At 39.6% G+C, this 120305-nt stretch overlaps 5 protein-coding genes across 24 annotated transcripts; 1 reads left to right on the top strand and 4 right to left on the bottom strand.

Moving 5' to 3' along the window:
• Positions 1-21619: 21619 nt before the first annotated feature.
• gxylt1b (glucoside xylosyltransferase 1b) lies at positions 21620-38461 on the bottom strand. 9 transcript variants are annotated; one of them, XM_067490941.1, is made up of 10 exons: positions 38323-38461; positions 36495-36557; positions 35705-35803; positions 33447-35533; positions 32772-32970; positions 32519-32650; positions 31983-32234; positions 31640-31763; positions 31242-31414; positions 23770-25910 (listed from the first exon to the last, which is right to left on the bottom strand). In XM_067490941.1, exons 4-10 carry the CDS (start codon positions 33647-33649, stop codon positions 25749-25751), a joined length of 1245 nt encoding a protein of 414 aa, XP_067347042.1. In that variant the 5' UTR covers positions 33650-35533; positions 35705-35803; positions 36495-36557; positions 38323-38461; the 3' UTR covers positions 23770-25748. The 9 variants fall into 9 exon arrangements, with proteins under 9 accessions (XP_067347044.1, XP_067347042.1, XP_067347040.1 ...); XM_067490939.1 differs by having other exon boundaries at positions 35705-36557; XM_067490935.1 differs by having other exon boundaries at positions 33447-35864.
• On the bottom strand, positions 36651-49858 carry yaf2 (YY1 associated factor 2). Of its 2 annotated transcripts, XM_067490949.1 has the most exons (4): positions 49724-49858; positions 49170-49295; positions 39532-39687; positions 36651-39206 (listed from the first exon to the last, which is right to left on the bottom strand). In XM_067490949.1, the coding sequence occupies exons 1-4, from the start codon at positions 49747-49749 to the stop codon at positions 38954-38956; spliced, it is 561 nt and encodes a 186-aa protein (XP_067347050.1). In that variant the 5' UTR covers positions 49750-49858; the 3' UTR covers positions 36651-38953. The 2 variants fall into 2 exon arrangements, with proteins under 2 accessions (XP_067347050.1, XP_067347051.1); XM_067490950.1 differs by lacking the exon at positions 49170-49295 and having other exon boundaries at positions 49724-49857.
• Positions 49846-70170, top strand: pphln1 (periphilin 1). 4 transcript variants are annotated; one of them, XM_067490945.1, is made up of 12 exons: positions 49846-49972; positions 54969-55030; positions 55459-55523; positions 55807-56022; positions 56916-56977; positions 58178-58294; positions 58665-58843; positions 59015-59101; positions 60135-60170; positions 61068-61123; positions 64448-64585; positions 68934-70170. In XM_067490945.1, coding segments are annotated over exons 2-12 (1230 nt in total). In that variant the 5' UTR covers positions 49846-49972; positions 54969-55029; the 3' UTR covers positions 69207-70170. The 4 variants fall into 4 exon arrangements, with proteins under 4 accessions (XP_067347046.1, XP_067347047.1, XP_067347045.1 ...); XM_067490946.1 differs by lacking the exon at positions 49846-49972 and adding an exon at positions 54301-54369 and having other exon boundaries at positions 58665-58837; XM_067490944.1 differs by lacking the exon at positions 49846-49972 and adding an exon at positions 54301-54369.
• On the bottom strand, positions 50257-54291 carry zcrb1 (zinc finger CCHC-type and RNA binding motif 1). 2 transcript variants are annotated; one of them, XM_067490951.1, is made up of 8 exons: positions 54152-54291; positions 53938-54031; positions 53779-53807; positions 53519-53630; positions 53289-53396; positions 53058-53167; positions 52901-52976; positions 50257-51309 (listed from the first exon to the last, which is right to left on the bottom strand). In XM_067490951.1, exons 2-8 carry the CDS (start codon positions 54019-54021, stop codon positions 51160-51162), a joined length of 669 nt encoding a protein of 222 aa, XP_067347052.1. In that variant the 5' UTR covers positions 54022-54031; positions 54152-54291; the 3' UTR covers positions 50257-51159. The 2 variants fall into 2 exon arrangements, with proteins under 2 accessions (XP_067347052.1, XP_067347053.1); XM_067490952.1 differs by having other exon boundaries at positions 53519-53561.
• prickle1b (prickle homolog 1b) lies at positions 70146-96641 on the bottom strand. Of its 7 annotated transcripts, XM_067490930.1 has the most exons (9): positions 96395-96641; positions 90541-90613; positions 78839-79036; positions 77729-77842; positions 75949-76086; positions 73506-73709; positions 73219-73405; positions 72123-73109; positions 70146-72029 (listed from the first exon to the last, which is right to left on the bottom strand). In XM_067490930.1, exons 2-9 carry the CDS (start codon positions 90550-90552, stop codon positions 71083-71085), a joined length of 2787 nt encoding a protein of 928 aa, XP_067347031.1. In that variant the 5' UTR covers positions 90553-90613; positions 96395-96641; the 3' UTR covers positions 70146-71082. The 7 variants fall into 7 exon arrangements, with proteins under 7 accessions (XP_067347031.1, XP_067347032.1, XP_067347033.1 ...); XM_067490931.1 differs by lacking the exon at positions 90541-90613; XM_067490932.1 differs by lacking the exons at positions 90541-90613; positions 96395-96641 and adding an exon at positions 90125-90146.
• Between the last annotated feature and the right edge of the window lie 23664 nt (positions 96642-120305).

Genomic DNA, 120305 nt, shown 5'->3' with positions numbered 1-120305 from the left:
AACTCCTCATCACAAATGACCGTTTTCATTATGCCGATGTCACTTAAATTAGAGTTGGCTGAAACATTTCAAGCACTCAATTTAAAGCACTAAAAATATCAATATGCAGTTTTACCTCAGTTAACTGATCATAGTCATAACTGATCAAGTGTTTGAAGAAGTAATTGAATCACTGATCTAATGATTCAGCCTTCAACTCAGTGTATGTGAATTGTGTTAAAAATGTTAAACAGATCCATATTTATATTGTTTACTGTTATATCTATTTATTTTAAATTATTTTTATGGTTCAGCTGATAATTAGTTCATGTTCAACGGCTCGCCTTGAAAGGCGCTGACAAGAAATGTTATATTTGCAGCCTTTCAAACATGCTGCTAATATGGACGCTTGAAGCAGTTTTTACAGAGGCTTCAGCTCATTGAAGAGGCCTTGAATCCTGTATTTGTTGATGGTGATGTTTGTAATAAAATAAGAACAATTAAAAGATTTCTCTTTTAGCCAGCAATTGGGAGCATCCTGTCTTTTGTCCCGAGTCACTGGGTTGTTAATTATTAAATGTAAGTGAAGAACTTTAGCCTTGAGAAATTCTAAAAAACTAAGCATGTGAAAAAAAAAAATACTGATCTACATGTAAATGTTTTTGGTAACTTTAAATCATGCCACTGGGCAGCAGCATAAATTGTATATCAAAAAGTAAGTAATTCATTAGAAACCATTTAAATATTGAAGTGAATAACCACATGTAACCAGCTTCCTCTCTCCCTCTCCTGTTGTTCCTTTGTCTTCAAAATTTTTGTTCATTTGTCTCACTAGCTGCTATGTTCTCTGGCATTAGTTTCAGTACCAGTCCATTTTCTCAGCTGTAAAGTGTATTATTTATATAAATGATAAATATTCTTTTTACTTCTCTCCTTTTTTTTTTAGGATTTATCCCATAGAAACGCGTCTCAAAAGTACATAAATGTAAGCAAAATCTCATGCTGATTTCTTTGTTATGTGTTCTTGTTGCACAGCACACAGACATCTCCTGGGCACAGTGCCTACTCTTCCTCTTTCATCTACCTCACCTTCTTTCTTTCTCTCAGTCTCTTCATCTTGAACAATTCCTTCCCAAAGCTCAGCTTTTGATGGGGCAGTCATTTCATTTTTTATCTGCAGACAGGACCAGTTAATGCTATATAAAGAGGTCACTGTCCTCCATAACCTTCCAATGAAAATAAAATACATAAAAACTTCCATTTATTAGTTTTTTCTTTTGTCATTTCTCAGGTTAAAATTTGAAAACATCGATGAACTGTTTTATAACTGTTAAATTTAGAATTTTAACCTGAGAAACACAACTACTGGAATTCCCATCAACCTGAGCTGTACTTTGTGTTTAGTGCTAATTAGTATTCGTGAGCATCCTACAATGCCAAACTAAGTTGAACATGTTACAAATTACCATTTTTTTAAGCGCCGCAGAAATAATAAGCCTCACAGAGTTGCCACTGTGGCTGTGGAAGCTTCTTCCCGAGAAACAAAAGCAACACTTGATTCTCCCTTTGCTGAGATAAAAATTAGCTTTTTTGTTACTATTAGTGTATTGTTGGCTGCAGCAGACACATTTGACTCCATGTGCATGTGTATATGATGAGAAGATGAGATGAGAAATCATGGCCAGGCTGTTTATCTACTTTTAGATACATAATGCAGGAGAATCCTTGTAAGTGCTGCTACGGATCAATACTGCGCAATCAGCTACTCTATTTATGAGTGAATATAAAGAAAATGTTTGCTAATTGAACACATGGGAGAGGTAAATGGAAGCAGCAATGATTGCTGCACCTGGAAAACTACCACATCTGCCATCAGGACGTACCAAACTAAGAATCCTAATCTCCATATTCGCAATCACAGGTACAGTATGTCATAAAGCAGTTTGATGTTTGTGGTTTGAAAGCACACATGGTAATTTACCCTGTCGCTACAGTTCACAGTATTCGTGTATTCACGCTGGGACGACTGACTCACAGTGTGCGTGGGGGGTGTGATACCTGTACAAAGAGGGTGTGTGGAACAGGATGCATGTCCATTTAGCGATAGGAGGCATCAAAGCTAAATTCTACTCCCATTTCAATGCATTAAGGAGAGGCCTCCCCATCCCCTGTCAATTTGCTATGTCTGTCCACAGCCCACTGAACTGAAGAATTAATGAGACATTAGACTGTCATTCCCAACACCAGAGCCTTTATGCATACTATTATAACAGGTAAACACTGCACAGCTACCCTACTCCTCGTATGATATCCAACCACTTGTGTGTGTGTGACATAAGTGGCACAGAAACTGAGGAGAGTTTCGTCACAGTTAACTTAAGCATTATAAATGAGTAACCCCAATGTGCATAGCAAAGATATATGAATGCATTTGAATTTTGTTATGTAGTAGCCTGTACTGGAATAAACTCAGATTTTGATACATGTTTGGAATATTGTGACCAAAATATATAGTTTAATGTTAACATGGGGAGGCTGAAGTTGCATGTAAGCTACAGACCTTTAAGATATACAGTGATGCATTATGTATTTTTCCCAAAATGTTGAAATATTCCTTGGATGGAGGTGGTAGACTTGTTAAAGAACATTTACATTTTTAAGAAAAACTAACAGCCGTAGTGAAAAAGAGAAAATGCATAAAAAGATTATGTCAAAATCCAGGTGAAAGTTTTGGATTTTTCCTTTGAAAATTAAAACTGCTTAGTGCAACGGCTGCAACTCATTGAGGAAGACATCTGGGGGATTTTGTTCCTTCAGTAATTAGTGTTTGTTGAAGAGTTTACTGCGTGTTTGTTGGACCTTTTACAGCTGTTTGTTCTGTGAAATCTGGAAGTATGTGCCCACAAGCACATAAACACAAATGTGTGAATTTCATATACCCTGTCTCTTCTCCAACTATCCTTCTCATCTAGATCTGTCTCATTCAAATTCCAGAAACTGAAGTGAGCAGCAGGCCTAGTGCTGCAATGATGAAAAAAGTGCAGTATTCTGGCTCTCTTTAATCTAATGATGCCTTTGAAGCGGCAGCAAGTGAGAGGGGCTACAAAAAGTCAGGTGTTCATTTCTAAGACGGTGGTTTAGTGTGTGTGTGTGTGTGTGTGTGTGTGTGTGTGTGTGTGTGTGTGTGTGTGTGTGTGTGTGTGGATGTTGACTGTGTGTCCTGTGTAATTCTACTGTGTGTCATTATTACGGCACAAAAAACCTGATAGATCCTCAGCTGCTGCCTGATTACAGAGACAAGAAAATTGAGAAGTAGGATAGAGAGTTTATAGTTAATAACATTTACCACACGAGATTTGTCCTAATATCTGCAAGAATACATTTTTAGACTTTATGCAGAGGTTCACAAAGCAGACATGTCCTTTCTAGCCAACATCTGTCTGTTTTTTAGCTGTGGCTGAAAACTGCTTCTTCCGACTCATTTTAAAATAGGAAATATGTAAAATGGTGGGTTAAACAAGAAATATTTTTGCATGTGTTAAATTTACACATACCATTTCCACCAACTGAAGCTTGTGAATGTGGAGTTAAGCTTAGTTAATCACGCCTCTAAGTGGAAATCTGCCAGTCTGAACTTCAACACCTTGTGGGAAAAGCTCAGTGCTGAATGATTAATGGTCCTTCCCACTCAGTAGCTATCACTCAGATGCTGTTGAGCTTGGCAATTAAACCCCAATTGCTCCAACAATGTTGGCGCATGGTAAACAGTGTAAGCCTGTGGTTATACTGGCCTCCCATGTATTAATGTTTCTTACTATATTAATGTAAAGAGGAAAGAAAAGCATAACGGTTGGATACACATTCCTTTTCTGTCCTGCTCTGTGAGTTGTGTGTATGAACGACATGCAGATGTGATCTGTGTTGTTTTTCGTGCCAACAACAGCCACGTTTGTCATGTGCAGCACAATCAAGAGTTCTGTCGTATTATGACATAAATGACTGATTGGGGTGGGGTAATGACTGATAATTTCCATTCATTAAACCTCTATTCATGGCCTCAATTATGTACTAATGGCTCATTCAGACTTCTAATTAACAAAATGGACATATTTCATAGTCTTTTTCCCATGAAGGACAACTAAAGGAATAGATCCTACGAAACTTTAGTCAGTTTCAAACACAGAAATTTCTTGAATTATTCCTGTATTCATTTTTCTTAATAATAACTGTACTGTCTGAATACCAGCTTTATGCAAGTCCAAAGTTTTAAAAGTTCTGCTCTATCTTGATGAGGTCAATCACCTAAATATAATTAAACAGAACAAAAATGGCTGTTTCATCTGTGGGATGGTGAAACAAGAAGGAGATGTTGGTTTATACTGTATATACTTTATGCCAACATCTTTGTGGATGTTCTCTGTGGTGTGGAACAGTGGGTGAGTGTTTTGGAATATAGGGAACACGTCATGTCTTCATATCTTGAATGAATAAATGGGATTAAATGACATTTTAAAGATTATTTAACCATTTAATACATTTGTTCAAAATATATTAAGATGTGAAGCTACTCTCTACAACACTTCATATGAGCATCATGCTTTAAAACAGTCAGTCTTAAGGTTTTTTTTTCCCTCTCTCAGCAGTGACAATTGGTTGCAGCTGGTTTCATAATACAGCCTTTCTGACACCTGGTTTATCCTGAGAGACAAACATATTCTTTTTCAGTCTCTCTTACCGGGTGAAGGCTTTGATTAGCCAGTGATGTGCTCAGCTATTGATCTGGCTGACTGCTCCTTATCTTTCTCAGTTATTACTGGTTTACTGCTGGTGGTTTAGAGTGTTGTGCTGGGAATACTGCCTCTTCTCAGAGGGGATCCAGAGCTCCCTCGAGCAGAGAATGGCAAAAAAAAAGAAGCTTTTTTCACAAACTAGTTTTGTCAAACATTCCAATATAGATTTTTTTCTTTTCTCATTTAGTATAGTATTCATGCTAATTAAACATTAGATGATTTACTACAACCAACAGATATTAAACTGCAACATATTTATAAGGTGGTGCTCATCAGCCCAAAAGCTGCCTTAACTTTGAACAACTGAATGAAAGTGTGTGTTCTTACAAGGGGGACAGAAATACAGCCCTGTTCTACCTGTGGCCCATGGGAGTCGTACATACAGACCTCAAAACACACCTTAGTATGGTTGTGGACCCACCAGCAGCAGCCACTGAAAGTCAAAAGTATTGAGTTTATTATTTGTCTACTTATTTGTTATAAATGTAATTTTTTTTCTCTTCCACCATTAAAAAGACACAGGGCAACTCAAACGGTTTACTCAAACACCCAAAATGTGTGCAATACAACTGTCAAGTTTCACAATTATCACAATTCTGAACAAATTTCAAGGAAGAAAGGGGGAAAAAATGATCTTATTTAATTCTAATTAGCCATACATGAATGTACTGCAATTAGGCTCCTACATTATTAGAAATATTCATTTTTCAACTAGTTTAGTGTTTTAAATAGAGGTATTATTTTCATTATATTACTTTTATTATTTATTATATCCATGCATCTTTCATTAGAGTCAAATTGTGATGTTTAAAACATTTTGATCACTATGGTTTGGGCAAAAGCTATAATTTGCCTAATACTTTTTATTTATTTTTACTTTTTACAGTAATAATAGGATAGAGCTCCATGTTTACTAACTGGAACAGCTCAAGTCAATAGGCAAATTTGCAGTAGGATAGTAGCTCATTCCTGAAGATTACAGCTGTATTAATCAACAGAAAAGAACAAAACTAAATGATTAACAATGATAATTGATGTGAGACGAACACGGGATAACCATGAACATGTTAACATAAAATCTGCAGGTCAGTCACAAGGCTGTGAAACTGTTGCAGTGTAGTGACCAAACTGCAGTACTGCAATTTGTGCATCACATTATACACACTGGCCCAAAAGGTTTCTGTCCGCGTACAGAATCATTATTAAAGGAGTAGCTATTGTTGAATGTCCCGAATTCTGCAAATTGACTCCTTTATTATTAGATCTTGATCCATTTGGTCCAACATCTTTTGTAAAATCTAAAAGAGTTTTAGGATTATTTTATTTTATTTCCATCCAGCTAAGAGGCTTAGCTCAGGAGAAAGACTGCAGTGCTCTATGGGCCCAATAACACAGAAGCATGAGGGTCATTCTGGTGATTTTTTGCTGGAATACAGAGGAATGAGCAGTATGTGTGCCACTGAGCAGCTCTCACGGAACTGAATAGTCATCATATTTTTATCTTACAACTCATCTATAGTTGGCATTGTTGGAGTTTGCATGTTAGTTTACTGGAAACGTCAGTTTGACGTATTCTTGTTTATATGATGCACAGCACAGTTATGCATAAGTCTAACTTACTTTGATTAACATTTTTAAAAACATGTTTAAAACCAACCAATTTACAACTGGGGTGCTGCACTTCTTTTGATCCTTCTAGTAAAGTCAGTTGACCATATGGATCATTGCATTCTGAAGTGTTTTCACCAAGTTACTTCATCCTCCATGAATAGCTCCCTGAATGGCCTACTAGGAAATGGGAGCCCTAACCAAGTGTCATTAGGCCTGATGAAAGCAAATTGATTTCAGTGGCAAGAGGATTTCCAAAAGAACAAGAGCCTCCATGAGATTATCTTAACACACAGAGAGAGATAGTATTTTTCCTTTTTTCTGTTTGGGCAAAGGTGCACAGATGGTGCCCCTTGCTTCTACAGTCCCTATGAAGCTGTGAAATTTTAACAAAGTAAATTAGTCAAATATCTGATCCCACTCAGAGAAATTGATCTGGCTTTATGAGAAGCTGTACTGTGTTTTACATGAAAGGTGGCTTAAAGCTTCACTATACAAAATAGCTGCTGATTGGTGATACAACTACACGTTTTAGTTAGGAAAAATATAAAATGCTCTAAGATAGAAACCCCTCAACCCTCCCAGGGAAAAGCCATTTTTAAAACAGCAGGTCAATTTCACACAAAAGTGAGAGCAAACTTACTAAGTACTAATGAATTTTAGTGGCTTCAATAACTGTGGTGTCTAGAAATTTTGTATCAGCAAGCAAGTGCAGAAATTTTATGCACTGGTTAAAAACTTGACTTTTTAATGCAAATTGCATTGAAACAAGAACCCTTTTAATATTATCTCTAATATGCACAAGGTGCTCTTATATTAGTGACTACTGCTACAATAAAGAGGCAAAGCTCCACATTCCAGTTATAAAATCAACCTTCTCACTGGGTTATGATAAATTATGTCAACAGTTGACAGAATGTGGAGAGAGACTCTTTTCTTGTGCTTTTGCCTATAGCTTAATGCTGAGAAATTTCATCACATTTGTGATTTTAATTCCTGCTTGTTTCAATTCCATTCAATTTTATAGGAGAACAATATTGGCGCATGAGAATTAGTCAATGAGTTTGACAAATTCAAAACCAAATTTGGCTGGAAATATCCACTAACAAATCAGGAGCAGGATATGAGCTGCTATCATCACCTAAACTTCCAATATTCCAGCATTTTGGCTCCTAAAGGTTGGAGCAGTCCATTCACCTTGAGGTGGATGCGTCTCTCAAAAAACGATTTGCAACTTCATTTATTTTTATTTCAGTTACTACCCAAAGATTATGTCCATAAATGAGGGTTGGACTGTAAAGTGACTGGTTCAGCTCTGTCTTCACCACAGCAGTTTAATCCAACAATGTCCACCTCCCCAATGATGCTGCACCATTGTCACACCTAAAATCCTTCACCAGCTCAACAACACACAAGCTGCTTTTGTAATTCTGATATGCAGACATTCTGGATCCTGCAGTATGAACATTCTTTTTCTTTTTTCTGATCCTGTTGGAGAAATGACACAGAACATCCACAGTGGCCAAGCTGCCATGTAGGGTGCTAAACTTGGGGCTTCTTTGTCTTGACTAAGGACACTTTGACATGTGAACAGGAGGTGTCAGGGAACAAAGTGCAAACTTTACAACTTTGGGAATTAAAGATGCTACTGTAGCCAAACTTATGTTCCAGCATTTGTGAAACTGACAGGTAAATAAAAATGCTTTTGTTTTTGTTTTTTTTTTACTCCTAAATTATCCATCATCCTCAAAACTTAACTGCAGCAAAAACTGATTATTCTTTAAATAAAAAAGTAATCTAAGACTAACTCTGGCATGTTTTCCATCATTCCTCTATCAAACTCCCCTCACGAAAACTAAACAAAAGACTTGATTTGTATAATAGATTCTCTGAAGAAGATGTATTACTAACAAGCCTGCTGCATGCTGCTAATTCTTGTCTCTGTCGTCTGAATGTGTGTAACATAGTTTGGCAGAAAGAGCGTCAACTGGATGTAACTCTTCAAACATGAAGTACACCCACAGGACAGCAGCAGAGATTGTAATCAATACAAGATTTATATGACTCTAAAGTAGTGTGAAGAAAGAGAACACAAGCGACACTGAGGGATATCAATAAAAAGAGCTTCAGACCAAAGTTGCCTCTTTGACAGCATGACAGAGAAGTGTATGCTTTGGGATCAATTCCATTAATTAACTGTTTTACACAGCAGAGCTCTGTAAATATCAGCTGAACAACCAGTCAATAAAGACAAACTGCACATTCTACATGTTGCCAGCGTCTCTTCCACTGACTTAACAACTTACATTAGCTTCACAAGTGATCGATTGATTCACTCTTATGAGAGGATTTGTCATGAAAGTCGTCACTACTCTGCTGCATCGACACATTTGGGTTATTGCTGGACTAGACGCTCTCATGATCATGATAATAGTCTTATAGGTAAAGGCCATTTGACAAATTGAGGCTGAGTGGGAAATGTTGAAGTCTCTACAATGTGTGCATGTTGCAGAAATTAATGTGGATAAGACAGGAAAAGCAAAGAGTTTGCAAATACAAGTCGGTCATTTCAGGCAATTGAGGGGTCAGTGACCTGGTCTAACCAGCCTGGTTTTGGGGCAGCTACGTAGGAAATATACCAGTGTTAAATTAACCCTGAGAGTGGTAGATTTATACTCTGCAAATTCATTTAAAACTGTTATTTTTAAACTGCCGATTTTTCTAGCTTAGCTTAACAATGTGAGAGTTGAGAGGGTTTGAGGTTTAGGTTGTGGTAAAAGAAAAGCCTCATTTCCACTTGGTAAAGCATTTTCTTAAGCATTGTTATTATAATACATATAACTAAAGTAACCTAGATATTAGAAAAACACTGGAGTAATTCTGACATATGTGAACATGGTGAAACTGGACGCTACAATACAGTACAACAGGTGAATAACTTCACAGCCTTAAGCTCAAGCTGAACACAACACAATTGTTCAGTCCTAATATTTTTATTTATATTTGATATAGTCCAGGTCAGGTTACCCTCTGATCATTATTACACGACCCTTTTGCGGCATCCAGATTGATACTCATGACATTTGAAGTCAAGGTACTTCTTTGACATGACTCCCACACACTGGGAATGTCTGGTGTCCAAATATTCCATGATATTAACAACATGTCTCAACTGGTATCTGTTAATACTGGAAAGGATACTTATAAGAATCATATGACAGTTACTTGAGAGAAATATAGTCAAATCTATACAGATATTGACATATTTGGCAGTAGGACGCGTGGATATTTTTAGATATATCTGGATGCCATATACAAGGCAAATACTGTCTCAGTTGTCCTCGCACAGTGCATGTGGAAAAATCCGGTGAGTTACTCCAGATATGTTTCAGAAAACATCAAAATGCGAAAGGAATCACTGGTAGTGATGAATGCACAGGTTATTATTAAAAAGCTCTGAAGTTCTCCTGAGCTCCACAAAGCATTTGCGTCTTTTGGCTAATTGCTTTGGTTTCACCCGCAGCTTTACAGAAGGCCTGATTAAGCCCTTCTACGCTACTAATCACAGACACGGTTAATGACAAAGTGGTGCTTTAAGCTGCGCTTGACAAAACAAAAATCTGACCAATGATAAACCAACAGCCAAGTACACAAAGACCTATACTGTATAAACATAATTTTCTTCAACACTGTCTCTTACAGTATAGTTCCAATAAATGCCCATGGAAATGTTCCTTTATCATCGATACGCATTCAAGGTGTCCTCGTATCTCTCTTCTGTTTACTGCATTTTTATGTTTTTCCTTTTCCCCAGCTTTTTGCCTCTATATGAAGCCTCCCTGCAGGGGTCTTCATAATCATGTAATCCAGCCATTCAGTAGATGAAACCTCCTTAACTCCACCCCGTTATTTTTACTTCCATTTTCTCCTCAAGCTGTTGAAGCTTACTATAATAAGCAACAAGCTACAGTGGAGCTAATACTATGAGTCCACCCATCCCTCATCACCGATAGGAGAAGGACCCGAGGAAAGCCAAGGGGGAGAAAGATAGGCATGGTTATTACCACTGAACCACAGCATACAAACAACCACGTGCATACACACACAAACATACTAAGTGCCCCAATAGATAACTTCTATCTGTCATGCCTCCGGTGTCGGCCGCTGCTTTTCCCTCCATGTGTCTGACACACAGGGCCGTATGTCCATATGAGGAGTCAACACACAATCTAAATGCAAATGGTTAATAGGCCCTTGGGTAGCTCACCACCTCCCAGGAATCAACCCTTAACAGACATTCAATGCATTATTGGGTGGGGAAGTGATCACCAGTACGATCAAATAATTAAACCTGAATTTCAAAGCCCTCTATTCCTCCTTGCTTTCATTGTCCAAGCGAAATGATGTTGCATTTGGGTTTAGACCTTGGCTGCATCGTTGGACAACATTGATTAAGGACATTATTTTTTTCTTTTCTACACAGTGGTGTTAGTAAAAATATAATGTTGTGCAGTATATTGTTAGTGTTTCTATACTGTAATATAATTGTAAAGAAGACTTATGAATTAAGACATGTATTTAAAATGGTATAAATATTTTTGGTTTTTTTTACATAACACATATACATTTTTGTATTTCTTTTTTCTCTCCATGTTGGAAAAAAAAGCTTAATTACATTTTCATGTAATGGTGTAGGCATTTAACCTTTACTGACACCAATACATTAGCTGATCTCTTTCTGCACCAGGGAATAGATCCTGAGAGCCAGACCAATTATTGGTGGCTAGTGGGTACATCCACATTGTGGAAAGAAAAGAGAGAGACAGAAGAGGCCCAAATACTGGAGCTTCCAAGGTAATTAGGAGGGCAGAATGCTAGAGCAGAAGCTTTTTTTTTGTGTGGATTTCATCAAGACGTATATGATATTTGAGGTTAGGGTTCCTTTATGCATAAGCCAAAATACCCCCACTTGAGACCCTTTGAAATATGTCCCATTATACTGGACTGTAGTTAAAAAAGATTTTGAATCTCAGTATTTGATATTTTAGATGTGTTTTGCCAGTGAAGGATCATATGTTGGTTTCTCTGGCCTATAACAAGAGGAAAAATGTTTGGAACATTTTCTCTCATTTAAAACCCTTTAGAGTTTGACTATCAAAGCCGTCTACTTCTGCAACTTTTGACTTTGCCTGAAAAGTTTTCTGATGTGGTGCATCATGCACATGATAACCTGCATTTTTACATAATTTTCTTCTATTTTAAAGGTTTGATGGTGTGTTTCTGGAGTAGGGATAAGGGGTTTAGGGTGCAATTATGCAGAAAAATAAATCAGTTCCCTTGTGAGTACTAAACTGAAACCAAAAGCTGCAGTATTCAACTTGTGGCTTGCAGGCTTTTCATTTTAAATAATTCCTCACTTCCTGCATTAATTATTGCCTTCACTGCAAAATGTCATTATGGTATTGTGCTAAACGCAAGAAAATACAATAACAATTTTAGAGCTTCAAGAATTTAACTACTGAGGATGGGAAGTAACTTCTGAAGCTGAATCAAAAAGGCAGAGACCCCCCACCCTCTTCTGTTATGGTGCTTTCTTGCATTGGCATGAATCCCTAAAGAGTGTGAGAAGTGCTGGTTCGTTAGGGAGCTTCCAGAGGGCAAGAGAGAAGTACTATAGTTTAATGTACTTTGAAGCACAAGAAAAACAAATCAGATTGCAGCTGTAAATTGGTGGGACACCACCGCATCAAGCTCCCCATTGCTTTGTTTAAACACACAACGACTCGTCAGAAGAAAAAGTAATTCCCATCGTTGCATCGCAAGAATCTTCTAGTAAGGACCTGCCCTTTTTAGTGAATGGTACACGTTGTCGTGCAGATGATCTGTCAAAACACATATTCTCCCCGAAGCATTCACAGACACCTCCATCCAAGGACAAATCAATTAGCAGTGAAAGACAGGCAGATGGTTTTGAAGGACGTCTGTGCCTGTGCCTCAGGTGAGAGGCATCGGATGGCAGCAAGCAACTGTCAAGTGGGATACTTGTCTAAGTGATTCCCCCATGTCATCCACACACACACACTCACACACATCTCCCTGAGAGCGTCTGCGAATATCAGACACATGCTTCCACAAAGAGGCAGCTCACAGCTCACTGTAGGATACAAAAATCAACGCCGAGCGGGAGGAAGAGAGGTGTGAATATTTTATACACATAATATCACACTGAATCCTAGATTAGCGTTCCTTCAAAATTACCCCAGGTGATGCTAAAGAGGCTCTGAATTTTTCTGCACCTAGAGAGCAACAATAGGAGATCTGAATGTGAATTAAAAATTGTAAAAATGCAGAAAAGAATATCAAAAGCATATTGTTAATGCTGGATTGCAGCAACAAAGTACTAATCTTATTTTCCAATAATACATTTACAAAGGGACAATACATCAAAGTGGGCAATTTGGTGATTTCCCAGCATCTTTTATTTTACCTTCCCACCGATGAGATAACAAAGCTAACCAAATTAGTCTAGCTGCTTATCTGCACGTAACCAGGACGACCATATGATCTGTTAATAATTGAGGTGTGGAGGAAGCAGGTACAAAGGCAGCCATTTTGAGAAAGCATGGGGAGGAATGATAGAGAACCTGGAAGCTGAGAGAAAGGCCTATCAATGCAAAGGCCTATTGTCTCCTTTTCAGCCGTAATTAAAGCTGACAAAGACAAGAATACAGTACACAGTGGCTAGCATGGACAAAGAAAGGGATAAAACAATGCAGCAAAGATAGGAAATCATTAATTATGAGACAAAGAGGCAACAACAGCAGAAGCCAAAGGAAAAAAAGAAAAACACTTGTGTTTAACAGTGAAGGTGAATGGCTGATTAAGTATAAACCCATTTAACAACATGCAGATTTACAGATTTGAAGTTAGAAGGATGAATCCCACAGTAAGCAAACACAGCTAAACATTTTTGCTGCAATACATGTAAAAATACATACAATAACATTACTACTAAAATACTATAATAATATATTTAAATGTATTAATTTGGATCCCATATTATATCTTGTGATTGTTAAAATATTTTTATCTATGCACAAATGAAAACATGTTAGCATCCAATCACAGAAAATGGACTTTGCATAACTGCCAAAAAGAGCCTAACGTTGGCTAATTGAGATTCATGGCTTCAAATAGCAATCAGATAAAGTGATTAAGTCTTAGTTTGTCCAGATCTTTAAATCATAGCTTCCCCTCCCACCGCATCATCCTCTGATAGTCCATATCTCATAATTTCATTATTAATCTTTCTTTGTTTTGGAGCAGTTTTACTCCCTTGAGTGCTTGGACTTGGCGCAGTAAGGAGATGTAATTAGCCCTCTGCAGAGCTGTAAATCTCAATAATCAATGTCTGTCTTGAATAAGCTTGAAGTATGTGTGTCAGCACATTCTACAGTGTTTAGAGCATGTACTACACAGTGGAAAACATGCCAGCATGTCACGTAAAAGTAATTTGCAAAATTTATTGTTGTAAAAAGTATAGAAAAGAAAAACATTTACAAAATAAAAAAAAAATACAAATACTTGTGCACATTATATAGAGTGGAATTAAACCCAACATTAAATTGATGCACATGGGAATTTAAACATTTCCAAATCCATTACTCTAATATAAACTATAAAACTATATAAAGTATATAAAGTATGTAGTGAAAACATGCTATTTTATCTCATTTCATTAGTTTGTCAGATTTCTGGGAAATCTGTCAGACAACGTCTGGTTTTATGGGGTGAATTACACCAGAGACAAAATGTCCTGATGAACTCGCTTCACCAAAGTGACAGACAGACTGACCAACCCACCGACTGCAGCCTCCCTAGAGCCGTTAACTTCTTTGTGTGAAATATTGAGGGAAACCTAGATAAAAGCCAGTGTTCCTATTGATTTTCCTCGTGCTACATTCTTGGCATTTCACCTGCTTAGGATCACGAAGTTGAACGGAGGTAGGACAAATCTCACTGGATGACATTCAGCAAAGGTCCTCATCCGCATTTTTATTCCAACTCCAACCCGCTGGCCCACCTGGACCGCACATCCCTCCCATCCGCTCTGTACCAGTAACAAAGGACATGTGGAAAAGATGACTTGAACAAGTCTTTAATGCTTTGTATGATTGCAGTATTTTATAGTTAACATAGTTAACAAAAAACATGGGCCCAAGTTTGTTCCTCTAACTTTTCCTCGTAATTGCGGTTATATTGAAAACATGCCAAGTTATGCAAAGCAATCTGTATCATTAGCATCAGGAAGCAGAAATGACCTTGGCCTGCAGAGACAGCTTAATCACTGTTGACCAATATGGAGAACCTGAATCCCCAGTGATAGAAATTTAAAGCTTTAATCACCATCGGCCAATATAACGCTGACACTGGGCCTGTTGCCGGCCTGACATCTGAAATACTGTTCACTTCCACAAAGAGTGTGTCTTTTTATGATGCCACTGAATCACACACTTGCAAACACAACATTACTGTGATGAGCTCAGGGTAAATTATGATTAGAAATTGTCACTATACGGCATACATGGATCATTTTAGTTGCCATCTGCTTTTATTACTCCCCTGTGAGTGGAGAAATAGAGGGGTATTTTTTAGTGCAATGACAGTAAGTAAGTCTTCCACCAGCTGGGGAGTTCATGTGGCTGTACCTTTTCATTTTCAATTCACAGTATCCACAAGTATATCACATGCAAGCTGCTACTGAATGCATGATACTGTCACCAAAATGTTAATTTAAACATAAATTATAAATCATAACAGTCCACATGTATGAGCTGTTTAGGAAAAACAGAGTTGAATGAAGAAAGTAAAGGAGTTCATTCATCTTAACTTTATAGAACATTAGGCTGAGCACCTGTAACACTTACACACACACACACACACACACACACACACACACACACGCACGCACGCACGCACGCACACACACAAAAATTAATTTCACATTTCGAGTCATTAACCTCTTAATGAACGAGTCCTTAGAAAGTGGAATCATTCCACTGGACAGAGTATTGGGGTCATCAATTTTATTACTATTTCAGAATCACAGCAGCGGCATGTAAAGATTAATAAGCCATCACATCACTCGTGACCTTGAATGCATTGTTATGTTTTAAATCCCCGAGACCTCTCCACCATTCCTCTTCAATTGAGACGTTCCACTTGCAGGTGTCAGTGTCTTTTCATTTTTCTTTGTTGCCCCTGTCCTTCTACTCGATGTGCCTCCACATCTGTGCTCGCTTTCTTTCCCCAGAGTAGCGTTGATCAGAGTGACAGGCCGGGGCGCACTGCTTACATAAGCTGTCGGAGCTGAGGACTCACAGATCAAAGTGAGGCCTGTCTGAGCAGCTGAAGTGCCCTTAATATGTTCACCTCAGCAGGAGGATCCACCGGCTAGTTCTGTCTGCCTCAGTGCTGCTTGTTTGTGACTCTGAAGAAGAGAGTTTTTAATATCTCAAGGGGGACAGATTAAAATCGACATAAAAAGTGCAGGCTATCCTAACTTTGTTTAGCAAGCCTTTGCATTCTAATTTATAAATTATGAAATTATAATTTACTGTTAGTTACTTACACCCCAGAGTCTATCTTTATGTGCTCATAGAGTGGTCTTAAAAACACAGTGAAATAAAGAAACGTCTTTAATTTAAATCCTGTTTTGCTATATGAATTGTATATTTTAGGATCTTTGAAATATGTCATAGATGACAATTCTTCTTGCACTTTGGGGCAGTAACATATGTTTGTAAGAGGGATTTTTCTAATTTATGGAAGTAATTTGCGGGCAGATATGGCCTGTCAGCCCTTTGCAGCCAATTTTTGCCAACCAAACACTATTTTATTTACTGACTGTGTCATTATAATGTGAAATCTTTGGGCACAGCTGGTGCCAGCAAAAAGAGACTAAATGGCTAAATGCTGAAACACTAACGCACGGTTTTAGTGGGCCCCACAACGCAGAAGCAAAGAAAACATTTTTGGGCTTCGGTGTCAGGCTAACAATTTTCAGTTAGATGACTAGAGGCCAGATTTAAGTCCACTATACAGGTCTCATAGTAGCTACATCCATGAGCAAATTCCAAGAGCTACCCATGACCATTAACTCACAGGTAGACAGAGGTGGCAGTAACACTGTCAGATGCATTGTGGGATTGTTTGGAAACACAGGAGGCAAGGTTCACTGTCCATCACAGTGAAAGTAATGGAAAAATAGAGCTCTAAAGAAATAAAGACAGTTGTGAAAGCTGGACATTTGTAGAATGATACACCAATCTGTTAGACTGTGATGTCCCCATCAGACTCTTCACTGTTTAATTTATATATATTTATATTATACATATATATAACATAACATAATTACATTTACAAAATAAATCACAACAATAATATCTTTGGTCTGGTTTTAGTCTTTAGTCTAGTTTTATTTGACATGATTCTTGGTGGACAACAGTTCACTGATTGACACTGGATTGGAACTGACCTCTGTTCCCCTTCCAAGTGTCCCTGGTATGAATCCATCTTAGAGATAGATAGTTATGAGTTCCTCCAATTAAACCCTTTCCGTGTATATCTTCAAGCAGACCTCATTAGTCCCATGTGATCCTATCAGTGATCGATGACAACCGTCAGACTCATATCCTGTCTTACATCCTCTGGCTGGAACACGAAGAGCACAAAGCCTGATAAACATTACCGATAAACTCCAAATGCTTGTGATTACATAGACTTGGAACTCTGCCAAGATGATGAACCATTAGTAACCATGCATTTTACTCAATCACATCATTTAGGAACTACAAATTAGTCAACGAGAGAAACTATGACAGCAAATCATCTTTATGTGTCGCTGCTTTTACCTGGGGAAATAAGCTGTAAACAGATACAATGAAGCATTTATTCATCCACTTAGTAAGTCGCACGACTAAATCATGACCTGAATGTTTATGTGTATTTGTGTGCGAGCCTTAACTGCAATATTCACACTTTAATCTGTCCATCATAAAAGATGATGCACAAATAAAGGGGCTTTAATTAACAGGGTATATCCTTATCGTCATGGGAACAGAAGTGATAGGGTGTTACTGACGTGTTTTACCACCTTGAAAGGTCTCAGAAGTATACAGACACACATACGTGAGCATAATATCTGTGTTATGCTCCCAACAATTTGTAGCAGACATTTTGACTTGTCTTAACTGAGCTTTAGAGCCTTAAAAGTGTTTCCAAGCAGATCAATAGGTGCTCACTATAAAATGAACCCTGGCGTAAATTAACACACCAGGGAGCTGCCAGAAGAAGACACCAGCACAAAATCCACTAGGGTGTAATTTGGACAAATATGCCTCCACTGTCTGAATAAACAACAAGTAGTTGTGCTACAATTTGCTGTGCAATTTTAATATTTAACTAAACCTTAATGTCATTTGAATTACTGCAAAATTACTATGAACTAGATCACAACTAAGTACAACTACTACTACGTTTTCCCGGACACTACGGTGTAGGAACAGGCTAAATGTATTTATAAAGATCAAAAGCGCGAATCAAAGAACTTTTTAACTGCTTAAAATGCCTCAAAATAGAAAATACAATTAATTCAAAGAAATAATGTTGGCTATACAGCCTACAACTGCAATATTTATATATAACTATAACTATTTATCATATTTTCCTCTTTTTAAGTGCTGTTAAAATACATCAGTACTAGAAGTTGCTATTGAGCGTTTGATCTTGGGCTTTTTTATAAATGGGTTCCAGGTTAGTTTTTTAATTTGTATCTCACACAACTCTGCACACATCTCATGCGTGTGAAATTAGCTTCAAAAATTAACCAACAAATTCGCAAATTTGTTTAACCAACAAAGATTTACAGGTGTGATAGGGCCGCAGCGCTATTGTATGACAACGTTTGGCTGCCACCTTGAAAAAAATGGCACTGAATAGTACTGTGCCGTAGCTCGGTCGCTAACAATGACTGATACCAACACAATGATTATGCGCAAGCTCAGTCAGGCTGAAGCAAGCTAAAGACTCAATATGCCATGTGGAGTACAACAGCATATGTTTAGTAAATGTCTTAAATGATTACTTTGGGACAGAGTCTGTTCAGGCAGTAGTAACTAGCCCGTTTTTAAGACATTTCTGTGCCACATACTTATTGTGCTATAAAGACGTTTTTCCTCATAAAACTGGAGTGAGTGGCCATATCATATCATAATATAATGATATTATAATTATAATAAAAGGAAGATTTGTCATATTAACGATAATGTAACGGAGATTGGGATTTAGGGCTGTATAGCCAGGCATGAATCGGTTTCCTTAAAAAAGAAATAAGAAGGAAAAAATTCTGTAATTTAAAAAAAATGAAACACAGCAGGGAATAATTTAGCTTTAGATATGTGAAGGAAAAGGTTTTCAGTGAGAAACACTGACCTTAAACTACATAATTATTGCTATTTATTTAAAACCCAGATCAGTGTCGGTCATCTTTTTCATTTGATGTTGGTACAGTGCATCATGTTGTGTGGAGTAAAAAATCCCTTTTAAGAATTTTTATCAAGCTCAACATCATGGCCAACATGTTTAAGCTAAATCGAGCGGCAGCTTTTTCTTTGCCCTGCTCAAAGCTTTGTGTAATCAATCAAAATGTTCCCTTTGCTGTTTTCCACTTTCTCTATTCACTCTGACAGAAAACCCACTCTGGTTTGCTCCAAAGCAGGGCTTCAAATGTTAACAGTGTTTAACAAGATGGTGAACACGCTGCTGTGGTAACTCAGCTGCTACACCCTCCAGGCATAACATAGGTGCTTTGCTGCTACTGCACATGGCTCACATACAATAAATGCAATCAACATATTCACTATGGAAATCGGTTCATAATGTAATAATAAACATGACCTCAGATAAAACAATTTTCTAAAACTCCCTCTATCACTGTCACTGAATATGATACATACAGAGTGCCAACACAGCCTGGGCAGACAGATACAGACAGTCGCTGATTCACATGCACACAGATATATGCACACAGACAATAGCCTGCAACTCCCCTCCAGCCTGGCAGGTAATTGCTGTCTATGGAGGACAGGTGCTTCTACAATAGAGCGCCAGTGTCCAGACAGGCTCTATTCACTGCCACTGTAATTACCTAATTGAAAAGCTCACAGGAGAAAGTGTGCGTGTGTGTGTGTGTGTGTGTGTGTGTGTGTGTGTGTGTGTGTGTAAGACAGTGTGTTGGGAGTGCAGTAAGAAAAGGAGAAAAGGAGAAAAGGAAAAATAAGCCCAGGGCTTTTGGAAAACAATAAAGCTGTGCACTTCACACCACAGCACTTTACACACAGTCATGTATTCATACACACACACACACACACACACACACACACACACACACACACACATACGCTTTGACATCTTCATTTTTGTGACCACCCACAAATATTCACACAATCATACGTGTTTGAGCACACACACACACAAAGCACATGCTAAGGTATTTTCAGAATCAGATCACTCTGGGGATAAATATTGTTCAGCTGTAATTGGGGGATGGGGTGAAAGAGGGAGCAGTAATGGGAAATCTATTGTTGTGTGATATGAATGTGGCAGGGAAAAGAGGAGGGTCAGAGTAGGCTGAGGTATAAAAGCAGCAGTGTCACGCTCATATCTGATGTCAGCCCCTCTATCTCAGTGGGCTTTAAGTTTTATATTGCATCTGTAGACAGTAGAGAGCAGATGGGCTTTGAGATTGAGTGTGATGTATGTGAATGCAAATTGTGCACATAAATGCAAAAGTTTCTTCACAAAATGTACTAGTACATTTTTTTTTTACAAATAAACCATCTTAAAGAGTTTGCATTATGGCCTTCTTTGACCAATGCTTTATTATTACTGGGTGTATTGTGAACCTATTGATGCCATTTTATTCACCCAAATTGAAGATAGCTTGAAATTCATGTTTATAAAAAACCCAGATCCCCCTTTATAAGCTAACGATTAGCATAAAATCTGCATTTTCATGAGCCCATACTGTGATTGACAATAAATGTGGGCTCCAGAGTACTTTTGTAGGCCAAACCAGAAGTTAGCATTGCCCTGGTTGCCTCAACAATGGGATTTTTCACAGCTGGCCCACAACTACATTTACATCTGGCCGGCTGGTCAGTGGGTGCAATTCTTTGAGGAGTTTGCATGTTGTCTTCATGCTTTCTATACTCCAGGTTCCTCCCACAGTCCAAAGACACGCGTGTTAAGTTAACTGGTGACTCAAAATGACTCGTAGTTGTGAATGTGAGTGTGAAAGGTCTCTTTACCTGTAGGTGTCTCTGCGTCACTGCTGAGATAAAGAGTGTAGAGTGTCAAGAGTGTAACCTGCCGTTTGCCCAACGACAGCCAGGTTTATCAGGTAGTCAGTGTTTCAACATCTTTTCAAACATCCTGTCTTGCTTGTTCTTTTTGTTTTGTTTTCATTCATCTCCAATTCTAGAATTTAATCAAATAGTCGAAATTCTTCCTGTATTGTATCTTATCTGAAAATAAATGAGCAGGAATTTTGAAATCTAGACATAACTAATACTATGTAGAGCTGTGCACTTTAGTTGCTGTTGCCTGCTTTTATATTTAGCAAATACAGGGGCTCAGATCACTTCAAAACCCCACTGAACGTTTCATTTTGTTGCAAGCAGCAACTCGACATCCTCACATATATAAAGAAAAAGGATAACATCTCATCGTCCTTGGATGCATTCGTCTTACTGTAGCAGCCTTGTTTGGGCTCCTGTGTGTGCCTACGGTCTAGTACAAAGCAAAGTAGCTCATATCCCCAAGGCTAGCATTTCTAAGTATGCACAGACTCATGCTGGTGTTCTTGAAATGTTTGGAGGTGAGAGCAACACAATCAGTCTTTGAAAGCATTTTGTTGCCTTTTTTTCAACAACAAAAATATTTTAAAAAATATGAGAATATTTGATAAGTGCATTGGGTATTTTTGTATTCGCACTGTGGCTTGTCTTTGGAGGTTTGCGTGCTTTCTGATGGGTGCAGGGAAAAAAAAGCCATCACCCATAAGAAACTGGGTCACACACTCAGGTGGATTTAAAAAGTGGATTCTTGTAGAAACATATGAAAAAGGAATATAATAAAGAAGCGAAGAACATTGATGGAAGGGTAAAACAAAAATGGACAATAACAAGGACAGGGTTTACATTTGGCAGACAGCATGAAAAGATTCCTGATTCCTGCGTTGGCTGCACTGAGAGCAGCAAGATTTTGCAGGGGCTGGACAGATGACTTTCTTTGGCTTGGCTTGGTGGTTTTTGGTTTGGCTCCGTGGCATTCGCTGTATCAAATCTGACAAACACACACAGAAAATAAGCCATGAAGTAAATAAACCAATCTGGTACAATACGCATCACTCTTTCTCTCATTATATGGCAGAGCAAGTGAATCACTGAAAAAACATGGCGGCTTCACTGTGAGCAAAGATGTCATATTCAATCTCACCGGGCATCAAATGTGCCCTGAAGTTGCAGACATGTAAATAAGAAGCCCAGAACATGACATTCTGTGGGAAACATCCCGGCCTGCATGCCTCTCTCATCTCCTATAGCAGTGATATGTAGACCCTATTACAACATGTAAATGACCCCCTGCTGTGCAACGTAGGCGCACAATATGATAGACAGTATGCAGAGGAGAGGTTGTAGGGTGTGTGTGTGTGTGTAGTGCATACCTCCACTAGCTGTTAGTGTATGTTTGAACTAGTGTGCATTATTCATCTATATATGTGCATTAGATCCAATGTGTCAGAATTAGACCCTGTCTTGTCTTTCTATATGGGCAACATTAGCAGAGTTACTCTTTAGATCATGTACAATGAATGACAGCTAGAGTAGTGAAGCCAAAGCCAAAGCACATATTAAAGGGGCTTTACTTTCATTGAATGCTTAATTCATGGTTAGCAATTTATCAATGCTATTGAATCAAACATAAAGCGTATTAATATTATTTGTTCTGCAGAGCATCTGGAGCAAAGCCCATTTTTTAAAGCTGCATTAATCAGTATTTTTATATGTTTATATTCATTTTATTTGCATTATATTTCTACATGTGGTATTGTGAATGTTTGTTTATAGGTTGTTGACACTATTTGATCACTGAATACAGTTCATAATTAGTCTGTGGTTTACTCACTGCTACACTGTTGGTGCACACAGCCGCCACGTTTCTCTAGAGGTCTCTGTTCCCATTTGATGACACTATTTTAAGGAAAGCAATGTCCAATAGATGTCTGAAGCAACAAAGTGCCCTAATTGCTATATTGGCTATGACAGCCTTGTTCTTTTCTTTCATCGCTAACACACACCATCAGGCTTTTCTCCATCCTCCCACTATGCATTCATTTCTTCTCTTCAACATTATGTCCTGTGACCATGCAGGAAACATGACTAACCTTATCCAGGGTTCTCTTTTTAGTTCTCTTTTTGTCCATCAAAACACAGAGGCTCACAAAGACACAGTACATTTAATTATTTTGTGATGTCCCTATTCTTCATCTTCCGCTCTGACCCACTCTAAACGCTGGAGGTCACATATTTATTTTAAATAGTTTCTCTTCTGGCCCTGTTTGCAAAAAGGAAATAAAACCAGTTATTTATGACAACATAAAACATGTAGTTTCAGGAAAATGAAACCTTGGAAGATGGACAGTATTGAATTTTTCAACATGGCTCAGTTCAAGCCATTGTCTCCGTGTCCCTGGGGATCTGCCCTGTTACATGTTGCATTTAAGCACACAGGTCAATAAAGGTAATTGATAAACTCTCATATGGATATATAGTGATGAATGAATGATACTTGGGGTGCAATGAATCAAACTAGCTTCAGAGCCATAAACGGATGGTTGTATCCCCACCTAATAGGAATAAGCATAAACTCATCCCCCATAGTCAGTAGTATACAGTGTCATAGACAGGCGCCTATAGAGCAGGGTTATTGGTCCGTCACTTACACTTTATGAGCACCTCACAACTGAGGCAGAGATGGTGCAGCACCTCAGGTGGCCTAATCAAAGATTATTGGCAAGTCCATTGATCTGCCCAAGGAAGTGATAGAAACAGCATCAATCTTATTCAAGTTAAATCCTTCTAGAATAACCCTACAACAAATTATATATATATATATATATATATATATATATATATATATATATATATATATATACACACACACACACACACACACACACACACACACAGTACATTAGCATTAACTGACATTAAAACTGTTTCTCTCTTGTGGTTCTATAAAACACACTGCTGTACAAATTCTACAAAATAAAAATTATTTTTAATAAAAGAGCCTTTTTTTTAAATTACAGTTTTTATCACTATGACATAAAAACAAGGAAACAGTCATTTCACAAAGGATATTCTTACTTTACAACAATAGCAAATACTGTAAGCACTGAAAATTTACATTTTAATTTGAAGCCTTAGAGTTCTAATACATTCAGTGGTGCAAAACCCACATTTATATATAAATTTAATACTTTGGTAACAAGAAACAACTTGTAGCTTATTCATGTATTTTCTAGGTTAATGTATACCAACTAATTATTGTTCAGTACTGTTCATGAAACATGATTCTCACATGACATCACAAACACATAGAGCAGGTTTTATATAATCAACACCTGCCACTGGAAAAAAATAATAATCCATAATGCATTTACTTAATTTGTCTGAAAATCCACAAAACATTAATTACACATTCTCTTAAATTACTGTCTCTCCATTTCATTGAGTAGTTTATGAAAGTCTAAAAAGTGGTCCAGTGCACACATCTCAAAAAATGGACCCTGAAGAAAAAAATAAAAATGTTCAGTCTTGATATGTTTTCCTCTTAATAAGAGTGTTTCACAAGGGTCAACAAATTCTCCAATATGGAGGCTCAAAAGCTACACTTCCAAATGTTTACAGCTCTATCACACCTTCAGCATACAGAAAAAAGGGCTGACAGGAGAAAACCTTTACAAAGTGGATAGATCCTTGATTTAAAAATATAGTAGTCAGTAAAATATTATAATTTCTAAACACAATCAAAAAGTATTAAAGTAGAAATCTGTAGCAAAGTTCATTACAACTGCTACATTCAGTCTTTTGCAGTACAACAGTACATTTACATCACATTCTTATCCACATTAACTTACAAAAGGTGAGGTTATTAGTCTTGGTCTCAGACAATCGGTGTGTTTACATGGACTTAAGAAACCCAGTTACAATTGAATTTCTCTGGAAAGCTGATTTCTTAACCGTATTGCGTAACCTAGCTTTCCCAGGTACAGGTACGTTGCATTAAAGGTAACATGCAAACGTGTTTTTGAGGCATGTTTCCTCACCCAGAGGTGTACGAGAAATCTGATTACTTGTTCATGCATGTAGAAGCAGATTTCCAGTAACCAGGCTTTTTACGTGCATGTAAAATTGTTCCCCGACCACCCGAGAAATCATAAGGTGGATTTCCATCCACATGTTTTATGCACACTTTTCTGATTGTGCACGAACAAACCTGAGTAGACTATTCACAGAATTTAAAATTTCACCAAAAGTTCTCTTTGGTGACTTGGTGTATTGTTAAAAGCAAAATGTAAAAGTGCAATGTAAAACAGAGTGTAAATTATGACATGTGACTTAAACATCCCCTGGAGAAATGAAAACAACAATACAAAACTATGAGAACTAGCACACAAATAAAATATAAATGTTATATTGCCATCAAGATTTCCTCATTGGTTTGATTAGTGTTGTGGTAGTTTACTTTCTCCTTCTCGCTCTCTCTGTCTGGAGTTTTTTGTAGATATCCTGCCCCTTGTGAAAAAAAAGTTGTGCCACTAGCTGGTTATCTTGATGAATCAATTCAATATTACACTCTTTTTGCCCATTACCTTGACATGTGGTAAATAATTACCAATATTTGGATGGAAACCCAGATATTGAGCGTTAAGACATCTTTACTGATTCCAGTGTAAAAGTGGTGTGTTCACTGTTTTTGAGCACAACTTCGTCTGCTTGTACAGTCAGTTTTATCCAAACTTAGGTGGCTTAAATTTTGTATGATGATGAAACAACCCTGGAATTTAAAACATACAATCTTCAGTCAGCTTGTACAGTCAGAATTAAGGCTAGTTACATTTCCTGCTCATACAGCAGGAATCAATCATCAGCCACAGTGAGCAGTGATCCTGATCTCGGTGGCTGAACTTGTAGTTAAAGTTAGGTTAAGGCATAGTCCTTTTTTTGGCCTCTGATCATATTATCACTCTCCATGTGGAGCATCTCTGTTGATATTTGCCAGGCTGTGTGCCAATCTCTTTGTGAAGAGGATGTGAGATTTACCACAATACGTATGTGTTGTCTTCAGCAGTTCTTTTTGTAGAGGATCCAACAAAGAGGTCACTGGGTCTGCACCAAAACTGAACTGGAACGACAATACAATCCATTATTTAAATTTGATGTTACATGTTGTTCCCAAAACATATGGGGCTTGGTGGTTCAATGGGTAAAACATCAGGTTGGGATGTAGATAGCTGTGGGAACGAATCCCACCCCACTAGGTGTGGGTCTCGAGTCCGAGTAAATGGAAGGGTTGCGGCAGGAACTGAAGCCAAATCAACGTTCAGATCACATTTGGCTTTGGTGGCCCCTGAAGGGCCAAGCCAAAAGCCACTGATCTTTTATCCTGTTTCCAAAATGATTCGGATGGTTGCAGCTAATTAAAAGCATCTTAACGGTGAAAGCACACTAAAGTCTCTGGTCTACCAGGTGTTTGTGGTACTTCCTTAAAGATTATACACTGTTTCACAGAAGTCATATTATTCTTGGGAAATGCTCTGCACATGCAGCAAACATCTTCACATCTACCTAACAGAGGGGGCTTGTTCACATGGACCAGGCTGCACTTCACAATCACGGTGGCCTACTGTTTGCAGGTGTCTGACTGAACCGGCAAAACTATTTCGGTGTTGAGCATCTGAGTGAATGCCACAGTATCTCAAAGCTTCCTCTACCGTTTCCTCCTGTTTCAGCTTGTCAACCAGCATCTTACTTTTTGCCAACAGCTTCTGTATAACTGTCTGGGCATCCTACAAACGTTGGAAAAGTGCCTTGATCTTACAGTTTGCTGGTCTCTGCCTCCACCTTCATTTTTTTTGCATTTGCTGAGGTTCTAGGATTTCAGGACAAAGTTTATCTTGTTTCATTTTCTCAGATTAGAGCTCAGCTGAGAGCTCCCCTGAGACCCTTTGCAGGTCACAGAATTTCTCAGAGTAATCTCCACAGCCTCCACTCTCCAATCATTGTTTATGGTCCCAGTTTTATGAAGATCATTCTTCAGCTGCTCAATTTCCAGGAGCATGGCCTCTTGGTCCTTCTTTTTAGCTAAGATCCAAACTTTAATAAGGATGTTTAAAAGATAAACAAAGATATTCACAGGAAAGCAAAAATCATAATTTTTTGATTATACACTGTACAATCATTACTTATAATATTTAAAATCTGCAATAATAATTAACCCCCCCCCCACCCAAAAAAACAAGAATGCAGTAACATAGGTAGGTCATATTTATCATTCATGAGCTTATTGTCATGCAAACAATATCTGAGATTCATGGAAGCTAATTGTGCATTCAGGTTGATGGCTCATTTGGGCCTCGTGGTTTTGCAGCTTTGTCCTTTTAATTTCGTAGAATTTTGAATGGAATGAATTTTGAATTTTTTACTCATTTTGGAGAGTTGCTCTAAAAATATATTGCTATTTGTCAGTAAATGTCCTGAGTGTTTCAAGCATATAAGGATTCTGTTCACATTAGTAGATATTAACAAAGCATCCCTCAATCTGGCATCAGTGGTTGAGTTTGGAGGATAAAGAATAATAAAAAAAAAGTCTCTGTTTCTACCTACAGCACTTTGACTGGGAGCCAATGCTGCTGGACTTTCGTTGGTGCAGGTAACACGTAACAACACTTTGTACACAGTTTGTTGTAATATAAGTCACAATCTACAAGAAAATTGTTCCATTAATAATTTCTATGATCTAAATTTGAATACAAGACAATCATTCATCATTATTTAGAAAATAAAACGATTGAATTTTTTTTTTTAATAAAATGCTAATATTGTCATTGTGATCCAAATGATCAGCATGTACTAACATCACATATAAGCTTAGAGGGCACAATAAAACCTCTATTCTGCTTTACTGACTTATTTTTCTGCAATACCACCAAATAAGATGGCCCATTCTCCTATCTCTCGGTTTCTTCAGAAGGTTGGAAAATGTGAGTGGTGGTAGCAGCTTAAAGGTACAAACATAGGCCTGGGAACTTAAAACGAGCCTCTAAAGTCCCAAACTACTGCCACAACTTCCCTGAGGACAGAGTTTAACCTCCCACTGTTTGAGTGGAATTGATCATCACATTCCCCCAGTAAGCAAAGCAGTGCTTTGGGCAGCATTTGAGCTTGAAAGACACGTTTTTCTAGATAAATTAAAAAATAAATCCTCAAGGCATAGTCAGATGGGACTCCAAATTTAATCTGATCGGTCAGCCTGCAAAACATAAAACAGTCCGTGTTGTTGGAGTCGGTTTTGTGCAACTATGGTTACTATCCAGTGATAACCAGGGATAACAGAAGAAATGTCAGGTCTTCCCAATAATGAAGAAGCCTTTACAATGCTCAGAGGAAATCAAAGGGGAATTACCACTTTTTATGCCAGCTCATTTGCTTGCACTTGAGTCGGTGATATTGGGTCACAAAGAGAATGGTGTTTTTATGAGCACATACTTACACATACACACATTCATCAGTCATAAAGTTGCATTTACAGTTGGCTGTATTGATTTTGTGCGGCTGATGGGGCACCATTGGTGTGCAGAGTCCAACTCTAAATGTACCATTGGCTGTAAAATTTAACTGCTGCTTCCTGGGCTCAGCTTTTTGCAGCGGCGTGAGGGAGGAGATGCTTTACGATGGACAGACTGCTGTGGTCTGTTTTAGACGCAGACAGGGAGGAGCAAAGCTGCTGTTTTGTTCCCATTTCTTTGTTTGAAGATAATAACCACTCATTTACATTAGCTGCAAGTTTATTAGGAATAATGTTGCTCGACATTTTTACTAATTGGAAACTGGTAAATTACTTCATTGAAATGGAAATACAAACTAATTCACTGACTATTGACTATCTATTGCTGCATAACTGTTTCATATCACTGTAACATGAAAGTCTTTGTTTTGGACTGCTGGTTGGGCAAAATGAGCAATCTGACACTTTTAAAGTAGTTTCTTGTATGTATGTATGTATGTGTTAGAAGTGTTCAAATTAGCCACTTCACCAGTCATGTACATGTCAATAAAAATATAAAAGTGTATTAAACAAGAAAAGTCATTACTTTAATGTAGTTCCGATGTATTCATCAACCTTGAGAATGAGCAGGATTGCTGGATTGACAGGGAGAGGCTTGCAGCAAAACAAAGTGGTAAAGCAAAAGAACTTGTTTACCGCTGTTCAATTCCTTTTTGCTGATCCTCAACAATCCGATGACCTCCAGTTTGTAGGTGTTTACCTGAACCATTAAAGCGAACACAGTACCTCAAACAAGATTCTGTCTCTTCTCCTTCTTTTTTCAGCTGACAGATTCTCTGTGGCGTTTGGAGCCTTCTCTAATTATTTGGAAAAGTAGCTGAGCCAGGCTGCTGCTGCAGTAGGTCTCTGTCCTCAGTTTCTTCTTTTACTGGAGCTATCACTTGTCCAAGATTCAAGTTTGTTCTGTCATTATTCAAATTTGAGCTCAGCTGAACACTGTGTCCATGTCATCAGGTCCATAACTTACTCATTGTGAATGCTATTAATAACACCTGTGCTTTTCCCACTATGACACGTAAAATACCTGCTGTACTCCAGCTCAGTGGTTCTGAATCTTCGTCCTCAAGGACCCCTGCTCAGCGTGTTTTCCCAATTAGCCTTGCACTACTAATTGCTGATCACCCAGATCAGGTGTTTTTAGTCAGTAAGAAGCTGGAAGATACCAATTCACTTTGTCTTTCCCTCTCCAACCTCATCTGAGATGGGAGCTTATCTTCTGACTGACTGAACACAACTGATGTGGGCAATCAGCAGTAGTTAGTTGGAAAAAAGCAAAGCAGAGGTCCTTGAACAGGATGGAGTCCTGTGTGTTTCCTGCCTTAACCTCCTGGCCTGACTCGTCATCTAAAAACAAACCTGCTCCACATCAGCAATCAGTCCCAGTACATACATACACTTTTGCCAACTTGGGCTTATGCAAACTTGTTCGATACAATGAAGAAGAACTAATTTTGAAGATTTGTATGAGGTAGAATTTTTTGCTCTTTTGCGAATTTTTCTAAACTCTTTACACTTTTTTAAGCTGCCACTCTAGCAGCGCCCTATTAATGTTCACTCCATAACACGGTGCATGTGTAGCCTGAGGTTCTGCGGCAAATGAACAACCTGGAATGGATGAAATGTTCTGTCCAGACAGATTCATTACAGAGGACCAAACTATACTTCTGTCCTCCTGGCAAACCACAGCTAATTACATATTTGTACAAGTATCAATGCCCACATAGACTATGGGAAAAACACACGAGTGGAGTCCATATCTGTCTACTGTCATAATTGATCATTGTCTAAAAAGTCTTAACCTCAGGCCATGGATAAGATCGGGATCAGCCACAGCACTGATCTATGTTCAATGCTTTGTTAATAGGAAAGCAATGAGACAGCAAATGCTGATGGCTTCATTAGGTAAATGCCGTTCCTGTCGTCAATATCATTACACTGCTGGTAAACAACACATAATCATCCTCAAAGGGGAAATTAGCTTTCACTCCAACCTTCTGCCCATGGTCGAGATTTGTTTGTCACTCTAGACACTAATCCAAAATTTCATCTACAAGTGGTCAGTGGAGCACAGCAGGTGTGTCACCAGGGTTATAAAAGTGCACCTTCCATCGGGTGTTGCACTAAATTACACCTACAGCAGGCGCAAAACAGTTATTTAACCTTACCCGAGGTACCCAAGAGGCATTTGACAGGGTGAAAGTGCCTCTTTCAGTCACTGTTTTAGTAAGAGGGCAGATAAAGGAAAATATAAAGGAAACATTCCCGAATTTACTTCAAAGCAAAGAAAAATTATGATGCAATAAAGAAGAAAGCAACTGCCTTCAGTCAGAAAAAGAGCTCTGTATCCTCTCTCCATGATGGACTGCCAGATTAGGTTCCTTTGGTGTTTTACCATCAGCATGTGCCTGTCAAAGTCTGGAACCAAGACTGTGAAGCCTTACTATGAGAGTCACATTAAGACACACTTCACATATCTTGATAAATTATTTTGAGTCTCAATAATAATAATAAATGCAACACTAAATGGCCAAAGGATGCAAGAACATCAAAAGCGTTTTTTTCTTACTAGTGGTGCACAAGTACATATGTGATGAAGGTGACTAAAAAAAGAACTTTAAACAGTTCTTAATGGAAATGCAGTTAATTTTATGCATGAGGGAAACATCAGATAACATTAAAGCAGATATATCTCATAGCTGTGTAGTCCATTTTAATGGATTTTTCCCTCTTTCATCTAGAGACTTGTGTTTTTTACTGCTACAATGTTTTTGTGCAGTCAGAACAGTGCATAAATCCCACAGTGGCCAATTCAATTCCTGGCTGAACAACATGTGTGGACCTATAATACTGATTGAATTCTCTAATAAAGCCTCACCAAGGCATACCGACCTTTTGTATGGCCTCATAAATGGCTCTGAAGGCAGGTTGTTTGTGGTCGTGGTACACCCCTCTGTTTCCATGCAGTATGTAGATGCCATTCTCCTCAGCTGATGCACAGTTACTGCCATAGATACAATGATCTGGACGATAATTCCACTGGCAAGGAAACTCCAGCAAGGACTCTGGCAATAGAAATGCATCAAAACCTCCACATTAATAAACAGTGCAACAAAGCATGTACCTTAACAAATATCATATGCTGATGTTTAAATTGTACAATAGCTGGGTAATAATTCTTTAGTATGTCAAATTAGGATAAAAAGTGTATAGAAAAGTATCTCTGCACATACTGACAAAGAGATGTTATGTTATGTACACTGGTGTGTGTGAATCCTTTCTCTCCTTACCAGGGTTGTGGTGAAAAATTATATTTAGAAGGTCCTGATCTCCCCAGGTTATATTGAGTTTGTATTTCTGGAGTAGAGGCATCAGCAGCTCTTCCCAGTGTAGTCCCACTGATGTCATGTCATTCTGTGAACACAACATTTAAATACATCATCACAATTCACACACTTTTAGTGGTTAAATACCAGGGAGTTCACATTGCAACGAATTGTAAGTGTATCTTTAGTGTAAAACAACTGCTGCAGAAGGATATCATCTTGTGGCCACTTGAGGTAGTACACTAATATAGTAAACCAAACATGTCCAACTAAACAAACCTTTACTGGAAGTGTGTCTTGTCCTAACCTTAAAGAACATGTCCCTCATTCTCGTCATGTTCATGAGCATGACCCCCGAGTTGACGCCCGTCCTGCCGTAGAAGGGGTGGCGGGCAAACCGGTTGTACCAGGCAATGCGTGGCTCCTCATGCTCAGGGGCCATGGCGGCCAGTTGGGAAGAATTAAACCGTGACAGGAAAGCCCACAAATGGTCTACGGGCTGCAGGAAGAGGATGTCTGAGTCGACATACACGATTGAGTCAACGTCCTTCAGGATCAGCTGCATGAATTTAAAAAGAAACAAAGTCGAATTTACAGTGTTACCCTTCAAACCACTACTACCTTACTATTTCTATGTTCTGCAGTGGCTTTTGCAAAGGGAAATTTCCCATGGTAACAAAATCCTCTCTATTATAATGCTGCCAGTAATTTATTTTTCACTTCATAAACAAAGTTTTGCAGACCATGATATTTATAGCCTCTAACTCAGGCTATAAAACATGATTCAGAATGTCATAACAACATTCCATGTTGGAAAGAGTCGTCTTGCTGTAGGCAACATACGGGTAAAAAGAGCCTCTGAGAAGCACAGGGTTTGAAAAGTTTCTTCCACTCGGCCGCGTTCTCACTGGGGAAGCTGATGGAATAGACTCTGTAGTTAAACCTGGATCGAACAAAAGCAGGCCACGACTCCAACTGGAAGAAAGATAATACATTATGCTGCTAGCAGGGATAAAACAAACAAACCAAGTCACAGTCATTCACAGACTGCAGAACACAATGTGAAGTTCAGTTTTAAGACAAATTTCCCACTCACAGCTTCCATAAATCCAGCGTGTAGCTGATCTTCAGCAAAGATGTGCAGGTAGAGGTGTTTAATGCTAAAAAGCACAGCAGACTTGATCATGGTCAGAGTCTCCTCCAGTCTCTCGCCACAGGCGACTACAGCCAGGTGCATGGGAGAGTCAGGCCTGCTATGAACGGGCTCCACCTGAGCCCGCTGACGCATGATGTACCTGAGTGTGAGAAGAGAGTCAGACCAACAAATGTAAGTGTAAAACTAATTTTCCGAGTCACACTTTCTATTTTATATTGTGTGGAATAATTTGTAAATATATAAAAGTTGTGTAAACTAAGTACTACGCATTATAATACTCCCTAAATTTTAGCAGGGCAACAAAAAGTTCAAAATGTATGTACATGCACATATCTGGATACATTTTATGTAAAATTTTGAAATGAGATTCCTTGTAGTACTATAGTGACGAATCCAATGAAGCAGCAGCTGAGCTGCACGTGAGGTTACACAGGTGTCCAACTGTGACATCACTGCTGTCTTCAACCATAGAAAGTTAAAAGTTCAGTCACATTCCTACACATCACTTATCTCGTACGGAGTATAGGTCAACGTCTGCTGTCACATCCATTTATTCTCATAAAAAATAATAAATAATCATCATAATAATAATGAATACATGAATTAAAGCCTTACCTATTGTACCAGTGCGGGTTTTGGGGCCCTGTTCTGTCTGCGGCCCCTCGCCTGACTCCGTGTCCTCTCGGTGGGATGAAAACCCTCTTCGGCCCGTTTTCTCGGAGCGAGCCGTCTGAGTAAAGCAGCTTACTGTAAACGTAGAGGCCCGAAAACACGGCGAACACCGTGCACAGTATTAGTGCACGAATGTACCGCCGCATTTTGCCCGTTTGTAAACACAAGTCGGAGCTAAAGTCATGACACAGAAACTAGCGCAAAAGAAGAACCGGAAAGCTAACCGCAGTCGGAACGCACTTCCGGTCACGGTTTGAAAAATAAAATTTTGTCTTTAGGGTTTCGGGCGCAGCAATTGTGCCCTCTCGTGTTACAGCTTTATAAGACTCTCCCCACATTTCTTACTTCAATTTGTCTGTTTGTTTGATCTCTCTTTTCTTTGGGCTTACTTTTGATTTAAGAAAGATAATCGACAAATCTTACCGCAAGGGCCATTTGAGAGCTGTTCTGGAGTTTTTAAATGCTTCGCAAAATCCTGATTACACATGAAGCTCAATTTTCAGCCATTGTGTTATCATTTGTTTGACATTATGTTAACATGTAGATGACGAGTCCTGAAGTACATGTAGTCCTGAAACATTACAAAATGAGTCTGTGAACAGCCAAAGCTTAGCCACGAGATTAATTTTTTTCCATTAACATTTTTTGTAGTCAACTAATGAAATTACAAACTATTTGGGGCTATAAAAATAAAACGCTATCTTCCATTAGTCTCTTGCTTAAAGACAAAGATGGGAAAATAAAAGGCAATGTGTGCATCCACTTTCCAAGTTCGCCGCTATTGTTTCGCGCTTTTAATTTGAAGGCGACCACAAGCCTCCGGATCTTATCTTCGTTTTGGGGTAAGGGTTATCCATTTACCTTGATCCAGATCATGCAAAACAAGCAGGGGGTCGAGACCCTTAAATGGGGGAAGGGTGGGAGCATTAAGCAAACTTGATTGCTCCGTCTCCCTCCCCCAGTCAGGCTCAGGCTGCTGCATCTTGCGTCAATTGATTTCACATTGAAAAGACCCGATCATGACCTTAAGCGACTCGGCATCTTCATTGTGTTGGATGCATTAAACAAACTAACAAATGTTAATAGCATTTTTATGAAACGTTGGAAAATTTTGTAACTAACTGATGTACTCAAAGTAATAGATGTGTGTGTAACGTAAACACATGTTGTATGTTTACAACCGGCGTATGCCTATATTATTAAGTCTTAACGATGTTCGAATGAAAAGGTGAGCAGATGTGTTCAGTGAACAGAACCTGCATGTATTGTTAAAAGTTATTTGCTGAGACACTACTATGGCCTGTCACGTTTCCAAAACAGTTGATACACAACCAATCAACACAACTTGTGGTCAAACCTTTACACTCTTTCAATGAAAATACAGCCATCAACATCCCAGTATCCCCCCCCAAAAAAATCTCTCTGTAAAGAGATATCCCAGGATAAGTTCACTGGAGGTAACAAACCCTGCAGCATTTTACATTTCCACCTTTTTGAGATGGCCTGTAAAATACTGACTTCCTACAAAGGTTTTCTTGATTTTTTTCCAATGTGCAGGTCTTTTTAAATAAAGTTAAAACACAGAAAACCTGAAAACTGAAAATACTGAACTACAGATACATATAAAGAAAGCAAATGATTAAAAAAAAGTAAAAGTAGGACATTAAATACTTGAATTTTACATTTAGCCAATTTGCTCCTGTCAATTGCACATGTACTCAACATCACACTGCTTCCATTGTCTTTGATCCAGACAAACACCCACACAGAGGTGACATCTTTTATAGATGGGGAAAGACTGGTTACTGAAGAAGAATTTTGTGTAGGGGGTTGCACACATATAAATTAGTGATTCATACATTTGCAAGTAATTTGTGTTTTTCATTTGTTTAGTACAGTTAATTTAATAAAGATTTGGGTCACTGGAAGACACACGTTAACGGTTTTGAGAAAGGAAAAAGTGTCCTAAGAGGGTGATGAGAAAAGCTGTGAAGGTAAACGGCAGTTGTCGCGTCATTCACCAGATGGTGCTAAAGAACAACACGACACAACAAAATATTTCAATTTCATAGAAAAAAGCTAAATGAATGAACAAACTAGTCAAAATACATTAGTGTGTGAAAGACACACAGCTGGGAAATTTGGTGTTAAGCAGCCTAAATTTGAGATCAGGTGAGGGCCAATTTGACTTAATAGCTTACCTTCATTATCAGAAATATTCAAGAGATTACAAAAGAGGTGGCAGCGGCATGTCGAAGTGTCCCCTGGGCAAGACACGGAATCCCCAAAAGTCCATCCCCCTAGTGCCGGTACCAAGCCCGGTAGAAATTGGGGAGAGTTGCATCAGGAAGGGAATCTTGCCTAAAAATTGTGTTAAATCACCATGCAGACAAATGATTCACTGTGGTGACCCTGAACTCACAGGATAAGCCGAAAAGACAAAAAATAAATACATTTAAGAGTTTACAAAAGTCCCGCAGAACCTTTTGAGACTTGAGGGTCTCTGGAATACAGCTTTAGTAATTATGTGAAAAAATGACATGCCTCAACACAGAAACAAGTTTGGCCTAGAGCACAACTGCCATGCACACACAATGCAGTACCTGCTCCTTCTCTATTTTGCTATATCTTTCAGTACAACACAAGTCAACATTTTAATATTGCAGCAGTTGAATTACCAATACCCTTTGAGCTCCCTTCGTACATAGAGGGGAGCAAAAAGAACCTTCATAGAAGATTTAAGGAAGTTATCATTGAAAAATATCATTTGTTTGGGGGGGGGGGGCGGTGTAAACATTTGCCTATTTTGCCTCCCCTGATGTGTCTGCTAATAACTTTCTAGTATGGATGGGTGGGATGTTGTTTGTCCTAAAATGCCCATGTAATGTTACAGAAATAAGCAGAATTTGTAGAATACACTGCTTGAGCACCCAGTTTTAGTGGACAAACAGTAGGGAAGACTAAAGATTGGGTCATAGGGTTGAGACTTACCAGGTCAGCGGGAAAAACCAGAAGCCCCCAATTGCCAGTCTACGTCTGTGTGAAAACACCTGTCTGTAACAAAGGGATTAATAATAAAGTAAAGTTATGTGCACAAGAAAAGGCATCTTTGTTTTGTTTAAAGTTTGTTATTTTCTTATTCAGACATGTAATAAACAAGTTTAGTTTATTGAGCATGGCAAAGCAAAACAACAACAAAAAAAGAACAAGTGACACTAACATATTTGAGCGTCTTCCATTTCTGCCACAACCAAACAACAAATGTGTGTGTGCAGTTCTCACATGTCCACACACCTAGTCCCAGCTAGTGCAGTGAACATATGAGAGTACGTTTCTGACACAGTACTAACAAACTAACAGACATCGCCTGTCCCACAATATACTGAGACCATAATAATATCATGCCATGACATTTTTCAGTATGTGTGCTAAGATGTTAAAGTAAAACTCTCGACAGTAACACTGGATAATGGATAATACAACCACATCAAAACATAGTAGTACCATATTTTAGAAATATCCATTTATCTGTGTAGATATTCTACTGGTTTTATAAGTTATTGTGTAGTTAGGTTGATCTATAGTTGTTCTGCAGGGAGCTCAGTATACTCTAAAGTTCCTCCACTTTACTATGTCAAAATGAAAGAAACTGTTTCTGAAGTCCATCACACTGCAAGATATCACCGATGCAGCTCTTCACCGTGTCCAGAGGTGAAGACGTTTCATCCCTCTTGTAAGCACCATGTTGTATCCAAAGTGGGTCCATTGTTGGTGCAGAATAGTATCGGCACCCTCTTGTTTGCCGTTAGGACACGGAGCATGTGCAGTCCTGTTTGTGCAGTGATTAACGAGGAGAATACAGGTGTCATTTCCAGCTACGTCATCTTTATCACTTTCAACTTGTTCGAAACTGCAGAAATATGATGATGTACATTTGTGAAGCTACGAGAACCAATGGCGTGTTTGTGTATATATTTAATTCTATAGGGGTCACAAACCATGGTTTGACATAACTATGAAAGGTGTCAATGACTGGAAACAAGTTTTGTCTACATCATGTATTTACAATGTGACATTACCAAAGTTTCACCTTGATTGTATTACACAACAAGGCTTGGATGATTCTTAAAGCTGCATTAATGGATTGAAGATTGGAACTAGAAGCATCAAAGACATAAGCAACTCAGTAAATCACAGCCCTGAGATATTATTGATTTTTAGTTGTTATGGTTAATATATGAGCAAATTATTGCTTATTTGCATATTTAGCAGACACATAGCAACATAAGTACTTTAGTTGTTATTTCTTGTTTCTTCAGCAAATCAAGTCCAATATTCACCCAACATACAGCCCTGGTTTGGTCTGGATCTAGTTAAGTTTATAGCTAGTGGCTGGGACTTTCACTAACTTACCAGCCAGGTAGCATATCATCGACTTGCCTAAAGTAGTTTGCTAGACAGGGATGTTCCATACTTGGTCTGTGTGAGGTTTACAAAACCAAAACAACGGGCTAAAAGCTGCATATAAAGTCTTCTGCATATTGAGCTTACAGTAAACAATTTGATTCCAAAATGCTGCAGGCTCAAATTTGTAGTGGTGATTTATATGGGACAAAATAAATAGTAGCCACACCAGGAAAAACTAAACCCTGATAGTATCCCCGACTATGCGCAGACAAACCAGGGTGGTGTAGCACAAACTGAAAACTAAAGACACCTGTATTGTCCTTTTAAAATCATCTCCTCTCTGTACGTCGTCCTGCACCATTTAAAAGTGATCTTCCCCAAAACTATACTTATATATGGATATAAGCATTACCTGAAGTACACAACCTGCCAGAAAGAGTATATCCGTTATGCTGTGTCGAAAAAGTCACTCTACAGCAGAGGCAGTCCAGAATTCTTAGCTTGAAGTATCAGGAGGATCAGGAGCAAAGGTTCACTGTCAGGCTGAATATTCAGTGTAGAGACACAGAGAAACTAGATAGTTCAGGTTTATAAGAGGTCCACAAAGATCCCAGACAAAGGCTCCTCGCTGGGGAAGAATAGGTCACTGATGGTGATATCAAGGGTGGGGCTGCACAGTTTGTTAAATAAAAATATTGTAAAATGAAAGAGAAAAAAAAAAGAATTATACAGATGCATCTAAATAATACTAGATTCCCGGACACTATCCAAGCATTTATTTGTATTGTAGAATGTAGCCACGGCCATGATGGAGCAAAGGGTGTTTCCTGCCAGATTTGATGCGTTGGTACCTCGTCCTCAGACAAACACAAAATTCCCTGTTAAAACTCAGAAATCCGGAAGAAGCAAGCAAAAAAATAGTTAGGTGCAACAGTAAAGTGGAGGCAGGATGCTCCTTTAGTGATCTGTGGTTTCGCAGATGAGATGTGGGTGGATGGTGCGGGAGGTTTTGAGGGGAGGTGTGCTCGTGGTGGGTGGGTGACTCAGTGGGTCTCTCCATTGACCGAGCTGCCCTCTCCTCGGGGTGAGGAAGAACGGGAAAGCCCCTTCTCTGTATTTTCTGAGCTGGAGCCGTTCTGGCTGAGGTGGTCGGCCGACAGCGCAGCACTAGAGGATGTGGCCGAGGTGGACGAGGGTTTTGCCTTCTCCTTAAAGTCTGTTATGATCACTGTCAGGTCGCCAACCGTCACCTCCAGGTGCTGGGCGCTGCTCCTGTCAATGTTTTTTAATCGCGGCCTAATAGATGGAGAGAAAGTGAGGGGGAAAAAAGGAATGTGTTCAAGGCTGCTTAAAATCTTGCAGGGTCTCACTTAAACACTAAATAGTATCTTGATTATATTGCTCCAAAAGTGAAGGCACCTTGACTATTCAGTAGCGCTTTGAAATTTATTTCTGGTGTTTACCACCATCTTCACTTCTGTCTTTTGAAGCACTTTATATAATCAACCTGGTTTCAGGTAGCAACATAAACAGCATTTACGCTATACCTTCCAGAGTTTATTCATGCATCCTTCTAATATCGGATTCCCACTGATCCCCAACCTGGTGTCAGTTTGTTTACCTCATCTTCTTGTTACTGTTTTTCTTGAGTGCTGGCTCTCTGTCGCTCTTCTCTCTCTCTACCCTCTCTTTCTTCTCCTTTTTGGGCTGTGAGGGCGACACGAACTGCTGCGTTACCTGCTGCTGTGACACGAGCTGGGAGACGGGACGAGGCTTCCTGACGAGTGGGGAGAAAGCAAGACGAAGCAGAAGAGGAAGATAAAGAGTGAGAGAGAAAGAGAGAGAAAGGGAAGAGACACAGAATGTGACAGATTAATGAGAGGGAAAATCGCAGTGAACACATGGCTTTGTGCTATCGTACCACCATAATCAAGAGCCAATAATCGCTGCCAGTGCTGGTTAGGATGGTGCTACTGAAGTGTTCTTTACACCGACAGCAAGTTGCAACACACACAGAGTGCATTTAGAACAAAACCAAGGATTCAGCCATCTGTGAAATGTGTAGCATACCTGCACAGGCTTGTTTTAGCTCTCACAGGGCTAGAAAGAGATCTGTTTTGACGAAAACAAAGATGTGATGGAAATTGTGAGCGTTCAAAACATACTGAATTCAGAACACTGAATCTTTTCTCCAAAGAACCCCATAATAAATAAGAATGATGCAATGCTGCCATGAAAAGAAGCAAAGTAAGGTCAGTACTGACCAAAAGTACATTTCACATTTCTGTTAAAGGTCTAAATAAATATGTCTTGTTTACCTTTCTTTCCAAATCCCTCTTTTCGAGTCCCTATTTTATTTGACTTAATGTTTAGATTATGGACAAAACACACTGATTATTTGATCCCTTGACTTGTTTCAGGACTTGCATCAAAGTGTTCACTGATGGTGACAATTATTCCATTAAGTGATGAACCCCAATATCAAACAAAACTCGGGGACGTGATTAACTAAATATTCCCCCTCATGGTCACATTTCCTTCCTCTATGGACGTCTGCTGTTTCAAAAATGATGCATTATGCAATTGGTTTGGTAACAGTTTGCTTGCATGAGGGTTGCAGTCATATTTCTGTTCAGGAGTGTGTATATGTGTGTGCGAATGCATGAGTGTGTTTTGGGCCTGGCAAGAGCCTTAGCCAAGAGGCGACTGTGTTGAAAAGGCCATCTGTTGAGAGCGTCTACACAATTAAGTACCTGAATTTGCATGTGCACACACAGACACAGTTACATGTTTGCATGCAAAACTGGGTGCACATGAAAATGTATGCGATCAAAAGACGCCAAGTTCAGACACATGAGTGCACACGTGCAAATGCGCAGACACACACAGAAGTGAACAGATGAAGCATGAGGGCATGATGAGAACAGCAGAAGTGCCCAGTGTTAGTTTTTTGAGCCCTGTTGAGCAGCAGTCGCATTCGTAATTAGACCTGTTAAAACCATTTACATATTTCATGAGCCAGTTTAACAGTTTCATCAGCTTTGTGCGAGATTCACAGTGGACCAAGACCTCCAAACAAGTGTTTACCTGAATCCCCTTAATGTGAGGTTTATACTCACTGAATATCCACCTTTAGAATTCACGTAAATCCCAACGCCCTGCTGTAACACTGGACAAAAGATTCACTCTAGTGTACTAACCTGTGTATGACCCTTTAAAGTACTGCACTTACAAGAGTGTGATGCAGTAAAAATGTAATGGACTAAACAGAATCCACCTGGCAAGATGTTGGTGTGATACAGCATGAGCTGCATCTCTTTGGATAGAGCCTTTTAGTCTATTTAGTCTCATTTAGAGGCTTTACATTTCCTAAGAAGAATTCTTGTATGTATGTCAAGTCTGCTGGTCTGCTGTCTTGTTCTGAGGGCAAAGCTGTTGTTTAACAATTCAGGGATGACCTAAATTGGGGCCCAGCTTCAAAGAGTCTCTCCCAGAGTCAGTTATCACTGCCTTCACAAAATATGCAGTGTTGCTAGCAAGGCTAGAGTGAAATGCAAATGGGTCTCTTGGCCTACATAACAGTCTGATGGGGAGGAGATGTAGAGATCCTCTAATGTGTCTGTCTTGTCAGCAGCACGATGCTGCAGAACTGCTGACACCTTTTTAAATAAAAGCCAGAGGCCTCCCAAAAGTCCTTGGTTGCCAGCTCAAGTAATTTGCTGCTCTCCTTGACACCCTTTACCCCGACACTCCTCCTGCGGAAACAAAAGCAATGTCCGGTGTTCTGAATTTACTGAAGCTCGCCACAAAAAGGAGGGGCCCATCCTGCCCTTAGGACAAATATCAGGGGCATCCAAAAATAAAAAACTAAATAAGTGGCTGCCTCGTTTGCAACCTCCTTTTGGTTTATGTTGGATTCATTTATTCAGTTCAGAATGCGGTTTCTGTGTGATTTACTGGAGTGAACAGATTAATTACTTCTCTTTCAACACAATGCAGTAAATGGACTGCGGTATTCTTGCTTGATGGACGATACAGACAAGAAGTCACCTGAGGCTAATAATAATTTTTTCTATTTAAAACTGAACGACCGTGCTGTGCTTGAGAGCAATGAAGGCCAACTATAAACATATTTGTACATTCTATCTTGCTCATGTATTACAATGAAATAGATTCTCACTAATAGAGCCAGCTCAATAACCTAGAGGTGAAAGAGGACACCGACAACCTAATATTACAGTGAGGCAAAGCAGCAAGCCTAAACAGAGTTGCCTCTGTTAACCCAATCAAATGGTTATTATCTTAGCACTTAGCCCCTCGATGCTGGCCTCCATCTGGAAGCTGAGTGTGTGTGTGTATACGTATTGATTCCAACAGGAATTTCTGTGCCTAATGTAACAGCCTATTCTTTCTGACATTAATACTACGAGTTGGTACTGTTGTTCCAATCGATATTTGCTCCACCGATGCCATCTATTGTAGAGCAGGCTAATGGAGTCCCACGCTGGGAAATTAGGTCCTTATGAGGACCACTTCAACATACTGAATTTCCTTGAAATGGTTAGAGAAAAGAAAAACAATGGATATAAATTCTAATCTCTTTATGTGATGAGATAAACATGATATGGAAGGACCTTACAGGCATGTTCATTGCTATTAGTTGCTTCTTTAACCAGTTTTCCAACTCCATTTCATTATCTCAACAAAAGCCTTTTTAGATTTCCAAAGTGCAAAACACAAAACAGGCATCACTGTAAAACTCTTCAGCTCACAATCTAGTACAGATTTTGCTTTTCACTATGAGTTAAAGGCAAACTGGTCTTGTTCTAACTGGAAAACCACTAAAGTGAAATGCTGATACTGATCCTTGCACTTCACCGACAGGGGATCTAAGGCTGAGCTCTTCGTACATATGTCATACACAAACATACACGTCATCTGTGGCCCCCTTCCTCCTCTACCCTTTTGCGCTCTTCTCCCTCCCGCTGATGCACTCGCTGACCTCACACTCTCCTACCTCTGGCCTGTATTGGATGAGTGGAAAAAAAACACCCTCAATGAATCAACACTAGCACAAAACGAATCCTCTGGCACTGATTAGGCCACAGTTGGACAGTAAATGTTTATATGTAAGAGTTTTAGTGAATGATCAAATCACTTTTCCGTCATGGCGGACAAACGAGTCATCAACAGCACTGCTCAACGTGACTCATCAATTAAACAAACAGTGTGGTAGCACGTATGATCAGGAGACAAACATAGTAAAATGAACTTTTACAAAAACACTGGTCTAGAACAATAGGAAATGGGTGATTAAAGACTGGTAATAACTGTCTCTGTCTACATTAGGCTGGATACCTTCTAAAATGTTTCTTTTGTGCCAAACAACATGTGTCCACACCAGGCAGTTCATGTTGTATTTGCATTTTCCTCTGTCCACGTTAAAACGCAGAGAGAGGGAGAAAGGGCTTATGCTCCTCCTGCTCAGCATGTTTGAAAGACCATTTCCGTTTCCATGCAATGTTTACATAACTTTATTTCTTCAATTTCATCAATTCTTTCTACCAAAGAACATCAAGCGACGTCTTATCCCTGCACAGGAGGAAGTTTTTTTTTTACAAAGAAAATGTAATAGTTGCATTATTTTTACAAAGTACTAAAAATTAAAATGTATTTTGCCTTGAAATCCAGTGCAGTCTTAAGGGCAAGCCTTGATACTTCATAAAAGATCTTTTATTTTGAAATGCTTTTTAAACTTGAACCTCTGGCAGTTATCTGAAGTGTCAAAATGCTACATTAAAAAGCCCTCAGCACAGAATTCTGCAGGTGTTTGGGCTGCTTGCTAATGTTTGTCGACTATACGGTGTGACGAGCAAACAGGCCACAGGACGGCGTATGGACTGCAAATAAGCAGTGGGGCGCACAGCTATAAACAAATCTCATCTCACTGTTCTGTGATGATTGTAACATCATTGTGAAATAGCTCATTTTATGCCCTGTTGAACACCTTCAATCCAGGTGGATGTGTGTGTGTCAGCTTTTCCATCAGCAGGTTGTGGGCTGCTCCTGGGAGCTCCTCCAACCCAATGATTAATGCCTCTCCCTGCCGGAACATGCTACCACTGTGTGTGTGTGTGTGTGTGTGTGTGTGTGTGTGTGTAAGAGAGAGCGAGACAGATGGCTGTTCACGTCCTGTGGTTTATGACGCCTTCAACATCCCGCTAGCCGCACTATACCACATTCTCTTCTCTCACACAAGCGCCCACACACACACAGAGCAGGGTGTCATGCATCAGTGTCACTGTAGTAATTACAGGCTTATCACGTAGCCATAATCTTGAGCCACAGTGACGTGATAACAGCTAGCTTCATTGTCCCTGGTGTACACTCAGTGTTTGTATGCTGTGTGAGTGCTACCACTAGTAACCCACACGTCTGAGCCCAATGTGTGAGTTATTAGAGGAAGTAATCATTTAGATAAGATAATAAAACACAGATTTTCTATGCATGATGCCTGGTTATATATGCAATTTGTATCAATTATTTATATATTGTATAAAATCCTCTGCAGTAATCATGCCAGTTTGTCTCTAATGCAGATTTCAACCATCTTATAAAACCTGTTTTGGTTTCTGTTGTTGCCTGTTTCACTGATCTCATTTGATATAATTACTCAATCATGTCTCAAGAATTATACCAAAATCAAAAATGCATACACCTCTATCTCCTCAGGATGGTTTCATACTAGTTTCCCATGGAGATGTGAAATAACAGTAAGCACCAACATAAATTCATGATTATAAAAATGTTCAAATAAAAGAATAAAAACACGCAAGCTTAAGGTAGGAGTGAGATGTGTTACTCTCAGCTTGTACCATGTTTTGTAAAGTCAGTGGGAACAGTAGCTTCAACACAGCAGCCAAACAGGGGGTAGGTGTTTGGGCTTTTGCTAAATTTCTTCATTCACACATCTTGGCAGCTAAAGAAACTGATTATTTTTGCGATTTAGAATCTGTAAAGAGCTGTAAAATGTGTGGAGGAGGGCAAATTGTACCAAGAAGCTAATAGAACTCTAATAGAGACGTAAGTGCGGGGCTTACTGACTTTTATTGCCAAAGGGAATCTTCCTTTTGAAGTGGTGCATGTATAGACACAGTGGAATGATGAATACAGCTGATTCACATTTTATACATTATACATTCAATAGAATCTGGACCTAAACTAGATTCCTTAAGTTCAAGCAAAAATGGCAATGATTAAATTCCTGCTATGCGCAGCAGATTTTTCAATTGCAACAATTTCAACAAATCAATTGCTGGTAATGTTGGTATCATTGTAAATTTAACAATTTTAGAGTTTTGGACAGCTGACAAAACTGAATAAGATGTGCAGACATCACCGTAAAATTCGGGAGACAGGTATAGATATTTTTTCACAGTTTTCTGACATTTCAGGTCTAAATGGTTAATACAAACAAATAATAGTTGCATTATTGTAGGATTTGTCCTAGTACTTGCCACATCTAGCTTGCCTTTGTTCGTTTTTTTGTGTGTGTTCAGAAACTCTTCTGTGTAGTTATAGCACGATTCTGAGTGCATGCACTGCACATGAACATCGAGGTCAATCTTGTGTGGAGGATGATAAAACAAGATCTAAGCAGCTGAATTCTGACAGGTTTCCAGCAAGCTAGAGGGGCCTGTAGTTGCTTAGGTGGAGCTGACAAAAGCTGCACATCAGTCAGTCTGTCACAGAGAGATGCCGTAGGTTAAGTTCATCTCCTATAGAGAGCGGGTGGTGGTGGTTGGCTGACAGAAAAAGAATAAGCACCAATTGCTGAGAGAAAGAAGGGATGGTGGTAGGGAGAACATGAAGGCAAACAAGAGAGAGAACTAACAGGAGCACGATCAAGCTCACTGTCCTGACCTGTAGAAATATAATGCTGCCAAACAAGCTCCTGAAGGCAGAGCATGCGCACGCTGTTTCACTGGTGGGTCTGACTTGTCAAAGCTCAGTGAACAGATGCAGGTGGTGGAAGCTAGACACCAGAGAAGGTCACACACACCCGGCTCTATTACAACCAGCAGTGTTTGGTTGATGACAATGTTTAGGTTTGGGTTTAACAGCTGTCCATCAGCACCACTACACATTTCTGTTGTTAGAACTAACTCAAGAACATCTCTTCTTTCATTCTATATTTTAAATATTAGCATGACACACTAATCTAGGACAAATCATAATGCATTGCTCAGGGACGCATCGTGTGGGTATTTCAGCTGATGTAGGAATAAAACCTGCGACCTTGCACTCAACTAGCAGCCGTTTTTTGTTTTTTTTTAAGTAACACACGACTGTGCTGTGACGTTCATCTATCATGCTGGTTTTCGCAGCCTGGGACTGAGCCCGAAGACTGTCAGGAAAACAAAAACTACCCTTTTTTCATTTAAAGGTAATAAAGGGTTTTTGATATGTTACAATCCTTGGGTCTTAATTAAACACTGTAACCATAAAAACATAATAATCCATATTAATCTGCACAAATGCCTGCATCAGGTTTGCTGTCTCTAACTTTCTCTAAAAACATAAGTGTCAAGGCAATATTCATTCATTTTTGTTTTTCACCTGTGCAGTTGTGGGTCCCACTTGTGTATCTTCTTATCTGACTTCCTACTTGCACCAGTTTCTGAGCTGCTGACACAATCTTTGTCAATTTGTCTCTCTCACTCTTCTATTTCATTCCACCATCCTCTGATAAGCAAGTCCAATCCTGTTGATGCATCCTTGTCTTTAGCAAAACTCGCAACCTTAACAACGTGCTCTCAATCAGCGCCGCCGCCGTCTGGGGGGGGCAATTGATCATTTCGCTACATGAGAGTAATATAGGCAGCGAGATTTCCTAAACCTTGCCTTCATAAAACATTTATCTTAATCTCCTGATGCCTTTCTACATGCAGACTCTCCCCTTCCTAAAATATTTCTCTAACTTTTCCTAAAATGCTCCCTTTTATTGGGGTAAAGCTGCACTTTATGAGTTAAGTTAGTGCTCTCGACTCAGGATAAGTGACATGTTGACACACGCCACTTCCACAGAGCACACACTGGCTGTCAAACCTGTGACCTTCAGGTTATGGGACAATTCCTCTTCCCACTGGACGCTCAGGCATTAATTCATTACTTCACAGTAATAGCTCAGTCATGCTTGTTTAGCAGCCAGCAAGGGACTTTGCCGTGTCCTGCATTTATATTCTGCATGTCGTTTGCCCTTTAGCACCTTCAGCTCACACACTGAGAAACCCACTTTGTCTGTTGTGTTCAGTCATTAACAGCTGTGACCACCTCTGTGGCCATTTTGCTGCAGTGTTAGCCTGTGTTTGTGTAAGTTTGTGTGTGGCCTTCTGGAAAGCATGACTACACACTGACTACAGCATTTTTGCAACATTGCAGCTGGGAAGACAGGGGGTTATTAACATTAAATAAGACCTTTTCACAGATGCCTTCTAAATTTCTCAATAAGTGTCAGGGTATAAGCAAAGAATTCTGAGTCTGTGTGTCCTTGCAAATTGTCCCCTCAAAAACGAAAATAAAATGCCCAGATGGGAAAGACAAAGGGTGTTAAAGCTTTTGGTGAAAATCAAGACAGCATCTTGGCAAAGCTACAGCTTCTTTTTCACAAAACCACAGCAGAGTTGCTGAAGTGTCCTCAAGAATCAACGCTCAACTGCAATAAGCTGGACCCTAAGACAATAGCATATCTGCTCCTCAATCTATTTGATTGTGTGAGAAGCAACTGCATACTTGAGTGTGTGTTTATGGATATGGGCATTAAGATTGTGTCCAAGTGTGTACGAATGTGTAGGCAGTCATGTGTGAAATTTGCATGTTGACTGCATCTGTATGTGTGTCTGTCTGAGGGCAGCAGGCTGATTAAGCTGTTGCATAGTAATGAGCTATAGCTGTCTGTCTGACAGCTGCTCTGACAACCTCTTTTCACTACTAGTCCTCACACACACACCGAAGCATATAGCGTAATCATTACATAAAATTAGAGAATGGCATTAAAGTAGACAACTGCACGGATGTGTTGTTGTTTCTGCTGTAGTTATGTCACTGGGAAAGTTAGTGCTAATGCACTGATGAATAATTAGCGACACATTAAACAGGGAGACACAGCCACACTTCCTTTCCTTCATCCTTTGTTGTGTTTTCATCCTGATAATGAGTCACATAGACATTTGCCCTGCAGCCCTTCTCGTTCATTTGAATGAAGGAAGTGTCTTCTGTTTACGCAGCGGGGACTGACACTACAGGGGGCTCCACTATAACAATGCAGTGTTGTACAAAAAAAAAGGGTCTAGTATGAGATTTTCTGCAATGTGAAGTAATTCAGCAAGGCAATATGCTGGCCAATTAGAGGTGCATTTCTAGTGGATTACTTTGTGAATATGTAAAGTGAGCATTGTATTTCTCAGTTGTAAAATCCTGTTGCTGCACTGTGCTAGTGTCTAACAAACTTAAACCTTTTCTTCCAACTGGACTTTAATTGTGTGTTTTCTGTCAAACAGGCAAAAGAAACAAAACACCCCCACCAAAGCAGCCCCTGGTGTTGTTTTAAAAGAGGGCAAATGTCTGTCTGATTCCACCCTAAGTCATTTCCTGCGTCAGTTCACTGATGTCAGCCAAAATATCAGGCACAGAGGTCACAAAGTATGTGTGTGTGTGTGTGTGTGTGTGTGTGTAGCAACATGCAGTAAATGTGTGTGCCTGTGTATTACTAAACTCTCCAGAGGTAACAAGATGGATGGATGTTTGTGCTTAAATTACAAGTGACCCTCTCCTTCATTTCAGTGTGTCAGTGTCAGCACACAGACACTAATGCACTCCTGTGAGGACATGTGACAAGAATAAAAATAAAAAAAAACAAAATTTGCTGACTTTGAGGGAAACATCGCTAAAGAACATATCAGAAAAATATAAATACCCTAAAAAAGCCACAGCAGAAGAACCTCCATGTTTGTTTTTATTTCCTGTCATAAGAGCATACGGAATTGTAACAGTGGGAAAGGGGGTACAAATATACAATTGTAATAATTAATCCCTCATGATACAAATGCAAACACTCTTTAACAGCTGATCAAAAGATTTAACTGATCCTCATTTTGCAGTGGGGGCCAGGCCCTCAGTCCCCCCTTCCCCAAGCAGCCTACTCCCCATTGGGACCTGCTAATGCAAAAGGCACCAAAAAGGTAATGTACATCGCCTTACCTTGTTGATGTCCCCTTCCTGACATCACACATCATGCACTTAAAAGCCTCTGCCGTGTTCTTGTACGTGCACACGCTGCAGTCCCAAAACCCCTCGTCGGAGGAGGGCTTTGGTTGACGCTTCGGCCTTTAAAAACAATAAATGTAAAAAAAACAAAACAACAACAACAACAAAAAGACAGAAAATTAAAACATTGGATAGTACGGGATGAGAGAGAATGGGGCGAGAGGAGACAAGAAGAGTGAGTTCGGCTCCCATCCACGAAGGCTATCGATAGCAAAACATCTGGGTAAGCCTGCAGGATTTGGGAAATCATCTGCAAGCGCGCTGTGATCCAACACTGTAATTGGCGATGAGGTTTTAACACCCGCGCGCGCACACAAACACGCGCATGTACTCACACAAACACACACACACACAGAGACTAACACACACGCAGCGAGAGAGAGCGAGCGAGAGACATGGGAGAGAGGCCGTGGAGAAAACCCTTTTTTCCCGATGTCCGCTCCCCTCTCCTACACTGAATATCTAGGACGCATTAACTCGGACGTTACCTTGTGGGACTCCTCTTGTCGCCCATGCCAGACCAGGGTTTATGTGGAGGTGCTGAGGTGACCAGAAGTCTTGTTATTTCCAATAATTTTTGAAAAGAAGCGATGCGCCTATGCCGCTCGGCTTCCAGCTGTCGTGGAAACTCCGCTTGGGAAATGCTCACGTGGCTCGCCATGGCCAATCAGAGGCAGCGTTGCTTCCCGAGGCTGACATTCCTCTTGATGGACCTCTGCCGTATTCACGTACCGGCTGTAAGCTCTGAGTTCTGTGCATTACGATGGGAAATTACTTAACTTTGGTTATTATGAAAAACGTAATGAAGTCATGCAATATCCTTTACTTAAACGTAAAATAAATGCTGCATTTACGTTTTTTATTATAATCAAACAACGCGACTGATTGTATTTGTAGCCCCGCAATAAAACGGTGGTGGTGGGGGTCTATCCTGACACAGATGCACCCTCTCACAATGTTTGATTTAAATACCCTTGACGCATCATTGGTTCACTTAAGTTAAAAGTACAGACAAAGTTGACAAAGTCAAAAATGTATTTATTTAAATTCATGTGCAACACACATATCCTACATTATTTAGATAATTAATGCATATTTAACTGGTAAACGTCATTACATATTTCATCTTTATGCACTTTGCTTGTCCTAAAGCACTGAGGATGCTTAAATTTCGACAGAACGCAAATGCAACCAAAATGCCGTGGCTAAAGTTGTTTCTGCAGCAGACTTAAGAGATTCTAGTGTGTGGCACACAGTAGGGGGAATCCTCAGCATGGCTGATGTTGAGGAATCAGCAGACTAAAGAACAGTCCAGATCCAAGACATGACAATTATCTGCTGACTCTAGCGAGGAAGAAGGACAAGGGGTTCCCAAAACTTTTCATATTAAGGACAAATAATTGAATCTCAGTAAAGAAGAGGCAAAACGTTGCTTTTGTTTTTTGTTTTTTTAAGTGAAATTCTAAGAAATGGCCCATTTTATTTTAGGCTACTCATGGTAACTATAGCAATTCAGAAACAGTACACAACCTATGCCCTTGCTAGTTTTTCACATTTTTCACATAAATATATCAAATATAGAATTATTTGTATTTTTAAAATAGATATTGGTGAATACGTGGTGGTAATTTATTCCCATTTACTGCACTAAACTATGACAAGTTATAAATGACTAACAATTATTCTGGTTTGCAATTAAGAAACACGTTTTGACTGACAAAAAACTGGACAACCCAAAAACTTAACACAATATTTTCAGGAAGTTAAACTATTTCAGCTCTATGTACAAGAATACAAAAAAAAGTATATATATCATATTATTTACCATAAAAATTAAGTATATTTCAACACTTCCACACAAACACAAATCCAAAACAAGATTTATGAAACAAACTGTAGGGGACATCCAAAATACATATTTTAATTAATCACTGAGTTCCTCCTCATCACTGAAGTATGCACTCTTTTTGATCCTTGTTTTCTTAGAGTCTGAGGATGTTGAAGCTTGTCCACCGTCTCCTTGTGACACAAGTGCCTGCTTCCTCTGTTTCTCCTCTTCCTCAATACGGGCTTGCTAGAGGACAAAAAAAGAACATTTGACAATTCTAAAAGACTTAATTGTATGTAGAGTATTTTAGTTCTATTAGCCTCAATTGCACTTAAGTTAATGCAACCACAAGGGGGCACAAGCCAGTGTTTTCTTGTCCCCGTCCCAAGTCTGGAGAAATGCAGAGGGCTGTGTCAGGAGGGCATCCGAGGTAAAACAAATTCCAAATTAAACATGCAAATCACGACCGATCTGGTCGGGGCCCCTGCTGACCTACAGGGTGCCGGTGGAAATTGGGCTACTTTCGGTCGAAGAAGGAGAAGAGGAAGGCATGAAGGACTGACACTAGGGACTATGACAGGGAAGGCTAGAAAGTTGGCTGACATGATGCAGAGAACGAATGTGGATATACTGTGTGTCCAGGAGACCAGGTGGAAAGGCTCGAAGCTTAGGAGTAGGGTTCAAGTTGTTCGACCATGGGTCGGATGGAAAGAGAAATTGAGTAGGAGTTATCCTGAAAGAGGAATTTGTGAGAAATGTTCTAGAAGTGAACAGAGTATCAGGCTCATTCAGGTGATGAGCCTGAAGCTGGAAATTAAAGGTGTGACGTTTAATGTTGTTAGTGGTTATGTCCCACAGGTAGGATGTAAGTTAGAAGACAGAAGGAGAAATTCTGTATTTAGTTAGATGAATTGATGCAAAGCATCCCCAGAGGTGGTGCAAATTTCAATGGACATGTAGGTGAAGGGAAAAGAGGTGATCAGAATGTGATGGGCAGGTCTGGTCTTCAGGACAGGAACAAAAAAGGACGGACGGTGGTAGACTTTGCAAAGAGGATGGAAATGGCTGTAGTGAACACTTTCTTCCAGAAGAGGTAGAAGCCCTCAGTTGGACTACATCTTGTGTCAAGGTTGTAATCTGAAAGAGATCAGTGACTGAAAAGTGTTTGTAGGGGCCACACAACACAGGATGGTGGTTTGTAAAATGACTGGTGGTGAGAAAAATGAAGAGGACTAAGGCAAAGCAGAGGACAAGGTGGTGGAAGTTGAAAAAGGAAAAATGTTGTGTAGTTTTCAGGGACACTGAAAGGACAGAAGAGAGTAGACAGGAGTACAGGGAGATCCAGTGTAAGGTGAAGGTAGTACATCAGAGAGACAGCTCAGGTTAGATGTTTTGGAGATAAAGTCAGAGAGGCCAGACTGAGGTGGTTTGGACATGTTCACAGGAGAAACTGTAAATATATCGGTAGAAGGATGCTGAGGTTGGAGCCGACAGGCAGGAGGTCTAGAGGAAGACCAAAGAGGAGATTCATGGATGTAGTGAGAGAGGACATGAAGTTAGTTGGTGTGAGAGAAGAGGATGGGGTTAGATGGAGGCACATGATTCGCTGTGGCGACCCCTGAAAGGAAACAGCCGAAAGGAAAAGAAGAAGAATAACACTTAAGTTATTTATATAATAGTACCTTCATCATCTTTTTTGTGTGGCAGTATCTTTAGGTCACAGAGAAAGGTGCAAACATTTCATAACATAAATCTGTAATTTATATCAAAATCCTTGAATCGAATGAATCAACACTGCATTTTGTTTAATTTTAAAACATTTTACCTGGACACTCACCTGAAAAGCTATTGCCTGGCTCAGACTATCCAAAGCTGGGTCCTCTCCCTCTTCTTCACTTTCTTCTTCTTCTTCACTTTAAGGGAAAAGATGTAAAAATTACAAACACACACACACACACACACACAACATTAACAAAATAATATAAAGTACTTACACATGCTCAGGTTGTAGGGCCTTTTTCTTTTTTTTCTTTTCTTTTTTCTTAGGAGGTTCCCTTTCCCCCAACATGTTTTTAGGGCATGCATAGCTCAGATGACCTACATCCTGCAAAGTTTCATTTTGAGAAAACACAGCATTTTCCATTAAGGGAGGACAAAGTAAGACTATACTTGCTATTGTAATTCGTTATCTTACAGGACCAAAAAAAAATCCTGCACGTACTCACCCCACATTCGTAACATTTAGTCTTGTCTGTGTAGTTTCGTCTTCTTATAAACTCAGCTGCTCTGCCATTGTCAATTGCAATGCTTGCTTTCACTGTTCTGCCAAACAACTGAGTTTGGGCAAATACATTTGTAATTAACAGGTGTATATCTAATACAGAGAAGCCTGCAGGATATGCTCAGTGACATACAATATATGAAAATGAAGGGTCTTGATGTAAAACAGACTCACCTGTTTGTTGTTTATTGCTTTTGCACAGTTGTGAGCTGATTCTCTGTCCAGAAAAAGAACAAATGCCACTCCTTTACTCTGGCGAGTGTCTTTATCTTTGACAATAGTGACCCTGAAATAAGCATTGATAATGACTAAATACGTATTTTAAAACTTGCAATAGCCAACGTAATAAAAGACAATTACTTGGAGGCTGAAACTCATTGTTGTTAGTTAGATGTTCCATGACTAAAAAAAGAAACTATAACAAAACAACTTACTTTACAACTTTTCCATATTTGGTGAATAGCTGAAATGAAACAACGTGGTCTCTTTTAGTAAAGAAGTTGAAATCAACTTGAGTTTTTGTTAAACAGTTTTTAGTTAAAGGAGCTTTAACACAAATAAGCTATTGCCAACAATTTTGAGGACCACAATACCTTGTGCAGGTCATTGTTGGTCAAAGAGAAAGGCAGGTTAGACACATAAACAGTGCTTTTGCTTGGTGCCAAGCCTCCACTCATACTGGCCACTCTTTTAAAGAAAACAAGAACATGAACTGGTCATTAACAGTGTTTAATGCCCATTGAGCTATTAGCGTTACATATTTTAAAATCACTTCTGGCAGGTCAGTACATCAACCAAATTACTTACCAGCACCGCCCCACACCGTGAGAATGATATCCAAAGTGAAATATATTGCAGAATTTTGTGTATTTGACTGTAGCGAGTGTTTAGAAAACCGAACCTAACCCCATGTCTGCACGTCGCCAGTTAATGACGCATGGCCTGCGCCGTCCAATAAAACAGCCGTTATCCGTGTAGCTAGCTACCGACCGGGAGAGGCTAAGCTAACTAAACGATAGAGGAAGGTGAGATTGTTCTTGCTATTTTGTTTTGAGTAAATTAAATTTTTTGTAAGTTATTTAACAGATTTTTATATAACGAAACACCCACTTCTCAACAAATGTTTATCAGTGTTGAAGTACCTATAAGTTAACTTAGTCATAGAATATAAAATCTGCAATTACTGCCAGTATATACTGAGGCTAGCTAATTAGCAGTGCTTGTTGTCTGTTCTACATGGACATACTCTAGTTAGCAGTAAATACATAAACGCAAAAATGTTGTAGTGTTTTGTTTTTCCAACGAATCGATTGGGTAGTTTTCAGTTGTGTAATACCGAACTGGTGCTATTTTAAATAAGGTGCTAGGGTTTAAATGGAAATACACACGTAATTCAGTCTGGCTGCAGAAACTTTAAACCAGCCAAGCAGTTGGTGAATTACATCGCATGGTCCAACCGTGTTCCCTTTCCTGCTCATGTTGTGCTTTGTTGCCCCTATGGCAATCTAGAGCTTTCCACATTCTGCATTTCATAGCAAGTGTTCATTATAAATGATCAGTTTACCTAAGACAGATGCATAAAAAACGTATTCAAAGTGAACGTTCTTAACAATCCTTTTTACAGATTGAGTTGAAGATCTAATTTTCGCAATACCACGCTGTTTACAGAAGCCCTTCTGTCAAAAAGTAAGTTGTCAACCAATTATTATTGGAAATACAGTAGTTAAACATTGATTTAGTATCGAATAATGCTTGTACTGCTAATGTATTTGAAGTTAGAATATTGAGTATTTTTACTAATGGCACATGCAAGGATGGGGACAATATTAAGAGACTTTACACAGTGTAACACAATTTTTGCAAGAGTGGCCTTAGAGCAAAATTCATTGCCTTCACAAGTTTAAAGTCATTTAATCCTATGGTTATCATCAAATTAAATATCTACAATTGTTTGTTCTTACAGATGTTTGACTTAAATGTTGCAGTTGGAAAAAGTGGGCTAAAGTTTACTAGAACACAGAACCTTTGAATACAGAAAATTACATTTAATTTGAGACACCACCTTTGTACAATCACACGAAAATACAGTACATAATATTCTTTGCCTCTTGCAGTGACTTACAGGAGGGATAGGAGTATACGAGAGGTGTATGATGAACGGTTTTTACCAGAGAGATCGGTAAGTGTGTGACAAGTCGCTTTGGTGAATTTTTTTTTATTTTTTATTTTTTCTTTCTAAAGCAAAAACACTGTAGAGAGAGGGAGAACATGTTTAACTGCCAAAAACTCCTTAAAGAAAGTTAATTTATCCATCAGCTGAACAAGTCGGGGCCAGCAGGTTGCATTAAGCACAGAGTCATTTGAGGAGACACATTTTTAAGCAAATATCAGCAAAATAAAAGTACCTTACCAAAAAGTTTTAAAAACCCAAATTTACTCAAAAATATTAACGGTCCTTGTAGGGTCCATACCCTCGAGCAGCGGGAGCTGTGGAGAGGAGGGGTCCCTTTGGCAGGCCAGAGGATGACTACGGCCGTGGTGGATACGAATACGAGGGAGGTCCCCGCTTTTTCCCGAATGGAGGTGGCCCACGTGGATACCATGAAGATCAGAGGGGCTACCATGGGGACAGCCTTCATTTTCCTGCTGAACGCAGAGTTGTTCCACCCTCAAGGAGGGTAAGAACCATATCTCACACATTACTGCATAACTCACTGGTCGCATATGAGCAAATAAGAAGTTTCAAAGACTGTCTCACCTCTGAAAAAACACATCTTAAATTAAGCCATTTAAGAACCTACAGCAGAATGAGATATCTGGACCATACAAAACCTCTGGTTGACAAACTGAAAATGAGTATTTTCTTGGAATTAGTCTGAACTATTTTTATATAGTGAAAAACTTGTAAAAACCAGAGATATATTTTGCTGTACATTTGTTCCTTGTTATAAGATGTTGTCATTGTAGATGTGTGTATGACATCACACACACACACACACACATACACACATTATTTGCCAGCTGAGGGCGCTAGAGTTAAGGCTCTGGCTAAAATGTTTTATGCCTTAGATACAGAGTTTTTGCAGCTGTGCAGTGCCGGTCCAAGCCCAGTAGAAACTGGGGAGGGTTGCTTCAGGAAGGGCATCTGGCCTAAAAACTGCCAAATCAACATGCGTACAATGATCCGCTGTGGCGACCCTGAACTCACGGGATAAGCCGAAAGGAAAAAAATTGTCTAAATTAAGCATAAAATGTATATGCATTTTTCATTATGAAATTTCACTGATGGCTTATGTTGTCATGTTTTCTTTACTCTTTTATCTTTATTGTATTGTTTTTGTTTTTTCATCTATGGCTGCCTTTTTATAGCTGATGGACAGAAATAAATCCAGCAGATACATTACGCAAACTACCTAAGTGTAGTTGTTTAGATGTTAATTCCCAATTTTGAAATCCAAACATTTTTTGTTTCATTTCATAACATCTGTATTTTTCTCACATAACCAAATCATATGAAGAAAAACTGCCATTTAGTTTCACTTTGACCAAACTTTCTTTTTACATGTGGCAGGAGGACTACTCTTACCGAGTGCCCAGAGAAGACCCACACACAGTGCGCCCTTTGGAGTTTGGGTAAACTGCTTATCCTTAGTCTCAAATTGTTCTGATAATTTCATGTTAATATATTATAAACAGCATGGTGTGGCTGTGTCTGTACACAAGTCCCCAGAGTTTTAATTCCTGTGGTTCAGCTGAGGAGGAGTCTCTGCAGAAACAGGCCTCTAACCTCAGTATACATGTTCAGACTATCTATTTGTATAGCAGTAATCATAAATCATAGTCACCTGATGTATATTGGCCACATTATTCACATTTCTTACAGTCTCAGGTCTTACTCCACATCCTTGATCGTTGTTTCATCTTCCCCATTTAGGCTTAATGCATCATTTGACTTGTTTTCTCTGTGTGCTGGAATATAGTATAACACTACAATGGGTTCAATTGCACAGAACACTAGCATTTAATGAAAATGGTAATCAGGTTAGTGCTGTTTAACAGTGCCAAAATAAATATTTGAATTTGTGTACATGACCAGTTGACGCCATCATTAGAAAGCGGTGAGATAAGGTGACACTACTTGCATATCATAACACTGACTTATCTGCAATCTTGGCTGTAGCTGAGTGTTTGAAATGTGAAGTTGATGGAGTTCAGCCTTCATCCATGTAGACACCCCCCACCCCCCAAATCAACTGAAGTATTGTAGTGAACCACAGGCAACATCTACCTTTAATGTTTGAAAATGTTTTATACAATGACAGAAATTAATTATTTTTCAGTATAGTATGATTCAAGTTTAATACACTTTGCATTTTATCTTCCCTCTGTAATTGTAGCATGTCAATTATTGTTTTCTCTCCTTCTTTTGGCACTATACATGTGTTGCTGTAGCAGCTGTACTGATGGGTATGGGATCGTTTTAGAGATGGACTATTATTTTTTTCATTCTCTACAAAAGTCCATGTTAAGTGGTTGTGCGTGTTTAACTCAAATTATATTTGTACAGAGAACAGGGATGAGAGTTTTTGTTTTGTCTGTAGGGCTTCAACATCCTCTGGCTTTTAAAATTTTTTATTATTATTTTACTTATTAATGTTCTTAGAAAATCCATAAACTTAAAAAATAGAGCATGCAACCAGTATTCCACAGTCCTAGTTATACACTCATTTTCTAAGGGTCTGTGAATTATTTCATTGACCAAATGCCATTTGTTTAATGGTATTATTTTTTTGTACTTAGTTATAATTGGACCGTGTGTGTTTATCTCCCAAGTGCCCGTGCACTACCGCCTCATAGCGTGCGAAACCAGGGCATCTACCCGGCACCCAGGTCCCTCCCAGAGAGTGGGGAAGACACACTAGTGCAGGCCATCTTAAACCTAGACAGAGGGTAAGTGAAAAAACATACTTCAATCAAGTGTATGCAATGATAATCTGCCTGTTTGGCTCATTCATTTTGTTTGTTTTTGGGTTTGTTTTGTTTTTGGTGAGGTCTTAAATTTATGGTTGAAGAACACTAAACTTTTCTTTTGCAGACATGGATCAACTTGTTCCATTGTTGCTTTTGTGCAGTGACCTTTTAAAATGCTAGATGGCAGTATTGTGCTGTGTCAGTGGAAAAAGCGGGAAAAGAAAAGGCTTTAAATTTACATTAACTTGAACAGATTGTAAAGAAGAGAGAGTTTATTATTCTGCGGCACTTGGGATGTTTGTTTTATCATAATTTAAATGGTTCAAACATGTTTTCTCTGCTCTTCTAGAGAGGAAAGAGACCACTATAGAAGAAAAGCACCCCCTTTCCCTCCCCTCAGAGAGCGTTCTCCCATTCGCCGTGAGGTAGCCCGCTCCCCCCACAGCCGCTCGGGCTCCAGCGTCAGCAGCAGAGGCTACTCACCAGACAGAGCCAAGAGCCTGCCATTTCCCTCACAGCAAGGCAAGAGTATGTAGAACCTTCATTCCCCTCACCTGATTATAAAATCCCTTTCAGTTCAGAACAACTACCCCAAACTGTGTATTCATTGTTTAGGACCAAAGATTTATATTTTCCCACCTCTATTTGATTATTTCACTGTCTATCCATGACTGACAATCTGGCTGATTGGCTTTACAGGTGTGGACGGTCCAGATGGACACGCAGGTGTTTCTGAGCACCTTTGGGGGGCGCTCTTTCCTCAACAGAGTGGACATGAAACTTTGGGTCTGTACATGGAGACATGTGAACAAACTTAGACCTGATCTGTTTATCATAAGTGTCTGCATCCTTGTCATCAGAGAAAATGTTTTTTGACTCCAGAGATTCTTGCCACGAAATACTGAAGTATGGAGGACAATTAATTATTAGCCCATGAATTTTTAAAATTATTAAGTTTAAATTTTTATGACAGGGAAGAAAGCATTTTTGTCATTTCATTTTTTAATGGGATGACTGACTCTTATGGATTCCAACATTAATAAACTCAGATGTTCCCTTTGACCCTGAAAATTCCCATGTTTTAAGTGAGTTGCATTATCATTAATGTTTACTGATTAGTACCTATTGGTGAGTTTGTTAATATTGACTTCATCTTTATAAATCAAATCTACTTCCTGTTGTGTAGCTATACCAGCACTGTCCATCATCTGTGGCAAAAACAAAATTGAAAGTTGTGTTGTTTAGATCAAATGTAATGATACTTATTCTAGCCCAAATCAAGTTGGATGTGAATACTCTTAAATCACATTAAAAATAGCAATACCAATCTAGAGTTTGGTAAGGATTATGTGTAGAAATGGTAGCAAAGCAGTTAATTACCAATTTTAATGCATGTCAGATTAATTTTTTTAGTAGATTTTTTTTTTTTTAATTTATTTGTTGCTGCACATGGGTTTGTTTCCCAGTAAGCTAAAAATAAATCTTAAAATCAATTGGATTGTAAAATAGGTTTCTGATTAATAATATGTGTAGCTCTTTGTAGCTCTGGACCTTTTAAAGTTTCCTTGCTTATAGCTCATATATACTGTATACTGCTACAATCTTTATAGCTTTGTTTGGAGGTCTTTAAAGAAATCATGCAAATATAGTGAAGTTTGATCGATGGTAGACATGTTTTAAAATGTATAATATTCTGTTTTCAATAGAAGATACCATCTGCATAACGATCATTTTAGTGACACCTCATGGAAGTGGGTGTCTAACATGCTGTTAACATGCTGTCCACAGCCACTTACCTTATGGTTTTGTCTTCCTGCAGGGTATGAAGAGACCTATTCTCAGATCAAGCTTACTGGTAGGTACAGTTCAGTATAGTTGTTATAGGTGAGTTAGAAAGACAGACTGCATTTGGTTTCTAACTAATCTTTGAGGAAATGGGCATTAGACAATATAAATACTGCTTATGTATTTTACTGTATGGTATAGTAATTGTTCCATATCTTTCATTAAATGTTTAGTCAATAGAGGACACTCAAGATGAGAGGACACACAGAGAGTATTTGTTTCAGATTTGTGCAGTCGTTAAACTTAAGCTACTCTCACTCGGTAACCTGAGAGACAGAGAATGTTTGTAATGTGTACAGCAGGCGGCATTTCTGCCCATTCTCTCTGCCACTTTGTCAGGCCCCATAAAGGTGCCACCAAGTCGTGTGTGGAAGAAGATGGAAAGGGTATAGAATGTCTGATGGATATTCCTGAAGCTAAACCTTCCACTCTGGGGTGTTTCTGCTTGACTTTGTATAAGTTGATACGACCTAACTATAAAGCCTTGGATGCTTCAAGTTTATAAAGCACAAATGGAAATTGAGTGACTGGAGAGGAAGTGGTGACCCCAGGGAGTGTGGTACAGTGAATCCACCCACCAGAGTTTGATTCACAATAGTGAAAACTTTTTCTTGGTCTTTCCAGATGTTCTAGTGTAGATACATGTCTGAAACCTCGTACCAAATGTCATCAGCTTTTCAGTGTGTTACTCATTTATGAGTTGTCATAAATGACACCAGGTTTGTGTGAACCTTGCTTTTAACCTCATATATATATATATATATATATATATATATATATATATATATATATATTTTTTTTTTTTTTTTTTTTAAAGTAATTTTAAGTTGGATGTTTGTCTGACCAACCCACACACACACACAAACAAGTATCACAGTGTCTGTGTGTTTTTCTGTCATTTTTCCAGACAAAATTCCAGGCCTGTCAAGAGAAGGCTCTCCACACAGTGCTACCTCAAACAAGGTGAGCTCAAACAAATGACCAAGTATATTATTGTCATTTTAATGACTCGTGTCTTGTAATAATTTAGTTATTGCAGTAATGATGTTTTGTTCACAGGATAGCCTCTCTTACATAAAAAATCCTTTAGACTATAATTATTAAATGCAGCAATTCAGTCCTAAATGAACTATAGAATGTCTTCTAATTTAATGTATTATACTCTGCCCTTGTCACTGTACAGCAGGATCCATCTGGAACTTCTTAAATTCCATCCTTCTAATAAGTGTTTGGTCCCATTGAAGTATGTTAATGGGTTTTAAAGTGGCACTCACGCAGCGCATAAAAGCCATCAGGCCTGTGCTTTGTTTACCTGTAGTATAAGCAGACCTCAATCACAAGAACTTGTAGGAATAAGGGCTTGAGTGTTCACGAAAGTATGAGTCGTTCTTCCTTAAAGTGCTCCTAATTTTAAAAGAAACCTTTTTCTGTTTTCAGTAAGTATTGAATGTAGATATCTGTTGCCTGTTTTGCAAATAACGTCTTGTTTTGCCGATATCATCCATCCCCAACTTCGCAGAGAAGTGTAAATAGAGTCAGATGTGATTAGGTACAATGTGTCTGGTTCTGGCCACCCAGAAGTGAGGAGGCTAAATCAGTAGCCCAAGTCATATCTTTATCGCAGGATCTTAGCTGCAAAGCCAGGAGAAGTCCCTGTGGAACCCATTGGGATGTGTTTAGACTGTTTACAATGAACAATCGTTTCTTTTTTCTGTTAAAGAGTACGACTGGCTGTGTTTGGTAGATGAGGCTGTCGGCTAGATGGAGATGGTTATGTGCTTGTGAGCAACTGTTGTATAACATTGGGCTCACAGGGAAGGTCTGGGCATATGTATCATCAGCCAGCATGTCTTATGCTACATTAACGTCAAAAGAGATTAAAGGCAGACGTGGTAAAGTTTCCTGTGTTACTGATGTGCGATTACGTCTTCTGAGATCTCAAGAAGGTTTTATATTCCTACTGCACATCCGCTTACAGAGAGATGGCCAACCATCTCACACGAGTGCTGTCTCAAGTCCTGCTAAAGCTGGTTAGCAGAGAACTGAAGAGAAGCAGTAACTATTGTCTGCTGTTAACTCTGGAGTTCGTACAAGTCGCTAGTAACTTATGTGCATAAATCTATCATTTTGAATATTAATAATCCTAATAATATATACCACTCAGAATTACTATGAGCTTGTAAATCCAAAGTTCGAAAAAAGTCAGTTTGTTAGTAGCAGTTTTTAGATGTCATGTATGTGCCACAGCTTTCTCTCTCTTTTTTTTTTTTTTTTTTTTTTTTTTTTTTTTTTAAAGTTAATAATAATGATGCAAAATAAAGTTTGTAATTCTTTTGCAATTTAAGCCCTAAGGCTTGAATAGGCACATGCCAAACATTCTTATGAATACATTTTTTACAAGTTGGATATACATTCACTTTTAACAGAAGCCAAATGAACTACATCTGAACGCTGCTTATTATCATCAACAGCCCTTAGAGAAGCTTAGGACGTGCTCATTCGGGTCATTTTTTAAACTTTTTGATTGTGCTCTTAACTTGCATAATGGGCACTTGAATGTCTTTCTCAACCAATGAACATGCTTTATACTTCGAAAATTACAATATACAACATGGAAACGTAGCCCACTACAACTCAAGCAACTGCTGTGATGAAAGTTGTACTAAGTGCTCCATCCCTCCACACACCCATACACACTGCTGTTTCTGCTGCTGTGTTTGATCTGTGCCTGTGGTGCATTGTCGTTCTGTGTTCTGGGGGCACAAACCTATAACCTTGGCCAAGATGAAAGGCCTGTGCTGTGCCCCGAGTGAAGCTTGCACTAATGGCCCCAGCTACTGCCTGCTGTGCAGATTCAGCAAACCCACAAACAGGCTTTCTGGAGCCACCCCAGACAGAAGAGACTAAAGAGAGGGACCTAAAACAAAAGCAGCTCCAGCTCTGGCTGATATCTAATGTGGCCCAGTGGGTGGAAGGTTTTAGCCTTTATAAAGTAGCTAACTCCTTGCAATTCCAATATAGCATTTTACCACACATGATAATTATTTAGATTGGAGGATGTGAACATGGAAAAGAAACATCTGCAGTCAAAGCATCACACCTGGTTGTAAACATTTAAATTCATTAGGTGGTCTTCTAGTTATTTTCATATTTGTGGTCACACTGGCATTTTTACAACAAAAATCCAACAATTAGGTAAATATAAAATCTAAAATTACTTGCAAAATATTGTGTTTTTCCAAGCTTTGTGTATGAAGTAAAATATGTCTTCCAGGTTGGTCTGTGCCCACAGTCAAGGGTATTTTTTCGCTGAGGCTGAAGAGTGACAAATGCTATCTTTAATGCACACTGGACTTCTCCCAAGCATCGCTTCAGGGAGGGAACTGCAATGAGGAATAATTGGATGATGCTTCATGAGTTGTGCATTTTATTTCTGACCACTCTCAGATTTGTAATGTAGCATCTTCTGTAATGTCTGTTCTCAGTCATCTTAGAAATTTAATATGACTCGTTCCGTGGCCTGCTTCCATTAATGTATGAGTGGACTTTAGTCATGGCTGGGCAGTCCTGCTCCCTGGTCTTCAAACTTTAATAGTGTCAGGAAATGAAAAGAAATTGAGCGGTGAGCCAAGTTGGCCTCATTCCTCCTCTTTGCTCTTTTTGGCTTTCACTGTAATACTTGGGGGGTACTAACGCATCCACTCTTCCCATTAGGTTGCTCATCGTGAATTATCTGACTTCCTGTTATCTTAAGATAAACCGCTGAAATGCCAATTTATACAATTTAAAAAGAAAAAGACAGACATTTTTACTCATTATAGCAAAATAAGAACAATATGCAGTATGTGCAGTACGATAAACTTGGATTTTGATGAATGCCAAATGATACATAGCTTCTATGTATCTTTTTGTTTTTTTGAATTCTGTACTGTAACTAGAAATTTATAGCATCCAACTAAAACAGACTGTACTCTGGCATTTCAGCTTTAGCTGCTGTTTAACTATATCTGAGCTTTATCCTTTTGAAACGCTTTACCACACATCTTTTAGGTTTAACAGTTAATTTTATATTTGTTAACATCCTCTGTCATTCTAGTGTAGTCGTTTTGTTTCAACTTTAGTCACAGACCATGTCAGTTTTTTTTCTTGCAACCCTTTTACTGACATGCTACCTAAATTTCTTTAATGAGTCGTGAGACTGACAAACATTTTTATGACTTTAATTTTTAAACCCCACTTTTGTTAGTTTTCCTTAGAATAATAACCATCTATTTCCCCTGTTTATAGGAGGACCACCATCTTCCAGAAGGAGAAAAAGAAGAGCCAGTGGTAGTTCCTGTTGTGGAGGAGAGCCAAAAGACTACAGAAAACCTTCAAGAGCGACGATCCCTTGCCATCGCAGCCAAAGCCCAGGAGATAGAGAAGGTATTTCCCTGCTGACTTTCTGATACCATAAATTAATGCTTAACTCCCCAGGAAAATGAATCAGCAAATGATTGGTGTTTAAAATAACATAGCAGCTCTTTAAGCCTGTGTGTGTTCTGTTACATTACAGGCTTTTAAACTCTAGTTCTGATTCCATCTTACTAGTAAATAGTTGCCATACCCCATCTAGCATTACAAACAAGTTTTTGTGTCAGTGGCTTTTATTGGCCTCCTTTGGAAACGTTCCATTTATACAACTTACAAATTAGTAAGTTGTAAGACTTTTCCATAAATGTTAACTTGCATAATGGCAGACACTCACTAATCTTGGCGTACGTCCCCATATATATTTTGGCCCTAGGTTCTCTGATTCATGCATGGGTTATTTTACTGGATAGGCATTACTGGAACAGCCACCTATTAATGTATATTCCTAACAGGCAGGAAATGAACTTTTCTGTCCACTAGTCACAGTGGTGGATATAGCCTAGAAATGAAGCAGCCACTTTCACTGTTGCCAGCCTAAGAACAGCATGAGTACAGCATTTAAGTGATGGTAAATTTGGCTACCAGCTACTTTAACAGATAATTAACCAATTTTTTCCTTGTTGCTCTTGTTACTTACCCAGCCTGAATCCTTGACTGCAAGAATTATGCCAATTACCAGTTTAATATCCCACAGTCTTTGACTCCTCTTTACAGCTGCATGTACACATGCATACACCATTTTAGGCCTGCATACAGGGCTGTAGAAACACTTCGTTCATCATACAGCCAGCTTAGACGGTATAGGTTCATGCATGCAATAAAGTGGGAGGTCAGCCACAGCAAACCTAAATACACCCCAGGCTCAAGGTTCCTGCTCTGCTCTGTTATCTAATGAAGGCCCTCCCTGCACCAGTGAGCACTACTGCTGCTTTACTGGGACCATTAAACTAGATCCAGCTCTGCCCAGGAGCGCACACTGCTCTCTACACCATAGAGCCTACAGGCTGTTGCTGACGCTGCATCCTCTGGCTTATTTTATAGGCTTTTTGTAGTTGTAGTTCTCTTCCATCTGTTTCTCCACTGTTTTTATGAGACAAACTATGTAACGTTTGAGGTCTATTTGGTGAGCTATAGTTTATATTTTCAGGTATTAATAATTGCAAACTGATTTTGGAAAATATGAATAATTTGATTATTTAATGAGGCCTTATAAATTTTTGTCTCAACTAAATTTAATATTATAGCAAGAAATATGAGCTATCAATTTAGGTCTGGAAATAGTTTAAAATGTTAAATGGGAGGGAACAGTATATTCATTTTAACAGGGTCAAAACGTTCACGTTTCAGGGTTTTTTTCTTAAATAACTAACTCAAGCTTTTAAAACTAATTTTAAACTTTTTATTTATTTATTGTTTGTGATATCCACGTTTACCGGTCTGTCTTATATAAGGGCAAGTTATGAGTGACTTGCTTACCTGGCAAAGTGGCTCACAAAATATAATCTGGAAAAGTGTGCTTGTGTAAATGTTCTCACAGGGCCCAGAATACACAGATAAACACTCTTGTAGTTAGAATTTCTTTTACAGCCCGAAACAATAAATTCACTTTCACATGTGCTCTGTGAAACCACAGCAGTGTTTTTGTTGCAGAAGGCATTCAGATGACAAGTGTCAAACAGATGTTTTGCTTTCTACACCCAGTCTGGCCTAGCTATCGCCTCTATACACTCAGACACAAACACAACAAGTCCAGTCGGTCCTCCAACACTTATTAACAGTCTCTAATATTGTTACAGATCACAAGCCTTAACCTTCGATCATTTAGCCAGATGCCATGCTGGGCCGTGTTATACCAGAACTTCAGCGTGTGTTTGTGTAGCTAAGTGATCTGCTTCTGCTGAAATTCAACCTGAACCTGTTCTCAGTGTCAGAGTTGACTTTGGCGGCAGAACAGACTCACTGGTTATAGTGAGTGACAAGGCATGACAGGCACTAAAGAGTATTATGTTTTACTCCTCATGGCCCAGGCTGAGATATAAAGAAAGTTTTATTTCATTTGTTAAAGACTCTGAAAATATTTGGCTGCAAGAGAGAAAACCAGACAGTTCTAGCCTCACTGAGGTTTTTTGTTTTTAAGTACAAAGAAGGCAGGACTGAACTCTTTCATTCTTGTCCTGGGCGCCAGACAGACTCCTGTGCTCACTCTTCCACCCTACCTAATTGTTTTCAGCCACTCTCACCAAGCCGTTTTAGCAACCTATAGACGATATAGTATATGTTTCAAGAAAAAGACAGTTCTTGAGCAACCCCACCCAAAGTATGGAACTGGGCCTTTCCTTCCTGATTTGATAAGGGAGGGTTTTTCAGGACGGGAGTTTGAATACAGGATGTACTTTCAGCACATTGTTGTCTAGGAACACTTTTGACTGTATTCAAAGACGTTGTCTCCACACTTGATTGCATACTTCCTGAGAAAAGATGATAAATAAATTTACTCAGCAGTTATCAGCTGTTAAATAAGACCCATAGGAGCTAAAAAAAATCAAAAAGACAATGCATTGTTACTAAATTCAGCATAGTCAAGAGATATGTTTGTATATAGCTGTTGTTACATCTTCTACTTAATCATTTATTTTAGATGGAAAATGTATAGAAAAAACCCAGAGGAAATGTTGTATAAGGGATGCGTCACCACTCTAACCTCAACCTATAGGTTCACCACAAATTTTCTTCCAATAATTCACCCTTATGTCAGATAAACGTCACGCAAAAACTATGCAATTAAGAAACCTTCATTGTGATTATGTGAAGACAGAAACACTGGTCTCAATGACAGAAATCATTTTCAGTAAAGTCTCATGGTTGGTTAAGTCGGGGGTCTGGATCGGAGCAGTCTTTTTTTAAGCTGCCAACTGTTTTTGCTGATTTCAGATCAACTATATATTTGCAGATGCATAATGTAGCAGCTTGCCTAATGCCCGTTTTTGGAAAGCTGACATCTGTTGTCATAACTACATTAACTCTGGCTGATGAGATCTGTATTTGTGATCTCTCTTGTACTCCAGCCACACTTTCTGTTCTAGGAACATTGTGAATAGCTATAAATAAGTCAGTGAGTTAGAGTGCCCTGCAGCACAGAAGCCAGTGAATGACTGAAACTCACCCTTGCCTGGCCTAATTTTACACAGCCAGTCGCATGGGCCCAACCTTCGTCATTGGAAGTGCCCTTGTGTCTGCCTACAGCACCTAGACTTGATGCTTGATGTAATAAGCAACAGTGTTGGTTGATCAACTCTGTTTTCATCACTGAGTGGAATTGAGTTAAACAGATGCAGATGTTCAGACTTTTGAGGTAAAGATTGAGACAGCGAAAAAGATTGTGATGAACTAGAAAAGAGACATGGAACAAATTGAACGCAGTATGACTCCACTACCCACTATGACGTCAATAATAAACAGTAGAAATGTCACCTTTCTGACAGTTTCAAGTTAAATCTGAGAAATTACTGTATTGTAAAAATATACTTTTTGGCAGAGATGCTGTTTTGGGTTGCATAAGATTGAACACGTGTACCTCATAAAGTAGCAAGTGAGTGTATGTTTTAAGCGAAAAAGCCAGCTTTTAAATGTGAATAGTTGGTCTGACAAAACTACAAAATTTTAATGTCTTCTCTGACTCTTGGAACAGATTTTCTGCCTTTAGTTTCTTGTGTTTCTGCCATTTCACAGATCTGAGCTTTAACTTCTTAGAAAAAGGAAACACTTTATTATTACCTACATTATATGAGGCGACTATTTTATCCCTCTAAAATGTCATTGTTACCTCAGTGTGGGGATTCGAACAATCCTCTTTGATGTTTAGCAGGTGAAACCACTTTTGAACGCAGCAGGCTCCTTCCATTGTTTTGAGACATTTGAGGCTCAGTGTGAATTGGCAACTCCCTAACAAGATTCTAACACCTCTTCCTCATTGTCTCCTTATCACCTGTTATAAGCCATCAAGCCACCACTAAATTGTGGTTTTATTGCTTCTGGGGCTAGCCTGTTATGTATATATAAAGTGCATTTATTAAACTTGAGAGTCAAAGTGTTTATCTTTGGCGCCACATGATGTGTGTTAACACCAGAGTGTGATGCTCAGTAACGCTGAAGTCTTCGCATCTAGGTGACAGGTAGAACAGGAAGGAATAAACTTGTCCTCAAATTAAAATCTTTCTTTCTCCTAGCTCTTTACCCTGTGCCTTTTTACACTTGACCTAAATTTACATACAAATGGGTGTAAATGTGCATCTGAGTGCTTGGAAAGTAAACATTTCATGCTGTTTTGCTTGTCAAGCCTCATGTTCTTGTCCATATTCAGGTGTACCGACAAGACTGTGAGACGTTTGGCATGGTAGTGAAGATGCTGATTGCTAAAGACCCCAACTTGGAGAAGCAGCTGCAGGTTCCCCTCAGAGAGAACCTTGGGGAGATCCGCGAGCGCTGCCTGGAGGACTTAAAGCACTTCATTAATGAGCTGGACGAGGCAGTTCGGCAGCCAGAATCCTCAGTCTGTGACTCAACCATCCCCTCCACATCCCTGGCAAGTCACAAACTTTCAAAGACGGCAATTAATAACAGCTCGTCTTTCTGACCCCATTGGCCTGATTTGCTCTATTATTGTGAGACTGAACATTGTAGGATTGACTGCTGGTCTTGGACATTTGGTGAATTGCTGGACTGGATCTTTTCTGCAGCACAGCAACATAAAGAACAACTCGACCTGGAAGAGAGTATGCACAGGTGTGGGGCTCAACAGTGTTAGTTTTGAACAGATACTTTTACTTTCTCTGTTGAAAGCTGTTAATGTTTTTGAAAGCAGTTTTCTGGCAAATGGCAAAAAATACATTTTCTCTATTTAAGAAGCTACCAGTGCTTAACATTGGTGTATTGTTTGACCATTTGTAAATGGAAACTAAAATAAAATGTTGACTGGATATGTCAGTCCTTCAGCATTATTACATTTTCCAAAAGATAAGCAAGATAACACATTGTTTCTGTTTTGTATTTTCAGATATGTAAATGGTTTGTAGCAGTGAGACATGACTGGGTGCTGCTAAATTTATAACAGTTCAAAATTGTATAAATTTGTATTGTGTAGAAATACCGGTTTGGTAAATTTGTGTTGTCTCGTTTTGCTTTTCAAACTTTATATTGTATGTCCCTCCTACAAAACCTGAGCAAAGCTTGGCTTTTTTGGTGACACTGATACAAAGCTTTGCACAAAACTGATGTCTTTGAAGGTTCTAGTAAACGATTTCTGTAAAGTTTGTTTATTGTGATCTATTAACCAGAGTCATATGTACGGTAACTATACCACCTGCATCATAGATCTTATAACCCTGTGCGTGCCAAACTAAGCTCAACGTTCCTCTATTTAAAATTTGGATGACTTTTTTTTTTTTTGAGAATCTGTGTAGTACACGAAATAACTTTTTTTTTTGATGCAGCTTACTAAAATTGTAACACAATGACTGTTGCAAGATATGCAATTCAAACATGAAACAATGTCACAACTCAGGATCACAAACTATTCTTAACTGTTTTGGAGAAAATATTTATTACAAGCATCTTTACATCACAAAGCATTTAGCTGGTTATGTGAGAGCAAGGGTAGTGAACAGTTGGGGTTGGAAAATGTGGCTGTTACTGACTTTTTTTTTTTATATATATATTTTGTACACCATAAGTGAGCATTGTGAATGTGTCATTGATGTTCCAGAGTGATTTAACACTTTACTGTGAAGAACATAATTTGTGAAGTGGCACCTTCTTGTTTCTCAATATTAACAACTCCAAATATTACACTGCTATTTTTATATCACACACTTTAAAAGAAACAATCAATTTAAGCCAGCGATATAAAAAATACCAGTATTCAAATTTTAACTTAGTATTTACATTATAATTTTGTACTAAATTATGCATTAAATTATTTGGTTAGTTTCTATTTTCTACTTTAATTACCAATCTGTGTACAATAATGTTGCCAATTTAATGCACACAAAGATCCTGTTGCTAATCTTTCAATGGAAAATTTTAACAAAACTTGAATTGCAAATGCTGAAATGAGGTTTAATGTCTTTCCCAAACTCATTAAACATAATTCAGATCTGTACTGTCTAAAGACAGCTTCTAAGTTACCAGTCCATACATCTTAGTGCTAAAATCTAATGAGACCCAGTATCTAGGTCAAAGTTACATATTCAAGAAGCAGATGTTCTGAATATATGTTGCACAGATCTGATCTTTGCTGTCTAAAGCGTTACAATTAAAGATTTCTTTGATCAGAATATTATTTAAATTTATGTGATATGCATCTTGACATGACAAATGTGCCTTCATTTAGGACTTAAAGCACAACTTTTGGACATGCATCTTTTTAAACTACTCTTCTAAAGACAGTATTGATCTGTGTAAACCCTCATTGTATTGGCTGGCGTAGTGCACATTTTTATGTAAATACACTGTTAGGAGATTATACAGTTTTTGGAACGATGACTCTTTCTGCGTCCAGTCTGTGAGCCATGACTCTGGGAAGAGAGGGCTGTAACCCTTGTCGGGTAATCCTCAGCATAGTAGCTCCCAGCAGCTCGAGGCTGCGGGATTGGCTGACCCAGGAAGTAGCCCTCCTCCTCAGAGTCTGATGATGAGGAAGAGCAAGTAGAGCACCAATCATCCTCATCTCTGTAAAGACTCATGAAATTCTCAACCCGGAGGTCTCCTTGTGTTGAGCCCTGAAGCATATAGTCAGATCGGGTGTGGGGGTAGGCCAGGGGCAACCTGTGTGAGGGTTGCTGTAGAAGCATGGCACCACATGGAGGATTTACCAAACCCTGCTGCTGAAGCACATATGGCCTCTGTGCTTTCTCCAAAGGCACCATGTGAAGGGCGTTGTCTGAGCGGGTTTTACGACTCCTGTGGTGCCGTCCTTGCCGGTGGAGATGCCTGCTGCGCCCATGGTGGCTCGTAGGGCGACTTCTTTCTCTGTTCACCTCATCCGGACAATACACCCTCCGCTGTGGCTTCTCACTCAAGGGATGCTTTCTTATACTGATGTCAAATCCATCATTATATCCATTGTCCACAGTGTCTTCTGAGAACTTTACCATCTGAGGAGGCCTGGATTGGGACTTGCTCCTCCTCAAAGCTGGAGCATGGACAAAGGAAGTAGGAAGGCCTTCCAAATGAGGGGACAGTGACAGAATTCCTCCTGATGTACCTCCCCTCGTTGCCAAAGCTGCTTCTTCATCTTCCTTGTCCATATTGTTTAAAGAGTTGTTACTGTGGTGAATATGTGATGAGTTAAAAGTTCCCATGTTGCTCATCTTCTCACAGTCATCTGCCACTGAGGATCCCTGCAGGGCAAGAGTGTAGACTACAGGTCTGTCCCTGCCATCAGCATCCACTGATGCACCTAAAAATAGCGAGCCAGAAACAAATTTTAAAAGATATTCAACATGAAGAGAGAAAACATTTTTTATGCAATTAATAAAAAAAATAGTCTTACCGGTAATATTTGAGAGTGCCAGGGAGTCTGTGGAGTCTCCAACACCTTGCTCAGCTTTCCTCAGTTCATCAGCAATACACTCTAGGGAGTCTTTATACCACTGCCTGGTGTCTGGCCAGAAAGCCTGCCTTCCTGTTTCAGATTGGTCTTGTTCCTGGTCCAACTCCAGCTCTTGGATCTTTCTGGCACTGGCAGGTCCTGGATGACTCCCATAGGCGGAGTCTCCCAACCCGTCCTGGGACTGGGCCCAGTACATTTCAGGTAGGTGCTTCTTGCTCATCAGTCCAGGGCTGTTTGCTCGGGACTGATTGGAAATCTGACTCTGGGTGGGACTGGCAGGAGTGGAAGAGGAGGCAGTAACCCCCATTGATGTGGCATCAGGCCTTAGCCAGGGGTCAGATACATTTATTAGTCTGTTTCTGTCACTGCTAGGGCTGGGAGATTTTAGGGCTGGCTGCTGAAGTTGATGCAACATCCCACGGTCGCCAAACTTAAGCAAAAGCTGAGTCATATAGTCCTCATGCTGGGCCCACTCCTCTGGATCCTCCTCTCCACCACCATCCTGCTCCTCCCGCTCCCTCCAAAACTTTTCCTCCTCCAGGCCAAGACACGCCAGCTTACGACCGACAATATCAATTCCACCATCTCCATCACCCTCTCCATCCCCAAACTTGTACTCATATGAGGGGGCAGTGGCAGGTGGATTAAGCAGCTGTGACTGTCTCCACTGTTCGGCAGGCCTGCTGCTTTTACCCATACGGACACTACGCCGTGATTCGCGAGAGCGGGCAGACTGGAAGGCAGAATCAGACGAGTCAGAGGCATGAATGTCTTCTCCCTGGCTGCAGGCCTTCGAGCAATAAATGTGACCCTGCTTTGGCAAAAAGGGACAACCTAATAAGGACGTCTTGCACTGGGCACAACAGAAGCACTGGTCTGTGGCATGCCAGTGTACACCTTCGTAGGTCATCTGAGCATGGTCAACACCTGAGGGAATGAAGGGAAAGGAGAACTGCATTAAGTGGCAACTTACAGTCAAAGAAACGTTTGGACAGTCTTGGACACAGCTTTCTTTTATCTCACAAATATAACTTACCAATGTTTTCACCGCAGGCCTCGCAGTACTCCGCATACAGTGACTCAAAACAACCACAGCAGTAGGGCCGCCCATCTTTCATGATGTAGCGCTGCCCACCTAGCATTGTTTCACACTCAAAACAGGCAAAGTGCTTCATGTGCCAATAGCGACCTTCTGCTTCAGTGCACTCATCAGCCAAGATGATCTTAAGGGAAATATAAATAGCGTTTTTAGTGTTTTGGAGAACTGTGGTTAACTCTAAATCTCAAACAATAGTGGATTATGCTGCTACTTCTGCAACTCACCTCGTCACAAGATGAGCAACGTGGTTTGAGAAGCTCAGCATGATGTCTTCCACAGAGGATCTTGCCATTTTGGTAGAAATATATCAGATCCACAAGCAGCTCTTGACACGTAGCACACACAAAGCATGCTGGGTGCCAGCAGGGACTTGGTCCTGCTCTGGAGGCAAAAATTGCCATCTCCCCTCCATTGATGCCTCCGCTACACTAACGGGCAGCAACAACAGATAATCCATTAGTTTTATATTTCAGGCAGAGCACATTAATAAACCTTGAGGCTGAACTGTGGAGATAAAAAAAGACAACTGTCTGACTGCATCACACTTATTATGGTCATTTGCTCAGTGCCACATGAGGAACGCAACATAAAGAGAAGAGATTATGTGATAGATATCTATTCAAAAACATCACATCTGTGGATGTTTTATTTAAGACTAAGAGGGCCAAACAACAGGTGATCCTACTATAAGCCCTAAAAGAATATGATCTATTTAGAATAGATCAGTAAATCCCACAGTGATGACAATCAGCAGAAATACAGCAACAGTGGCTAACAGGGACACAATACAATTGGATCTTTTCAAGGCAACACAAACACAGCTTGTTATTGAAAACTGTATTTGTATTTGTAATGACCCACTGTTTATTCCCACTAAATAAAACTTAAATGTTTTATTAATGTTGGAGCACAATTACAGGCTTAAAGTAAAAGGATTAATTACATAATTACCATAATTATGTTCCAAATGAAGATTATGGTTTAAAAACTAAATAAAACATGCTGTCTGTTTCCACCAGCAGCTATCTTGTTTTAGTTGGAAAGATATCGATTATTCATTGGGTGTCATTGATAAACTGCGCAGTATTTTTGTCCTGTCCAGACCTTGGTCCTAAGGTCCTGTATGACCCCACAGAGACTGTCAAAACATGTCTGAACATGCAATCAAAAGTCTTTTTTTATAACCTAGCAGAGCTATGAGACACCTTAAGGTCATAGCTCTAGGACAGCATGCCCAGCTGTTAACCATTATTACCAGGGTGCAGGGGCCTTGGAAACGGGGGTGTTGTGTGTCTCTGGGAATTACAGCATCAGGAAACTAAAGTCTGACAAAGTGTGTGTGAATGTGTATGTTTTTTGCAATACTTCAGCATGTGAGGAATGTTTGCATCGGTCTATGTATGTGCTTGTGTGGGCAAGTGAGAATATGTATGTCCTGTGTGTGTGTGTGTGTGTGTGTGTGTTTATCAGTTCAGTAAGTGTGACCTTGCATCCGTGTGTTAGCATCTGTTTTTGAATGTTGACAGACTTCATCTGCCTGGCTGCTGGAACTAACATGGCTGGTCTGCTCTCCCTTGATGCCTGGCAGAGGATGTGGTTTACTCCGCGGTCGGGGATGAATTTGCCGGAAGCCACATAACACTAATATTTATGTTTGTTCCATGGAAAGGACATTTTTGAGAAATATGATCAAGGCCAGCTTGATTGGTACTGAATGTTTTGTTTAAAATACCATCACTAACTCAAACATAGGAAACAGTTCACTGCACTGATTTTAAACTTGGCTCCTTAGGTTCTAGTTTGCACATTTACATAAACTTCCCTAGATTAAAATATCTCTCTACTTCTAGCTGAAAAATGCCTCCGGATGACATCACTTGGAGGAACCTTCAATTCAGATTATGTTGACATCAGATGACATCATTTGAACTCCTAATGAGGAAAAACTCCTCCTAGTGATGTCATCTGGAGGAGTTTTTCAGCTAGAAACTGAGAAATGTTCAATACAGGGAAGTCAGAGGGATGTTTAAAAAACACTACTGTACATTTTCACCCGAAACTAAAGTGCTTTGATAATTGCTTTTAGTGTTGTTTTTTCATAGCTCAGCTTCAACCACGACATAAAAGCATAGTTTAGATGTTTCTGATTTCCAATAACAAATACCAGACATACAATACACCTCAAAAAACCCTTGTCCTTTCAACAGAAACTTGACAACTCTCACCAGAGATGGCCCTGAAACTAGTATTGGGCTCGATATAATTATACTAATGTATGTGAAATTATCTGGCACATAAAGTATTTGTTTGGGAAATGCAGGTTTTAAAAAAATCTAGACAATAAAATCCTTAGTCTGTTATTGGGGGAAGGAAATTGGTTGAATTCCTTAGGAGGAACTTGCTTCTCCAGTTGGCCTGAGCATGAGCCTCCCAATTTCCCTGCTTCCTCTCTCACCCTAATGAGAAGGTTTATGTCCGTGATTAAAACCACTGAATTAGCCAATCAGGATAAAGCCTCGAGGTGCCACAAAAGCTGGGACGGGACAGTGGGTGTTGGTTACTTGTAACTTAAGACGCACCAACTGGCTTCGTAGTTTACCTTGTGGCTACTGTATGTGAGCACCAAATCATAAAAGTGGTGTTCGTGGGTGCATATGCATGAATTACATTTTCACAGCGGGTGTGTTGCAAAGCTCGAGGCAGGATCTTGGGTGTTCCTCTCCCAAGTGCTTCTCTTTTCCTCTGGGCACTGAACATTTGCAGCTCCCTCTTTTCCTCCTCCGTAAGAGTGTGGCAGTAACGCACCTGGTAAAAGAAATGATCAATTTTTTAAAAAGACAACTGAGAAGTTAACAAAAGATAAAGCTATTTAGAATCGATTTATAGCTAAAACTAGTTCCGAGGGGAAAGCAAAATGGCACATGAAATACACCCAGCTATTACTGCAGATGGCTCTACTTTCATCTCTTGCATGCAGCTTTAGGGAAGTGTATGACACACAGTCCATATATGGCTGTAAAAGGGTTTAATTGCAGCTAATTCCCCTCAAGGCTGCATTGAAAGGATGGCGTGAGCGATACACAAACCCTTCCTCTGTGTTTAGAGATGGTGATGAAGGCCCCAGATAAAAGACCAAGACTATCCTAACAACCAGCTCAGTTGTTCTCTAAACAACAGTAAATGATGCCGGTGTGTGTGTGTGTGCGCTCATACACACATGCACTGTCTGTCCCTTTCATGCACACACATAATGCGCTCATCCTTCCTAACCACAGTTACGCAAGGAATCCCCCTGCGGTTTGCCTCCTCAACCATCAGGTCTGCTGACAAACATCATAAAACCACCGAGTTAAATACTCTGCGTTTGTGTGCATTTATGTTTGTGTTTGTGTGTTTGTGCTGAGTGCACCTATTGTGTATCTTCCATTAGGTGGCCACTGTCTGGCTGTAGCCCCCCCTGTCCTTCCCCTGTGGTGATAACCCCTCCACTATATCTGCTAATGTAATCTCTGTTAACACAGATGTGAAAGGAGGCTGGTTTGCGCACCGTAAAGCCATTTTGCAGAAGAGGCTGGCATGTGGTTTACTGTCACAGGACAGATCTTTCTGTCAAATGCTTGAGGGAATGTGGTCATTGTTTTAGTTTTCCTAGAAAAAGCTAAGCTTTACTCAGCTGCAGGGTTTAGTTCATTTACAGCCTGGTATTGTCTGATATTTTTCACCGGTAATAACATCCCAAATTCTTCCAACACCTTGTTGTGATTTTTTTAATTTTAATTTTTATTTTTTTACTTAGACTACATTAAACAAAAGGAGACTTTTTTGACTGCTGTCTAAGTAACCAACCTACCATAAATTTGGCCCCAATTTTATTACATTAGATTACATAAGTAAATGTAATTTATCAAATGTTTTAACAAGACAATAAGCTAGCTCAGTAATTTAGAGACGATATTTAGTCTGAAAGGTTCATTAGCCTAATTTCAGTTTAGGCTAAGTTTTAACAGGACTGTATGATGACTTCATACAGTCCTTTTAAAACTGCTTCAGATTAGTTTTATTTTCTTCTGGAATATTTGTGGTTAAATTTTCTATTTTTTTTGACTAGTTGAAGTGAATACTTAAATTACTGCTAGCATGAAAACAACCCTGTCCTGCTCTGCTATGCTCTTCTAACATCTGATTTGCTCCACCATACTCTGCTCAGCCCTGTAAGAATTAGTCAATGATAGTCAAGCAGAAACCATGAAATTCTCTGATTGGATAGAAGCTTCCCAAAAACCTCCACTAAAAAGTGAGTATCTCTGCCCTCCTGCCAGAGCTGTTTTTAGAAACTGACTTCTCCACAATAACATTTTAGAGCATATTTCTACTAAAAAATATTTGGGAAAAAAAGGACTAAAGACCATTTCCCTTTCTCTCACAGACTCTCTCTCTCATTATCTACCTCGTTGTCATGTGGTGGCAGCTGGTAGAGGAGCTGTCGGATTCTGTGCTTTTCTCCGGGGCTGTTGACGTATGGCACCTTGTCCTCTGGTAGACAGCAGAAATACATCTGGACCTGAGGATAGAGAAAAATGATAATGCATCGCATTATTCCAGTGTCGGCCTTGTTTTATGTACATGTAGAATTTCATGACTTACACTTGTTTAAAAGACTAAACAATTCCACATTGCAATGTTTTATGTAGTATTTAGTGCACACAAACAAGTGTCAGCCAAGCATCAATATGCTTAAGGGGAAGAGATGTGGAAAGAGCAGAAGCGGAGAGGACGAATTTCACTTGAGAATAACTGCTGCTGTGTATATTCTTCATTTGTGAACCTGCAGAACAAACATCCATCTCCATCCAGTCACTGTCACCAGACTGTGAAATCTCTCCTCACACAGGGGCCAGAGACAGAAAAGGTCCAAGCTAGCTTAGGCCAGTGGTCCCCCACAGGGAAAACGTGGACCAAATTGTTTGTCAGTGTGAATTTTAATGAAAGCATATGCAAGACCATAAACAGTCATTTGACTCCGTGAAGAGCTGAACCCGTGTATTTTACATACACATCCATTGCCAGATGTTAGGCATGCGGCACTAATCCATTAGTCTGACACAGAAGAGAAGGTCTGCACACAGCCTTACTTTTATAAGTTAAACCCCATTCAGCAACATCAAACTTAAATGTGCCTCTTTTAACCCTGGGTTCTACTTGTGAGTTTCCAATTCATACAAATGGAAATAATAGTGTATCCTAAGAGATACAAGTATGAAGAAAAAAAAAAGGTTTTAATGTGTTCAAAAGGCTGTGACACACCAACCCAGCAGCAAAGAACTGGACCAACTGCTGCATCGGCTCATGTTGACTTTTGTCTGGGCCAACAAGTGGCACACTCTGCACAGACAACAATCGACAAATGTAGCGCGCACCAGCTGCTAGATCTTGGACCAAGACAAACTCTTAGCAACGCAGCATGTCGCAAGTGGGACTGACGCCAATTTAGCACACTGAATGATCTAAATACCGACAGTGGTCTGACTAATGCAGACTAGGCAGATTGTAGTTCTACCTGCTCAGGCCTTAGTCCTGGTGGCACCCATGTGTACTCCTCTAACGCACAGCCAGAGTCATCATCTGAGGTGGAGCTCCTCTGAAAGCCCACGGATATCTTTCCCATTTTCCCACCAGCACAAGCTTCCATGTCTGGGCCTCGGGGAGAAGGACGCTCCCCTCTCTCACTGCGCTCCAGATTCATTATACACGGGCGCTGTGAACAAAAAGAAGGAGGATTTAGGAATCACATTTACAGAGCCCTGACTTTCATTTTGATTTACCTTCCTAGCCCTCTTCTGTTTACCTCATACATCTTCTTAATTATACCTAATGCTCCGGATTTTAGTTTCTCACTTCTTGTCACCGATTGGCTGGGATACTGCTGATCTAGGACTTTATTTGGCACTTACTGTAAATTCCTCCGCATTTTCGTAATTAGTTTTAATCTGTGATCTTTCTCAACAAGATAATTGGTTTTATCCCAGCAGTGACTTTTAGTTTTACAGCTTTTGTTATCGTCTCAGGGAAAAAAGAAAAGAAAAAAAAAACAGAGGTGCAGAGTAGATGTTCCCTTAACAACCACCATTACACCAACACCCACTTGGTCTTAAAATAACACTTTTCATGAGCCAAGAGCAATGACCTTTGAACCCTATCATTTAATGGATTTACTTCTTTTTCAACGTAAGTTCCATGACGGGTTTCTTTTAACAGTTTTTTTTTTTTGTCCATCATCACAAATCCAAACTCTTGAGTTACACTCAAGATTAAACAGTATAATAGTTTCCATCCCATTAGTATAGTATGTCATACTTCCTTTGTTTATCCATTACAAAATCGAGTTTGATAAAGTGCCCAAAATACTCCAACATCAATCGGGGCAAACTTAAAATGATATACAATGGAAATTGTATATATATACTTTATCAGCATGCTGTAGTTACAACGCATTCAATAACCACACATGCAAGACACATGAAGATAAAACCAAAGTAATATTTAGGCATTAAACATAATTTAACCGATATCTCCAGATGATATCCTCTGTACTACAAAGTAGCGAAGAGTGCGAAACATGTAAATTGGCGTAGCCATTAAACAATATGCGCAGGAAAACAATGCGTAAATGCTGAACAAGAAAACACAAAATACACCACACCAAAACTCAAAGTGGAGTCAAATGTGCATCCACTCAGCCTGAATTTACTGTCAGCAGCAAGTCATACTTTTTTCCTTGTTGATCCATCTGTTATCAGCTTGTAAAAATAGTTACATGAAGAGGAATTAATCATTCTTGTCATAGTGTCCTCCCCGCCTTCAGCAGTAGCTCTCTTATCAAAGCGTCCACGTTCTTCTGAGCCCTCTCATCCTGATAGCAACAGTGCTTTGGTCTGAAGGTGCTGAAAATCCACGGTGATCTGCCCTACTCTGCTGTGCCTCTTTGACATGCAAATCTGTACCAGAATGGATCTTGTTTGGGTAAAAACAGACCGTAACTTCACACAGGCCCTTTCAAACTCTATGTAGATTAGATCTTTTACACAAAAACAGCACCATCAGGGGCATTAAGGTCACAATGGCTGCCAGTTACAGCACCAAAAGTTGGAGGACTTGTTGAACTGTCGAGTATTCAGTTGCTTCCTTCAGTGCTTGTGCCAAGTGATGGCCAGTTACTTTAAACATAAAACTGGCTTTAGTAGCGTCCAAAGTGATGTGCCCTGTTTACTGAGCGTTCAGGCATTTGTCTGCTTTTGAATGAAAAGCTACTAAATAAACAGTTATTCCCATTATCAATGAATAACGAGTAGTCACACATTCACAGCAAGGTTTTCAAGTAATAGTACAGATTGTTGTTTTATGTATTTACGCGTCACATTCTCACAAGAAATACGTACACAAAGTAAATATATATATTTATCACTTTTTTTACCCCCACCTTCTAAGTCAGCTGCAAATCACAATGCAAACACTGTCCGGAGACTGTGTTCTGTCCCATCCTGATCAAAAAGTCAAGTTCTTCATTCACCCTCAGGACTTCCCACACCTCAAACCCCAGTAACAAGAAGGTGGAAATATTAGCATTCTTGTTAACATACAGTTGAATAAAGCTTGGAGCCTCTAAACACTGGATTTGCAGATTAGGAGTGCTGTTAACAGCTCTTATCACAGGACAAAGGGCTATTTGAGTGATGCTTTGTTCTTCAGTGTCTAATCTATCAGATTTATGGTAGGACAGATAATATTATCACTCAAGCCTCTTTTGCTTTATCTCACCTAAGCTAGTTAAGACCAGTAAGTGGTGCAATTAGATGAAATCCTTTTTCTCCTAAGACTGTTTTGTGCAATTATATCATGAGCAATGGTTGTACGAATTTGTGCAGCTTAGAGACTAGGACTAAAGGGGCATTAGTTCTGTTTCAGCTGACCATGCTAATGCTGATATGATCTACCCAAGCAAAATCAATGCCAACATTTCCAATAATAGCAATGATGAGACTGTCTGTGGTAGCGATATGGTAGCAATATGTGATGTGGACAATTCAAGTAAACAATTTTGGAAAAGAATATCCGTAAAATATCAATGAAAGCAGAAAGTTATCATCGTCTTTTTTTCCCCCAACTAATCAATGTATTTGCACGAAATTCACAAATACATTTAATTCTATCATTAAGACAAAATAAAGCAGCAAATCCTGCTTTTGCAGATGCTGAGAGCAGCAAATGTTTGGCATTTTTGCTTGAAAATGACTAAAAAGATTAATGAACTGTCAGAACAATTTCTGCTTTTCCTCTCCTGCCTCTCATCCCAGTACCTCTTGGTAGCAAGAGGTGACTGCAGATTCCTGAGCCAACATACACAGCAACTCACATTTCACCATGTCACCTCTTGGCAGTAACACAATGGCTGTCTTTGTCAAAAACAAAAACAGAATGTCCGACTATTCCTCCTCTGAATTTCAGCTGCAGTGGAGACGTGACAGGTTAAGACACAGAGGGGGTTAAAAAGGGAAACTTGTTTGAAAAAGGCATTTAAAGAGTCACAACATTGGGTCTGTGCAAACACAGGCCAGATGTAGTCAGCCAACGGTGAACTGTGTAAGCCCCCCCCACCCCACCCCTTAACCAACACTTGTAAAGATACTCTCTCACTGAAGAATCTGTTTAATCAAATGTTATTTTTAAATGAACACAATTTAGGTGAACAAGTGTATTATATTGCATCTTTTAACAGTGTTAAACAGGTGTTACCTGCAGGAATGATTTACATCTATTGAGTACATTGAGTACTTGTTAGAACAAAAAAAAATATATAAAAAGAAATGTCATGGACCTTACTTTGAAAAAGAAGAAAAACCATTAAATGATGAGGTTCAAAGGCCGAGGTCATTGCTCTTTGGCTCATGAAAAGTGTTATTTTAAGACCAAGTGGGTGTCAGAGGGTACACAGGAGACTTAACACAGCTGGAGTGAGACCACCTGCACACAATCTCCTCCTTCCTACAAAAAGGACTAGACATACAGATATCAGATACAGAGCAACACACACACATGAAGGATCAACTCTCTGACACTCTGCACTTTAATCTGGAGCTAAGCTTGGCCATTCATTCTCTTCAGCTTGTTTTCAACACTTTTAACTAAGCAAATCCAGTGAACACAATCCAGTGCATGCTCGGTCTTCAACAAATCTATGTAATGGGGGAACTTTTTCCAAACATTTTCCATATTAGAGCTGCAAACGCACTCTTTATTCCACCAAATTCTTCTGCATTTACAAGTTTCAGCAGGTATACTCATCTACTTTCCCTCTTACCTCAAGGAAAAACATCTCTTTTTCCACTTCCACAGAAGGCTCTCATTCACGTCCACAATCCCCCAGTCACACAGAGCTCCAGCTCTATGCTCTACATGTCTGCAGCATCGAGCTCAACAGACCCAGGGTCTAATCAGGTCCAGATCTCAGTCTCAATCAGAAGGAATTCCCCCAAAGTCTAACAGCTTTTTTTTAAAAATCAGATGTGACGAAGGGAGGGGATGCAACTCTCACACCACCACAGAAGAGTCAACTCATTTAGGGACACAAAATTTTGGAATTCCAAAGAGAAAGAAAGGTGATGTCTCTATCTGGAGTGTTTCAGATCACTGTCGGTGTGTGGGAGTGAGTGGATGTGTGAGTGTGTGGCAGCCTAGCCTCATCGTCGGCCCCTCCCTCATTCCTCCCCTCCAGAGCAAATCGCCTGCCACTGCATTTAAATCACACACACTTCAGAGTCAACACCCCCTCCCCATCTCTATCTCAACCCTTCCTCCACCAGACTGACACCCAGGCCCTCCGCCCCAAATGTGGCCGCAGGATTTCTGAGAACCAGATGACAGGTCCATTATACCCTCACACTTTACTATTTCTCTTATTCTTTCTCCGTCTTACTTAAAACTTTTGCCACACAAGTGATTTTAACTTATAATTATGATCCACTCCATCTTAACACAAAGTTTGCAAGGTCGTCTGATACATATCATTTTATTTGCTTTATTATTGTCACATTCATAATATAGTCATGTGATCCATTTTTTATGTAAGCATATTTAGTTCTTGTGTGCCAACATACTACCACTGGACAAACTGGATTCTCTTTGTGCTTGGGAATAATTTACAAGCAGCTAAGGATTTTTTTATTATATAAGTGAATGAGTGAGACATGAGGTCTCCCCTGTCCTACAGTAATTCCTCATATACAGCTATGGACAGATTATAAGGAAGGGACTTCCTTTGAACTTTCTAACTTTAAGATAATAACAATTTACACTAAGCCTGTTTATTAATTCAACCATGACTTCATCCCATTAAGGTGACGTGGCTTTCAAACAGCACTTCACTTCAGGAAACTCCTGACAATCTGGTGGAACTAGAAGTATGATATTTACAATGTGAAAATGCTGACACCTGCATTATTAACTTTAAAATATGAAAAGTGATGCTCAGAGTCTGGAAAAAAAAAATATATATATATATATATATATATATATAATTAATATATATATATATATATATATATATATATATATATATATATATATATATATATATATATATATATATGTAGTGCAGAAGAACAATCAGCATACAAAAAAGGATAAGTTACAAGAAATTTACTTGAAATTCTGCCCTGGGGAAGTTTGATGTGATTTATTCATACAAGCTCCGCACCATCCGTCATTGTGAAAGGCTGAAAAGCAGAAATGGCTTAATTTTAAACAGTCTTAAATGAGTAATGAGTTTACTTAATTGTCCACCAGACAAAGACGCCCTCTCCCCTGACAACCCAACAAAGTGTCTTGCAGAAAGGGCAACAGAGCTGTTTGTCACATGCCAAATTACCTGTTACAAATGAAATGACTCTGTTAGCAAGCTTGCTTAGAAGGGGGAAATAGAGCGAGGGGGTCTCTGTGTGCATACAGATAGGACTGTGTTATGCGCTTTGCCAACACGGCCTTCTTTCCTGGCATGGTGATGCATATTTGAAATTGAGAGAAAAGAGCTTGGCAGTCCAGTCATAGGATAAACCTTTCAGAAAAGCTCTCAAATCTACCAGGGGTCTCGCTGCTGATCTGCAAAAGCCACAGTGTGTTTAACCCTCAGAAAGATGTGCATTAGGTTTCCTGAGATATTTATCTCGAGATGGATTTCTAAAGCTCTGGAAATCGTATTCCAGGCAGAAGGGTAGTAATGGAAAAACATCTATTTTTGTGACAGACGAGTACTTAATTCAGATAACAAAAACACACAATGAGTGGGCATGGAATGCTCTGGCATCAATAGAGGACAGGTCTGAGGATGAGTGGCTGTATCCCAGACAATAGGCAGATATCAAGCATTCAAACTGGGCCTGGGCTTGTGGCCAGGGACCCATGGTTCTTTAGAAAACACAAGAGGACAGTTGACCTTGCTGTCTCCTCTGCTTCCACTCAGAGAAGAGGAAAGGGTGCAACAGAGCACAAAACTTCTGAAATTCCGTATAAGTGAGTGCTATTGTTCAAGTCGTAGGTGTCATTTGTATAGCCTTTTAAGCCAAAGAACATAATGGAGAGGGCTGTTTGAGTTTTACGAAAACCAGAACTTTCTGACACAAAACACACAAAGAAAGACAATGTTGCCCTGTACACAACATCAAACACAATGTGATTATTGCGTAGATTCCTCCCTCCACAATATAAACAGGGTTTTTAATGGATCTTAGCTTTTATAGGGCAAAGAAATCGTGTATCAGCCCTGCGCAAAGCGAATGGATACGTGCTAAATGGATGAAGCCCTGGTCTTATTCACATGTCTGAGGGTGATGAGCAGAAACTAACTAATGGAGGGTTTATGCAGTGACTTTTGACCCCAGAGCTTACAACTACAAACCAATGGTACACAAATACAATCCTCAACAACACGACTTCACATGTGATATTTTCAGTTTTGGCAACTGGCAGGAGCCTGGTGTTATTTAACCTCATATCTCTTTTTCACGAGCAGCTTGACAAGACTTTAAATGAAAATTAGTTATTCAGAATACAAATTTAAAAGCCACCTCTTGTTCTGAATTCTTCCCTAAAAGTTAAGGCTGACATTTAGTATTGTTAGTGGCCCAAAATAACCCTAAAACACACTGAAGTCAGCAACAATTTGTACAGAAATCTTTTGATCAAAGCAAATTTCTTTCCTTGGCAAAAGCTTTGGACAAGGTTCAGACAAGATCTAGTGGCATTTTCTGTACTTGAAATCCAAGACCAAGTCTAGACTACACGCTCAGTGCACACACATATTCTCTTAAACGCACCCGGCACACTTACCCACTCCTTCTGGCAGGACATTTCACCTATCTATTGGAACAGAACTCGACTGGTAATGTGTCCTTATTTTAACCTTTATCATGCTGAACAGACAGGCTCTTTTCCAGCAAGGCTGTGCTTCTTTTTCATTAACATCAGTCCTTCACACCTAGACTGTAACACCAGCACTGCTTGTCATCCCCAGAAGGCAAGAAGGGGCTTAACTGATCTCTCAGAATGCAAATATCATGAGAGACACCCCTGTGGTTGTTCAAAACAGAAATCAACAAGGACAGTGACTTGTCCCAACATGCTGCAGGACAGTTTGTCATAAAAAGGCAAACTCAAACTGAGCGTGAAGACAATTCCTTAAGTTAAAGTAGCATAAAGTGCAAATGCAAGGTGAAATGTACAAGATTGTGCAAATAGGCACAGGTTTAAAATCAACAGAGACTCTGAAGACGAGAGATGATTCTGTGAAAATAAGTTATTATATTTAAGGGTAACTTTCAGTCCTAATCCATGATTATATAGTGCTATTGAAGAAGTCAAGCAAATAACAACATGCTGTAAGTCGCCTAAAAAAAAAAATATATATATATATATATATATATATATATATATAAAATGTATAAAATGGCAGAGGAGGTAGCACAAATAATGGAAAAACACCAGGCCAATCACTGCATGTGGTGGCTGCATCCGTCACTTCTCAGTTTCCCGAAGGTCACGGAACGTGTTGCATGCAGAGCCCTCAGTTCTGACCTCTAAAGTGCATGTGTGTGTGTGTGTGTGTGTGTGTGTGTGTGTGTGTGTGTGTGTGTGTGTGTGTGTGTTGACAATCTGCCAAGCACTTCATTTGAAGCGTACTGCCGCCTTAGCAAGTCGTTCAGCTATGTTCTGCTCAGTGATGAAAAAGAGTGATAGCTACTAGAAAAATACTGAAAAAGCTCCTAACACAACAAATAACACTGGTGAACCATAGCTGACAAGCCCAGACAAATGTAACACTATGGGGGAACTTCAAGTGAAACTTGATTTTCTAATGAAACCTGCCCTTTAGCAATGTCCAGCTTACAGTACACCGGCCATATGCACAGATGCCATACACCATATGCAAACAAACCAGCTTACACACATATCCAATTCACAAAAACACCTCAGATCCACGTCTCAATTCGCATTCATTGTGATTCCAGAATTCAGCCTTGTTCAGCCCCATTCATGCTGACAGACACCCCTCAGCAGTCCTTCACACCTGGAAATGAATTTTTGGCCTTCGCTAACAAGGCCCGCCAGCTCAACTTGCTGCTGCATATCAGGTCTGTGAGTGGAAGTGCTGCGGTCTCGCCAGAGTGTGATCAAGGTCTCTACTCGTAAAACCCTCTGCTGAAATTTGTTAACCACTGCAGGGTGTTACCTACACGGCTCTGGGACAATAGGAGCAGCAATAAATGTGCTGTAAAATTCAGGAAGTTGTCAAGTTACTTGGAAAAGAGCTACGGTAGGGATTGGGAAGCAAACTTTTTGGGAATAGCAAAGTTGGGTGGTCATCCCTTTGGCCAGGATAAAATTTCTCAACAGCTATTGGATAGATTTCTATAGACACTTAAGGTACCCAGAGGAAGCTTTGTGATGATTTCTCCTTTTTTAGCACCACCAGCTGATCCAAATAGCCATTTTCCATTGAAACATCTACTAGGTGGTGTACCACAAAAGTTTGTACAAACATTTGTGGTTCACACTCATTCTCTTCCATAATGGTAGGTGTGTTTTTCTGAATAAATAATTGCAAGAAAAATAGTTAAAAATATGCTCTTTCAATGCAGCTACTGTTCAGCCTTACATGTGTATCCTGTCAGTCTTTATTGTGCTCTCAATTCTGTCTATATCCCTGCATATGTAGCCAATTATTCTGACATTCAAGTGGATTTTCTGTAAATCCCTTCACTACTCAGAGGCTGATTGGTGTCGGTTGATGAATTATGCTGTTTCAGGGCTAAACGGGCTTGTCGAAAACAGTATAAAGGCTTCTCCCCTACATGTCAACAGGTATGTTATTCATTATAATCATTATATTTCATGATTTGGCAGAGCTGACTTCATTTAAACTGCTTAATACATGTCATTACTTGAAACTGACTGCATGCATAGATGTCCCTGTAGGGTAAAATGTTTTACCATGGATACAAACAGTTCCATCAGAACACAGAGGTTAGATATCGTTTGTGGTAAAATATGACAGATGATGGATGATGAAATATATTACTCTGCATTTTGAAATTATGGTATAAAAAGGTCTCAAGTAATAAATTAATGTTCTTAACTTATGCTACATTCAAGCAGCAGGCTGGGCTCCAGATTTATTTTTAATACTGCAACATGTGACAAGTCACACACTCCTCTACTGACATCCTCAGACTCGCGCTGTTAATAATAAACAATACAGCTTGGGAGCAGTGTACACAATGTTCTTCCTACTGTGGTTATATGTATTTTCGTCCAGCACATTGAGGGGTTGGTGAAATGAATTCTTATTTATTTATTTTTTTGTTATATTTTGCCAGGCAACAAAAGCTTGCAGTCAACTGGAGCTTAAATAGGCTGCTACATTCAGCTGAATTACTCTAAACTTAGCCAAGTGTGACAATACTTTACAACAGCAGTTTGCATGAAATAAGACAGAATTTTCAAACATGCCCATCAGTTTTATGAGAAATTGGGATTTAATGTTAGAAAAACCACAGAAACACCCATAGATAATACCTGTTTGAAAACTATAGAAGCCCATTATCATTATAGTGCTGTGTGTATAAAAGAGACAGGAGATAAAAGAGACTTTTGCGCCCCATTAAATAGTAATTTGATGTTGTTAAGTGATGCATTCCTTGTTTAATAAAAGCCAGAGGTCACTGTAACCAGTGCAGTGTGTATGTGTTTCAAGTGTCTTAATAAAAGCAAAGGCTTTGGCGATCGAATTGCCTATTACAAAAAGTGTGGGTCAAAAGTATCCTCTGGAGAAGTGAAATAACAGGCAGGTATTTATAACTGGAACAGAGGCGCACAAGCAAAAGAGTTTAAAATCACTTCAATTAGATTATAGAGAAAGCACAAGATTCATGATGAGGAGACTGATGTAAGACCTAGAAAGTGAAATAATTTGAATAAAATATAAATGGTTTAATATTCCAGCTGTTCTTTTATGAAAAAAGACGTACTGAGTTACACATCTAAGGCTGTCAGATAACTATAAAACATAAGAAACCAGTTTCTCTTGTTACTCCTAAATAACAGTGACACACTCTTTGCCTGGTACAAATAAACTTGTATATTTTAATTGGCATCCAAAATGCTTTCACTGATCTAAGAATGATGCAACTAGGATACTGCCATTACGTAAAGTCCCACCATCAATCTAGGTATGCATCTGATTGATTTACAGAGCATTTGAGCCAAAAGCAACAGATCAAGGTATATATGTAAGCGCTGAACTAAATACATTTTAAAAAAGGAAGAGGCAAATATAAAAAAATGCAAAATGTGATGACATATCATGCAAGACTAGGGGGAACATTGCATCACATTTAATTTGGAAAAGATGTTTGTGTGGGTATGCGTGATTGTGTGTGTGAATGAACCTCCCCTCCCCTTTAGTTTTGTATAGGATATAGATGTAGGCTGCGGATTGGGGTTGTGTATACAAGGCTTAATGACAGGATCCTGGAGGGATGGCACATCAGTCAAGCAGAACAGACAAACACACATTTATACATAAAAACAAACACATAAACCGGTTATGCATTACACAAGCAACAGCCTCACTTTCCCATAATTTAGATTTTGGAAACAAATCAAGTGCTGGGAACAGAGTATTTGACCAAGTGTCTGTCAAATTTGGGCTGCAGGTTGCCCTACATTGGCTGGCACAGTACTCAAGTGTGTGTGTGTGTGTGTGTGTGTGTGTGTGTGTGTGTGTGTGTGTGTGTGTGTGTGTGTGTGTGTGTGTGTGTGTGTGTGTGTGTGTGTGTGTGTGTATTTCCAAGTTGGTGGGTAAACCACACAGCCGTTGGTTGCACAGCATGTTCCCAAGGTGCTTTGTGTTTAGCTGCGTTACTGAGCCAGCAATGAGAGAGAGTTTTTGAAAAGAGATAACAAGCCAGCTGAGTGATTATCAGCTGAGCTCAGCAAAAGGAAAGGTATGATTTTGGTGGTAGGTTTAGATGCCATAGAGGTGACAGATTTCGAGGCTACATGTTGTATGAAAGTTGCTTTGACGTCTGTGCTCAAATAAACCTGCTATCATAAGAAAAGTAGTGTGACTGGATGTCCCTCTCCCAGGGACTGTGGTTGAATTTGGCCAGGCAGCCGCTGTTCGCATTCCACACTGACCCCTGAGTAGCAGAGGATGTCTTACTTGCAGTCTCCCCTTCTCCTTGTCTTGTTATTCTCATATCCTCATTTGGCGTCTTAGTTAATTCAGACCTACCTGACAGTTCTGACCAAAACCTTCTGCGTTTATTATCGGTCCAGCTCGGCGACAGGCTCAGCTCTCTAAACACACTGACGACTAATCTGCAACAGATGGGGGACAAATCGGGGAGGAAGTAGTATAAAAGGATATACAACATACCCTCTGAAACAAACGATAGGGTTTCAGCAAAGTTCCGAGCAAAGCTGGAGGAGGGTTGTAATGATGTGCTCAGAAGCTGCTCCCAAGGGCTTAACTGGACATATTACTCGAATATATAAGCTGTCCATCTGCAATTAAATGCCTAAAAGCCCCTTAGGAAGATTCCTGAGGGTCTTCACTGAAGGGAACACACACAGACACGACATGTGTGTATCATATAAATAAAACAAGCAAATGTGCATGGATGCATACATGTACAGAAACATACATACCTCGGATTTCATGAGTGGCTGGCTAGAGATAATGAACACCTTAGGCCCCCGTTTACGGTCTGGTTTTCGCAGTCTTTAGTGTAAACACAAAAGGCATTTATTTACTACCTCATTAATGCAAGTGGCAATTAAAGGTCCCCTTTCACAGGAGCAAACAAACAAACAAAAAAAAACGTATGGATCTCATAGCGCTCAAACCGTCAAATCACTGTTTGTATTGTTTTGGTGACGAGCACTTGGAAAGCCCCAAGCTTTCATCAGCTAACTACTACGGGTGCATATCTTCTACATCCTTCCCTCCATGGTAAGCTTGTCCTACCTGGAGGATATTTTGCTGCTTAGTTATAGGCACAGAGCATCAAAGCGGCGGGAGACTTGTTTAGGAACAAAGAAGTTATGTGAAAAAAACTCTCTCGTTAACATGACAACATTAATACGTTTTCAGTTTGCGTTGCCTTCGTGAAATTTCCGGCAGGGTTTGTACATGCGCAAATATAATTTAAACCTGCAAAATGCACCACTACGGTTATTAATCACTCTTGTTGTGGGCGAGAGCAGTGTGAATGCATGAAAACAGTTAAGTTGAAGGGCGAATAAACTGCAAACGGAGCTAGAAAACGCAAACTTCTCCATGGAGTTGACCCATTTCTGTCTTTTTGGTTACTTTGATAAATATGCTGTACTTTTTTTTAACCCACTCTCATTTATACAAGCCACTTCCTGACTCTGGGTGGCATCAGATTGGCTGGAGCCATTTCCCCTCTGGATGAATTAAAAGGCTGGTATTCCTCTGGGATGGTGTGAGGCTACATTGAGATACAGTTGCAGATAGGGAACATCCCCAAAGACCTCTGCAGCGGCAAATGACCACCCAACAGCTAAAAGGTTTATATTTCCTCAAAGACATTTCTTCCTAAAATTGTGCAGCATACATTTATCGCAAAGGTCTACATCATCTTCTTCTGTTTATTTGTGTATTTATTTATATAGCAGTTTGACAATGATTATTCCATTGAAAAAAAACAAAGATATAGATTCACTACAACATTCTCTGGCATAAGGCCTCGTGCATATTGAAAGAGATACTGAGAGTTAAAATGATTAAAAACAAGAAGGGAGTGAGGGAGAATAAGAAAGCAAAAGGAGCAGACTGTCTCTGATTGGGTTTAAGTTGAGACATTCAGCGCAGGGCTTCGTGTTAGCCTCAGGAGCACAGTGTCCAACACAGGAGAACACATGAGACCAATTTAGAGGGAAAAGCCAGGAGCTAAGTCAAGTTGGATGCACACAGCCAAACAATGATCCTCTGAACACATACAAAAGATCTTCCCATGTTAGTCAACAATGATCATTATTGTAAAGTTGGTTAAATGCAACTAGTTTGAGCAATTTCTGTGACAATATCTCCTTCACTAGTGAAATATGTATTTCCAACATGGCAACTCTTCTCATGTGTTCTGGTGATTTACCATTAACGAATAGATTCAGAAGGGATCCTCCTTTAAATAAAGTCAAAACATGAAACCACCAAAGAACAACAACTGTGAAACAAGATCACCAAAAATCGGACTTCAAAACAAACCAGAATCCCTTCTGGAGACCTTTTATGTTTTTCCCAATCAAAAACAAAAAGGAAAGCTATCATTTGTGTTCTCCCTCAGGGTGGTCATTTAACTGGGAATAATTACGTGGTTGTTGTGCAACGGTCTTGTCTTCCTATACATCTGTACTGTTTACCTTTACTTGAGCTTTAAAGCTTTTTAATCATTATCATCTAATAATCATCACCTTTAATGTCTCCATAACAACTGTGGCTGGCGACTGGCAGTGTCTGGGCAGGTGTGTGAATCTGTGTGTGTGAGTGGCTTTAATCATCATCAAATAGAGCTGTGTATATAGGTAATTAAGTTGGTGCCAAATCGACTCTCACTCGCAGGCACGAGTCAGGAACTCCCAACAACAGTTGAGTTTTGCAGCGCTTTGCAAGTGCTGCGGGCAACTTTATTTTAGCTCAGCTGCAAGTTTTAACATAGAAACGAGAGCAGCTCCCCACTCTGAGTCCATTACTCAGCGTCTGATGTTCCTCTAAGCCCTAGATTATGTTTCCTCCCCACAAGCTGACCATAATATCAGGCTTGTGGAGCCAATGCGACCTGCAGGGTTTGGTCTGAAACCACTCAGTGAATACAAGGATCACGACTAGTGTTCGTAGATCAAGGACTGCCGCCTCCTCGTACACACACCAACATGCACACACATTTACACACCGCACTCATCACCTCCCTCAGCATATCAGCTTAGCAGTGTTTCATGACCACTGTAAGGAACATGTACAGTGCAAAATTTCCATTCAACGTGAAAAATAAAACAGAGCTGAAAACAGCAATTTCTCACATTGACTGTTTTCCATTTAATGTTGGGCATTTTGTTCTTATTAGATGAGCTACAGGATTAATGGTTGAGTTTAGCACTTTTTGCAGAGGTTAATACTGCTGACCACTCTTAATCCTGTGCGGTACCTATGTAAAATTAAGATTCTTAGCTTGAGATTTATTTTGGTTCTTCTAATAATAAAATAATTCGGTTCCAACTACGGGGGAAAGCTGCTTGGCAAGCATATGTGTGAGGGTGTGTTTTCAGAAGATTTGAATGATTTACACAAACCCACACTCCATTAATTCCAGTATGGCAGCACAAACTTGCCTGTGTGATGGTCCGAGTTATTAGGGCGCACAAACAGAACAGTGTTGACTTACTAATAGATGAAGGTCTGACACACATAGCTACACAAACACACACACACTTTTTATATTTATGTTTATGTTTCCTATTGGTTTTGTTTATTTCATCTGATGTCAATCTGTGTTCCAACTCAAACATTGGGACACAGGAAAGAGTGAATGCTGCTTGACCCCAATGAACCGAAATCAGCCTAAGGTAAACCATCCTAAAAGTATACACCCTAGTTTAGAACAATAACAGCATGCAGTGAAACTGTCAGAAACTGCTCTAAAACACTATATTGAATATTGATGGGGACGACAAAGCTAACCAATGGTTTTCATTGCCTGCAAAATTTTTCATAAATCTCTCTAGTTTCAAACAACAACAACAAAAAAGTGAAAACCAGCACATCTCGAGCTCTTCGAGTTTTACCACTGTGATCAGATGAGGTGTTTAAGTCTGGGTGCCAATGACTCTAAATCCAGAACACACTTGGTCGCTGAGCAAAAGGTTTTTCCAGGAGAGTGTCCAACAATATCAAAACAATCTCCAGGCTGGATTTCCTCTCTGGCACTTAAACTTCACTGGAGAATGAGAATCTTTCTCAGCATTGCATGAGAGAAAGCCAAGTACTGTAGGATGAAGCCTCATGCTTTTAATCTGAAGGTACACTTTTGAGAAATGAGCCTGTCGATTTAAAACCTGCATCCATAAAGTCAGCAAGCCCTTAAAAAGGTATCAAACCAATCAGTCAAGGGTGCATTCATAATCTTTACACTTCTGCTGCCAAAGCGACACTTAGCACTACACGTCCAGTGAAAGGTCATCTCCCCGTGATCTACTTCCTCTGCTACAACATTTTCCTCCTCTTCTGAATTTGAAGTTTAAACAAAATCAACCTTTGTATCCTGCTTTTATTATTGCATTCCTAGCTAAACCCTTCAATCAAACTGGGCCTGTAATTGTTTAGACGTTTGGGAAATACTTTTATTTGCTCCATTATGGACAATTATAGTGAGAATAGTAATTACTTTTATATTTGTCCATTAAACACAAAGATGCAGACAGCAGCTACCTTGACATATAGCACAACATTGGCACAAAAACAAGAATAGAACTAATTTTATTAGATAAGAAATAATACAAAGTCAAATATAAAGCTACTGCTAGCTGCAGATTGCCGTGTGACAAACACTGGAAACAGCCTGTTTCTATGCACAATGATCAAAATCCTCCTACTGGCACATGTAAAGCTCACTTTATGTCAAGTTATACCTTATGTGTTTGTTTGTGCAAAAACAAAATGTTAAACTTTGTGGTTGGTTACTGTATTGGCTGGGCTTGCGAACAGGGTGGTCGCTGTGACGGCAAGTCTCAAGGCTTATGACAAAATCAGCAAGATATAAAATGCTTGTGAACTTTACTGCAGTTGAGCACAGTTAAACCGATGTGCAGTACTAAAGATAAACCACTCAACTGCTGGCTGTAGCTTCGTGTTTAGCATATGGTCGTTAAAAAGCCAGAACGTGGACCTATACTCATTCTACTGCTGCAGCTGCAACCACCATGGATGATAGCATAAGAGGCACAGAGAGCTTAGCCTCCATTAAATGCACAGAACCATTGGTATGTCCAGTGGTGGTCAGTGGTCGAGCCAAACATACCAATCATTTCAGCTATTGCCTGACTTGACTCTCCCATGTGGTCCAAATGGCTGACCAATTAACAGCAGCTTAACCCTTAAGCCCAAACACCTATCCCCTCTCTCTCTCTCGCTCTCACACACACACACACAAAGTAACAGACATGCAGATCCAGGAGAACCCAGTACCACACACAGGCAAGGAAATACACACACACACACACACAGATACATACTCATTAACAAAGGCTTAGCATTACAGAGTGTACACCCCCAGCAAAGTGTAGCATAGTCTGGCTGACTCACCTCCCACAAAGCGGGAATACACCTCAGTCACCTGATCCTCAGCTGTTCTGATCCTGGATCAGTTAACTACAGAGCAGTTAGTTTCCTGTCCAGTGACTGCAAGTCTGCAGGAAAACTCCACAAGGCAGAGAGCACGTATAAGGTGGAAAAAAACTGCACTTCAAAATATCTCCAGTAACCTATAAAGCTTGTGAATGCAGCTATCTTAAATCAGAATAAAGAAATGTTTGAAATCAAAGCCTTTAGTAGAGCTTGGAAATTAGAAAACCCTCCACAGTATAGCCTTAACATAGACACACAAGGAGCTCCAAAAGCCTGCTGCTCTCACTGCAGCACCTTCACAAATCTCTCTCACCACTAGGTGCCCCCACTGGCTTCACTGCCGATCGCACTGCAAGAAAAGGTCCATCCTTAACAGCCAGGACTGCTATTGCTGTTCAAATATTTTAATTAATGCAAGAAATTTGGTGCAAAGGATAAGACTATAAAAGAACAATATGTGCAGAATGGCGAAGAAAAAAAAACATGAACCAGTTTGACAGAGCTGAAAGAGAATAAATTAACACTGAAGTTTTTAGACCTGTGTCATAAGTAGATTCAAAACTGGGACAAAAAGCTTCCCTTGGTCAATTGTTCTATGTGGCTGAAGTGATGTGGCTTCACTTTGTAATTTTTCTGTGGATGTGGGCTGTGGTCTGTCAACAGTGATGTGATTCTGAACAGTATCAAAGAAACCGAGTGAGCTGTAAAAAGAGGGAAGAAAAGAGAAAAACGGGGACAGAGACCACCTGAGTGACAAGCAACAGCTGAGTCCACACATCTGGAGACCAAAATGCAACCCTCCATTTAGTGCGTCTTTACGCGCACACACTTTCCAAGTTAAACCCCCCGATTCAACCACACATTCACTTATTCTCTCGCCTCCTTCAGGGAAAGGGCAACAGAGCCTTATACAGCTAACTTTTCTCATTAATGCGGAGCCAAATTATTCTTACCCTTTATTGATGCAGGATTATTTTTTTTAAAAGAAAGGCAAACAGGCCTCTCTACAGTTGACGTGTAGTTTATACATCATCACAAATCTATTACAAATCCTAACAAATACACACAACTCTATGCAATTAAACAGCAAGGCTGCAATTTAGAGACAAGACCAATACTTCTGAGTCTAAACACACTCACCTCTCAGAGGCAACAACTTGGTCCGAGGTCGGGTTCGATTATTCCGTTTGTCAAAATGTAATCACGACTTTGGAGGCATCCGGGCTGACTGCAACCGACAAAACACAACTCTGTGCCGTTTCTGCTCCTGAATCACCTAAATGAATGTAGCCTTGAAGTGCATGATCGCTGGACAGAGAGAGAGAGAGAGAGAGACACGGAGAATGACGCACATCAGAGCGAAGCGCTGCGCACGTCTGGCAGCGAGTTAAAGCGTCGAGAAATAACATTAGCCCTGCTCTGCGCCCATTGGCTAAAACAAATGACGCTCCCCCTCCTCCTCAACATGTTTCTCTTTCTCCTTCTCGTACTGTTTACATCCATGACAGGGATTTATTCGTATATTTTCATATACGATCAAGTGCTAAGATATAAGGTTCTTATTTCAATCCAAGTGTTGAAAATATCAAGTACGCCACTGTAAACTCATTAGTCACTACCTGCAAGTGCCCACAGGAGTACAATATGCAGCTTGATAAAACATTTTATGAGTTCATGTTTCAGAAATTATATACGTGGTTACAAATTAGTTTCCATAATGATATCATAAGATGACTGAGGTCAGCAGAGGATCCCTCTGTTTAGAAAGGTTACTCTTCCCAAAGAATCCTTTGAAGACATAGATGAGTAAAAGTCTCCTGTTTACTTAAAAAAAAATAAAATAAAATAAAATAAAATTGTAATTAAAATTTTTTTTAAAGTACCAGAGTCCAGATTTATGGATCTGTTTGAATCGAATTTACATTCTTGGCTTTAGTGTCGGAGGATTGCTGTTTGAATGTCTGCACACTTGGCAGTGGGACACATGGAGCAGGTCAAACAGTATGGCCTATTGTGCCTGCCCGCCCCCACACAGCGAGGGGACCGTGGGTGCCCTCGTTCACCCTGCTGGCTGCTGGTTTGACAGTATCTGACAGCTTGATTTACAGCCTGCTTTTACATTACACATTTAGGCCTTTTACCTAAGCTTTTATCCAGACGGGGACCAACTGTGTGCTACTGTTAAACACCGGCAAAATAAGCTTCAACTCAAAGATTATCCAGCTTTGAGAATGAGCAGCGGTATGGCAACAGATGTAAACAAATATTTTATTTTTGCTTAGAAACACACAGTCTCAGCTTTATTTCTGCCTGTATGTGTCTGTATGACCGTGCAGCTACCACTCAATTGACCTGACGCAGGTCACTTCACGCACACATACAATACACACGCAGCTGCACACCTAAGGCACACACTGCTGAACTTTTTAGGGGGAAATCTGATCATCATCTGTGTCTTGATTGTTCTGTTTCCACCTGTTCCCCTCGCCTCGATCCAGAACATAGAGCCTGTCTCTGTGCTTCGCCTTGGCGCTTTGTGCTCGCACACAGGCATCTGTAACATTAATCCTATTTACAGCAGACACAGAGAGATGGAGAGGGGTATAAAAGGTAAGCCTATAGGCTTGCACATGCAGTCAGAGAGGAAGCAAGGATCATTGCAGCGTGGAGAGCACAAAAGGGGTCTCTGGGTCAGTAAATCCTGCCTCTGTCACCTTCTGGTGTGTGGAAAAGTGCAGTTGATGAAAGTGTCGGAGTCAGGCGCAGCTCGTTGTGCATTTCTGATCCTGTCTTTTATCTCCATCCTTTCTCTTCCCCTTTATGGAACACTGCTTTGAAAACTATCCAGATTGATGTGGGACTGCGCACTTTGTGATGGCGGCTTGGATGTCATGAGGAATGAAAGGCACTGCGTAGGGAGGTTATCTACCTATCAGTGTTTGTGGTGAAAGGCATTTTATCTGGACAAATTAAAGCTCATCTGTCATACTTGCCATATTTGGTGGATGGTGACAATTCAGTTATGATTCTGCTTCTCTGCTTACATTTAAGCAAAGCAAAAGCTTATGCAAGTGTTAGCTGGGACCAGGATATTATGTTTAGCAGTACTGGATGTCAACCAAAAAAAAAAAAAGAGGTACATGATTTCAAAACTTGTCTGAAAGTTGATATTTGGTCATTATAAAGGCTGGATAACCATATCAAGCGTATCATCAACATGACTAATGATTTTACGCATTTAAGTGAAAGTATGTCAGACAGAAGATTCACAACCAGCTGCGAAACCCACAAGCAAAGTGCTGCAAGTTCAGCTATTTGGCACCAAGGCAGTGGGATGCTAGTTAAAATTCAGCTAGAAGCTAAAATAATGGGGCATCAAGCAATCAGTGAACAACAAAAAGAAAGTTTCCTTTACTGGTCAGACCAACTGGGCCCCTTCTTTCTCTGACCCTGTATAACCCAGCTCCAAAACCAACAACCCCCTTTGTAAGAATGAGGTAAGTGGTTCCAGATTTGGCCTAAAGGAAAATTGTCAATCAAGCTGTGGGAATCTGAACTGTTTTGTAATCTGTCAGGTCGTCTCCACATCGTCATCTGAAGGACACAGTGAACAGAAATGTCAGAATTATTCTCATTGTTCTGTCTCACTAAAAATAAAGTTTATTTTTCTGTAAAACCCTTACTTTTTTGCATTGATTTATTTCCCATCAACTAGAAAAATCTTGTGGCTACTGTTAAGTCCATTCACCCACTGTCACTCATCATATCATCTTTCTTCCTTGTCATTTATCTGTCTGTCAATGTCATCTCTGTCATTACCATCGGCAGAATGGGGGCTTCACACTGTTATGGTTGTGCTGTCTTCAGACAAGTCAGTTCACTCAAGTCAGGGATGTATTGGTTACACGGAAGTTGTCAGTTTTTCAAAATCTGTTGCAAAAACTTGTTTTTGTTGGGAAGACTTTTCCCTGGAATAGGGAGAGCATTTTTACCAGTTGCATAACCTCATACTTCCAGTTGTCACTTTAAACAAATGCAGAACACTTCAAACTGACCAGATTGTGTTGGAGTTGCAGCTAATAGACGCTGAACAGCAGTTACGTTTGCTGAAGTGACTCTAAGGCAGAAGGACAGTGGACCAATCACAGTTGTTGCTATCTGTATTACCCAAAATGTAGTAACATTTCTGGGAAAATACTGCTTACAGTCTGTGGCTACGCAGATCCTTTGCTGTAATGGCTGAGAGGTGTCCGTGTGGGTTGAGCAGTGAAATTAAATGTGTGGTTTCAGTCTTTGGTTTTTGTGCAAGTTAAAGCAACCAAATCTAACATGTTGTACACTTGTACAGGTGCAGGTAGGAGTATTTTGTTGTTTTGATGAAAAGCTGTCGATATACCCAACTCACCAATCTTATCAGCTAATGCCTAGTAAAAATAAAAAGGAAAAGAAATAAAATTACATGAACAACAAAGTTGCTGTTGAAAGCTCAGTGGTTTGCTGAAGTGTAACGGATCACAGCACCAAACACATACCTGCATACACGACACAAGTCCTTTGAAAGAAGAATCCATAAAACTCAGAATGACAAATGAACTTTCCAGGGTGAGATGTGGGGCATGACACAAGACAGGCTTAACCAACTAATTCAAGTATTTTTATGAGAGTAAAGACTGAGTGAATGGACTGGAACACAGTCTTTCCGCATTTCTGGAATTCCTACCACCTCAGACTAGTAATTGTTGAATGAAGTAAATCAACAGTCAATGCCCCCCTACAGGGATACTCATGCACACAAACATGCATGCAGACACACAGTTTCCTGACTCACTGTTGGGGTGTTTTTTTAGGCAGGTGTGTGGCAGCGGGTAAGTGCACTGGTTAAATGTTAATCCCATTAAGTGGATGTGCTGGTTGTTGCTCGAGGCACATCTAGCCCCTCCACGCACATAGAAACTCCTACGGTGATACTACTCAAACTGCCCTAATTAGACTAGGGACACACATCACATCTGACTTGCTACCTTCCACCTGCAGGACCTCCAGCAGTTAAGCTACAATAGCTAGAATACCTTAGCACTTTGTCAGACGTTTGAACCCCTCATTTGGCGCTCCACTCACTTGGATGGAAGTCGTCACATTGCTGCCTGCTGGGTCCCCACTCCTGAACACAATTACTGGGGATAACAGTCAATTTGTGGCCAAGACACCTTCACAATATTTACATGTAGCTATGTATTAGATTTATTAGATGTAAATGACAAATATACTGGTATTCCAAAGAGTGCAAGATTGTAATATGAATAAATGACACAGTTGAGCTTGGTACTGAACAGCTTCTTTACAGATTGGTTTAAAAAACTATAAACTGCAATTTATACAATGTACAGATTGTAATACGATTATACCTCAAACCCTTCAACCAGAACTATCAGTTACACCAATACTAGCATTCCTTCCTCACACGATTGTGTCATTAGATCCAAAATCAAGAGCCTTAAGTTTGTGTACATGCAATGATTGGTATTTTAGATCATATCATCACCATCCCTCAATTTTTTGTTATCTATTATTTACCATTTTATCAGTTTAGTCCTAACACTGCCCACATATAGGACTACTTGTCTACCCCCCGATCTAAAAGGTATCAAAGTGATTACCCCACTCTTTGAGTTAATGCTAAACCTCCCCTATACGACACTGTCTAATCTTTAAACCTTCGTCGACCCAAAGACCACCATACCTGATCAACTTTTACAAGCAATAAAACAAAAGAATGTCTTATTTGTTGTTGATGAATAGGTGTAACATTGGGCACAATTTTAAAGCTGCAGTTTTTCAGTTAATCTTTATGGACCATTTGCGCAGTGAGATAGCGAATATATTATTTACTGAAGTCAAGAAATTTAAAAAGTTAACTAGGCTTCTTGAAAATGTTAATAATGATATATTGATTTTAAAAAATGAATTTCATTTAAACGTTAAATAGATCCACAAAAATTGAAGTGAAATATATCATCTATAGTGAGTGAGATGTAATGAATTTGTTTCCAACATTATTTATGAAAATGTAGCAGTACACACTTGATTATGTGTGTATTTCTGTGTTTTGACAAATTGATTACTAAAGTAAACTAAATAGCAACTTTAGAATGAACTTTTATAATGAGCGCAAGATTTTACTCACACCAATGCACCTTTTATGTTTTTTCTGAAAGTGATTCAAGTACGGAGCCAACATTCATCCTTCTCCCCTTCCCTAACATTGTGGCCTCAGGGAGGAAGTGTGTGACAGCACGTAGCTCCTGGACCATACTGAAGAATTTCTCACACACACACACACACGCACACATTAAACCCAGGGGAAGTGTGAAGCCAGGAGCAAGACTGGAGGTCAAAGAGAGAGGGAGAGAAAGTAAGGAAGGAGATGAGGATGAGAGATCATGGAGGAGAGGAGAGGAAAGAGGAGAAGACAGAAGAGAAGACCTTAGGTTGCACTCTCGTCTTGGGAGGGCAAGGAGAACAAATGTCTTTGACAGTCCAGAAATGAATTTTCCTGCCATTGTTACAACTGCAGCCAAATAGCTACTCAAACCCTCTCTACAGTCTCCAGACCGCAGCATGTCAAAGCAGAAAAAAAAAAATTGGAAAATACTTTATCTGAAAACTCTTTGAAGGTTCCAATAGAGTTGTCTCCAACAACATAATGTTCCTCTTTTTTTTTTTCATTTGTTTTAATGCTGGGATGCCAGTTGCTGATCATTTACTTTTGTAATGGAATGTGTCAAAGCCACTTGAGTTTTAGCAAGCGAATTGTGATCCTTGCTAGTCCAAGGCCACTTGACATCATAATGAGAAGCTTGTCATATTGGGGAAAAGGACAATTTTCTCTAATGTTAAGAATGGGATAGGGAGGATTGCCACCAGTCCGCACGAGAAATAGCAATCTACAGGAAGCAGCTGGTTTAGTTAGATCGACAAAAAGACTAGACAAAGGGGGAAGTAGCTATACCTGTAACCACAAAACCACAAGTCATTTTTATGCTGTATTCAGCCATCGTACATACAATCATCCCGAAAGTGTTTTTTTCAGTACTGATCAGGTCCTGTAACACTGTGAGAAACCCAGAGGCTTTGGAGGTGAAAACTGAGATATGCGACTAAGATATGCGAATGAAACTCAGTGAAACCCAATAAGAAACACATGTCACACACACACACACACGCGCATGCACAAATGAGTCCTCTTACTCATACACACTTGGAAAAACTCAGAGCTGTGTTATGTTTCAAATGACATGTGCACAGAATGGTTGTACACACGGTGTAATCAGTGATCCCGCCCCCATAACATATAGTTACATCTGCAGTGATGATGCAATGCCTTCCTAATGAACTACACCCAGTCGAACGTGTACTCCCTGGCCTTAACTAATGATCACCGACTCCGTAGAAAGCCAGGCTCTAACAGGCTCAAGAGAGAAGTGCAGATTTTGGCCGGATAATACAGCCATTATTTTCTTTGAGAAGAAACAAAATACTTTCTGGCAACTAAATCATGTCTGGCGATTTCACGGAGTCCTGCAGCAAATCATACAGATTTACCATGTATTGTATAGGGTTAAATGGTGCTTCTTTTTCTGCACGCACACTTTACCATTTTGGTTTAAATTACTCCTGAAACTGATTCAACACCTTTCAAACACATTTGCATGTTTGATATCGGCTGCTTAAAGACACCAAATCAATTCAAACTTGAGGGTTCTCTAGTGACTGTGTGGTATTTGGAGCTCCTCTAACGCTTCTCATGCTCAGAAATGGTCTGTGTCCACTTCCAGAGAAGGATGAGTTGCAATAAATCCCCCAGATAGAATGAAAAAAATAGTGCATTTCTCTCATCTGCACAATCATATTACCATAAAGAGACTCTCCAAGTTCTATTAATCCTAAATAAAATAGATTTAACTCAAGATGAGACATAAGCTCAAAAGCAGATGTTAAAACCTTTGCTTACTTTAATATGGTTGCTTCAAACTTGACATGCAACAAGTTTAAAGCTACACAGCTTTGAGCCTGTCCACACTTGGCAGTTAAATGGATGGTGCACAGAAATGGACAGCTTTGAACCTCCAAAAGCACAAGGAAAGTTAAAAAAAAAAAAAGAAAACTGCATGTGCAACTATTTAACATGAATAGGAAATAAATGGTTCATATATATGGTGGATGATGCAGTGCATGTGGACTTGGTTGATGATAAAATTAATGTTATACAGACCGAAGCCAAACCTTGTGTGGACATATTCACTAACACCTCAGTTTCTTATCAGAGGATTAAAGTTATATTAAGTAACTCGACGACTTAGATGTACATAATTTACAACATCTCAGCAGGGCGCCTGTCCTGGAGCTCGTTGCTGTTGTAGATTCACAAGTTTTGACTGGTTTCCTTTACCAGCCTTGTGCACGGAGGTGAAAGTAAATTAATACATTTAAATTCAATCTACTTGCATTACATCAAAATCATTAACTTTCAAAAAGTGTTGAACACTTTGGGAAATACACTTATTCACTTTGTAGCAGCTAATTAGCACAGGCCAACACAGTAGTGCAGGATAAACAGCCAGCTCAGTCCAAATACTTAAAATTTCACCAACTTGTATCTCCAAAACTCTCTAACTAACACGTTACATCTCCTTTGTCTGAGTCGCACAAACACAGAATATGTGTTTCCTAGCATGCCCAACCATTTCTCAAAGAAGAATTAGCGTCACTGCAATGGTAGTGATGTGCTTTTAGCCAGAAGAGAGTTAGACAGTCTACGCACAACAGGACATCACAAAAAGACAGGAAGGAAACATGCAGACTGCTTCTAGACTTTACTATACTGTATGTTCCATCAGCATGTCCCCGGCCCAGGTGGGTGAGGTTGAATAAATCTATTCAACATGTGTGTTGTTCATAGGTGTGTTGGTGTCTGTCTAGAGGCTCCAGACGTTCATCTGTGCAACACATGCCAGGGAAGTTTGTCATCACCTCTGTGGAGAGCGGAGGAGAGAGGGAGAAGAGCGGCAAGAGACAGATGGAGGAATATCGAGGGAGGGAAGAGCTATAAAAAGAGAAGGACATAGGGGGAATGTGAGGGATAGGGGGCAATATGGGTGGGACGCACAGGGGCTGAAACTCTCCAGGGGAGGAAGTGAGAAAGCTCTCCCTGTTGGGTTTGGCCCCTCCGACTAACTCTTGGCTCATATCCACTGAACATGCCTCCTCTGTGCCGGCTCCATCTATCATTCTGTCTTAGGCACTTTCTCCCCCCTCTGTTGTTTTGTCTCTCATCCATCTCTCAGAAGTACTGAAAGCAGCTTTGAGCCAAGTCCGGAGACTTTCATAATCTTATTCTGAATCACTTCATTTGCCAAGGCCAATAAATGGACAAGGGTTTGTTTTGGTTTAGAAGACCCTTGGAGAGGCCCATCAACAAATGATGAATTAAACCAAGTAAAGCCTGGACCACTTGGCAGAGGGACTTCAGGATGGCGCAATAGGCTGTATATACCGGTGTGCTATTTATATGCCACTCTTTAAATACACATCCAAAATTCAAACACTGTCTTCATTTAGTTAGTAGTTCTGCAGTTGTATAGAGGGTGGTGTCCACAGCTCTACTGTACACTGCATATTGAGGAGAACAGTTAGTTACTTTAAGTAGAAATTTACACACAAGGGGGAATCTCAATACTGTTGCATAATACTGCCTATAAAACAGTATATAACCCCACTTGGGGCTCTCTTCTGACATGTAACTTTACAAATGTTTGATGACTTCTGGATTTTGGGCAAAGATAAAAATGGCAACAAGCAGTGTGAGGTTGCAGTCAGAGAGAGTATGTGTATTTTAATGCCAGTCAATAAAATAAGTTCACATATGGTGTGTATTATAGCAATATTTGGTGTCTGTTATAGTTATATATAGGACATGTAGCTGAGGACGCATACAATAATTGTCTTATTGAGGTTATGCAATTTTCATGCCACCTGAGAAACCTAGTGGTTCATATCAGTGTACACATTATTTTAACACTTTCAGTTATTCAGTTATGAAGTTTTCCAGTTGTCTCTCTCTCTCTCTCTCACCCTGTTCTGAGACCTAAATACATGCTTCTTTAACCTGGATTCAAATATCTAGGTGTCATCTTTGACTTCAAACTTAACTTTGATGACCATGTTAGAAACATTCTAAAGGCCAAAAATACTGGAACAACACAAAACACAATTCCACCCAGAACCTCCAAAATGCACTGGACACAATTATTGGAACCCTTAACTTGATATATGGTTGCACCCTCTTTGGAAAAAAATAACTGAAATCAAATGTCTCCTGTAACCATGAATGAGTTTCTTACACTTCTCTACTGGAACTTTTGACCACTCTTCTTTTTTCTTTGGGATTCAGATCTGGACTCATTGCTGGCCATTTCAGCACTCTCCAGCACCCTGTAACCATTTCTGAGTGCTTTTTGAAGTGTGTTTCGGGTCCTGCTGGAAGACCCATGACCTCTGGTGGAGACGCAGCTTTCTGACACTGGCCACTACGTTGAGCCGCAACGTATGGTAATCGTCAGATTTCCTGATATCAGTGCCAGACGCAGCAAAGCAACTCCAAAACATCTTTGAACCTCCACCATGTTTGACTCTAGGGTCTGTGTTCTTTTCTTTAAGGCCTCATATCTTTTTCTGCAAACAGTGCCATTATGTCCTTTACCAAAAAGCTCTACTTGTGTCTCATCTGTCCACAGTACGCTCTCCCAGAAGGATTGTGGTTTTGTCACATAGGTTTTGGCAAACTGCAGTCTTGCTTTTTCATGCCTTTGTGACAGCAGTGGTGTCCTCCTGGGTCTCCTAACATAGCGTCCCTTTTCATTCAGATGGTGACGAATAGTGCGAGCTGACTCTGTTGTACCCTGTGTCTGCAGATTTTTTTATACACCATTCGAACAATCCTTCGTTTTAGTTTTTCATAAATTTTGCTCTTCTGTCCATGTCCAGGGACGTTAGCTACAGTGCCATGGGCTGTAAACATCTTGATGACATTGCGCACAGTGGACACAGGAATATTGAGATCTCTGGAGATGGACTTGTAGCCTTGAGATTGTCCATTTTTTTCCCCAATTTTTTCTTTTAAATTACACTTCTTTCTTTTCTCCATGCTCAGTGTGACACACAACACAAAAGGTTGAGTCCACTTTTCTCCATTTTAATTGGTTGCAAGTGTAATTACTATACTACCTGCACCTGTTGCTTAACATAGGTGTGTCTAAATACAAATTACAGGAGCATCACATGCTTGAAAAGCAAATATTTCTTACAATTCTGACATGGTGCCAATAATTTTGGCCAGTCCATTTTTGAGTTCTGTGTGAATTTTTATCAACTTTGACTTTTCTTTGTTTTTTTGTGTTGCTCCAGTGCAAACAAAAAAAATGGATGATGGATCAGAAACCAACGAAATGGCATAATTGTCAAATTCTTTAAAAGTTTAAAATAGCTTGTTTGGTTTGTGTGTTACAATGACTTCTTAAAATTTTATTTCATAAAAGTAATATTCCTACATCATGTGCCCCTGATGTATTCTGTCAGTGAATATAAAATTATGAAAGTGAACTTGTAAAGACCACAATTATGCAACACAGTTCGTTTAGATTAAAAATCACAATCAGAACTCACAATTTTCACTGCGATGCGAACACTGAACAACTTTGGGTGGTTTGCTGGATTCACACTAGTCAGGTTTATAGTTTTTTCTTGTTTTACAGTGTGCACCAATATCTGTTTGGAGTTGCATATGCACATAGTTATGTTGCCTCGCCAGGCCTGACAGTGTTGAAGTATCAGTAAACGCATGTTGATTCTTGTTTTTACCTTTTCCGTTTTATGTGGATTTGTTATCTTTTGTCATCTAAAGCCTAACCAGGGACAGGAGCTGCAAATTAGCTTCATGTGCCTTATAAACAAAACTAAATACTAGTCCACATGTAAATGTGATTACACCCATCACCCAATGTTGAATTAGAAACCCTGTACACTTAAACCTCTTTTCATATTTAACTTTATACGAAATTTCCTTCTAAAAGCCCTCTATGTGGGCCCCTTCTAGCTGGGAGTCTAGGACCACCAATGGACACAGTACAGAGCATTAACATTTGGACACTTTTTACTCTTTGATATCTGTACTCTGTAAATAATGGATTAGATGCAAAGTCTTTAAATTGCATGATGGCATGGTTGTGCTATGGCTTGGCCACTCATACTTTTTAATGAAACTGCTGCATTTGCCAGTTTGCCAATCCGTGGACTTCACTTGACTGGTTACAATAAGTAACAGAAAATTGTTTCACGCTGAATTCAAACTCTGGTCTCCTGTGGTAAAGTACTAAGTGTTGTGCTAGTGTTTCTTCTCGTGCAAACAACCTACACAGTCGTATTTTACAGGGCAACAATCTCATTTAATGCCATCTATTCTCCAGTTGCCTCAACAGAAAACACCTCATCAGAACAACTCAGGAGAGTAATAGAACAGAACTTCCCAGAGAGTGATTAACGGGTAGAGAGGCACTACTTTACTCTAATGAGCTGTGGCTAATGGCTAAAGTGTGTCAGTCATGTAAAACTACACCTGCCTGAGCCTCTCTTGAGGCCGCTGCTGGGTGTAGAATAACACACTCACAGGTGGGCTCAGGTGTGTGCACCAGAAAAAGAGCGTGTGAACAACAGGGAATTAGAGAACTGTTTTAGGAATGCTGTTTTTCTTTCACCCACAGTCCCACAGCGCATCTCCTGTCAAACTATGTTTGAGTAAAGACGCCACCCTTGGGTACCCATATGTTGTTTACAATCTTGTCTACGCGGCACAAGAAAAACAAATACATGTTAAGATAACTTGTCTGATTATTTCATTTCAAAAGAATTATATTATAAAAAAAATATGTATTTGCATTTGTACTGTGGACGCTGCAATACTGTTCTCTCTGTTTGTTAAAGCATTAGCTATGCTTTTCCATGTGTTGTTTCAGGTCACTGCACTTTCACTTGAACTGGCTAATCAGAAAAGATATTATAATTTTCAAATAATGACCATCTGATTTTGTGCCCAAGTTCTTTTGCACTTGGCCCACTCTGTCTCTACCCGATCAGTGTTCCTGCTCATCATGCTACATTAGACTCCAGTGAGGCATGTAGCCACCCCAGCACTGTTATGCTGTGTGGAGTTCTGGACAGAGCAGCCATCGATTTCTCCATCTATTCACGTCACTGGATCATTAATACGGGCTTTTAAATGCAATCTATGAAGGCTGACGTGTGCATGCAGACACACAGACGTAAACCGCACCACCATAGATTTCTGCAACCAAGCACAGCATCACCATCCTCTCAAGTATGTAAACCACCGCTTTGTTTGGTTGATTGTTTGTTGGTTGTTTGTGTCTGTGTTGTCTGACAGTGCTACGGCCGCGGGTTTCAGTGGGTTTGAATTCATGGGACTTGGTTGAAAGGAAATATATAAACAGACAAAGAGAAGAAAGAGAAATATACAACTTCACAGAGACAGAGAGATGAAGACCGTGTGTATGTGTTGTAATGACCCGGTGCCATGGCTCCTTGCTGTGTTCTTGTGAGCTATGACTCACAGTCACTGCTGCCTTGGTCACACACACTTAGCCAGCATGCCAGCCAACTCCCACTGTGTGTGTGTGTGTGTGTGTGTGTGTGTGTGTGTGTGTGTGTGTGTGTGTGTGTGTGTGTGTGTGTGTGTGTGTGTGTGTGTGTGTGTGTGTGTGTGTGTGTGTGTGTGTGTGTGTGTGTGTGTGTGTGTGTGTGTGTGTGTGTGTGTAAGGAAAAAGTGAAAAACTAAATAATTTACACAAAAAGACAAAACCTAACGAAAAACGTATTTTGCTGAAGCTCAAATCTTCCACTCACCTGCATTATAGGTGATTTTAAGGAAACATTCAAACTGTTTAAAGCAGGATAACCATCTGCATATGGCAGGACAGACATGAATTGAGTTAAAACCTGCCACTGAGATCAATGAGTCCCAAAGGACCGAAGCCAGCAGAGGGTGTCCCTGTGGATCAGCTCCTAATTTTGTCCCAAATGCTATTAAATCCCCCGCACTCTTTGGTTTATGTGTAATTTTGTTTCATTTACATGAAAAGCATTTAAATGTGGTTCGAGTCACAATGAGTAAGAGTAAGTAATGAGTAAGTATATACAGAAAAATCCGGTGGACAAAAACAGAAAGGAAACCTATAAGTATGAACTCAGAGCATCTTAAAAAAATATGTAATTGTTTGGACCATAATTTTCATCTCAACAGACAGATGCTGTATGAAGAGGAAATGTTTTTTTATTTTATTTTTTCCACTAAAACTCAAGCTTTAGTATTATATTAAAGAACAGCTTGAAGCACAGCTTGAAATAATAAAAAAAAAAAAACATAGGCCGGAGATGGTTCAGCTTAGCAGCAGGACTTAATGATTAATTTACCAACAGTCCTACAGGATATACAGAGATTACATAAGGTTAGAGATCCCTCTGTCTACACACAAACACACGAGAGAGACCCACAGTGTTAATGATGAACTGGTGTCTGCAGTTAATTGGTTGCTTTGTACAGGCTGTGTGTGTCAGTGTGCGGCTGTGTGTGCGCGTGTGTGTCTGAGACTGAGGGAGTGTTTGTTGAGTTTTGTGCCGACTCACTGTAGTTTCACCCACAGGCGGTTGAGCAGCACACATGTGGGCAGTGTGACATTGCTCATAATAACATTTTAGTGTGATTGTGCTGAATAAATTCACATCTTAAAGAGGAGGTGTTGTAAGAAGATGATTTGATCTTCATTCATCAGACAGGTGGCCGACAAAAAATATTAAAGTTCACAAGAGGTTGATGAAGGGAACAACGTCTAAACTAATGAAGGTTAAAATTACAGACTAACATCACAAATATTAATTTTTTTCAATATTGATGCAACTGTTGAACGCTGCAAGTTTGGCTGCACCCTTAAACAGGGTTGTCTCAAAAAGAGTCCATGATTCACCACATGGTCAATAATTATGGTACTTATCTCATCAGAGACCACAGCCCTTGGTCTTCCTCTCTTTCTTCCTCTCTTTCTTCCTCTTCCTCTTCTTCTTCTTCTTCTTCCTCTTCCTCTTCCTCTTCTTCTTCTTCCTCTTCCTCTTCCTCTTCCTCTTCCTCTTCCTGTCACTCTTCTTTATGCATCAACCTGTCCTCTTTGATCCATATTTCCAAGAGCAACATTCAGACGACATCCTCTTATCTACTTGCCAATCAGCCAAACACGGGTCACCTGTGTAGCTTTTCAGCTTTAGGCTGCACTCAGCTGTGTTTGTCCAAATGTTTAATATGATTAATATGAAAAAAATTTTAAAAGTGGCTGCAACAGAAATATTTTTTTTCCATCATTCTGTTTTAATTCCATGTTTAGCTGTTCTGAACAAAGTATGTTGCAGAAAAAGTATATTGTTTTATAGGGGATGGTCTCTGACTGAGAAAGGAGCTCGTGGATTTTGGTAACTGTGGTCACTGAATTTATGAAAGCAATAAAAAGTGATTCACAGTTTGCCCCACTTGGACTTCTGTTTTGACCAGGTTTGAAAATATGACTTCAGTTTTGACCAATGCTTGTTAGACATTGGAAAAAGAACTGCAATGTCCAGCCTATTGAAAGCATTTCAGAGAAAAGGTTAAGTTGATAACAAAGTTTACGAGGTCAGCTTGTACACAAAATTTTTAACTGTGAACTTTTCCAAAGTCAAATCAGAGTTTAAATGTTCTGATTGGAAGACTCTCTTAAGTAATGTGTGTGTGTGTGTGTGGGTATGACTTAGGGTTCTTCCTTTGACTCCCACTGTGCGTATAGCAGCTCATCCGTGGGCAGAAGGACAACAAGTAACTGAGAAGAGGAGTCAGGTCATGTCTGTTATGTCAAACTATGCCCAGAGACTGAATTTGGAAACACAATGACAGTCATGATGATTCCGCTACTTCAAATGCCCGAGTAGAACAACTGTAAAATTCTAATTCCAAATTTTAAAAAAAAATTGATTTAAAATTAAATGTTGGAAACTAAATATTATTTACCCTTAAAAGTCAGTTTTGTTGTGGTACTTTTTAGTGAAAACTTTAAAAATTGTTTTTCTGGTATCAAATTGTAGTTGGTTTTGCATTTGTTTTTTTATTAATATTTTTTGCATAAAGAACGTTGTACACTATTGTTTGACAAGGTTAAAGTGCAAAAAGAGAAACAAGCCGGTTTCAGACATGACCTCTATGTCAGGAGGATCAGGTCCTGACATTGTCTGGAGTTTCCCTTTCAGACATGTAGCCAACATTGGGAGATGTGAAGAAATACTCTGTTTAATTAGGCAAGGGGTGGTGCCTGGGGTCTGCGAGCAGGGGGCAAGACATGCGCAAAAACAAAGCTGGGGAAATGACAGTGTTTTGCTTTGTAATCTGGTCGTATCCCACAGAATATCATGCTGTTCTTTGTATTTGTTTGACAATTTCCAGGTCTTCCCCTAGCAATAAAAGTTCACGAATCTCGTTGTTGTGTTCGCATGAATGAATGAGTTCTTCACCTTCGGGTGTTTGCCCGGTTTCGTGTCAGTCGCAGGAAATGGACATCATCAATATACCCACTCAGTCATGGTGAATCCGTCAGAGTATTACCTCCTCTATTCACAAATGAGCTCCGTTGGAGATAATCCGGACTTTACACTAGTGAGCTGGCTCGGTACAATCCGAGTAAAGTCAGGGCCAACGGACTTGGGTGTTTTGCGTTTACACATTCACCCTTACACATTCACCCTTGTCTAATTTCCAGTGCATGTCTGAAAGGGACTACAGAGAAAGGAAAAATGGTGCGTGTGTGTGTGCGTGCGTGCGTCACATACAGCAACATTGATCAGAGAAACAAAGCCTAATAAAAAGCAACACATACATTAGTGTGCAAGCACGGGCCTATACTCATGCACGTGAGGCTACCACAACACACACTTACTGACTCACCTTGCTCAGCCAATCCTCTCAGATTCCTAATGAACGCTTTCATTATGTGTGTAAGGCCACTACTTAAAGTGTCTCACAGACTAATGATACCTACTTCCACCACTCTAAACTCTGACACTAAAGATTTAGACTGTAAATCACTCACCACTTACTCCACTAATTAATAAAGATGTGGCAGACTTGGAGGCTCTGGGGGAGTATAATTGTTCACAGAAAAACCTTCAAAGTCAAATTTGATTATTAAAACAAGGCAGTTTTTTTGCTGGCTCAGCAGCAGAGCACAGGAGGGTATTCTGAATATATTTATGACTTTGAATGTGTGTGTGTGTGCGTGCGTGTGTTTGTGCGCACATGTTTGTGGCCCTGGGGGTCCAGGCCTTCAACCCTAGCAGTGGGAACGTACCCTTGTAACTGCTGAGGTCAAACTTTGGTGACCTCTAGGCTATCAAGGGGTCAAAGTTCACCAATCTCAAGGGAAGGCAGTGGCGACACACTGGACCTACAGGTTTGGCTCAACAGTCTGAGCTTCACATCAAATTTGACAGCTTGGACTTTACGCAAAAAATGTCCAAGGAAGGAAAAAAAAAAAAAAAAACTTTTCACAAACTGTAGAACCAGGTCTGCCAACTTTTCACTTCTGATACCCTTCCAACAGACTCTGACCCTCTTTGCAATTTGCCAGACCCATTTAGCCACTTTTAGCCTAAGGACAAAACCCAGAGTGACCTCAGTTCACCACAACCAAAACAAAGACTTTCACAAGGTTGCGTGTGTTAAATTCAATGGTTCTGAAATGTTTTGAAGAAAGAAACTTATTTCCAAAAAACACTGAGGTAGAAGTTTCCTGTTATCCTGCCAAAAGTTCTTGGAAAAAGAAGAGATGTAATATTTTGTGAACTATATCTTAAAAGCAGAATAATTATTACAGAGTTCTGAAAATAAACAAGCACAATTTCTTGACTATTTATATACTAGACTATCTGTCTACATTTTTATTGGTACTTACAGAGTCCACCATCCCTGCGCTGGATTCAGATTACTTTTATGTACAGGATTTACAGAAAAAGGGTGCTCACATGTAATTCAGCACTAAAGATCCTATAACAAACTCATTGCTACAATATCAGTTGTCATGTCAGAGCCGTATTACATTACTGTATTGAGTTGCTACAAATGCAAAAAGAACATTCACTATTGATCTTACTTCAGATAACAAAAACTGGTGAAACACAGTGAGGCTTTTATTGTGAAGCAGACACAGGAAATGCAATGTGTTTGCCATCTGAAACTATGACTCAATTTAGTTATTTAGGTAAACCTAAAAACAGAGCTTTCTGTCTTTGTTTTCAACTTTTTTGACAACGGCCTCAGGAGTTTGTAAATCGGAGACAACCAGCTTGGCGTCGTGTGTTTGGGAAAAACAAAGCTTTGCAGAACCACTGCTGTCTGTACCCAGATAGATTTGGGCAGTGGCCTGGGATTTAACTCTTAAAAGCAATCGGACAGAGATTTTCTTTTTCCGTGATACTTTCCACTGCTTGATCAGTAACAAAGCTACATTGCCTTGTCAACAAAAAGTCACCACCTGCATTTAACTAAAAAAAACGGTGATTGACCACCATAACCCCTTTTGAGAATCTTTGGGATGTGCTGGACAAAACTGAACAGTGGTTTGACTCTGGTGAAAGATTAATCAACACTGGATGGAAATAAATGTTGTGACATTGCATAAGCTCAATGAAATGATGCCACAACAAGTGTGTGCCATAATGAAAGCTAAAGGTGGTCCAATGAAATGTTAGAGTGTGCCACATTTTTTTTTTTTTTTTTTTTGGTCAGGCAGTTTAAATAGCTTTCTCACTAAAAACAATACAAACAACAAAAACTTAGGTAAAGTACCAATTTGTTTTAATTTGTTCTGTGGGCTGGTTGGTACTCTCCACTTGTATGAAAATTACTCATGTTCCCATTTATTTGCATTTTAATGTGCAAATAAATGCTAAGGAAATACATGGACCTGACAACAGACTCTGCTTACCTTCACCTTTTAGCCTTCCCTGCACCTATCTGCCCGCTCACACGTTCTACCCTCTCTCAATTCTCACACCTGCACTTTCCCTCCTCGTCTGTCCTTCCTGCCTCTTTCTCCCTTACCATCTATCTCTGCACCTCACTCTCACTCTCACTCTCACTCTCACTCTCACTCTCACTCTCACTCTCACTCTCACTCTCACTCTCACTCTCACTCTCATTTCCTATCTTACCCTGTTTTTCCCCGCTCTGCTTCCTATTTCCAAGCTTTTATTTTGTAGTCCCCCACTTCCTGTTTATAGCCTTTTCAGTCAATTTATTCACCTCATTAATCCTGATTGTTTTCACCTATTCCCCTGCCTACTTAACCCAGCTCAGCCCTCTAGTTTCCTTTCCTCCAAGGTTTGGCCTGTTGTGTTCTTCCCTGTCCCTGATCTGCTCTGTAAGTGTGCACATTTTTGTTATTTGTTTATACCCTCTGTTTATGACCTTAGTTTGATGATTTTGTACCTGTTCTGAGACTCTGTACACATTTTTGATTCCCTGTTTACACTTAATCCTGACCCAGTCTGTTCTGGTGCAGCACATTTAGTTTTATCACTGCTGAGTTTGTTTGCACTTCTTTCATAAGATTCCCTGCTGTGCACCCATGTTTAGCATCCCTAGTTATTTCTATCTCTGTGCAATTCTTGTTCTTCTGGTTTTGTTCTCAAGCGTTAGATTTCTGTTTAATACCTCAGCTCTTGTTAGTTCACAAACTCACGTACACACATTATTAATGTATGTTTGTGATTAGCCCTTTTAGTTACGTAGTCTAGTTACTCCTCAGTTCACTCAGCTTAGCTCCCATTTAGTCTCCAGCCGTGATTTTGTTTAGTTGAGCGACCTCTGGTTATGATGTTCACTCGGTTTTTGTTTGTTAGTTCTGTCCTACTTCTCGGAGTGAATTTTTGTATCTTTTCTGTTTTCTTGTGGTTATTTATTTTGAAAACCATTTTCAGTTACCACACACCCTACTGTCTCGTCTCACTTGAGTCCACCCTTACACAAAACCTGACAAACTATAAAACGGACTACATGGATGCATGTTTCTCCTTTTGCCTAATTTAAAGTCTTATTAAAAACAATGAGCCAATGGTGGCTATGTTGCTTTCGGTTCTGTGCATGGAAGCCATCCTTGACATCAGTTGCACAAGGGCCGTGTTTAAAAACAGCACAAACTCTGCTGTGTTGGGCTCAGGTTGGATTGAAACAGAAATGTGGCCTGTGTGTCTTGTGTGGTCACTTGATTTCTTATGAAAATCTAAGTTATGTAAATGACTGTGCAGCTTTCTTATTTCTTTTGACTTTTAAAACTGCATAATGTTTGGCTTCACTGTAAACAGTTTCACATTAGCTGAGAGAGTGTTGGCTGTAGTATAAAGCCACAGACTTCCCCAAAATAGCCAGGACTGAAATCCTCAGGATTATAACATAAAGATAATTTATAAGATGGTCAACAATGTTCTATTGATGCTGGTACCAGCAGTGCCTTTTGTGTGTATCACTTTTATCACTTTGAAAAATGACCTTCAACTGTCAAAATGTAAAAGCCCAAGATAAGTCTACCTAATGGCCACCATGTGCAAATTTAGTTTGGAAACACTCTTTTGCAAAACTCAATCAAATTAGGCACAATTTAAGTCAGAGACTAAAAAGGTTGGCTGTTGGTTTGATGGATGTGCATTTCCTGCCAAGCGATTCCCAGTCCAACACAAAACCATACATCATGTTTGATTATGTCTCACTTTCAGTGCCCTTCAGCTCTGACACCTCCACTGTTTAAACTGATTGCTACCGAGAGGTGTAACATTCATACGTCTGCTGCTTTAAAAGATGCATTCATATGCCGACCAACAGTCTGGTAATCAAATCACAGCTTTCTAATATTGTTACTGGGCTCCTTCCAAAATCCAGTTTTAAAGGCAAAATAAAACATTTTCTGTTTCGTGCATTGCTACTGTTGTCGTTTGGAAGTTTTTCGGTCAGTAATTCACTGTTCACTCCAGTCTGCACTTGAATCAAGACCACCTAGGAGATATTTTTGAGTAGATCCTTGCTGCAACTATCCAGGTGGAATAAAGACACCATTCACTGACTAACTGGCCCAATTGCTGTTGACTTAGGCAGAGGGGGAAAAAAACACTAAAACATATGTTGATTTAGACTGCCCACCTACCTCTGGCCCTGCCTGAATGAATTCAAATGAAATTACTGAGCAAGTAAACTGAAAATAATACAATTTCGAAACACTTTTCATTTACTATAAATCAGACTAAAAGCATGAATGCATGCAGTGTCATAACCTAGTTCTGTAAATCCTTCTGACTGTATTACACTCTTCTTTGATTTCCTCACTGTATCAAGCGTGTTTCAAATCTGCACAGTTTTCCCCTCAAATCCCTGATTCATTTGTTTGCCGGAGATCATCTCACTGCTCAACTGTGTACTCCACAAAGCCTGTTCTTGCTATTCACACCTCATTGACTCTCAATGCAAACCCAGCAGGCTAAGGCCATGGTTCATGTAGCTGTGTAGCCACTCTCTGCAGTTAAGAGGAAGCTTAGACCTGGATAGGAGGCTGGAAAATGACCATGGTCGATAGTATGTTTGGATAATGGTCTCTTCCCATCATTTATTATTGGAGTAATGACCTTTAAGCTGTGACACAAGAAAAGTTTAAATTCTTTATTTCCTTCTACATGCGTGAATCACCTGCTGAGGATGCTTAGTTTTATGTCTGCAACATTAATCCTCAGTCCATCATGTATGTAGGCTGCTGCATATTTAGGAGCTTTTCTAGGGTCCTTGTTTTGAACTTAATCAGCCTGAAACATTTAACACAAGTCTGCTGAAGTTGTAGACATGGAGTTGAAAAGCTTAGACACAATGGAGACAAATGTGAGGAGGTTAAACTTATTGCTTGATTAACCTCATTTGCATGAGTGAGAATGGGTGCGTGCATGCACATACTGTACGTGCATGTACGTACGTACGTACGTACTGCAAACACTTAACACTATAAATTACCTTACTAAATACAACTGCATAGATCTTGGGATCAACCAGCCCAACTGAATTGTTTTACACTATCTTGCCAGCATTTTCAGTGGTAGGAAGCATTCATTTTTCTCTTCTTGCATTTGCTGTTGGCTTTGCAGTGCCACTCTGAGGTCTTAGACACTGGATGCTTTTGAAAATGTGGGATTTGTATCTGGAAAAAGGCCATGGAGAGACATTTGGGATTTGACAAACATGAATTTTAACAGGAGCATATCTCCTCAGTCAGTAGTGCAAAGGAGATTTTAACACTTGTCAATGCAGACTAACCAGGAAAAAACAGGTATTATGTTGCCCCTTTCATCACCGTTGTCAGATATTTGGCAAAGAACATGTTGCCTTCAAGAGCAAAGACAGATGCTTTTGATAACATGTCAGTGGGGGAGTGGACTTTTCCTCTCTTTACTGGACTACACAATTAAATAGGACCCGGAATTGGCTGATGTTATGAAAAAGATGCCTCGTAACACCATGTACAGCTGTCATGACATGCAAAATAAACTAATAAGTACTCTCAGCAGTGCAGGGACGGAGGCTATAGTAGAGGAAGTGGGCGACTCCTGTTACACTTTAAAAGTAAATGGGATCCGTGACCCCGGTGGGTGTGAAAATGTATCGATTGTCATTTGACTTTTAAATCAAGTCATACAAGGCCACAGAGCGCCTGCTAACCTTGGCAAAGGTGACGCACAGACATTAACAGATCTCAGAGGTTGTAAGCCAGGTAGATGGAGCTGCATTGATGTGAGTCTACGTCTTAAACGTCTGCCCCAGTGTCTCTTCTGACTGAATGACTCTGCTGGCCTATGGCACAGCACAGAGTTCAGGGTCGCCACAGCGGGTCATTGTCCGCATGTTGATTTGGCACAGCTTTTACGCCGTATGCCCTTCCTGACACAACCCTCCCCAATTTCTACTGGGCTTGGACCGACACTGCACAGCTGGGGATGGGAAAGGGCTGTTCAGTGTCCGGCTCAGAGACACTTCGACATATAGCCGGGACCTGGGATTGAACCACTGACTCCGTGGACAACTGCCTTACCACCTGAGCTACAGCCACCCCAGTTGTTTTGGAACATATTTCTTTTAAAAACTCATATATATTAAAAGAATAAGTTAAGTACTGTAACTTTTATGCTCTTATGCTTATGTCAGCTCAGGATGATTCTGGAAGTGGCAAAATGTCAGTATCATGCCATGGTGTTTGCATTCCCAGCTCACTGCCACCGCTGGGTATGCTGACATTTGTTCTTTGTCTATACCAGCTGTTTGACTGAAGACAGTGGGACTAATCAAGAGGAGTATTGTATTTTAAATACAATAATTGCATTTTAAAACCATGTGCATTACTGTTAAGCAGGTCAATCAGTAAAAGGAGTTTTTTTTTTTTTTTTAAAGACCTGTAAATGTTTTTTTAATTCCCTAAATGTTGAAACAGACAGACCTGAAAAATGCCTGCATCTGCTTTACATTCTACTGAGTTTTCCTCTAACCTTTTTAATTTGGATGACCTTAGTGGCAGCTGAATGCCGAAAAATCCCCATGTTTTCAGCCCCTTATCATACCCAGTGGGACACAGTGAGCTTGTTGTTCACTTTTAGCTGTGCCCTTTCTGCTTGGCTCGGCTGAGATTTTCACATTATGCTGAAAGACACTTCACATCGATCATCTGCCAGGCTCACAGATAGACAGGCAGGTGTGTCTGAACTCCGAGTGACTTTTCATTCGTCCTCAAGCAAAAGCCTATTAGTTGCAACTTGTTTCTGTCAAACTGCAGCTTTACTCAAACTATGAAACACCAAAACACGTGTGAACCTTTAGAAATGCTATACAATAAGGTTTCCACACTCATACTTCTACTGTTACCAGTAGAACTATCATTGTTAGACTTTTTTGAAATACCAAAACTAAAAGGTCAAAATCATTATATTGAGTGTGACCTCTTGTCTGTGGCTGGACATGCAGCATTAGGATAATGCACTGACTTGTCTGACCACAGTGGCCCTTGCGCAAATTATTTGTGACAGGATCACCAGCCTCAGCCCAGCTGATTATTCATCTCATTACCATGTTCTTTTCCAAATATGTGGATTTTAGGGAAAATACATATATTTTTCTTAATCTTTTCTTACTGGAAATGACAAATGTTGCTTGAACCTTATCAAATAAACTGCTAGAGCTGGATTATAAATGGCAGAAATAATCAATCACATGTGCAAAAAAGCGAGAGAATTATATAATAGTGACATGATCAGATAAAACCTGAGAATCTTACTGACATCGCCAGGGCAATGACTTGTCAGGTTCACGTCACCATGGAGACTAATCAATTATTTATGCAACAGTGTGAGTTCGCATTCTATTGACAATGCACTGGGATGACATGGGAAGAACAGGCCTGCGGCAGGGATCAGTGATGCAAAAGCTATTACAGGTTTATAGAAACTACATTAACTGATAACCATAAATGTACATGGTTCGAACTCATAAAATTATAATCATACAAGTCAGTCAGACACACAAACATGAAACATGAACTCTGTCCTTAAGAATAGTGAGAAACTTTGATGGAGTCTTAACATTAGACAAACATTAAAACTATAAGTCAAAGTCATTAATTATTTTTAGAATAAGTCATTGTGGTAATATGTTGCATATTAAATAGCTTTGAAACCATTTCAGTCTAAAGACCCTGAAACTGGCAATGTGATAAACTGCATGAAAATCTGATATCATCATGAAAACTGCAAATGTTTAAAGGGTTAAAGATGAAAAATATAAGGCATAATTGATATAACTTACAGAAGGGGGCATTTATATCCATTTCCTTTTTAC

This window comes from Channa argus, chromosome 21 (assembly GCF_033026475.1).
Source record: "Channa argus isolate prfri chromosome 21, Channa argus male v1.0, whole genome shotgun sequence".
Taxonomy (NCBI): Eukaryota; Metazoa; Chordata; class Actinopteri; order Anabantiformes; family Channidae; genus Channa; species Channa argus.
This window is presented reverse-complemented; position numbering and strand designations above follow the sequence as displayed.

Coding starts and splice junctions, on each gene's coding strand:
- zcrb1 (XM_067490951.1), bottom strand. CDS start 54,021: ATGAGTGGAGGCTTGGCACCAAGCAAAAGCACTGTTTATGTGTCTAAC. Junction 53,631..53,778: donor AAATATGGAAAAGTTGTAAA/GTAAGTTGTTTT, acceptor TGCTTATTTCAG/GGTCACTATTGTCAAAGATA. Junction 53,168..53,288: donor CTAAATGTTACGAATGTGGG/GTGAGTACGTGC, acceptor GAAACTTTGCAG/GATGTAGGTCATCTGAGCTA.
- prickle1b (XM_067490927.1), bottom strand. CDS start 80,123: ATGACAAGAATGATTAATTCCTCTTCATGTAACTATTTTTACAAGCTG. Junction 77,843..78,838: donor CAGGACTAAGGCCTGAGCAG/GTAGAACTACAA, acceptor CTCTATCCTCAG/GTCCAGATGTATTTCTGCTG. Junction 76,087..77,728: donor TGCCACCACATGACAACGAG/GTAGATAATGAG, acceptor TTCTTTTACCAG/GTGCGTTACTGCCACACTCT.
- gxylt1b (XM_067490939.1), bottom strand. CDS start 33,649: ATGCGGCGGTACATTCGTGCACTAATACTGTGCACGGTGTTCGCCGTG. Junction 32,235..32,518: donor CTCAGAGGCTCTTTTTACCC/GTATGTTGCCTA, acceptor AAATTCATGCAG/CTGATCCTGAAGGACGTTGA. Junction 31,415..31,639: donor AATTTTTCACCACAACCCTG/GTAAGGAGAGAA, acceptor TTCTATTGCCAG/AGTCCTTGCTGGAGTTTCCT.
- yaf2 (XM_067490949.1), bottom strand. CDS start 49,749: ATGGGCGACAAGAGGAGTCCCACAAG. Junction 49,296..49,723: donor GACAAGAGGAGTCCCACAAG/GTAACGTCCGAG, acceptor TTGTTTTTAAAG/GCCGAAGCGTCAACCAAAGC. Junction 39,207..39,531: donor AACAGTAACAAGAAGATGAG/GTAAACAAACTG, acceptor TCCATCTATTAG/GCCGCGATTAAAAAACATTG.
- pphln1 (XM_067490945.1), top strand. Junction 58,844..59,014: donor TCCCTCACAGCAAGGCAAGA/GTATGTAGAACC, acceptor TTGGCTTTACAG/GTGTGGACGGTCCAGATGGA. Junction 61,124..64,447: donor ACAGTGCTACCTCAAACAAG/GTGAGCTCAAAC, acceptor CCCTGTTTATAG/GAGGACCACCATCTTCCAGA.